The sequence below is a fragment of the Musa acuminata genome, chromosome BXJ2-8 (genome assembly GCF_036884655.1).
Source record: "Musa acuminata AAA Group cultivar baxijiao chromosome BXJ2-8, Cavendish_Baxijiao_AAA, whole genome shotgun sequence".
Classification (NCBI taxonomy): domain Eukaryota; kingdom Viridiplantae; phylum Streptophyta; class Magnoliopsida; order Zingiberales; family Musaceae; genus Musa; species Musa acuminata.
In genome coordinates this window covers 1,270,155-1,408,013 of record NC_088345.1, presented here as the reverse complement: position 1 = coordinate 1,408,013, position 137,859 = coordinate 1,270,155, and the positions used below count along the sequence as shown (strand labels likewise).

The 137,859-nt window shown below is 39.8% G+C and overlaps 21 protein-coding genes and 3 long non-coding RNA genes across 31 annotated transcripts; 14 read left to right on the top strand and 10 right to left on the bottom strand.

The window, feature by feature from the left end:
- Positions 1-2,573: 2,573 nt before the first annotated feature.
- LOC135618373 (WUSCHEL-related homeobox 11-like) lies at positions 2,574-4,202 on the bottom strand. Its single transcript, XM_065119254.1, has 3 exons — positions 3,600-4,202; positions 2,986-3,161; positions 2,574-2,864 (listed from the first exon to the last, which is right to left on the bottom strand). The coding sequence occupies exons 1-3, from the start codon at positions 4,129-4,131 to the stop codon at positions 2,847-2,849; spliced, it is 726 nt and encodes a 241-aa protein (XP_064975326.1). The 5' UTR covers positions 4,132-4,202; the 3' UTR covers positions 2,574-2,846.
- Positions 4,203-6,854: 2,652 nt separating this feature from the next.
- Positions 6,855-9,492, bottom strand: LOC135618433 (uncharacterized). The gene is made up of 4 exons (XR_010489009.1): positions 9,279-9,492; positions 9,036-9,090; positions 7,190-7,233; positions 6,855-7,098 (listed from the first exon to the last, which is right to left on the bottom strand). It is a non-coding gene; the product is annotated as an uncharacterized LOC135618433 (long non-coding RNA).
- Positions 9,493-12,831: 3,339 nt separating this feature from the next.
- On the top strand, positions 12,832-14,844 carry LOC135618340 (L-ascorbate oxidase homolog). The gene is made up of 3 exons (XM_065119222.1): positions 12,832-13,234; positions 13,314-14,411; positions 14,501-14,844. Exons 1-3 carry the CDS (start codon positions 12,993-12,995, stop codon positions 14,796-14,798), a joined length of 1,638 nt encoding a protein of 545 aa, XP_064975294.1. The 5' UTR covers positions 12,832-12,992; the 3' UTR covers positions 14,799-14,844.
- A 3,876-nt stretch (positions 14,845-18,720) lies between these two features.
- Positions 18,721-19,554, bottom strand: LOC135618211 (probable calcium-binding protein CML27). Its single transcript, XM_065119075.1, has one exon. The coding sequence runs from the start codon at positions 19,503-19,505 to the stop codon at positions 18,933-18,935; it is 573 nt and encodes a 190-aa protein (XP_064975147.1). The 5' UTR covers positions 19,506-19,554; the 3' UTR covers positions 18,721-18,932.
- An 842-nt stretch (positions 19,555-20,396) lies between these two features.
- On the bottom strand, positions 20,397-28,353 carry LOC103994396 (uncharacterized). Its single transcript, XM_065121318.1, has 12 exons — positions 28,201-28,353; positions 26,850-27,351; positions 26,490-26,571; positions 25,792-25,866; positions 22,262-22,829; positions 22,089-22,165; positions 21,756-21,924; positions 21,533-21,621; positions 21,249-21,413; positions 21,008-21,088; positions 20,725-20,828; positions 20,397-20,505 (listed from the first exon to the last, which is right to left on the bottom strand). The coding sequence occupies exons 1-12, from the start codon at positions 28,208-28,210 to the stop codon at positions 20,397-20,399; spliced, it is 2,031 nt and encodes a 676-aa protein (XP_064977390.1). The 5' UTR covers positions 28,211-28,353.
- A 147-nt stretch (positions 28,354-28,500) lies between these two features.
- On the bottom strand, positions 28,501-31,667 carry LOC135583544 (nucleoporin alm1-like). The gene is made up of 3 exons (XM_065119489.1): positions 31,156-31,667; positions 30,476-30,610; positions 28,501-30,373 (listed from the first exon to the last, which is right to left on the bottom strand). Exons 1-3 carry the CDS (start codon positions 31,540-31,542, stop codon positions 28,796-28,798), a joined length of 2,100 nt encoding a protein of 699 aa, XP_064975561.1. The 5' UTR covers positions 31,543-31,667; the 3' UTR covers positions 28,501-28,795.
- Positions 28,908-31,253, top strand: LOC135618545 (uncharacterized). 2 transcript variants are annotated; one of them, XR_010489051.1, is made up of 4 exons: positions 28,908-29,041; positions 29,277-30,791; positions 30,875-31,044; positions 31,119-31,253. It is a non-coding gene; the product is annotated as an uncharacterized LOC135618545 (long non-coding RNA). The 2 variants fall into 2 exon arrangements; XR_010489050.1 differs by having other exon boundaries at positions 30,875-31,195.
- A 3,146-nt stretch (positions 31,668-34,813) lies between the features above and the next one.
- LOC103994097 (FHA domain-containing protein DDL) lies at positions 34,814-42,178 on the bottom strand. Of its 5 annotated transcripts, none has more exons than XM_065119487.1 (13): positions 42,020-42,178; positions 41,401-41,782; positions 41,136-41,237; positions 40,253-40,847; positions 39,361-39,395; positions 39,084-39,150; positions 38,576-38,633; positions 38,273-38,365; positions 35,819-35,933; positions 35,697-35,744; positions 35,549-35,594; positions 35,376-35,446; positions 34,814-35,093 (listed from the first exon to the last, which is right to left on the bottom strand). In XM_065119487.1, the coding sequence occupies exons 4-13, from the start codon at positions 40,820-40,822 to the stop codon at positions 35,054-35,056; spliced, it is 1,143 nt and encodes a 380-aa protein (XP_064975559.1). In that variant the 5' UTR covers positions 40,823-40,847; positions 41,136-41,237; positions 41,401-41,782; positions 42,020-42,178; the 3' UTR covers positions 34,814-35,053. The 5 variants fall into 5 exon arrangements, with proteins under 5 accessions (XP_064975559.1, XP_009412663.2, XP_064975558.1 ...); XM_009414388.3 differs by having other exon boundaries at positions 40,253-40,895; positions 41,136-41,231; XM_065119486.1 differs by having other exon boundaries at positions 41,136-41,231.
- A 4,235-nt stretch (positions 42,179-46,413) lies between these two features.
- Positions 46,414-48,187, top strand: LOC135618543 (polyubiquitin). Its single transcript, XM_065119485.1, has 2 exons — positions 46,414-46,571; positions 47,070-48,187. Exon 2 carries the CDS (start codon positions 47,070-47,072, stop codon positions 47,985-47,987), a length of 918 nt encoding a protein of 305 aa, XP_064975557.1. The 5' UTR covers positions 46,414-46,571; the 3' UTR covers positions 47,988-48,187.
- A 155-nt stretch (positions 48,188-48,342) lies between these two features.
- Positions 48,343-49,546, top strand: LOC103994100 (mavicyanin). Its single transcript, XM_009414392.3, has 2 exons — positions 48,343-48,967; positions 49,045-49,546. The coding sequence occupies exons 1-2, from the start codon at positions 48,817-48,819 to the stop codon at positions 49,407-49,409; spliced, it is 516 nt and encodes a 171-aa protein (XP_009412667.2). The 5' UTR covers positions 48,343-48,816; the 3' UTR covers positions 49,410-49,546.
- Positions 49,547-51,490: 1,944 nt separating this feature from the next.
- On the top strand, positions 51,491-53,292 carry LOC135618147 (anthocyanidin reductase ((2S)-flavan-3-ol-forming)-like). The gene is made up of 6 exons (XM_065118999.1): positions 51,491-51,727; positions 51,799-51,965; positions 52,055-52,255; positions 52,329-52,488; positions 52,568-52,781; positions 52,863-53,292. The coding sequence occupies exons 1-6, from the start codon at positions 51,607-51,609 to the stop codon at positions 53,053-53,055; spliced, it is 1,056 nt and encodes a 351-aa protein (XP_064975071.1). The 5' UTR covers positions 51,491-51,606; the 3' UTR covers positions 53,056-53,292.
- Positions 53,293-53,829: 537 nt separating this feature from the next.
- Positions 53,830-60,488, top strand: LOC103994102 (mRNA cap guanine-N7 methyltransferase 1). Its single transcript, XM_009414394.3, has 13 exons — positions 53,830-53,979; positions 54,096-54,232; positions 54,726-54,794; positions 55,001-55,072; positions 55,892-55,993; positions 56,705-56,761; positions 56,971-57,109; positions 58,038-58,102; positions 58,231-58,281; positions 58,807-58,869; positions 59,734-59,857; positions 59,930-59,991; positions 60,055-60,488. Exons 1-13 carry the CDS (start codon positions 53,904-53,906, stop codon positions 60,145-60,147), a joined length of 1,110 nt encoding a protein of 369 aa, XP_009412669.2. The 5' UTR covers positions 53,830-53,903; the 3' UTR covers positions 60,148-60,488.
- Positions 60,489-63,086: 2,598 nt separating this feature from the next.
- Positions 63,087-63,622, top strand: LOC135619371 (calcium-binding protein PBP1-like). The gene has a single exon (XM_065121310.1). It carries the CDS (start codon positions 63,087-63,089, stop codon positions 63,456-63,458), a length of 372 nt encoding a protein of 123 aa, XP_064977382.1. The 3' UTR covers positions 63,459-63,622.
- Positions 63,623-63,651: 29 nt separating this feature from the next.
- On the top strand, positions 63,652-65,863 carry LOC135618215 (sugar transport protein MST6-like). 2 transcript variants are annotated; one of them, XM_065119080.1, is made up of 4 exons: positions 63,652-64,054; positions 64,144-64,466; positions 64,540-65,169; positions 65,241-65,863. In XM_065119080.1, exons 1-4 carry the CDS (start codon positions 63,652-63,654, stop codon positions 65,691-65,693), a joined length of 1,809 nt encoding a protein of 602 aa, XP_064975152.1. In that variant the 3' UTR covers positions 65,694-65,863. The 2 variants fall into 2 exon arrangements, with proteins under 2 accessions (XP_064975152.1, XP_064975150.1); XM_065119078.1 differs by lacking the exon at positions 63,652-64,054 and having other exon boundaries at positions 64,071-64,466.
- A 156-nt stretch (positions 65,864-66,019) lies between these two features.
- Positions 66,020-69,446, bottom strand: LOC103994106 (histone deacetylase HDT1). 2 transcript variants are annotated; one of them, XM_009414397.3, is made up of 10 exons: positions 69,351-69,446; positions 67,960-68,030; positions 67,659-67,879; positions 67,509-67,525; positions 67,370-67,408; positions 67,101-67,276; positions 66,816-66,896; positions 66,568-66,676; positions 66,354-66,492; positions 66,020-66,270 (listed from the first exon to the last, which is right to left on the bottom strand). In XM_009414397.3, the coding sequence occupies exons 1-10, from the start codon at positions 69,361-69,363 to the stop codon at positions 66,207-66,209; spliced, it is 930 nt and encodes a 309-aa protein (XP_009412672.2). In that variant the 5' UTR covers positions 69,364-69,446; the 3' UTR covers positions 66,020-66,206. The 2 variants fall into 2 exon arrangements, with proteins under 2 accessions (XP_009412672.2, XP_009412671.2); XM_009414396.3 differs by having other exon boundaries at positions 67,370-67,420; positions 69,351-69,445.
- Positions 69,447-73,054: 3,608 nt separating this feature from the next.
- LOC135618542 (uncharacterized) lies at positions 73,055-73,863 on the bottom strand. The gene is made up of 2 exons (XR_010489049.1): positions 73,724-73,863; positions 73,055-73,507 (listed from the first exon to the last, which is right to left on the bottom strand). It is a non-coding gene; the product is annotated as an uncharacterized LOC135618542 (long non-coding RNA).
- A 4,646-nt stretch (positions 73,864-78,509) lies between these two features.
- LOC135618387 (NAC domain-containing protein 90-like) lies at positions 78,510-79,639 on the top strand. Its single transcript, XM_065119270.1, has 3 exons — positions 78,510-78,728; positions 78,811-79,109; positions 79,204-79,639. The coding sequence occupies exons 1-3, from the start codon at positions 78,572-78,574 to the stop codon at positions 79,453-79,455; spliced, it is 708 nt and encodes a 235-aa protein (XP_064975342.1). The 5' UTR covers positions 78,510-78,571; the 3' UTR covers positions 79,456-79,639.
- A 5,075-nt stretch (positions 79,640-84,714) lies between these two features.
- Positions 84,715-86,305, top strand: LOC135618150 (myb-related protein 306-like). The gene is made up of 3 exons (XM_065119001.1): positions 84,715-85,192; positions 85,284-85,413; positions 85,488-86,305. Exons 1-3 carry the CDS (start codon positions 85,060-85,062, stop codon positions 86,029-86,031), a joined length of 807 nt encoding a protein of 268 aa, XP_064975073.1. The 5' UTR covers positions 84,715-85,059; the 3' UTR covers positions 86,032-86,305.
- Positions 86,306-88,484: 2,179 nt separating this feature from the next.
- Positions 88,485-89,465, top strand: LOC135618200 (sphinganine C4-monooxygenase 1-like). The gene is made up of 2 exons (XM_065119060.1): positions 88,485-88,728; positions 88,813-89,465. The coding sequence occupies exons 1-2, from the start codon at positions 88,507-88,509 to the stop codon at positions 89,356-89,358; spliced, it is 768 nt and encodes a 255-aa protein (XP_064975132.1). The 5' UTR covers positions 88,485-88,506; the 3' UTR covers positions 89,359-89,465.
- A 3,081-nt stretch (positions 89,466-92,546) lies between these two features.
- On the bottom strand, positions 92,547-94,790 carry LOC135618541 (F-box/kelch-repeat protein SKIP11-like). The gene is made up of 2 exons (XM_065119482.1): positions 94,644-94,790; positions 92,547-94,492 (listed from the first exon to the last, which is right to left on the bottom strand). The coding sequence occupies exon 2, from the start codon at positions 94,022-94,024 to the stop codon at positions 92,753-92,755; it is 1,272 nt and encodes a 423-aa protein (XP_064975554.1). The 5' UTR covers positions 94,025-94,492; positions 94,644-94,790; the 3' UTR covers positions 92,547-92,752.
- An 8,936-nt stretch (positions 94,791-103,726) lies between these two features.
- On the top strand, positions 103,727-108,508 carry LOC135618540 (transcription factor bHLH128-like). Its single transcript, XM_065119481.1, has 6 exons — positions 103,727-104,225; positions 106,752-107,089; positions 107,394-107,525; positions 107,756-107,821; positions 107,923-107,991; positions 108,276-108,508. The coding sequence occupies exons 1-6, from the start codon at positions 103,916-103,918 to the stop codon at positions 108,330-108,332; spliced, it is 972 nt and encodes a 323-aa protein (XP_064975553.1). The 5' UTR covers positions 103,727-103,915; the 3' UTR covers positions 108,333-108,508.
- Positions 108,509-109,136: 628 nt separating this feature from the next.
- LOC103994113 (uncharacterized) lies at positions 109,137-110,394 on the top strand. The gene is made up of 2 exons (XM_009414405.3): positions 109,137-109,469; positions 109,547-110,394. The coding sequence occupies exons 1-2, from the start codon at positions 109,437-109,439 to the stop codon at positions 110,282-110,284; spliced, it is 771 nt and encodes a 256-aa protein (XP_009412680.2). The 5' UTR covers positions 109,137-109,436; the 3' UTR covers positions 110,285-110,394.
- Positions 110,395-110,419: 25 nt separating this feature from the next.
- On the bottom strand, positions 110,420-116,681 carry LOC103994114 (U-box domain-containing protein 7). The gene is made up of 6 exons (XM_009414407.3): positions 116,411-116,681; positions 115,979-116,054; positions 115,316-115,501; positions 114,542-114,649; positions 111,751-112,925; positions 110,420-111,328 (listed from the first exon to the last, which is right to left on the bottom strand). The coding sequence occupies exons 2-6, from the start codon at positions 116,027-116,029 to the stop codon at positions 110,575-110,577; spliced, it is 2,274 nt and encodes a 757-aa protein (XP_009412682.2). The 5' UTR covers positions 116,030-116,054; positions 116,411-116,681; the 3' UTR covers positions 110,420-110,574.
- A 5,891-nt stretch (positions 116,682-122,572) lies between these two features.
- On the top strand, positions 122,573-137,080 carry LOC103994115 (uncharacterized). Its single transcript, XM_009414408.3, has 12 exons — positions 122,573-123,149; positions 123,739-123,787; positions 125,289-125,726; positions 131,474-131,760; positions 131,842-132,045; positions 132,121-132,318; positions 133,481-133,555; positions 133,642-133,708; positions 133,811-134,912; positions 134,989-135,033; positions 136,410-136,478; positions 136,661-137,080. Exons 1-12 carry the CDS (start codon positions 122,679-122,681, stop codon positions 136,698-136,700), a joined length of 3,045 nt encoding a protein of 1,014 aa, XP_009412683.2. The 5' UTR covers positions 122,573-122,678; the 3' UTR covers positions 136,701-137,080.
- The last annotated feature ends 779 nt before the right edge of the window (positions 137,081-137,859 follow it).

Here is a 137,859-nt window from a genome sequence, read left to right as displayed (position 1 = left end):
GCGGACGAGAGAGAGAGAGAGAAGAGAGAGAAACATCACCCTCTGTATCGCTTGTCGCCGCCTGCAATGCACCGCTCCACGCGTCCGTCACCCCTTCCCTTCCCCCCCTGAGAGCTCCGACAAAACACCCCCCCTCTCTGCATCGTTTGTCGCCGCCTGCAACAGATCGAATGGCACCCGCTCCACGCATCCATCACCCCTTCCCTCCCCCCCCCACTCCACTCCAAAAACCCCTCCAGTAGTGACGGCCATCCGTAACCGCCTCGGCGGACCTCCCACGACCTCCTTTCCCGTCGCATTCCGGTCCATCATCGCTTATTACTCCACGACGCCGTCTCACTCCCAACCCCACCCCCACATGAACGCAACGGCTCCAGCGCGGCATGTGGTCGTCCCAGGTGTCCAGAGAGAGAGAGAGAGAGATTTACTTTGTGCGGGCGGGCGGCAAAAGAGAACACCACAAATAATAAATAATACACCAACCGAAAAACATAATTATAAATAATATATATATTGTTAGAAAAAAATGATGAGAAAAGATTATTATTAAATATTATATATATATATATATATATATGGCTTTCAAATCTCTTACTTAAACTATATGTTGGTTGTGTAGGTGAATACAGCAGTAGTTGAATAACCGAAGAAGACCCATGGCTTTAGTTTTCTTCCACAGTAGGGCAAGTTTCGTCCGACAAGACCTCTTGCGTTGAGAGGTTGTCAATGTCCGATTCAACGCCAAGATTCACACGGCATTCTATCGTTTCTGTCAGCTCAGATCAGCTTTAACTCAGGATCTTACCATCCCACGGTTTGCAAAGAACCTGGGGCGGATGCTTCTTTCGAGGAAGGGTTTTGCGTCAATCACCTTGGCCCTCGTGACAGGCACATTTAATGGAGAACAGGTCGTCGCCTCCGGTGGAAACCACTAACGAAGCAGGAGCCAAAGAACAAGTGTAGAACAAGGAGATGCTTAGAATATTGGATCCATCATCTTTTGCGCGTGGATCACTTGAGTAGTCATCAAGCATACTTACAGAGATGCCACGGCTTCATTGGAGATCTAAAATAAAGATTAAAGTGTGTATGTACTTGCAATGTCTGACGAGTTGATCTGTAAATGTTTCTTTAAGGATCAATTGAGGTTCTTTCTATTCTGTCATATTCTAACACAGGATTACAGAAAGAAATAGCACATTTTTGGCACCAAGGAGGATGTGGAAATGAGATGGACTTTTGGACTCCAACCCAAGTTTCTACCTCCTCTTTTATCTTTGGTGAACTATGGAACAAAGTTTGTACGTACTCAACTCATTGCATTCTTATTCAAGGCATGAATGAAGCATTTCAGTATCCCAGTGTGTATCAAAATGATGTGTGTATCGTGATTGATATATTGAAGTAGTATCCTTAATTTCTTTCTCCAACTCACTAAAAATGAAATCCTCAATAAAGAAAAGCTGCATATGAATAGCAAAAGTGAATACAAAATGAAACAAGGAAGCATTTATCCTGTAAATTTCAACTAAACCACTCTCCACTCTCCTCTGCATGTATATATGCGAGCGTCAAAGGGCTCAAGAACAACATAAGCATACATTGGCATGCTGCACATCAAACTCAAGACGCAAGCATCTAATATGCAAATGCTGAAAGTGGTGACAAGCTGACATGAAACTCCCATGAGAAGGTACTCGAGAAACCATGCTTTCTGTGTACAGAATAAGGGGAAGAAATGAAGCATGTAGATTTACTAGCTTGCAACAAGCTTTAAGCTTATGTGTTTGTTTACTGAAGGAAATTACATGGGACTAAAAGTTTCTATTAAAATGTTAAAGGGATGTGGTTAGTGTTAACAACTTTAAGCCGGGGCCTCGGGGCCAACCCAGCTTGGTTCGGGTCGGAATGGGCGGGGATCTCCCTGGAGTCTCCGGAGACCGCTTGAGGTAGCTGGCTTGACTTAACGCGGCCATGTCGGGGTCGCGTCTCCTTCCAGGACTCCTCTCCTGGGCGTTCTGGGGAAGCGTTCCGCCTTCCCACCTGCACACAGGTCAGGTCGGTAGCTTCACCCAATCCCTCCGACGATCAAGTTAGTGTATAGTCGCCGGAGGTTTTTTCCTCCCCCTCCATTTAGAACACGAGGGTATTTATAGGGAAGCTTACTATTTCCTGATGCGCCCGCATGCAGGGGACATGCTCGTATTCCTGGTAGCGTCTGACACTGGTGTTGGCGTGGTGTAAGGGATCGAGTCTGAGCATGACGTTAATATGTCTCGGCCAACATTTCGAGTTCGTGTTGATCAAGTACCGTGAGGCGTCATCTGGGATGACTGACGTTAGTCGGGTCACATCGCCATTATTGCCCGTATCAGATGTGTTCATCTGCACTATGATTCCATGAGGTAATTCTTGAGTTTGCTTCTATCTCCCTCATGTTTCTATGATGACAATATTGTGCATGGAAAGATGTGTCTGTGCATGTTAGGTGATCCAGAATTAACACACAAGTTCATGTGGTGTGATATATATATAGGACAACATTCTCATCTGCAAAAATGAATGAGGAAGAACATTAAACAACTTCAATAGACACTCTATATTCTGCCAAAAGGGCAATGAATTCCTCATTTATTCCCCCTGAAAACCATGATCGAAACAAGTGTAAAGCAACAGTCAGTTTCTATCACAAAAGTGTTTGCATAAAATGATGATGATAGTTCAGAATGATGAACTCTCAGTACACAGTCTGCTTCTCCTTAAGCTTCAAACTCTGGACCTCATCATGTATTCTCAATCAATTTTCTGAACCCATTCTTCTTCTCCGAACTACAACTGAACTCACACTAAGTAGGCCTCGTAACCTGTCAAGAAACAAATATTACGTAAAACTTCATTGGCCTCTAGGTTTTCATGATATCTATAGATTTCTTACGTATGAAGAGAACAGAGAGGAAGATAGAGAGAGAGACTAGAATTACTCACTAAGAAATAACTTTCACCCATCTGCAGGCTCTGCATGAGAATTCCATGCTCATTGACAGGTAGCACCTCTCCAGAAGAATGAACAAGCATCACATTGTGACCAAACATGGCTCTGAGATCTATAGGCCCACTCGGAACCTCGTTAAGGATGCCATTGATGAATACGATCACTGTTCCTGCAGTTATGCATTTCATGGTCCAAATGAGTTGAAATATTGTCAAAAATACAACTCAATATATCCTATATTCACATTTATGAGAGACAACATTCATTTTAAGCTAAAATGATGGTGATTACTCGAAGACTACAATTACTTGATCTAGGGTTAGTGCATTAATATTACTAGACAAAACTTTAATCTATCCAAAACATTTCCGGTAGAACAAGAATCTCGTATTGCTCGAAAGGTTCAAAGCTTAGATGGATGTTTAATTTTCAGATCTAGGGGTGAAATAAACTGAAGAAACTAAACGTTGATCACAGTCGATCAATCCACTTAGACGTCTCGGCAAAAAGAGTAGAAGGCCTGAAAACTCCCAGTGGAGGTTTGTTTCAGCTGCGGAAAGCACCACCACGTTAATATATGCGAGAGACCACTTAGCCATGCACTAACCAGGTTGGTAGTGTAGCTGCGAGATATCCTGAGTGCTCTCCATGAATCCCATCTGACGACAGATCGAGAAGAGATCATCGGCACTATCATCGATCATAAAGTTAGAGGAGGAAGAAGAAGCAAAAGAAGAGCATGAAAACAATCCTGCTTCCCCTCCGGCAGAGTTACTAGATGACGTGCTCGACGAGGTGGGCGGCGTTGAAGCACGTGGAACTCCACTGCTGACTTGTTGCCCGGCCATAAGGCTCGCCTGCAACTGGCGCTGGCGGCGGCGGAACCTCGATCGCCTGTTCTGGAACCAGTAGAAGACATTGGCGTCACCCACGGAGCCGAACTGCTCGAGGAGCTTGCGGATCCTCACGGTCTCGCCTTTTGGAGGGTTTACCATGCCACTGTTGAAGATAGACTCCAGTATAAGGATTTGCTCGGGCTTCGGAGTCCATCGGGTGCGCACAGGCTCGGTGACAGTGCCGTCAGGAACAGATCTCCGAAGGTTGGGGCTGTTGTTGTGGCACTGGTTGTGATCATCCATGGCTGATGTGGCTTCTGGTTGCAGCAAGGAGGAAGAAGATGAGAGAAGAGGTTACATGTACCTGGACAACCAACAATGAACGGCTTGCTTGTGTACATACTTCTGTCGAGTTATTTATAGGTGCAACCAGTTGAGGTCACACTTGTTTAAGCTAAGATCTATCAAATCTCTTTTTTATGATTTCTAATATGATAAAAGATCATGGATATCGTTCGGATAATGACTCGTTTGTAGCTTTGCTTCAGTGGTATAAGAAACAGGGTTAACGAAGATCATGGTAAATCAGATTATATCCAGAGTAGGTGGGAATGGTTGCAAGCCATGTACTAAGCATCTCCTGCAACGCAAACAAGCTACAGAAGCAAGACGCGGTGGGATGGGGGAATGGATACTAGGGTTTGGCATTTGTTACATCAGGGGAAGCACTTTCCACGCCCCAAGGAGTGGTCAAAGGGTGGCACCCCCCCCCCCCCCCGATTCATTAGGGCTGACGTAGCATGCAGCACAACAGAGGAGAAGAAGCCTGAGGCAAAGGAAAAAAGACATGCAAACTGCGCATTAATATAGGATGTTGGTGAAGGCTTTGTCCGAGCTCGGCTGGTGTTTGACCTTTTGTCATGGCAGAAACCGACGCCGCGGGGACTGCGGAGGGAGGCTGGCTTCAGTTTTGGGATCTTTAATTGCCTCTGTCTCCTTCCTCGGCCACCGGAGGGCCACTATAGCTTCTCTTTAGCATCAAAAGTGAGCCAGCACCTACTCGATTGATTGCTTGTGGTTCTGCATTTTGACTGTCAGTTCACTGACTGTTCTCGAGTAACTGGAGCTCGTACTTCTCTTGCTTTCTCGAAGGGAGCAGTGAATGGTTTCGGTCGATCAAATTCGGACACAATTCCGACTCAAGTAACTCTTCATTCACTCGGTATTATTGATCGGTACCTTGTGATTGTGCATACGTGAGGAGTACCAGAAGGCCAGGCAAAACCCACAGAGGACATTACTGTTGTAGTGATGATGCCTGGAAGAACTCCTGGTCGGACATCATCGATGTTTTCTGTCATCGGGAAAGTGCTCCTGTGACAGCTCGGGATCTGCAGCGCCATCGTAGCTCTGACTACTTCAGTAAGTTGTGGCACAAACTAATCTTGGTGGGTGGGGAACCCACAGCTCCAGTAAGTAATCCGAGCTACGGCATGATGTGTATGTCGCCTTGTACCTTAAAACCATGCACTTTGGTTGCACTAAAGGTGGCCATCTTCACCACCATGGCTGGATTGATCTTAGTGCTTCACCACGAAGGAACCATAAACTTCATCAACACCAACCAAACAACATCTTTTCCTAATTCCCCTTTAAAAATCCTTGCCAGCACATATCACACAAGCAAAATGATTAACACGTTGGGTTTGGTTAGAATAATAGGGTGGAGTTGAAGATGCTGAATGATTGAGTTGTGTAATGATAAGAGTTCCATGTTATTGTGCTTCCCTGTCCTTTTCCTTTTCCCCCTCAAATAGGGAAGCCTGAGTTCCAATCGAGGGAAAGTTTGGTGCAATCCCCTTGTAAAGTGATTCGAGTTGCAGCCTTCTCCAAAGCCAAACATTTATCATGGCATGTGCCCCGAAAGCCATGCTAAGGGTTTCCGGTGGGTGTCTCTCAACAACTATCCCCGTTAGATCATTCAAAAAGGGGATTTATGCAGACACATCTTCCCTCCTCGTGCATCGACTCCATCTGTCATGTCGGCAGCGGACCGTACGTTCCATCTGAATCCTAGGTTCTTGTTCTTGGCTTTCGAGAAGAAAAAGAAGAAGAGAGAGGCGTCCTTATTCTTAATCGAGTAAGCCAGTTAGAGAATGAAACAACAGGGGTGTGAGAGTTGCTCTCCTATTTTAGCTATCAAACCAATTGATTAGCTCGCCCTAATGGAGACCCAGAAGACTCCTACAGCTTATCCCTTTCAAACCTTGTTGGCTTTGATCAACCCTATTTAGCTCAGTTCTTGCTTTGGTTAGGGAGATGGATGAGACTCCACGTTTCATGGAAGGTTGGGGGAGCAGTCGACCAGTGCTGACTCCTCCACGACATGCATGCCCCCATTAGATTTAGCTTGTAGGAACTGAGGCTTGGGAAGGTGTTTCCGCCATGCCAACACCAGTAGCCAACACCTGGGTTTACTTCCGAGGACGATGCATGTCTGTCTCGCCATTGCATGACCGATGTGACGCTCGTGGTCTCATGGCGCGTTAGATTTGTTTACGAGGCCGATGCATGTCCCCCCTCACCATTGCCTGACAGATGTGACGCTGCTGGTCTCGTCAAATGTCCTCCCGTTTCTTGTGAGAGAGAGAGAGAGAGAGAGAGAGAGAGAGAGGAGATCAAGTACATGCGTGCAGTGACTAAAATTCTGCCGTGCGAGACATCGGATCGAACATGGATCTCGGATGACACCAAATTAATGGGTCGGGTTTGATTAGGATTGTGACACATCCTAACCCAATTCAAGTTCGGACCGAGATGTATCCAACTGTCCACAGCCCAACCAAAATTAGCCTCGAATGCTCATCGCATCGGATCACTACTAGTATCATCACCATCTTTGATGTTCTCTCCCACTGCGAAGGATTGAGTGGGCAATTACTTTCCCCATGCAAGAACAAAGTCAATTCAATCATAAAGGCAATGCCCCGCACCACCCGATGTGCTACAATCTCATGAATGCCAAGTACGACCACAACCTCATGAATGCCAAGATGCACGCTTTACTTCATGACATAGTTGGAAAACACAAGACTACACTGAAAACAGCCGCAGTTGTTGACTGAAAGAAAGTAGCAGCTCATTCGAAGACTTTCTTTTGTGCTCCACCCAGTTAAACCGATACAACGAACGATGTCTACGGAGACAGAGACGCTGCTAGGTTTGGAACGTCTCCCTTTCAGACTGTACAGTCTCCGTTGCTGTAGCATACTTCTCAGAATAAGAAAAGAAATGGAATCATGATTAGGGTAGGTGGTTCACGACTATTTCCTGATAATAAAATATCGAACATGGGTATTACCCACACAAGCGGCTACTTTTGTTGTCTCCTGAAGTAGTTGCAAGCTGCAAGAACAAGAAGCAACAGGTCTTAGAAGCTAAATGATGTTGCTTGTGCTTGAGAACAACTTATGATTTCAGCATCTGAACTGAAGAAACACTTTGTAGAGGAAGTTAATTCAAATACAATCACAAATCAAACGGCAACCGGACATCAGTAGATTATGAGCAAGATGAGACGAACATCAAGCATATGCATGGAGAACTATGAATTACTGAACATTTGTAAATACACTGTAGAACAAAGCACACATGAACCTATATTCTCCTCAGGGAAAAACATCAAAAATTAAAAAGGTAATGATATTGGTGTTCATAGGAGAAGATAGCGGAAACATCATTAATCGTGCTGATGTTTGATCACTCCACTATAATTATTCCTTGTTCTTCCATCCTACAGAAAAGCGTTGACTTATATTTTCTTCTTTCATCTCATTGTAAAGCTTTAGTTAAGTTTGGTGAAGATCCACACCAGCAAGCATCCTCCTCAACATACAATTAAAGCCACGTCATCGGGGTGACAGCTTCCACGTCAGTGTCATACCTTATTCTTTCATCCTGTAGAAAAGTTTTGATTGTATTTTCTTCTTTCATCCCAAGGCAAAGCTTTAGTTGATTCTGATGAAGATCCACGCTCACAAGCATCCACCTCAACATACATATCAAAGCTACAACATCGGTTAGACTTGTTCATGGCGACAGCTTCCAACTTCACTATTGTTGAATTTAATAGGAATAAAGGATAGAGAAATCAAACAGATAAAGAGTAAGACAAGCTTAAATCTTCTATATTTCTCTCTCAAAAAAACTCTTTATAATTTCAGAAATTTTCTATCTTTCATGACATAATATATGAGGTTTATATGACCTCCAAAGATACATTACATTACATTAATTATATTTAAAATGAATCATTCTCTTTCAAGAAACCCTTTCAAGAATCAATAACCAATTTGACTTGTCACATTTAATCTATTTTTTCTTCTTGGTGTAATGAATCTCTCTCTTGATAAAGTGAACCTTTCTTTTGATGAAATTAATCTCTTTATGACACTTGAACAAGTTTAATTCTAACAACCATCGTATCTTGCAAAGATCCATCGCAGGTGGTCTTGCATGGTCGTGAAGCAAGTTGATGCAGAACAACTCGTATGCACATCCTACTCGTGTCCTGTCAGGTCAAATTAAGTTGTGGTTATGTTTAGGTTTCAGCTTTTCTAACATTTCCATGATTTTGTATTGTTTTATCTTCCTACTGTAATTAAAAGGGTCCAGATATGCTGTATCTTGATCGGGTTTCTCCATCTGTTGTCATGGAATCGATTAGGTAAATGTCAGCCTAATTTAAGTCACACCAAGGTTACTGTGTGCCTAGATATGTGTTCACTTATCGTTGGCTAATTAGACGATCTATTTAGTTCAAAACTAAAGTTTCCTTGGAAGAATTCATAATCGAACGGATTGAGAAAAATAGATTGCAACAAAGACTAAGTTTGTGAAGGATGAACTGATGTTGAAGCCAGAAAAGAGTGTGATCTATAATCTTGGACAAAAGTTAGCTATTGAAGGAAAAGACAGAGGCAGAAAAAATAACCTCATTTAAGAGGAGTAACAATTCAGACAAGCTCATGAAAACATTTTGATGTTTCCGGCATTTGTATGGTACGATAAAGAAAAAGAGGCAATCTAATTGATCGAATGTGGTGCGACTCGACAATAATGTGATTTGTATTAAGCATTGACACATCAGGTGCAAATAAAAGGGAGTAAGATGAAGACAGGTCGTAGAGTAAGTGAAAGATAAGTACTCTGCCATGGCGATTTCTCTTTCAGAAAACATCGGGACGTCCGACAAGACTCCACCTTTCCTTGTAAAAGAACAAAGAAATTCTATTAGCCTCCTTAAAGCACACTGATTCAACTCCAATTCGATAAAGAAATTCAAAATCCAAAGAACGTCAGTTGTTCCTTCCTGCATCTCGAATCAAGAAACGCCGTCCAAAACCCTATTCCGGCAACCGGGTATCTAAATAGGAGGACGAATGAATTACCGAGGGGCATCCAAGTGTTGGGCCTTCTTGGATCGTCGAATGGCATCCGCCGCCTACAAGATCACCTCGCGGGTCGGTGATCCACCCCAAGCCGGATTCCCGCCACGAGGGGGGCGGGCACGCGCCACCCGTCCCGTTTCTCTTCGCAGCATGCTCCGGGAGAAGCTCCGTCGCGGCGACCGCCGGCTGGGGTTCCTTCGTCGTCCCTCCTCGCCGAGCGCGCGACGTCGCCCTTGCCAAGGATCCTACAAACCTTAAAAACCCGGCCGAATCCAGCACAGGTTTTCGGGTACGGATCCACAAATATAGATCCGATAAACAGAGTTTTAAGCTTCTTCTTCGTTAAAAATAATATCATGACTTGCAATTAATTTATTAGTTATATGATCATAAAATCTAAAACTTTTTATCTCATTTTTATACCATACATATATTCATTTAATACTTTTATCATCAAGTTTGTTTTTTTTTTTTATATAGTATACCCTACAAATAGAATCTTTATTTTTAATCTTAGACAAATCTTTACCATATTTTTTAATTTAATAATTCTAGTCTATTATAATTATAATGATCATATCTTTTATCTCATAAAGTCGATTAATCAATAACAGTAGTAGTGAGTGTAAGTAAGAAAAAAATCCAAAAATAATAAGAGAAATATTTTATTTTTTATCATTCTCACGATTGTTATCAAATTTTAATTTTTTTATCATAAATAAAAAAAATATCATAAAAAATAACATAATATCCTTTTCTTATAAGTTACCCTATACTAATAATATTTTATTTTAGACCATGAATAAATATTATTTCATAAATAAATTTTTTACTATATTTGGTATTTATAGTAATCGTTCATTTTTCTTCCGCTTGAACATCATTGTCATTTCTCACTTATATTATAGATTTGATTAAATCATTAAGTCTTTAGAATAAATTTTTTTCGTATGTCATATGATTACTGTATCCACTATCAAAAAAACTAAATAGATTTAGAATATTCATTATAAAATGTAATAAAAAAATATTTTCTTCCTCTTTTTCTCATTATTGTTTTCTTCATGATAATTTATTTAATTTTTGTTTTAATAATCTTTTTCAAGATAGTCATTTTTTTACAATGTTAACAAAGAGAAACATTTGGATTTTTAATTTTGTACTAGTAATATTTTTCAATATATCTAATATTTTTATAATAAAAATATTGATTAATTTCTTTATTACCTTCATTATAGTTCCTTTGACCCTTGTTTGATTGGTCTCATCCCCTACCTCAAGCGTTAGATCATCCACAACCTCTACCATTTGATCCCTTAAAATTTGATTTCTAAAATTTTTTTTATTATTCTTCTAATCTATCTTCGAGCGAAGTTTCATTTGAAGATTTATTCATTTTTTGTCTATGAACTAAAAACGAGCTTATTAATTCATCAATAGAAAATATATTTATATCTTTAGCTTCTATAATAGTACATATCATATAAAATTTTGAAGGTAAACTTCATAAAATATTTTTTAATACTATTTGTTCTTTTAAATTTTCTCGACAAGATTTCAGTTGGTTCATAAAAAAAAAGATTTAAAAAAAAAACTAGTGATAGATTTAGAATCTTTCATCATAAAAGTTTTAAAATTATGTCAAATAATTTTAAGCTTTAAATTTTTTTATCTTATCTATGCTTTAAAAAATATATTTTTTAATATTTTGTAGGCTTTTATTAATGTTTATGCTGACATGATTCGAAAAAATAAAGATTCATCTATTTCTTATTATACCACATAGAGAGTTGTTGTATCTTTTTGTATATTTTCATTCCTTTGATCTTTAGTAATATTATGATCATACATATTATACTCAACAAAATTATTTTCTATCTAATAACATAAATCTTATAAAATAAATAGAATTCTTAGTTTAATGATCTAAAACTGATAATTTGAAGATAGGAAGAAGTTGATTAGAAACACTTGCTCCACGTTTTTTTTTTTGTTCTCTCTTTTCTTTTAGTATTTTTTTCTTTCTTAATCGGTGTACATAAGGAATGATGAGTACTTTCCAATTTGTAATGATTTTGATTCATTCAAAAACACATATATTTATATTAGTCAAAAGATAAAGTATAAAATTTTTAAACAATAAAGAAATCTATCATAACCCAATAAATCTCCTTATCCTCATCTATTTTTATTTTTATTTTATTATTTAATCTAATTTAAATGTTTTAAATTAATCTTATCACATGTGACTAAGTAAATAGATAATTTTTTGTATTTATTTCGAGATTAAATTTCTTCATCCATACTCTCAAAGTTTGCATACTCCTCCTCAGTGCTTTTTTTTTTAATCTACCGCTCTCAAGATTTTTCACATAACTTATCAAAAGTAGTAGAATAGCAATAAAGTCTTTGCATTTGGAAGTCATATATAATGTATATGTTGACAAGATAATGATATATATATATATATATATATATATATATATATATATATATATAACGCTGATGATGATGATAACGACAACAACAACAATAATTACAATAATTATTGTTATTATTATTGGATCAAATGTGATGAGGATAGTAATTATGATAAGACTCGGCTGACGTCAGCCGATGTCTCACGCCTCGATCGACGCGACTGTACTCAGTCAAGCGAACCGGAACACCGGCCGAGGCGCATTAACGCCTACTCAGGCTCGGTTCTTCACGCCACGTCAACGCCCATGTCAGACGCTACCAGCCTGCCTCCTGTAGGCGGGCACATTAAACAACAGTAAGCTTCCCTATAAATACCTTCTCGTTCATCAGAGAGAAGGGAGGAGGAATAGGCACAAAACACTTCTCCATCGGAAACCCCCTCCACATCTGCTAACTTGATCATCGGAGGGGTCAGGCCGAGGTGCTCGGCCCGACCTTTGTGCAGGTGCGAAGCCGAAGGACCCCGCGGGGCGAGCGAGCGAGGAGTTCCTACCCGGAGGAAGCGGTTACACCGTCCCGATCGGACGCCGCACCCGACCACCCCAGTGGGCTCGAGGGACGCCCCAGGGAGATCCCCGTCGTCTGGACCCGAACTGAGTCGCGTCGGCCCCGAGGCCACGACTCAAAGTTGTTTACACCAACAAACCGAATAGTCTTTCTTCCGGATCCATGGGCGTTCAGATCCGACATGCGTGGATGGAGCATTCTAATGCGGATCGGGTTTGCAGATCTGACATGCATCGAGCCTTCCTATCTGGATCGGGTTTGCGGATGGAGGCCGTGAAGTCAGCCTACCAAGTCAACGGCAGCCTCAAGGGAAGTCGCACACGGAGCGAACGCGGGCAATCTATAACTAGTTGGTCCGAAACATCGCATGGAATCCGTCTCCGGGAGCTTCCCGGCCTTCACGCTCTCTCCTCGCTTCCTCCTCCTCCTCCTCCTGCGCTCGTAGAACAGGAACAGTTCGAGTGGCAGCACGCGATGCCCGGAGGAAGTTGCGAGCGAAGAAGACGCAGCCTCTCCTTCTCTTTATAAAGGCCTCCCGGCCGAAGCCAATACAGAACACGAAAGCCAAACCTCCCCGCCCCCCCCGTGCCTCCTCGTCTTCCGCCCTCTCACCAAATGGACTGGTGAAGGTCTCATCCCTCGTTGAGATCGAGCAACAAGTTGCTCACTTGCAGAACAGAGAGAAAGAGAGGGTGGGAGATCGAGTAATAATAAGCAGGAAGGACGATGTCGAGCATTGCGCTCTTCGTGTTCCTCTCACTTCTTGGCCTGTCCTCGGTTGGCGCCGAAGACCCGTACCTCTTCTTTACGTGGAACGTCACCTACGGCACTATCAGCCCTCTCGGCGTCCCTCAGCAGGGCATCCTCATCAATGGCCAGTTCCCCGGACCCAACATCAACTCCACCACCAACAACAATATCGTCCTTAATGTCTTCAACAACCTGGATGAGCCCTTCCTCTTGACATGGTTTGTCCCCTGTTCTCGTGCATGTCTAATCTCGATCGGTAGTCTCGATAAGCAGTTCCGTTCTTCACTATCTGCGCAGGAACGGAATCCAGCAGAGGAAGAATTCGTGGCAGGAGGGCATGCCGGGAACCAACTGCCCCATCCCCCCGGGCAAGAACTTTACCTACCACTTCCAAGTGAAGGACCAGATCGGGAGCTTCTTCTACTTCCCCTCGATGGGCATGCACCGGGCCGCCGGGGCCTTCGGCGGCCTCCGTATCAACAGCCGCCTCCTCATCCCTGTGCCCTTCGCCGACCCGGCGGACGATTACACGGTCCTCATCAGCGACTGGTACACCAAGAGCCACAAGGCCCTAGCGGGGCTTCTCGACGCCGGCCGCAGCATCGGCAACCCTGCCGGGGTCCTTATCAATGGACTCACCGGCAAGGACAATGCGCCGCTCTTCACCATGGAGGCCGGGAAGACGTACCGTTACCGCATCTGCAACGTCGGCTTGAAGGTGTCCCTCAACTTCCGGATTCAGTCTCACCTGATGAAGCTGGTGGAGATGGACGGATCGCACACCGTGCAGAACGACTACGAGTCCCTGGACGTCCACGTCGGGCAGTGCCTCTCCGTGCTCGTCACGGCCAACCAGGAGGCCAAGGACTACTACATGGTCGCCTCCACGCGCTTCACCAAGTACTCGCTATCCGCCACCGGCATCATCCGTTACGCCGGCTCCGTCGTCCCACCGTCGCCCGAGCTGCCGAAGGCACCCGTCGGCTGGGCCTGGTCATTCAACCAGTGGCGGTCGTTACGATGGAACCTCACGGCCAGCGCCGCCCGGCCCAACCCCCAGGGCTCCTACCACTACGGAGGCATCAACATCACCCGAACCATTAGGCTCGCCAGCTCCGTGGGGCTCGTCAACGGCAAGCGCCGCTTCGCTCTTAACGGCGTGTCGCATGTGGACCCCTCCACCCCGCTCAAGCTTGCCGAGTACTACGGCATCGCCGACAAGGTGTTCAAGTACGACAGCATCAGCGACGATCCACCGGAAACCAACGCCCCCATCACGGTCGCACCGAACGTCTTGAACGCCACCTACAGGGACTACATCGAGATCATCCTCGAGAACCCCGAGAGGAGCATCCAGTGCTACCATTTGGACGGCTACTCCTTCTTCGCCGTCGGGTAAACCAATCCTACCTTCCACACCGAAGCTTGTTCTCTTACGGCCAAGTGGCAGCCAATGAACTCGGTGCATGGCGTGTCGCCTGCAGGATGGGGCACGGGAAGTGGACGCCGGCGAGCCGGAGGACCTACAACCTGCTGGACGCGGTGAGCCGGCACACAATTCAGGTGTACCCGAGGTCGTGGTCGGCGATCATGCTTACGTTCGACAACGCGGGGATGTGGAGCTTGCGGTCCGAGATGTGGGAGAGGCACTACCTGGGTCAGCAGCTCTACGTCAGCGTGGTGTCTCCAGCGAGGTCCCTGAGGGATGAGTACAACATGCCCGACAACGCGCTGCTCTGCGGCGACGTCGCCAGCCTCCCGAAGCCGCCATCGTACGTCTAATGTGTGATAAGGGCCCGGAATAACCTCGTATACATATGTAATATGTAATGATGTAACAGCAATCCAAGCAAGAGGCAACGGGGGGGGGGGGGGGGGGGGATGAATGATGAAGTAAAACACCCGAGAGATCGAATGTCTGCTCCTACTGCTGTTGCTGCCTTTTCTAATGCTACATCAGCAGCAGGACTCCTGTATCGTTCTCAGGTTATGATATATAAGTGGATTGCTATTTTACCAAAGGATCTTGATTCTTTTTACCGATGGTATTTCTCAGAAAATGATAGCTTTGCCAGCAGATGATGTTCAAGAGTGGTGTTGCCTATTCATAAGAATTTTTCGCAAACTGGTCTTCATGTCAAGTAGTAATAATACTTCTACCATTTTGTATAAAAAAATATGATATCTAATAAAAGATCATGATAAAAATAAATATCAAATAGAATGATATTTTTGTATTCCTTACCTCCTCAATCAATTTATGATTTAAAAATTAATCATAGATTTAAATAATTGCTTTGATTAAATAATTTGAAAGAAATCTTTTTTTTTTCAAAATCTATATAAATATTCATTAACTTTATAATAAAATAATTATTTTTATCAACGAGTTCTTCTATTTTATATGGTATCATATTCCTATTGCTTCAAGTAAGAAAGATTTTTTTTTTCGGATAAAGAACTTCTTTATAAAGAAGTTATAAAGAAGTTAATTTTCGGATAAAAAATTAAGAGACATAAATAATTAGTGTTAATAATTCAGATATGTGACTTACCGATGTCATTTAAAGAATTATATAATAAATTAATTGATTATAAAATATATTTAAAATAAGAAAAGAGAATGATAAGATCAACTATCACAACTTAATTTGGTAAAAAAAATAATTAAAAAAATAAGAACTTCAACAAGGGACTGAACAATATACCACTTAGACAAATGAATAATACGTAGAGCTATCATCCTTCGTAATCCTATAATCATGACGATAATCTCAATCAAATAATATAAGAAATAACTTCAACTATAATTATCAATAGCTTTGACATCCCAACAATAGCAATCAACATAAAGCCATATAGCAAAAGTTTATTAATCTCGACCTAAACCTACTTCTGCACTCAATTGGTTTCAATCAAACATCCTGACTAGTTCGACAGCTTATCGAAACAATTGGACTGTTGACTATCGTATTTCTTATTATATCACTTTTGATTTGTAAAACTTATATATCTACAATGACTATAAAGGTAATGAATACATCATCATTGGTGATGTTAATAGATTCCCTATTACTCACATTGGTTTCATATTACTTAATTCATATACCAATATTTTTACATTAAATGATATTTTATATGCACCTCATATTAAAAGAAATCTTATTTCTGTTTCTCGATTCTGTAAATAAAATAATACCTCTATTAAGTTCTATCATGACTCATTTCTAATTAAGGATTTAAGCACAAAAACATCCTTCGTCCGAGACTAAAATAAATATAATATTTACGAGTGGTTGTTGGTTTCGCAAATCACCCAACCAACCGCTCTTACCTCAATTACTGCTCATATCGATGTGTGATATCATCCTCTATTCAATAACAATTACTTTCTCGTTACTTTTTTTTCAACTTTCAAATAAGTATAATTGTAACTACTTTTTGGAGCATCTTTCCTATCATGCTCAAAACCATTTCAAATTATCTATATTAATGTCTAAAGCCTTAACCCAACTACCTCCTTTAATAATTTTATTTTTTATATTATTTTATATATTAACTTACTAAATATACATAGTTATACCTTCTAAAACATAAATTTGAAGTTATTAGTCTTTACTCATTTTAGAAAGATGATCCAAAACTTATTCCAATCTATCATTAAAATAGTTTGCTTTGATAGAGAAAGTAAATACCAAGCTCTAACAATTTACCTCTTATTCAATGGTATACAATATCACAAGTCATCACTCACATGTACTTCAACTAGTTAGCTCTACCAAATCAAAGCAACAACATTTGGTTGAAACTAATGTCACCCTTTTATACCAAGTCTTCGTACCACTAATCTTTTGATCAACAATCTTTAAGACTACAATCTATCTCATTAACTGTATGGTAACCCTAATCGTACAACACTACTCATTGAAAAACTATTTCACAAAATCTTAAACCTTCAAAAACTTAAAGTATTTAGTTGTTTATATTATCTCTAGTTGTACTCTACTCCTTACACAAGTTAATATCAAGATTCAAACTTTGTATCTTCATTAGATACTTTCTTGACTATAATGCTTTTCGTGCTATAATCCTTATTTTGCATCACATCATACTAATTTTGTTGAGTCCGCCTGAAGTTTACTGAACCTATAACCATCACCCAAGTTTAAAAATCTCTACACTCACAAAACCATGTGTGAAAAATATGATGCTCTACTTCATAATGTCATATAAATTATTATATTATTTCATTACGCACAAAATATCATCGAGTGTAAGTGGACCTTTTGAATTAAGCAGAATCCAGATTGATCTATTGCTAAATACAAAGCATATCTAGTAGCTAAAGGGTTTCACCAACAACCAAGTATTTCACCAACAATCATGATTTCACAAGAATATTCAATCCAATTATAAAATCAATAATAATTTGACTCATCCAAGAGACCCTAACCAAAGATATCTTTATGCAGCAACCTCTTGACTTTATCCACTATTAAGATTCAAGCCATGTTTATAAACTATAAAGAACTATTTATGGACTTCACTAAACTCAAAGAGCTTAGTATATTGAAATTAGCTCATTTTTTACATTAGTTGCTTTGTCAAATCTAAATCTGACACCTTCTTATTTTTACAATAACAAAAGAGAATAACTATATATCTACTAGCTTATATGAATGATATTGTCATCATAGGTAATAATCTCATTGAGATTAAGAATTTTTTAATTAATTAACATATCGATTTTGCATCAAAGATCTATCAACCTTATACTATTTTTTGGGAGTGGAAATAACGTTCATATCTTCTAATTTTTTTTCTATCTAAAAATAAATACACATAAGATCTATTATTAAATATGAATATGAAGTCGCTATCATACTCTTTACTACTAATTCACTTAAATTATATGATATCAATCGTATGACGGATCTCACACAATACCGACTAGTACTTAGTTCCTTACACTATTTATTTTTCATACGTCTAAATATTTTATTTGTAGTCAATAAATAATCATAATTTATGCATCGTCTCTCTATTAAGTATTAGTCTGCATCTTACATTATCTCAAAGGAACTCTTAATTATGAACTTCATCTTTATAAACACTCATCATTTCATCTATATGTTTTCGATGATGCTAATTAGCCAAAGCAACACTTATGATAGAATTTCTATATCAACCTATATTATCTATCTTGAAATAAATCTAATTAATTGAAGTTCTAAAAAATATAATACAGTCACAAGATCCATCGTTGAAGCTGAATATTATGTCATCGCCACCACCGTTGTAGAACTCAACTGGATCACCAATCTACTATATAAACTTGACATCACCTCCAAATCCACTCCTGCAATATATTATAATAATATCGATAACACTTATCTATGTGTCAATCAAATATTTCACACACGTATAAAATATATTATCATGAACTTTCATTTTATTAAAGATCAAATAGTTAGATATTAACTATACGTTTCTTTTAACTTTAGACCAAACTAAAAGTCTCCGTCACAAAGCCCCTCGCTGATATTTCAATTGCATCGTATACAGACCTCAATCAAAAAAACTCACTCCTCTCAGATCCATAAAGTTCTATTCTACATTCCTCTCCCCAGCAAAACAATGGAACTCTAATCCTCACCTCACTTAGACCCTACTTTTATTCTGACGTTGATTCGGAATAATAATATTAACTCGAACTTAGATATTTGTTAAGTCTATAAAGATGATGGATGAATTAGGAACATTAATATTAGGGGGTTTACAGATCTACGACATCAGACCTCATCGTTGCCGTTGGATTCTAATCCAATGGTCTTGATGCGAGAGGAGAGATTACTTGTAAATTACAAGGAAGAATAAAAACGGAGGGAGGAGAAGAGGTGCATCATGGGCCGTTGGTCAGGCGCCCCAGACGGTGATGCCCTGCATCATATGCTTGAACTCCCCGAAATCCACCCGGCCGTCGGAATCCTGATCGACGGAGCAGATCATCTCTTGCACCCGCACGATGCTCCGCCCCTCCACCAGCCCCAGCTTGACGAGCACAGCCTGCAGCTCCGACGCGGAGATGAAGCCGTCCCCGTCTTCGTCGAACACCCGAAACGCCTCCCTCATGTCCTCCTCTCCCTCCCCGTGCGTCTCGCCGATGGCGTCGGAGGCGCCGAAGAGGGAGTCGCCGAGGTCGCGGTGGAGGGCCTCGAACTCCTCGAAAGCGAGGCCGGCGCGGCCTGGCGGGATGTAGGCGGCGACGGTGGGCCGGAGCTCGTCGGGGCTGGTGCCGAGGCCGAGGCGATCGAGGGCGAGTGCCAGCTCCTCGACGGTGATCTCCCCGTCGCCGTTGTGGTCGAAGAGGTCGAAGACGCGGCGGAGGCGAAGGGCGTTGAGGCTCTCGGAACGAAGCCGGAAGGACGGCGACGGCCGGCCGAGGGTCTGCGTCGGCTGGTGGATGTCAGCTTTGGCCCCTTTCTCCATGGCTACTTCGCGGAAGATTACGGTGGGAAGAGTCTTGGCGGTGATAATGGCGACGGATCACTATAAATAGAACGAAAACCACGGAAATGCCGCCAGTGGTGGCGGCGGCAGGAAACAGGAATTAGCTATTCGGTTGAATTTTCTTTTGCTCTTTTAATCGATTAATTAAGGCTTTAAAATGGATTACATGTAACACGATGCTGGTAATTCTTTCTCCACGGAGAAAAAATGGCTTCGTAGTTAAGCATCGTTTTGCTTCCTTCTTCAGTGTGGGTGTTTGACCAAGCAATCCAACATCGGCGGCTTGCCTAACATTTTGACATTTGACTATTTCTACCCCAATTCTTCTAGAGACGACAATTTCTTCCCCAACTCTTTCTAGAAACTAACTATATCTGCGTGCGGTTGACCGGCCGTTGGCATCCTTTATTAAGCATGCGGATGGATGTCCAAATGGTTGTTTACGATTGCTGCTTACAGTGTGCATTATGTATGTATAGTCTACCATTATCACTTGAGATATTTACTTCCTTCAGGAATGACCATTTGTAAGTTCAAAAGTCCAATAGCTCCATCAGCTTTTCACATAATTATCATCAAAAAATATTATAAGATAATTATTAGACGAATTATATTTAATGGATCTGAGTGTTAAATAGAAAAAATAATATTAATTTATCAAAAAAAATAAAAAAAATATATTTATATTCACGAATAACTAAGTATCATTTAAGATGGTATATATATATATATATATATATATATATATATATATATATATATATATATATATATATATATATATATATATCTCCTACCCTTGTAAAATTCTCTGCAGTTGACACATATACACCCATTACAATGATATGGATAGCTTGTCGAGGTTCAGAGTTAGAACAGCTGATAGAGCAAGCTTGTGGAGCCATCCGCGTACGATCGGAGGGCTGCCGGTCGTCTAATCTGTGCCCTGCAAATGGGGCACGTTCGTTCTCTCTCAAACCTGAAATAAAAAGTGTGACATCAAGTCAACATCCATTACTTCTACAAAGCACTTGTGAGAGAGAGAGAGAGAGAGAGAGAGAGAGAGAAGGCCATAGATTTGTTGAAGACCAAGCATAACTCGTAAGCATGTACATCTCTACCTCAGGAAGCATTTGTACAGGACAATAGCAGCATGGTAAGGAAGGTGATCGATCATAGGACGTGGAGGTATTATTACCATTGAAAGATGCAGTCTTCGCAGAATACGTGTTCGCAGTGAAGCACGACGGGAGCACGCATTCTGTCGAGGCAAATGGCACAAAGATCACCGGCTTCGTTTACCTGCGTAAGTTCCAGGACATGTAAATGCATTGTCTTATGGGCATGCATGCATGCCGGAATCGATGTCTCCAAATGAGAACAACATGAACCAATTCGTGGTAATGAAGCATTTGGAAAAGAACGAATCGCAAATACACAAACAGCACTTTCAGATGGTTGAGAGAAGTTAAGATTATTACCTGTTCGGTTGTCGCATACGACCCCCCATCGTCTCCTTCGCTTCTTGATAGTGCCTTCAACGCAGCAAAGAATAGCTGAACCTGAAATCATTGACTTGATCGTATGAAACAAGGCCTGAGCCTCGGAATAAAGGTAACATAAGCTAGCTTGCCGGGATTTGCACCACCCTAAGTTGCATCAGTGAGACCAGAAAGCTCACCCTGTGAGCTCTTCCCACAAACAAAGAGAAGAAGAACGTACTTTCTCTGAAGCCGATGTCAGCTTGAAGAGGAGGTAGAGTCCAGCGATGAGGTATGAAAAGCTGATTCCATGGTCCTTGTTCAGGAAGAACCGATACCAAACAGGCGATGGCAACCAAAACCGATACAGCAGTAGGAAGCACTCGACGACCGTCAATATCTTCCCCTGGTGAAGAAGAGAAAAGCGACCGTCAGTATTCTTTCTCTATGGGATAGCCGATGGTGTTTTCTGCAGACACTATTCGTACAATACTAGATGACGGGTGATGAAGCAAGCCACCTTACCTGCATACGATGATCGTTGCTTCTACTGCTTGTGTAACGCATCAAGACCATACACTTCACAGCCATGCCAACTTGTCGCACCATCGTGTCTAAAAGGTGAACACCAAGAGAAGTCAACCCCCGCCCACTATAAGCCCTTATCCCTACTTCCTACATCCCATAAGCACATTGATGAAAGCCATGACGACATAATGGAGGAGGAGGAGGAGGAGGAGGAGGGTACCATTGACCAGGATGACGAACAAGGCACGCCAAAAAGCCAGAGTTCCTTTTGGGGAAATCATGACCAGCGGGTATAGAAGATCATCGTTCCTGTGCCACCAGTACACTCCGTATACATGAATTATGAAGGCCAGCGTGATCCCAGCAAGCACGTATACTTTTCGCCCCCCCTGCACACAACAGTTCCTCATGCATGGGTTCGACCTTCGAATGTCGAGTTTCTTATTCTTAACGTAAAGCATTTCATGAGCTTATTGTTAATGCATTGATATGACCCAAATAGATCGAATACTCTTGAGGAGCGTCCCAAGCAAAATACATTAGAATAGCAAACCTCTAAAGCAGTTTGTGCCCTCACGATGTCATTGGATTTGACCATCACCGCAGCGATCCAGATTGGGCCGAAGAGATCTGTCAGGTCCCATGCAAAACACAACATTAGATAGAGAACGAGGAAAAGTTCTTGTTGGTCTGGTGGTTCAGACTATCAAAAGCAACCACACATACCTCGAAAATGTTGTCTGATGAAGACTATCAAAAGCAACAGCGAGAATGGCAGCACGCGTTCGATCCACCTCGCTAAATCCTGTACCTCGGATCTCTGGATTAGTATGTTCATAAAATTATCTGCTGTGTCATTGAACTCACCCTCGGTGCTCATGCTACCAGAGGACGAGGCAGACGTCGGCATAGAGGAAGATGACATAGCCGCCTGTCGTGCCACACCATCACTTCCCGACGAAGAACCAACCATCGGGCTCGAAACACCATCAGAACTTCGCGAACCCGCACTCCGCCCGTCCGGAGAGTCCGACCAGACCATCCCTATCGAGTGGTCATCGCCGCTGCTCGTAGAGGTGGTGGACTCATCGATCCTGCCGGAATAATGGCCTCGTAGCTGACCTCTGACGGAGCTATCGCTCTCCGAACGGCCCGGCCTCGCCAACGAGGCTCCCAGGCGCTCCAGAGTGGCCGAAAGCGGCGACTCGATGAAACGGGCGGGCGGGAAGACAAGGCGGTACCTGCTCGAGGTGGAGGCCTCGCTTCCGTTGCCATCAGAGCTTTCATGGGAGCTCTGCATTCCCGGAACCCAAAATCGGACCCCGAAGATCCTCAACAGGCGACGGCGACCTCGAAGAAATCGGGGTTCCGATGAACCCGGACGGGATTTCGGGTGACGCTAACCTCGATCTAGCGCGACGGGGGGAGGACAGAGATCTTCATAGGACGACGACGACGAAGTAGAAGAAGGGAGTCGGTGATGTCATGTCGTGATATGATATGATTGATTGAAACCGCACATATGGAGTTCATGAATCGATAATGAGAATTGGAGGTTGGTTTTATTATGATTCATAAAATAAATAAATACATCTCATACTTAAAAGATTTTTCTTAAATCATTTACGTTCTTCCTTCCATATACATAAAATCCAAAAATGATCGATGAATGCTCAACTCGAAAAATAATGAAATGACCTAACGAGAAGGGGAAGAAATATTTAATGAATGGTAAATAATAATGTGTTGAATAAATAATTACCATATATATATATATATATATATATATATATATATATAATTATATTATATTTAATATTATAAATAGAGAAAATGGCGAATATATGATATCAAAATAAACTTATCAAACACTAATGTGTCGCACATAACATACGCATTATTAAGTAATGCACCGATAAAATATGATTTTTATTTCCAAACGAAGTAATAAGTAATGAAAAATCAAAGGAAGGTTGTGCATCTCTACTTGTTTATCTTTCCTTTTGTTTCTCTTTCTTTTTCTTCCTCCTTATTATTTTATCCTTTTGCTATTTAATCCTTCCATATTTGTAATTACATTTACATCTCTAATTAGTCCAAATATGTTTTCTCGTTGATCCAATGCTCTCCCATGCCTTGTCTAACCTCAATCCAGGATTTCCTTGATAATTTAAATCATGTTGTGATTCCAAACATAATAAAATAAACACAAATGTCCTGTAAAAAGAAAAAAAAAAGAAAAAGAAATGAATGATAACACATAACAATTTGTTGAATAAGTAAATATAATATGAAAATTCAATTATATTATACATGAACATAGATAGTATCAACAAAAATTTAAAAAGGGACTATAAATTTATGAATTATTTAATAATATCATAAATATGTAATACATTGATTATTGTATCATCCGATATAGTATAGAGCGAATGTATGTACTGGTTCGTCGATTAACTATATAGTACATGAATCAATCTATTTTGGATAGTACGCACGTAAATGTAGGTATATCGACCAGCATACCTATGTATAGTTTGATACGATTAAAACTCGAGCGCAATCGATTGATAAAGGTCTAAAACGATCTTATCGTTATGGGTTGAAAATTATTAATTTATCAACATAATATGTTGTGTGAGCAATTTGGGTCTAACAAATATTTTGTAAGATACCTAATCTCATTATTTATTTTGGTGATAGAAAAAGATATATAAAAATGATATTATTTTGCTCTAATCTTAAAGTTTAGATACCTAATCCAACATTTCAACTTGCTTCGTTATAAGTCATTCAAAATCAACTAACTTCTTTCTAAGAAGGATCATGCAACAAAGTAATTTCATGATGGATTTCAAAAATAATAGTATCAACTCTTCATCTTTACAACCTAAAATGTTTATTAATTTATAATATATATAAATTTTATTCTTATTTAAATATAATTATGTACCAAGAAATTATGAGAAAACCACTAAATTAGGATTTTTTTTTTTTTCTGATCAGAGACTAATACAATCAATTAGCACAAGACAATATTCTTTGATATAATCATATATTATCATCATAGTATGAGCCAATGTTCTTTAATATAATCATTCATCATCATCGATAGTGATTAAGTTCAAACTCTCAAAATAACTCAATTCCGTCGATGAATGAGGGAGAGGAATCATGCTACCAGATGTAGTATTGTCTCTTATCTGCAAGATTTGTCTTGGAGATGCATCTCTTTATTCAACTCCCTCAATAAATAATGGAGAGGATACTCAAAAGGCTTGAATAATAATAATAATAATAATAATAATAATAATAGTACTTTCAGTAAGAATTCATATGTAAAAAGTGAATGTTTATCGAGAGGGATAAACAAAAAAAAAAAAAAACAAAAGGAAAGGAAAAGTAAGAGGAGAAAGAAAGAAAGAAAAAAAAAAAAACACTTTTGGTAAGAATTTGTATGTATGTAGAAGGTCAATTTTTATCAAGAGCGATAAAGAGGAGGAGAAAAATAAGGAAAATGGAGTAGCTGTGATTTTTGTTTCTTGTTCCTATATCTCTATGGATTCTATTTTCTTTGAAAAAAATCTTATACATGAATGAGTTCTTTGTTTTGGACACAAAAACATTGATATCCCATAAGATCGCATAATGTATTATATGATAATATTATAAATAATAATAATATATATACTATCATGTTGGTTATGGATGTTATTCTATCTATGTATCGATAGGATCAGCAGGGTGATTTTCTATGAGAATTAATAGACCATAGACGTATATCCAATATGATTTCCTATTTACCGACGACGCCGATGAGGAGGAGGATGTACACATCGGTTAGGCAAAGGCGGTGGAAGATTTTATCGCTTTACATTTAATCCTTGGAATATTTAATTCATGATGTCTTCTGTCCCATCGCAGAAATTGTTTCATGATCAACGTAGAATCCTGCATTTATACGGAACATAGAAACCAACCATTGAGGTTGTGACAAACAGAATACCGTCTTTAGCTTTATCTAAGATAGATTTCGATCACAGCAAAACTCCAATAATTTACTTAATAGGCACGGAAACCCAAGTTGAACTGTCATAGAATAACAGATACAAGAAGTGCTCAATGTCAGTGAGAACATAATAATAAACCAGCTGAACGAAACATACTCTCCATATAGACCTACACTCTCACGCAAGCATCCTTCATATTAAGCACACACAGTATATAAGCTAAGAGGCGCTGACAATCTAAGAAGCTTCTGCAGCTGCTGCAGGAGGTAAGAAAGCTCTTCCGGGTTGCCGGCGAGCAAGCGGCCCATGCCATCCGAGTAGCTGCATCACCAGAGATCAATGCAAACATTATTTCGGATAAAACATATCATGAATAAATTTTGCCCAACGCACAAAAATCTTTCTCCAATATTATGCAAGTCCAAAGGAGAATGACATGTTCAAAGGTAACACACACAAAATTATACACATGTCCAGCCAGTGTTATCAATTGTCAAAATGGGTTTGATGTCGAACAGATGTCAGACCACCCAGCCAGCCAACTTTTGCCGATCCAGATGAAAGTTGCAAACCGCATTTGTTGTCTCAGACCAACTCACTAGAGAATCAATCTTGAACCCACTTTCAACAAGGACCAAACAAAAACCAGCCTGAAGCCTCAGTCCAAGATACACAAGGACATTAAGAGAAATTGATTTCTGCTCGATAGTTAACTATACCTTAAGCAATTATACTTCATATTTCATATGGTCGTGGAGGAACGACAAATGCATGAGACAAATAAGTTTGGCAAATGAGTTATATAGACAAACAACACAAAATGTGATTGGTGTGTCAGTTGGCATGTCTGACCAAAGAGAACTACAAATGGCGATAATGTTACAAAGGTCACAGGAGCCAATGCAGTCTAGCTATTGCCAGCTAATCTGAGAAATGCAACATACCTTGGCATTGACACCATCTGAGCCGATTCTGTTCTCAGTCTTCAACTTCATATAGTCGGCTCGGGTAAATTTAGTAAAGCCCCTGATATGTACTTGGATGTCAGAATCCATGAAAGCATATGTTGCATATGAGTTCAAAGAATAGGAAATGAGAAACAAAGTCCTAAAGTAAATGTCACATATAATGAAAATTCCAACACTCAGACCTAGATCTATGCATTTCAATACCAAGTGATCCCAATAGAAAAAATTAGTTTTGCTTGTCGAATACCTACAGTCTGACATTGGGTCTGAAAAATGTTATAGAGCATAGATGCATTAGTTTGCATAGTAATTTTAACTGAGCAGTTTCCGACATACCACTTTCCACTGACAATTATCTTCTGACGGCCAGGGAACTTGAATTTGGCACGCCGTAAGGCTTCTTGTGCATTGTTGCTATTGTTATCCTTGCAACGAACAGACAGAAGAACCTGACCAATGTTCACTCTGGCACATGTTCCTTGTGGTTTCCCAAAGGCACCTCTCATCCCGGTCTGGAGCCTATCAGCTCCAGCACAGGAAAGCATCTTATTAATACGCAGAACATGGAATGGATGCACCCTGACTCTCAAGTGGAAAGCATCCTTCCCAGCAAACTTTGTCATATACTTGTTGCACGCAATGCGTGCAGCTTCAAGAGCCTCACTAGATACATTCTCCTTCTCCCAGCTAACCAGGTGAACACAGAAGGGAAACTCATCAACTCCTTTCTTCTTCATTCCAACATCATAGATCCTGATCTTAGGGTCCGGAACACCACGGCAGTATCTTGACTTTGGATATGGCTTATTCTTAATCTGACGATAACATCTTGCAGGACCTGTATGGACAACCATCAAAGCAAATCATATTACAACCCAAGTAAGAAAAATCTCAAAAAAAAAAAGTTGTATTTCTGAAGGAACATAGGTATAACAATTAGATGCTTAAGCTCTCCGTACCAACAAGTCTACATATGGTAAATATGACAACCAATTTCTTTGATAAAAACCATTCATCTATAGAATCGTCATTGCAAGTTCAAATGTTTGTCTCTATAATTAAAAAGAAGCTCGACTCAAAAAACAAATACACTAATTATACCTTTTTTGCTATTTTGAACTCTGCAACCTATAAAATGACAACAACCATGGTCCGTAAAATATGATGTTCAAAATCAATGAATTAGGTCAACCCTAGGAAAGCACATGCTTTCACCAAAATGTAAAATTTGTGATTCCATCAAGACAATAAGAAACTTGGAATCTATGATCCATTCCACCGATTTTTCTTGACAGGCCACGATGTATTAAGGCGGAAAATAACAAACAGACTACGATCCTACACGAAAATTGAAACGGACGATACATTTAGCAAGAAAAATGCGCAATGTTATACAACAGCCATAATCAAATCTAAATTAAAAGCTAATACGAAAAAAAAAGGATAAGAAACGATCATAATCATCATAAAAAGGAGCATCTATAAGCAGAATGGATGGAAACCACAAACAAGGGGATACAATAAATTAACATATTAGAACCAATAAAATCGATTCAACTACACTTAAGCAAATCCCAAATAGCGCATTCCATCTACTTCGATTCACTTGGATCAAAGTAACATGCAGCAACGTTCGACAAAATCGACCCCGAAATAGAGACTAGAAGGAAGAAAAAGATCGACTTACGTCTCCCCATTGTCGCGCCGGAGGCCAGGAAGCAATCACAAGAAACCCTTGAGCACCGAAATGAAGGCCTCTCTACCTCTATATATATACACACAGAGGTCCGAACGCGGAAACCCTAGACACGAGAACCGTGGACCAAAGGCCGCCTCAATTGATGGCCGGCTTAGTTGGGCCGCTTCGATCCCGCATGGCTGGTAGCCTGGACTAGAGGCGGTCCGGTTTGCAGTCAAATCGTTGACCCGAGATGGCGTACACGGTTCTCCGACGGGTCCGTTGCTTCGCCCTTGGGATTCAGACGTGTGTGCATGCGTCACCCCCACGTGGCGAATCACGTGTTTCAGATACAGCTCGACGCCGCCTTTTCACATGTTGATGACAGTCGTCGCGTGGGGCCCTTCTGCTCCTTCTCTCACCCTTTCATATCGACATCGGAAGTCAACGCTTCGCAAGCCGAGAAATTTCAACGGGAGTAGCAGACAGAAATGCGTTATTACAAGTTCTAAACGAAGCTTGACTTTGCGACCGAGGCAAAGACTCTGCAGCAGAGTTTGACTCAACAATCAACAGCGGAGAACAGAAACACTCTTCGAATATGTTACATCTTCTGCTTTAGGACATGACGCAGCTGAATCTTTTGGCTCCCCATCCTTGCCTCCATCAGCTTTGCCTTTAAACTGTGCCTCTGATTGCTTCGTGGCCGTTCGGTGCACCCTTTTGCCGGACTCGAACCAGCTCCTCCCGGTCCGATACCGGGAGACAAAGTGTCATCGGAGACCTTATTACCATTTGACAGCCTTCCGGTTGTGTGCTCGATCGAGAGTTTCTCGCATACCTCATCATGGTACGAGGCTAGACTTCCATTAGACAACCTGCCTGGTTTCACCTCATCAGATGTTCTCAAGAGGTCGTCAACGATATCGTGCGCTGACGATCTCCAAAGCTTGCACATCGAAGATGCCATCACCTTTCTTGATTTTGCATTTGCAGAGGAGACCTCAATGGTTTCTTGGTTTACCTTGTCTTGTCTGTTCTCCTTCGACTCTGTTTCGCTCACCGAAGCATAGCTTTCTTTGCAGCAATCATCGACGGATGGTTCGATCCCAACATGCGAGTTGCTCGAACCTCGCTCCTCGGCGTGACTCACTTTCTCCCGGTCACTATCATCTTCTACATCATCCTTGCTATCTACCGACTCATGTGCGTTCTGCTCCGGGGGATGCTCCAGAAAGGCATCTGTCTCTGGACTCGCGGTGTCATGGCTTTCAGGGCTACGACCAGAGCAAGGTTCGATGTCTCTCTCATGGGTTTCTTGGTTTGGTTGGAGTTCTTCGAAGACAGCATGGATGTCTTCCGAAGCAGGTGGCGGCTGGTAAGAGAATTCTTCCATCCCTTCAGTATTTGCCAGGTCCACTTGTTCTTTAAGCAGCTCTGCCTCTCGCACTGATGCAAAGTCGGAGTGTGCAGCTGCGCTCGTAGACAAAAATGCTTCCAACTCCGCTCGCAGTTCCCTCAGCTGTGAATATTTCTCCTCGAGAATCAGCTTTGCCTCGATTAACTTCATCTGAACCCTTTCCTCGCGCCATACCTCTGCCATTTGCAGCATCTTCTTGTCGTCTTCAGCTTCTTCTCGTATCTTCAATGCTTCCATCTTCAGCGTTCCGATCTCAGCTTTGTCTTCCCCGATCTCCTTCGCAAGCTCATCACAGACCTCCTCGACAAGCTCGCGAGCTCGGCGTTCTTTCCCACAGTCACGCAGGAGCTGCTTCGCGGTTAGTTTGGCTTCAGCAAGCTCATCGATCAGCCTGGCACGAACGATCTCTGCTTTTTGTCGCTTTTTCCTCTCTCTGTGGAGATCAGCCTTCGTCGCCTCGATCATAGCCCTGACCTTCTCGTGCTCCCTGCTTCGCCATGACGCTTTCTCCTCGGCAACCCTTTTCAAGAATCGATCCAGCTCTTTCTTTGCTGACCTCCGTTCGGTCTCGAGTTCAATGATGCGGGCACGAGCTCTTTCGAGCTCGGTCCGAAGGGAATTAACGAGTGTATCTGTGTTCAATTCCTGAGCTTCAAGAAGCTTCAGTTGACCATAGAACCGGAAGACCTCCTCCGATGTCATCGAGCTCTCAGGATCCCATTTAGTTGCATTCTCCGTTACAGAATTGGGAAATCCAGCGAGCTGTTTTACATGGATGACACAAACAAAAATCATATCTCCGGAAAAAACAAGAAACCGAGAGAAGGGTTAGGAATTCGACCAGTCTAAAGAACGAAGATATACCTTAAGAACATTGCCATATTTGGGACTTAGAACTGAGACTGGACCGACAGATCCATTCTTTTTATTCTTATTAGCATGCAGGTCAGCGCCAAGGGGATTACAAAGCAGCCGATCTCGTTGATGCTGAGGAACAGACTGCACAGTCAAAAAGAGAGAAGCAGAACAGAGAACATCAAACATTTTTCAAGCATGCGAAGTGCAGTATAACATGTTGAAGATTAAAAGCAAGCATCACTGTTAATGGACCTGCACCTTCCAACCTTCAATCAAATTCATGGCCAAGCCAACTTTACGACCTAGACTCTTCGAAGCTAATGTGCATCGAGTCATTTCCTAAGAGCTTAAGCTTTTTGGATCTATGTTAACCTGATCAAAGCGTTTGTCATCGAATCATTGCAGATTTGACGAAAATAGCAAGAATCGAAGAACAAATTGGTACACGAAAGACCCCCCAACCCCTTCAAGCATCAAGAATGGTAGCAAACCCTTTTCTTCTCCGTCTGAGGGGATCCTGAAAAGATGCTAAAGATCGGAGGTTTTTGAACGGAATGAGCAAGAAAAAGAAAAAGGTAGACTTTTGAGACAAGTAGTATGGCATCAATATGTGAGCCTCTACCAAGAATCAAGCCACCATCCACTGCAGAAAAAGGAGCTCTAGTGGAATCTTGATCCTGCCATACCTCGAGACCAGGAGGAGGTCGTCGGCTGCCATTGCCATCACGCAGAGGCTGCAGGTGCCAGATCCGAGCCACGAGCTTCCTCGCCGACATGCGCGGAGGCCCAGCTCCGGGGCGGACATCGCCGACCTCGTTGACGGGCTTCGGCGGGGGGGCTTCCTGTAACTTCCACCGAAGAAATGGGGTGCCGGGGCCACTCCTCCTCCCGCCGGCTGCGGTGCCGCCCTTTCTTAGGCGAGTCCGGACAGCGGCGCCGCGGAACTCGCGGTTGCGGACGCGGCAGCCGGGGTGGGGCTTCCGTGCCTGGCGAAGACCAGAGTCGGGTGGCGACGGCAGGGCTTTGCTAGGTAGACTCCTCGGGAGGCCGTCGGCAGCGGCGGAGGTCGGCATCGTCACAAGCACGTCACTCCGATCGCATCAGAGAGAGAGAGAGAGAGCAGTGATTCGGCGATGCGACGGCGCTGTTGGAAACGCCTATCCAAATATACACATGAATTCTTGGAGCGAAATTACTCGATTGCCCAAATTGCCAATAAAATTAGAAAATTGCATTATAAATGCTAAAATTGCTCCCAAATGTCTAATTGTAAATATGTCACATAAAATAAATATGTCATGTCCATCAACACCGTATCCTAAGAAATATTTGGTCATTATTCGAGCTTAAAGATACGTTGATGGATTTCGATATCATCTACCACAAAAAATATGAGTATCAAGTGTGTAGGCCACACTATGATCGAGGGCTATTTATGGAATTAGCTAGATCTCCCCGTTCATTTGTACGTGTCGGGCTGGAATTCGCCGGGACAGCTGTTTGCTGTACCGGGCGGAGGGTCGGGTTTAAAATGGCGTCGGGGGGAGCGGGAAGAGGAATCCGAGGTGGAGGCAGGTGCGTGGCCACGTCGGCACGTGCCACCGAGCTACGCGACGAGGCGGGCACGTCATGCGCGCGGGACGCACCGCCATCGGTGGGTCAACTCCCCCGAGAAACGTACGCATGAAGACACACCTAATTTAACTATTTGCCGAGAGGACCACGGTGAACCCTACGATAGGTCCCAGTGTCGGCCCAATAGGATGGCAGGGGTGAACCGTGATTACTCGGGGTGGGTCGTCGCGTCAATGGTACTGGAGAACTCCAAAATAGGAGGGATATTTCGTACCAACGTCAGCATGGTCAACGTCAGCATGTTTGCTCGGAGGAGTTATGGTCAAGGGAGTTGATTTCAGGAGGCCAAATGATGCACACGAAAGACCAATTACTTGGCATTAAACACGTTAACAATGTGTTGTTTCGTTGCTAGGCATCCATCGAATACGTATCGTCAAGGTTCTCTACCGAGGTGAATTCAAACTTCCACCAGGAGAAATCAACGTGACTTGTGTTTTGATTCCATGCATCCACAACACGATCGAGGCTTCCCGTCAACCTCGAGCAGCTTCCGGTCCATGTCCGACGGCGGCCAAACTCACCGCAAAAGTTGAAGGGGTTAATATACCCACGTTGGTCGTCATGGAGGCTATGAGCAGTTGTGACTCTTTCTTCTTCTCGGTCTGAGATCGATCTTATCCGAGAAAGCTTCAATTCTTCCCCTCCTATATAGTACTTGACATGCAACGCGAGAAGTTAGAACCGAGCGAACTGAGCAAACGAAGAAGAAGAAGAAGAAGAAAGATGGGGAATTGCCTTAACCTCCAACCTGGAATGACATGGGTCGACGAGGAGGGTTGGGACACGATGGGTTCCGGCAGTCCTCGGCGCGACGATCGAGTGGCGAAGACGGCATTAGAGAAGCTCAGACAAAAGTCATTACTGAGACGGGAGAATGGAGGTGCATCTTCTTCCCTGGTTAAGATCAAGATCACGAAGAAGCAGTGGGAGGAACTGATGTCCCGAGCTGACATGCAGGGAGTGGATGTCCACCGAGTGCTAAGCCGTATCATGGGCAGAAGTCGATCATATGTCGAGGGCCGAGGACGGCAATGGAGACCGAGCCTGCGGAGCATACCGGAAGATGCCGAGTCCGAGGTCAACAATATTGGTTCCAGATAAAACTTCATCACCATGCAAATATATGTATAGACACATTATTCTTTCTCGTTCAAGTTTCTTTTCTTCTTCTTCTTCTTCTTCTTCTTCTTCTTGGCAACAAGAAAGGTCTGTCGATGTTGTTCATTAGCAGCTTTTGTATATTTAATGCTGCCATGCATTTTGTATCTTCACATAAAAGTAAAAAACATACTTACTGCATCTCATGAGCTTGAGCTGCGTACTAAGAAAATTTCTGTGGAAGGATGTGACTAGGCTTCGGAAGATGACAAGAGATGATGAGCAAATAAGATGGAAGTAAAATAATCCATAAACACTCAAAACCACAAGAAACTCATGCATGAGCAAAATGGGTGCAGAAGATATTGGTCTCGTCGCTGTCCATCAATGAATGCTATGTATAAATCCAGGAACTAAAAGTGGAAGAAACAAAAAGTAGTACAGATTCGAGGACTGGGAGCACAGGAAGCTGCAGGGTCATTGGACACCACGAAAGAAGCATGCGAAGAGAGCAGGAGGCGGCTACGTTTCCCATGAACGACCGACGGGACTTCATGGCAAAATCAACTCTGTGATAAATATAAATTATCACAAGAAATTAATGATTCTACAAGATTTTTAATGAAAGGTATCACAAGAAATTAATGATCCTACAAGATTTTTAATATAAATATAAATTAATGATCCTACACGATAGCTTTCCGTAATCTCTCTCTCGCGCGCGCGCATGAAGAAGGTGGCCATACAAGTAATAAATAGGGAGGAGAAAGACCAAGTCAGGGCCCCACCATGGATTTGCCCGCATAGGATAAGGGAGTGGGGGGGGGGGAGTGTTGTTCCGAATAAGAAGAATCTTATCGAAAAGAGTAGGACAAGTGTGGAGCGATAAGAGCATCAGCAGGAGGTTGACCTGGAAATGATATGACACCCAACGGGGTTGGGGTTGGGGTTGGGGTTGGGGTTGGGGTTGCGGTGAAAGATGTATCCGCCTGATAGGGTGCGCAAACTCGGACGTATCCCGAGGAGAACCAGCGACCAACAAGAAAGGTTGACAACTACCGGACGCCGTCATCCACCGTCGCTGAATGAAGTCGGAGCACTGCACACCCGAGAGGGCCGTTTCTTGAATGGGGCCCCCACCCCCACACATCTGGGGTTCGTTCCGATTCCGATCGGGGGATGGACTTGTTATTGTATCCTAGAGATTAATAAAGGCAGATATGTGAGTCCGCTTAAAGATGGGTCGACAGCCTAAACAAGAGGTGGTCTACATGAGTTGGGGTCGAGTGCATTCATGAATATTGCTGACCCATAACCGTGCCAAGGTAAATATGGAACCGATGCTGTTGTGTACTTAGCCACGGATTTAAAGAGTGGATGGAAGGAGAATTGCGATCCTAAGAAAATGGGAGTCCCAATTAGAGACCGAGTGGTCGGCCCCTGCCCTTTGATGCCGCTTAAGGACACTTACAAAAACAAACAAAACCTCTCTTTAGCCGAAGAGCAAGAAAAAAAATATGAGATTGAAAATGTGAAATTTTTCTAACCACGTTGCGACTTACAGAGGAGGGCATTGGAGAAGCACAGTCGGCATCATTTCCTCTCATGTATAAAATTAGCTCATCTGAAGATCTTGGAATGATCACAATAGTGCACATTAAAAGCATTATGAATTTTGCAAACCCAATACGGTTTAAGCCACCACTAAGACCAAAACAGAAGCATTTGGGTGCTCTAAACTAGTTGTTCACCACATGCAGCAACTTCGACTACTTCTTGGAATATCCTTTGCGTGCAGTCAACACATGCTTGTCTTGGGAATTTGCCTTCCAACCCGAGAGAGAGCACTCACCCGGCTGAGTTCTCATGTAACAATACATATTCCCGGCTGCATACACAGATCAGCACATTTTAGATAATGATCAGGAGTAGATCCATTTTTGGTATTTGGGTCTAACAATCAAGATCACTTGCAATAAAATAAAATTTGCAACACAAGTCCGACAACATGTGTACATCTAGTGATCATTGTTTGAGCTTATAGTGCATAAAGAACTAACAAGATTAACATCAACATTTAATAATTGGACGTCTTAAATGAGTTCAATGCTTCCACAGAGAAAGGAATGCATGCATGTCCTAATAAACTCTTGCAAAACAAAAGTTATACCTGCTATTACCAAACTTAATTGTATCCTTCTCAAAAAGTTCATAATACCGTTGCGGCTCAATGCGATTATCCTGCACAAGACACCAAATTAACAGAGAGAGAGAGAGAGTTTTGGACTTGGTTATGTAGGTTTTGAACAAATGAGAAAAGCTAAAGTAGTGGCAAATTCTTACATTTATAAAAGTCCCATTTGTACTCCCAAGGTCCATCAGATAAGGCCTAATAGTTTACACATCCAATGATCAAAAATATTATCAGCAATGAATCAAGTGTCAAAAGATGCAGCTAGTAAAAGCCAAACTATTTTTTTCACCATATTACCTTACTTCTTTTGATATTAAACCATCTGGTTCCTCCTTCTCTACAAGCCTGAAAAGAGAAACTATGTGGATTCAAGAGATCTCATGGCATCATCGACTAATACAATCAAGCAAAAATCTAACCTATACTGAATAACAGCATGCTGTTTGCTACAAGATGGATGATCTGTTGGAATGTCTGACACTCTCCTTTCTCTACCAAAAAGGTAGCAACTTTGTCGGTGCAAATAAAGAGGCTCTGTTGATCAGACAACTCCTTAGCAATTTATGTTCAACAGAATAGCACTACGAACTAAACAAATTTAACAAACCATAAGTCTAGAACATGAACCCAAATTATAAATATTGCTAAAAAGCAAAGATAACAAGTCTTTTCAAACTTCCAAGGCCTCCAGGACTAGGCAATAAGTATTATAAACAACAGAAGTTACAGTAAAATAAAGGCAGTTTATATGCACAAACAGTAGCAACAGCATATTAAACAAGGAACATGACTAGACAATCATAAGACTTAAAACCTTTTGAATGGTCAATCCAACCTTGAGAACAGTTGACTTTCATATTACATTCTCGTTTTGTTAGAGTATCGTAAGAGACTTCTGTGGCTCAGATTTCATGGATGAAAATTACATTCAACAAAGAAATTGTCTTTTCATTTGACTTTTAGAACAATAAGTGGACGGTTTTAACAAGTTATGGCTGCAGCAACATGATGCCACAATTGAAATGGAGCAAAGAATAGCAGAAACAATGGGGAATAGATGAGATGAGTCACATGGTCTTACTTGGAGATTGGATTGTGTGCACTTAACGGTTGAAAATGGTTTGAAGCATGGTAAGTAATTGAATTTGCCAGCAGTGTGAAAGGACAAACATAGGATCTTTGAGAATGTGAATTTAGATATTCAAATATTTTTCTGGAAAAAATACTTTAAAGGCCAAAGATTGATTCAGAGCAGCTTATATCTGGTTTCATAACTCAGATCCACTGATTATCCATAATGAAACAAACATACCATATGTTGCTTTTACATCCTAGATATATCTCACATACACTTCAAGATTAACTTGGAACTTGCACTACCATGTCCTGACACTTCATGCACTTCTCCCAATTGTTTGAACCACTGCTCAAGAAACCCCTCAAGAGTACTACTAGAGTTTCATACTTATATTAGAATAATCATTTCTCTGATCAAATTCAAATTCAGTAACAATAGTAGTGCTTAGAAAAACTCATCTTATGCTTTCACGTACCAAACAAGCAATTTCAACCATCACGATCAAATTTTACACATAGATCTGCCAGTAATTACAATAGGCACTCGTCTAGGTGCTTGGGTGAGGCGAGGCCCGAGCACCTCGCTTCATTTCCAGGCGACGTGCTTCAAAGTGGCATCGCCTGGGCGCTCGCCCGAGCCCAGGCGCTTCAAGCGAGCGCTTGGGTTAAACCAGGCGACCAAACCAACTAAATCACCGATATCAAACTCCCTCTCGCGATTTCCTCGACTTCCCCAACCCTAACACTCTACGATTTTGCCACCGAGATTTCTCCTCCACTATCGCTGCTCTCTGCTGTCGCTGCTCAGCGCTACTGTCGCTACTCGCCGATGCCTCAATCGCCGCTCGTCGTTGCTGTCGTCGCTCACCACTGTTGTCGCCGCTCCCGCTCCAGCTGTCGCCTGCTACCGCTGCCGTTGCCTCAACAACCTCGGTCTTCTCACACTCTTCTCACTACACTGTTAACAATATATTAACAGTATACTACTAACTGTATACTAATAATAGTATTTTTTATTTATTAGATTAATAATATATTTTTTTAATTTTAATATTATTAATTTTTTATTTATTTAAAATTATTATTAGGTTTCAAAATAAATGACAAATGTACAGAGCAACTCAATAGATTTGATGTAAAATTTAATTGTTTTGATTTTTAAGACTTTTTATTAATGTGACATTGTGATTTTATACCCGATTTTTTTTAATTTAATAGCATATTTTTTTATTTAAATAATTATATTTATTAATTATATTATATATTTTTTTATATTTTAGCGCATCGCTTCGCTCGAGCAAGCGCCTAGCGCCTCGAGCGTTTTTGGGCCTTGGTGCCTTTTAGCGCTTAGCGCTTTTTAAATCACTGAGATATGCTACTACTGCTTTCTTGGAAGTAGGCAAATGAATAAAGTAAGATCATAAAACGTCAGAATAACTACCCTCAGTTAATTCAAGGATTCAACAACAATTGTTGCATCAATATTTTTTTTCTCAACAAGGTTCCAGTGTCCATCAAAACAACTTGCTCAAAAAAACAAAGAATAGACAAGCCAGTATAATTGAGAATGAAACTAAAAGGCAGCATAATGTTCCAAGGGTAAGAGGAAACGTCACAAAAAAATTCAAAGAATTAAAATATGTCTTCCAGACTTGAACTAATAAAATAGTCAATCATTGCTTTGGAAACTAGATCGATAAATTTCATTTAACTGAAAAAAACAGATGGATAATCATGCACATTCCTGTCGAAGTGAGCATTAGATTCATAAGTAGATTGATATAAACTGAAATTACCATTGAGCACTTCCCCAGCCTTGAAAACATATAATCTCCATCTTACATCTGGCTTGCGAGCATCTGACGGTTCACTGAATAGCAAAGTTACACCTAACATTCAAAAAGAGATTGATAAATATGTATGTAGAATAGAATGTGAGTTAGCATTCATTAGCCTAAATACACTAAGGAAATAGTTGATGCAGGCAAACATCTCATTTTATGTTTTCAAGAAAAAAGATGAAGGCATAATTTTTGGGGATCCAAATCAAAATTCGAGAATTTAAGTTTAAATGAGATATCAGTCTAACAATGAAATACCTCTAACTCGATTAGTCTCCTCAGCAAGCTTCCCGGACAGCTCAAATGATGGTTTTTGCTACATTAAAAAAACATAATTAAACATGTAAATGATAAAGCACTGGGAAAAATGCACAGGATTAGCAACCACTATGATACCGGGCATGGGGACATGTGACAGAAAAAAGTGCGAGATAAAAAATAATTGACAGTGAATATTTCCCATAAGGGTGTCATCAAACTACATGGAGAAAAATCAACAGTCAACAACAGCGAGAAAACATCTACTTGCATGAGAAAATAAGATGGGCTAGAACTTATCACAGACCCCCCAAATCCAGAACCAGATAAAATTAATAAAACAAGTTTATGTTCATATTGCAGCAAGTTTATCTTCTTATCACGACAAGCCTTGTCTGATGAAAGTAATGTCCTCTAGAGTTCGCCAAGGTACAGGTTAATCCAAAGTACCGCAGACTAACGCACTATATGAAGTAGCATGAATATGACTGCATATGAAGATGATGACCTTTTCTTTCACTTCCAGGGCCTGCTCAGCTGCCTTCATCTTTGCAACTGAATCATTTTCATCTCCCCTGCAAGAAAACTTTTTTCCCTGAGTCAAGTGCCAAAACTGTGGATGCTCTGTGTGGTGGAACAAATATCGGGTATTCACTATTAAGCCAATCCATGTATGAAGCTATAACCAATAACTCAAGAAAAATAATTAATCAATCTCCCGACAAATACAAACAATAAAGACATTGAGGTAGAGGGAGGTTTCATCAGTTGAACTAGACACTGACCATTCGTATTCTGCCGTCTTCGGTTTTATCCCCACCTGAAATGAAATGGCTAAGAACATAAAGTGTGGGTATTGGAAAGACATTTCTATACTGATTTATAAATAAATGAAATAACATAAACTAAGTATCATGATTTATGAACTGACTTTTAAATAATCTATAAAAATGAGTAGCATAAATCTATAATATAGATAACATAAGGGCATTAGCAAAGGGAAAAAATAAGTGTCATAAGAAAGCCTTAGTTCAGTTCCATTAAGATACATCGAATGTGATGAATCTCTCAAAAATATTACAGGACAGGGGCCCAAATAGACATAAGAATGATATATGATTGAAGAATCCTTGTTAAATGTGAGTGTCCAATATGTTGTCAGGTCCATAGTGCAATGATAGTCGAACTCAAGAGACTAAAAACATGGTTTGCATGAAGTACAAGAGGCCACCATTAACTGCAAATTGTGCTATACAAAAAGAAGAAATAATTAGAATGCAACCTTGCTGTACTTCATCCAAAACTCTTAAAAGGAAAGGGTAATTTACAGTCTGTAAATCTAAAGACTACAAAATATGGACAATTGCATACAACCAATGTTTATAGCATGAACCAAGCAATTAAACATAAATTTAGCATTCCAGATACACTGCACTGGTCCTAAGAACTACTGCAGATATCGCCTTCATGCTGGGCATCATTAAATACCAACATCATCATAGCCAGAAGTATACGATTGTTAACTCATCATGTCAACAGTCTTGAGATTCAAAAGTATGTGGTATCCAGTTAATAAGAATGGAACCAACTAGTGCATATAGCAACTCAATAGGGTAAATAACAAGGCTGGCAGTTAAAAACAAAAATGAAGAACAAGGAGCAGATATCACCAGGCACCTCATCACGTGCCCCAGCCTTGGGAGGTCTGGTAGGGGAGCGGGAACCGTATCTGCTCCTATGGCTTCGTCCCTCTGGGGAATCTGAATGATCACGCCTTGAAGATTTTGATGGAACACTATCATTCTTCTCTTTCGATGATTTACTATCCCTTGAAATATCATTGATCTCCCCTCGTTCTTTGTACCTCCCCTTATCATGATCTTCCCTGCCTGAATGCCTCCTGAGCTCTCTATCTGCTAACTTCTCAGACTCCCGTTCAGCATGAACTCGTTTTAAGCGCTTGGTTCGTGGTGATGGTGAGCGTGGGGCACTACCCTTGACCGGTGAATGCTGCCGCTCACGTTTAGGCGACCTAGCGCGATCGTGCACGTTTTCTTTGACCGGAGAGCGAGCCCTATTAGTTCTAGCCGGTGACCTAGCTCTAGGAGAGCTCTTCCGAGGAGCAGGCGATCTTTCTCTTCGAGGAGAGGTCCTCCTACGAGGGGAACGACGATCTCTAACGGGAGAACTAGACCTATCAGATGAGACCCGCCGTTTATGTTCCCGACGTTCCACTGCTGGAGCCATCGTTGCCACATAGAAGCCACAACTCCTGTCAAGATATTGGTCCGAGCTCAAGATCCTTTAAGCCCACAAATCCCTGTTTAAACCGCACGAACAAAACCCTAATCGAAAACCATCGAACGAGAAAAAAAAGCAAGAGAAACTTCAGAAACATGAAGCCATGAAAGTCATGCTCGCATCTTCACTGTACTACTCCGCAACCAGTTGGGTGAAACCAAAGAAAGAGAACCAACGTTGCGGCAATCCGAAATGGGAGCAAGAGAGGGAAAACATCAGCAATGGACAAGAACAGGGGGATCTCAGAAAGAAGACTCACTTGCAAGCCGCGGGAGTGGGAGAGCACGAAACCCTAGACGACGAGGAAGTGTCGGGCTCGGAGAAGGGTCGCCATGGGAGAAGGCGGTCGAAGCTCCTGCAACTAAATGGATCGGCGAAGGATGAGGTTAAAACGGCGAGAAATCGGGGGGTGGTGATCCGTACGATAAATAAGTCGGATCCCTAAGTATTTGGGCCGTATCCGAAGCCCAAAACTCTTGCCCACTAAGGAACGAACAACGAGAACGTGCACCACAAATTCTTACCTTACGGCCTACACTTGCATTGATAACATGGGGTCCAGATGGGGCCCATCTCGGCCATCCAATGAGACTGAGCGGGCTTTCTTACGAGGAAGAATGGGTTTATACATATATGAACACCAAAACAAAACTATCAATATATGACTAGTAATACAATTCAAAATGATTAATTAGTATTTTTCTAATACAAATTGCAGGTGAATTGTCTCTCCAAAAATAGCAAACTAATTATCTTGCCAAGTTGGCTAAAGCGTGAGCTAAAAAGTGATATTGGCGTCGGATGATGATTGATCAAGAGGCCCCTGAGACTTCGAACCACTCAATGCACGTTGTCCGGCACAGTGAGCCTGTCCTTTATGGCGTCCTTCGTCGACATCCCGTTGAGCTGCAGCAAAACTATGGTCGGTGAATGAAGAGAAGAAAGAAGAAAGAAACCACATCTGAATCCTAAAATGAAGTTATCGGAGTAACAAGAAGCGAACTTTAATCGATCCGACAAGAATCAGAAACTGCAAAACTAATATCCCTACATCTGCGATCCAAAATTTAGTAAAAGAATCGATTGAATCCAAGACACGAGAAGACGAAGAGGAGTCAATCAGGGGAGCTCCTGCCGCCGTACCTGTTTCAGAGAGGCCGCTCACCGCCACGGATCTGCCGCAGAGAGCTGCAGCTCCGCCTACAGGTACCCACCCGAGCTCGCCGTTGGCCGCTTAGAGGAAGGCAGCGAAGGGAAATCGCGGAAACAGCCGAAACAAATAATTAGGGCTTCTATTTGAGTGGTTTTTTTTTTCTTTCTTAATGTTCTTTTACGAATTCATTCCAACAATGTTCAAAATGACATATTTGCCCTTATCATGGTTTATTATCGATGACAGTAACTAATTTGATTAAGAAAATAAATATCTAAATACCTCTGATTTTTGTGATAAAAATGATTTTATTTTCAAAAAATAATGTACTTTAGATTTTTAATTAATGAAAAATTATGATATAGTATGCTCACATGTATTTAGATTTTACAAGGATATGCGTATGTGTGATTGTGTGTGTTATGGCTATGAAATTATTTATATTTAAAATATATAGAGAGAAAAATATGAATATAAATATAAATATAAATCAACTCAATTTTTAACTGCTCAACTAAAATTATTACTATTATTAAATTTATAAATTTCTAAAGGCAAATTGCTTGATGAGAAAAAGGAGAATTCAAATAAGCGTAAAATATCTTTGAAAAATACAAGACGTCAATATCTAATTTTATTATTGTATAACCTTTATTATTATTTTTCATAAAAAGAAAAAGAGAAGGAAGTACCAAGAAAATTTACTTACAAAACCTACAAATTTATTTTTGATCCTGCTATCGTTTTATTAATGTAATATCAAAGATTATTCAAGATATATATTAGTTTTACATTAACATTATTCTTACTCCTAATTAGTTAGAGTAACATTAAAATCGTGGGTCAGTGTCTTCAAACCTCTACATATATATTAGTTGAATATATCTCTCCATGACAGATTCTAATACACTTCACAATATCTTTAGATGCAAAATGATCCCTTGATTTCTGAAAGAAAAAATGAGACCCTATCTTGTTTTCTTTTATGATAACAATACAAGGAACATGAAAATCTCACATTCAAAAAAGACTTAGAATAAAACAAGATTAAATTGAAACAAAGAATCAAGCAGCAACATAAGAGCATGCTAATAAGAAAATACCAATTGCAAAAGCCAGTAAAAGATGATCAAATCAGAGAAGAGCACCAAAAGAGAAGGAAGCACCAAGAAAATTCACTTACAAAACCTTGAAATTTATTTTTGACGCTGCTATGGTTTTATTAATGTAATATCAAGATTATCCAAGATAAAGACAAGTTTTGTATTAACATTATTCTTACTCCTAATTTGACAGAAGCAAATCGTGGGTCTGTGTCTCCAAACCTCTATATATATATATTAGTTGGATATATCTCTTCATGATATATTCTAATATACTTCACAATATCTTTGCTGTAGATGCAAAATGATCTCTTGTTTTAAAGAAAAGATGAGACCCCATATTGTTTTCTTTTATGATAACAATACAAGGAACAAGAAAATCTCACATTCAAAAAAGGTTTAGAATAAAACAAGATTAAATTGAAACAAAGAATCAAGCAGCAACATAAGAGCACGCTAATAAGAAAATACCAATTACAAAAGCCAGTAGAGGATGATCAAATCAGAGAAAAGCACCAAAAGAGAAGGAAGCACCAAGAAAATTCACTTACAAAACCTTGAAATTTATTTTTTACGTTGCTATGGTTTTATTAATGTAATATCAAGATTATCCAAGATAAAGATAAGTTTTGTATTAACATTATTCTTACTCCTAATTTGACAGAAGCAAACCTTGGGTCTTTGTATTTCCTAACCTCTACATATATATTTGTTGGATATATCTCTCCACGAAAGATTCTAATACACTTCACAATATCTTTGCTGGAGATGCAGAATGATCCCTTGTTTTCTGAAAGAAAAGATGAAACCCCATCTTGTTTTCTTCTATGATAACAATACAAGGAATAAGAAAATCTCACATTCAAAAAAGACTTACAACAAAACAAGATTAAATTGAAATTAAGAATCAAGCAGCAACACAAGAGCACACTAACAAAAAAATACCAATTGCAAAAGCCAGTAGAGGGTGATCAAATCAGAGAAGAGCACCAAAAGAGAAGGAAGCACCAATAAAATTCACTTACAAAACCTTGAAATTTATTTTTGGCACTGCTATGATTTTATTAATGTAATATCAAGATTATCCAAGATACAGACAAGTTTTGCATTAACATTATTCTTACTCCTAATTTGACAGAAGCAAACCTTGGATCTCTGTGTTTCCTAACCTCTACATACATATTAGTTGGATATATCTCTTCATGACAGATTCTAATACACTAAAGTTGCCTCAAGTTCATAATATTTTTGCTGCAGTTGCAGAATGATCTCTCTTATTTTTTTTATGATAAGAATACAAGGAAAATCTCACATTCAAAAAAGACTTAGAGGATGATCAAAAACTGAGAAGAGCATCGACTGAAGATTGATGCAGCAACACAAGCTAATAGAGGATGATCAAAATCTCACATTGAAACGAAGATTGAAGCAGCAACACAAGAGCACACTAACAAGAAAATACCAATTGCAAAAGCTAATAGAGGATGATCAAAACAGAGAAGAGCATCAAAGTATTAAATAACACAGAAATCTCAACCATGACAGAACCCAGCAGCAAAACTAGTGTTCGATTATGATGCATTAGCACATCAACTTCAATAGAAACATCCTCAAAGTGCCAAGGAAATATGGCAATTATCTTACTCTTATGCAATTGCCCTTTCTATGTTAAAGGCCCAATATATCAGCACAGATATCACCTAATAAAAATTATCTTAAGTATAAACTACAACATCTGCTAAATCGACTACTTTAAGTAATTCATACAGGAGCTACAGCAGTTGACTCTCCTCCTATCAAGTCAATTCTGCTCATTTTACATACGTATGGTTATCAACATGCATTCCATATCTTCCCTGATGCAACCAATTCAATCACTTCTTCTTATTCTGTAATGAATACTATCATCAACAAACGTGACATTCTGTAAAACAAGTTTGGCTCTAATTAAGCCAACAGCTACAAATGTAATATACTTTTTCTATATAAAATGTTGCAAGCAATATAATAAAATATAAAAACAGTAAATTAGATATAACCAGATTTTGATAAAGAAACTAATAAGATTGCATTAAATCGAAAACGAGATGTAGAAATAAGAACAACCCAAAAGAAGATGTAGTTAAGGCTTATTCTTTTTCTTGGGATCCCTCTTTTGTATTTATCAAAAGAGTGATTTTTCTGTACTTTGATTATGACTTGTTAGACCAATTAGCTTATATTTTTTATCAAGAGATTAGACCCCATATCTTCAATTATGACTCAATGTCCGACTCGAGTAAAGAGAAAGAAGATATCCTTATATTCCATATGTTTTCTCCCACTCTTACCGATAAGCAAAGAGCCAAATCCATCTTATAATTAAGAATGAAAAGAGCTTTGTAGACATATAAAGCAAAGAGCCAAATCCATCTTATAATTAAGAATGAAAAGAGCTTTGTAGACATATAAAAAGAGGCCTCTTTGTATCTTATACTCATCCATGATAAAGACATCAGAATGGTTCCTGCTGTTGTGGTGATGGTTTTTAGCCCCAAAATTAAAGTCAATTAAATAAACAGTGGTTGGAACGTGGTATCGCCCACAGATACACATGAGATACGATTGCATTTAGTTTTTGAGGAAAAGAAAGAACTTTTGAATTCTGACAAACAGTTGGCAGATAAGGTTTATAACAGTGACCTGTTCCTTGCTTTGTCCAGGGTCAATGTCAGGCGCGTTTGCGTAGACGCGCCTTTGCGGGGGATGTACGTGGACACAGAAAAAGAAAACCGAGAAAGACCATATTGATAACCCAAGTCATTTTAACAAACACGTACCAGGCACACTTGAGAAGCTCAGATCACCGATGGATCCTTCGTCGCCAATCGCAGCGACTCGAACAAGCGATCAAAACGAAGCAAGCGTAAAGACAGACGAGGATTCATACCTAGGGAAAACTCCGCGAAGCAGCCGACGAAAAGCCTGCTGGGAATCAACGCCCTCATCGTCAAGCAACGTCGGCTAGCCGATACCTACTCCGCGTCCACCTCAAACGTTGCCGTCATCCCGGGGTGAAGTTTCGGAACTTGTACTGCGGGTTAAACGTGGCCTACCTTCTTCTTGGTTGGAAAAAACGCGTGGGGCCCAATTAGGTCACCCAACCACGAATAAGAAGAAGAAGCTTCTCGATTAGGAAAAGTGGGTATGGGCTGTTGAAGCGTCAGCTTAAATTTAGATGGCCTGCCGAAACTGACGGAACCGTGTGTCCTACGTCTGCTATATCATCCGTCCAAGTGTGCGGTGGCGATACGAAGAATCGTCTGCGGTAACAATACCGGGGGCTGTTCTTACACAAGGAAATTGCTATAAAGGAGGCTCCCGGGCGACCAAATTCGGTCGCACTTATTCTCATCGACCGAAGAAGAACCTTTGCGAGTCTCCTTTCTCCTCCCCCAAGGTATATTTTCTTCTTTACTAGCTTTTAATTTTGGGTAAATTTTCTTTTTTTTCTTCTTTTTCTTTGAGTATTGTTCATGTATTCTCAGGTTTTGATATGGCGATCGTTTCTTTCCTGATATTTAACTTTTCTCGTCGACAAGATTTTTCGTTTCCTTGTAATTTCTTTTATGGATCTGGTCATCGATCTTGAAACTTTTAGATGTATCTTTGGATCGATCCCCCTGTGTATCTGATCTACAAGTTTTTTCGTTTCCTTGTAATTTCCTTTACGGATCTGGTCATCGATCTTGAAACTTCGAGACGTGTCTTTGGATCGACCCCCCTGTGCATCTGATCTATGAAACTTGGTTTCTCCCTTGTTGATTTAGAGAGGTCGCTTTGTTTTCGTTCGTTTTCGTGTTATTCTTACATGATGTTGGGTTGTCTGTTTGATCTATGTCGGTCTTGATCTATTTTATTCGGTCGGTTGCTGATTCCTCTTTTGTGTTATATTCAGATGCAGATCTTCGTGAAAACCCTCACTGGCAAGACCATCACCCTAGAGGTGGAATCCTCGGACACCATCGACAATGTCAAGGCCAAGATCCAAGACAAGGAGGGGATCCCCCCCGACCAGCAGAGGCTCATCTTCGCTGGTAAGCAGCTCGAAGACGGCCGCACCTTGGCCGACTATAACATTCAGAAGGAGTCCACCCTCCACCTCGTGCTCCGCCTACGTGGTGGTATGCAGATCTTTGTGAAGACTCTCACCGGCAAGACCATCACCCTCGAGGTCGAGAGCTCGGACACGATCGACAACGTTAAGGCCAAGATCCAGGACAAGGAGGGCATCCCTCCGGACCAACAGAGGCTGATCTTCGCCGGCAAGCAGCTCGAGGATGGCCGCACCTTGGCCGACTATAACATTCAGAAGGAGTCCACCCTCCACCTCGTGCTCCGCCTACGTGGTGGTATGCAGATCTTTGTGAAGACTCTCACCGGCAAGACCATCACCCTCGAGGTCGAGAGCTCGGACACGATCGACAACGTTAAGGCCAAGATACAGGACAAGGAGGGCATCCCTCCGGACCAACAGAGGCTGATCTTCGCCGGCAAGCAGCTCGAGGATGGCCGCACTTTGGCCGACTATAACATTCAGAAGGAATCCACCCTTCATCTGGTGCTGAGACTCAGGGGAGGTATGCAGATCTTCGTCAAGACCCTCACTGGAAAGACCATCACCCTGGAGGTTGAGAGCTCTGACACGATCGACAACGTTAAGGCAAAGATCCAGGACAAGGAGGGTATTCCACCGGACCAGCAGAGGCTTATCTTTGCTGGCAAGCAGCTCGAGGACGGTCGCACCCTGGCCGATTACAACATTCAGAAGGAGTCCACTCTTCACCTGGTGCTCCGCCTCCGTGGTGGCCAGTGAGCTAATGCCCTGCTCATCCGCCGCCGCCGCTGCTGCATTGTCCTGGAGTCTTAAGTGATCCGTGTCTGTTGGTCTGCATTGGGTTCGAGTCTGTTCCAAGTGTTCTTATGTCGATGTTCGACTTCATGTCTCTGTGTTCGGTGTTTGTCGTCGGTTCAATAATAAACTACTGTCACGATATGCGACGCCACTTATGCTAATATGACAGGCTTCGATGCTTTCAATAATTTATGATGCAATTCATGATTGCCCATATATGGTTGTTCTCAGCTTTCTTGGTAGCAATCTTACTCGATTATGTCGGGCTTGGTAGCAATGTTCTAAACTTATAATTTGGCTCTGTGGTCAAAGTCTAACTGATCAGTATCAATTTGTCCTAGCTGTGTTCCACATTTTTCGGATCTAACTGAGGCCCTGTCTCATCACATAACATAAAAAGAACGATGAAACCTCACCTTCCTTGTTCAATCAGCTCCTCTGGCCACGTTGGCAACAAACATTCATCTCAACAAAACTTTCTGGTGAGGTGATTTCATATACCATCTTGCATTGGAGTTGCCGATTGATCTGCCTGTCTCATCAGCAGTAACATGCGCAGTGGTTGCGCGAACACGCATAAACAACAAATCATCAGTTCCGCCATCTGTGACACAGTTTGGACGGTCATACTCCAGATCGACGACTCTGCACCGGTCATGGAAGTTCGCCATAAACACGTCCGTGACAACCACAAGGCCGAAGGCTACCTACCGCCACCAAAGTCTTCTCTTGAGCTCTATTTAATTCCCTCCTTTGCTGCCTTCCCTTCCATCCATCTCCTGCCACAAAGATGGCCATTCCGAGAGCCATAGTAGCAGTTGCAGTCATGGCAGCCATCGCTGGGCTTGCAAACGCCACGAACTTCGACGTCAGCTGGGATCTCAGCACGAACTACACACGGTGGGTTTCCGACAAGACTTTTCGCGCCGGCGACACCTTAAGTGAGTTCTCCTCCTCACCTTGTCTCCCTCTTCACTGCACGAGCCGCAGCTCGTTGATCGCTCGTCGCCCATTGCAGCGTTCAGCTACACGTCGAGCCACGACGTGGTAGAGGTCAGGAGCTCCTCCTACGCCACCTGCAACGCGACCAGTCCGGTGTCGAAGAGCGCCACGGGCAACACCCTCGTCGCTCTAGGCGCCCCCGGAAAGCGGTACTTCATTTGTGGGATCACCGGCCACTGCAGCAGGGGCATGAAGATCGAGATCGACGTGGTAACCGCGAGCTCACCGCCTCCCGGAGCCTCTCCCTCGCCCAGCGTCTCTCCGGCTGCTCCGACACCGCCGGCTTCGTCCCCGCCCGCCCCTAGCACCGCGCCACCCAGCAGGACTCGCACGACGGCGAAGGTTGCTCTGGGAGTCGTGCTGATGGTCTTGGCCCTCTGATCACAGTTACTTTCTTTGATTAATTTCCTCTTGGATATTACTCTACAACTCGATCATGCTTTCATTCCTGAGGCATTACATTGGGTATTTGTGTTTCTTGCAATCCCAGAGAAATAAAGAAGCTTATTTTCCCTTCATTTTTACGATCCATGCCGAGTGGTGCCATTTGCATGTAGATGATGTAGTTGAATCAGAACAATGTGAAGGCAACGCTAAGGAGCATGGTTTGACCAACCTCCCTCTTCTTCGACGTGCTTGCCACTACCTTATTCTATTCTACACCGGGATGCAATCAAAAGTCAAGTCAGATATACTACGGAGGATCAACGATGAGTGGATCGAATCTCCCATCCGCAGGAGTTGACCTTATCAGGCAAACTATACGATGAAATCAGACTTTGATCGTCCAACGAGCAATTTCTTTGGAGGCAGATGTCTCTCTCGGAGTGCTTACTTTGATCCGATCTATAAATTGAAATAGTTCAAGTGCACGTGAGTCTTCTTATTGAAATTAGGAAAACTATTATAATCATTTTATCAATGAAAATTTGATGAAATAATTAGAATAGCAATTTGATTCCCTTAAAACGTCACAAACTAAGAAGCTTGATAAGTTGAAAGTAAAAACAAAGATTTTTGGGTTTTGAACGTCACAAACAGAAAAGCTTAGATAAGTTTCAAAGTTCATACAATAACTAACTTAAAAATAAAATACTCATCGGTATTAAAAGTTGAATGCACTTCTGAATTGTATTCATTACAAAAGGATAAATATAAAGAGAATAAGTATATTAAATATATTAAATGATATTCATATTCTTAATTCTTAATGCAGAATTCTAGATTACTCATGGGAAGGATTAGTAGGTTACGGAGTCATACAATATAGATGAGTTGGCAAAAAAAAAAAAAAAGATAAAACAAAGATTTAACATGATTAGGATTAGACACAAATGGCATTCATACGTCCACTAAGAGAAGAAAAAATCTAATAAAAACCTTGAACCGTATAGCGACAAGGGAGTAATGATGACTTCCCCAAAGAAAATCAAAAAAATTATCCAAATATAACAAAAAAAAAAAAAGTAGTACTCTTGTTGACCAAAGTTGACATGTTGACCGATCAACTTTGTCTTCTCTGCGGTTGCTGCCAAGAGCACGGTGGCTGACCAGCGACGAAGCTCGACGATCGGATGTCAAAGACAAGGAGGATAAGAAACTTTGGTCGGATTCGGGTAGAGAAGTGGGACTTCACATAGCCTTTTCACGTCTTCTTCCTTCGTCACATCTTCTCCTCTCTATCTTCTGTCGTTCCTCCAAAGCTCCATTTATATGAGCGAGGGAAGGCGGAGGGCTCACTGCAGCATCGCGGGCGACGGCACGTAGGTTGAATCGGTTCAGTGAAGAGCAGCCCGTCCGATCGACCGAGCATGACGGATCGGTCCCACTCCACCAAAATTTGAAAGCTTGACTGGTAGCTCAGTCTACCGATGGGGAATCCAAACTATTTGAGTACCCCAAAGGAGCTTTTGTAGGTTACTTGATGAGATTAAAAGTGGTGTTCTGGAAGAGATCAAAAGAAAAAAGATGATGTCTTCCCCTTACCGAACATCTTTTTGATAGGTTCTTTTAGGAAAGTTCGATAGAGATCCATCTTGTATAGCATATCATAGAGCATCCTCTTTCTTCGTATCTCATCATTTCTCATATCACCATACTTTCCCAGACTCTCTTAAGATCTTAATAAACTGAATTCAACAGAACCTCAATATCCCATCAAAGTGATGAATTAAACACTTGTCTAAGAATTCATGTGGATGTCCAGTGTACCAGACAAATTTGTCTGACAGTAGCCTGGACAAGGGGTCATTTCTCCGGCTAACGTTCCTGCATAGTGTTACATTTTCACGTTGTTACCTGCCACCGAGTTCATCAAATGACTGGATTCATGGATTATGACCGGAGCAATATGGATAAGAGTTCCAATTTAGAGGCCCTGTTGAGTCGGAAATAACTCTTGGTGTTGTGGGGGTGACGAAGAAGCAGCCTTTGAACGGTGGTTAAGCTTTACTGTGGCTTCGTTGGTGAACACCCAACGTGATGATCTACCTGCACTTCCTGCGTCGTATTTAACGCCGTGCGAGTGGCCGAGAGGTGCACTGTGAGCCAGGATACAGCACTCGAAGAAGCGATCGAGATGGCGAGCCAGGAACAGAAGACTGCCTGCGTCACCGGCGGCAATGGGTTCATCGCGTCGACGCTCGTCAAGCAGTTGCTGGAGAAGGGCTACGCTGTCAACGTCACCGTCAGGGATCCAGGTTTCGTCTATGGTGACCACAGCATCCGACATGGCCGCCCCAGTGTGTGACTGTTTGTCTTGTTGGTGCAGAGAATGCGTCCAAGGTTTGTCGCCTGAAGCAGCTGCGGAGTCTCGGCAGGTTGACCATTTTCCGAGCGGATCTGTCGGAGGAGGGCAGCTTCGATGCGGCGGTGAGCGGCTGCCACTACGTCTTCCTCGTCGCAGCTCCGGTGAACATGGCGGCCGAGGACGCTGAGGTCGGCCCTCAACCACTCGATCACGAGACTGCTGCGTGTCTTTTTGCTGCTCATCAGTTCTTTATCTCTTCTTCTGATTTCGATGTCAGAATGAGCTGATCAAACCGGCGATCCAAGGAACCCTGAACTTGTTGAGATCGTGCGTCAAGGCCAAGACGGTCGAGCGCGTCGTCCTGACGTCGTCGGCGGCCAGCGTCTCCATCAACGAGCTCAAAGGAACTGGTATGGTGTTGGATGAGGAGGCCTGGTCGGACCTCACATACTTAACGTCCAAGAAACCCCCTAGTTGGGTAAGCCATCGCGAGTTGCTCGAACCTTGCTCGTTCTCAACTCACGGTAACAAGCAGCAGCACCACCGTGCAGGGATATGCGGTCTCCAAGGTGCTGGCGGAGAAGGAAGCATCCAAGTTTGCACTAGAGAACGGCATAGATCTCGTGACGATGATCCCAGCCCTGACGATTGGCCCTGCGCTGGGGGCAGAGGTTAATCTGAGCTTAATGCTCGGCGTGTCTTTGCTATCAGGTAAGGAAGAGCCAAGTGGAAGAGACGGTGAATCGAAGAAACTGATATGAGAACCCGGCCTTAATTTTGGTGTCCACAGGCAACGAAGAGCTGATCGACGGCTTCAGAATCATGCAAACCCTCTCCGGTTCCATCTCGTTCACCCACGTCGAGGACATTTGCAGGGCTCACATCTTTGTTGCGGAGACCGAATCGGCTTCCGGCCGCTACATCTGCTGCTCCATCAACACGAGTCTGCCGGAGCTTGCCAAGTTCCTCTCAGAACGATACCCTCGGTACAACGTCCCTACAGAGTAAGCAAAACTCTGCTGCAGTTACTGCAATCAAGAGCATATTCTTGAAATCCAATTGCTAACTCACGAAATCAATCGCAGCTTCTCTGACTTGCCCGAGAAGCCCAAGCTGATGCTGTCTTCGGAGAAGCTCATCAAAGCTGGTTTTGAGTTCAAGTACAAGCAACTGGAAGACATCTACGACGATACTGTTCAGTTTGCAGAGGCTGTAGGACTGCTGCAGCCGAAGTCGAAAGGGTCTCATCATCAAACCACAACTGGGAAGGGAGCATGAGAGGTTTGCGTAGTAACTCGAGAGGCATCTTTCTTTAGGGTACTCAAATAAAAGCCATGCTTGCTATGGTAGATGTGGTTTTTCCCTCCGAACCAGGCAGTGTTGGTCTTCTTCCAATGCCATGTTCTCGAGATGAACCTTGGCGGTGAGAATACCGTAAGCAGCAAGGCATGTTGTTGTCACTCCTATTATGCTATACAGTGAAGCTTGCCTGAAATTTTAATTTCAATTAATCAACGAGCATACTAATACCCGATTAATCCATGTGATGGACAAGATTAAGATTGATTTATAAAGGTCTGAGTATTATATTACTATTAATTTTAGTCTAAATATTTTGATTAGTGATTTAGGTTGAACGAAGAAGATAGACTCAAACCTTCAATATGAAATTGGTAGTAAGCGACCATCAAATCTAAGGTTTTTTTTTAAAAAATCTTTTCGTTTGGGCTTTTCTATTATGAATTGAATCATATAATAAATATGTCCATTAAATTAGATCGGATATCGGTTATAATATTCTTTTACTATGTTATAGTGTTTTCTTGTAACTCTATACAAAAACACTATAAACAAATTTTTTAGATTTATAGCTATACCTAATTTATGAACAATAAGTATTTTTCTAATAATTTTTCAACTATAGTGTTTCGTAATATGTTTATAGTATTTTTTAAAATATGTCAAAAACACCTTAAAAATTTATCCATGTATATATATATATATATATATATATATATATATATATATCCACAATATTTGGAGGGTTAATATGGAAATTATCGATGTATATCTACCGCTGCACTCTGCCTTCGACCTCTCAAATCTCCCAATTTTGAAGCGGAAGCATGAAGCGGGGGTACGACGAAACCCCCTCCACTTCCTTCGGCCCGCCTAAATCCAAGCTCAGACTCGATTCCTACGGTAGTCCCACGCAAGATTTGACTTGCCCCCTTGTGTTTCCCCCGCCCGATTGTATTCGCCGTCATCCGCCCCGGAAATTAGGGTTCTTGATTGGGTTTTGGACACTCGTTTTACAGGTGAATCCCGTGCTGTGGAGGATAAGAGCTTCGAGAATGCCCGAAGAGTGGCGGATCATTACAGTGCGAGGTCGAATCAGACGCTGGAGGAGCGCGAGGCGAGCCCCATCATCCAGTTGAAGAAGCTTAACAATTGGGTGCGCTGTGACTTGCTTTTGCCATTTTTTCACATCTATCTGGTGGAACGCTGTCGCGGTCGTTTCCTTGTGGTTGATGGTGTTCTTGTTCCACATTCGTCTTTGGTCCATTGGATTAGGATTGGGCTTTAGGGTTGTTTCTATCACTCTTCTGAATGTACGTATCTTAGCATCTGGATTCGATTGGTTGATGCTCTTGTTCATCGACCAGCAGATTGCTGATTTGATACTGGTTGTCGAGGAAGGAATGCATTTTCTTAGAAAGTAATATTTCTACTTAGAAGTCATGTTTTTAGCATCTTCTCGGGGCCAACATTGTGTTAAATTGATTATAAGGCAAATGATGTTTTTGAGCATTTGTTCTGATGGGCGGTTCAGTTATGATAATATCTTCTCGGCAGCTGCCTTTTCCTGATTGACTTCTTCATGTTGATCCTCAATATTATTGTTTGTCTCCCGCGACTGATATTTTTTGTCCATATTTGTTGCACAGATTAAAAGTGTCCTCATTCAGCTGTATGCTCGCCCAAAAGATGCTGTTCTTGATATTGCTTGTGGGAAGGTTAGTAGCGTGAATGTTTGGGACAGTTACTGTATCTATACCATGCTACCTATCAGTAGTCCACAAATGCTCCGCTTGTTCACATTTTGTGTATTCACTATTTATCCGGCTTATTGCTGGTTGCTCAGCTTCTTTGGATGTTGCTGTCATGCTAACTATTCAATGTTCTGTATCCTAGTTCATGTTAACCTTTGTTGCCCTTTTAGGGTGGTGACTTGATCAAATGGGACAAAGCAAGAATTGGATATTACGTGGGGGTGGATATAGCAGAGGGCTCTGTAAGTGCCTCCATATTGATTTCATGATAATAATTCGATAATAATTCTCCATGCTTCATTGGTACAATATCCTATTCTCTAAGGTAATGAGTTATCTTATACTGTAGTTCCTCAGGTATTCTACAGAAAATATGCATCTTAATACTCATGCCATTTGCATCCAAGTTCTTTTACAGCAGTTGGAAATGAATTGCTGATTAAAATGTTAATTGTCATTCTGTGTTCAAAGAATATAATTTGGTGCTTGCTTGAGAGGGGGATTGTGCAAGGACACAGGAGAGGATAAAGATTTGAGATGATATCTTATTGGAAGAATCATGCCTCGGTTGTATTTGTCCAGACTTTTACTTTTGAATCCCAATTGAGAATCAGCTACACTAGTCTATTTTGTTCAGACTCAGACATTTAAGTCCCAATTGATGATCAGCACCATTTATCATGGCTTCTTTCTTGCCATGTCGCTCACTGAGGAAATGGCACTACATAAACTGGAAGACATGCCTCCCAATGTTCCTTCTTGTCATTCCTAAATAAAATTTTCATTCTCCATTCCCTTTATCATTCATTATCTTTTGTCTAAAATGACTTACCTTGCTGTTATGGCATGTTTATTGTCTTCTTTAGACATGTCCGAACCATGTATACGATATTTTTTTCAATTGTTGGATAGTGCTACCCTTAAATTTCCATAGGCCAGCCATCTTTTTGCAGTCATGCGCAACAGAAACCATACGACATATGCGATGCCATTTAGCTCTTGCATATTTTGGTTAAGTTTCAGATAATAATATTTTTAATATTTCTCTGAGATGCATACAGATTAGAGACTGTCAGACTCGATATAATGGAGATTTAGACCAGCAACAACGCAGGAAGAAGTTCAGTTTCCCTGCACGCCTAATTTGTGCTGATTGTTATGAGGTAATGAAGTTTCTACCCTTATCATTAGTTGAAGTATGAAAGCTTGAGATAAGGTGCTTTCTCTCCTTTTATTTTGGCATCTGACTAGTAGGATGGAGGTTAGATTAATTTTTGGTTCTCTTGTGAATTATCTTCTATATGGTTTTCTTGTGATGCGGCTGCTGCATAAGTATTTTTTTGACAAAAAGGGTCATGTTTTACTGAACTTCGGAGACATCCAGTAGATATCCTCATTCCCCAAAATAAGATACACTGTGAACCCAACTAAGGCTGGCCTCCCTATGTGTTACAGTTATAGGTTCTGTCAATTTATCTGAACCCCACAACATTCACCCTGTTGGCAAGATGTCTAATAACACAAATTACGGCTTAAGAGTCCATGGAGTCCCTTGTACACCATTTACACTGTTATTTATATCTAAAGCATCCGACTGGACTTCGATACTCTCAAGCCGGAGTTGATGAGCCTTCTTCGTTCCTTCTAACATTGTTTGAAACTGAGCCATCTACTATTGCATCAGTATATTACCAGTACTTCGTTCTCTTATACTAGCAGTTGCTTGCAAAATTTATCAAGCTTAGATTATTTTTTGTCTGGTACTCATATGTTATATATTGATTCTATATATACTATGGGCTTCTAATGTATAATATTCAGAACTAGTACTTCATGATGCCCAGCTGTGACTTTTGTTGTCTTCTTGATTTCAGGTTCGCTTAGACAAGTATTTGTGTGATGATGCACCATTTGATATTTGCAGCTGCCAGGTGACTAGTTTGATGCATTTAGAGCTGCATGAGTTTTCTTCAAGAAATCTGGACTATAGTCTTATAGATATTTCAATATTTCTGATTTTAACCAATTGTGCTATGAGTTATTTGTAGCATATTACTCATAACAGAAAGTAAACTTGAAACTTCCTATGTGAGAATAAGTTGCTTAGATGATTATTAAATGGTTTTATCAACTATGTCAGTTTGCTTTACACTACTCATGGTCAACTGAAGCACGTGCAAGGAAAGCATTGGCGAATGTATCTGCATTGCTTCGGCCTGGAGGAACTTTTATTGGGACAATGCCTGATGCAAATGTGATTATCAAAAGGCTCAGGGAAGGTATTCAGATTTTAGCACCTTATTTCAATTTGTTTGGAAATTCCTAATTTTTCATGTTACTTCGTTATTTGTAATGTTTCTATAGCAGAGTAGTTTTACTTATTTCATTTTGTTCTGCTGTAATGGTGAATAAGATTTTGTTGGAAATACTAATGAGACCTGCTTGGCTGATGCTTGAACTTAGTTTTTTCAACTGTTTTGGCTAAAAGAATACTTATTAATCAACTAATGTAATACCTTCTGAAAATTTATTCTAATCAGTCCCTCTTCGATTAAGATATGAAAGAAGTTTTTTATTGAATTCATTTGGAATAGGAATTTGATTAATCTGTAATATTTGCATCGAGAAGATTCATATATAGTAATGTGAGTTACAACTTTTATCTATTGGGAAGGATATGTAATGGGATCTTTAAGCATTTGGATGGTGCTATGCAGCCTGCTCATGTGCCGACGTGTACAACTAAGTTCATTCTGAAAGAAAATTTTGAAGACACACTTCCCTTCTTTCATTTATCACAAATTAATTTCATCTTATAACCATTACAGAAGCAAATATGTAGAGTGTTTAACAAATTAACTGTCTTCTTGAAGTACAAGATCATTTGGTATATATATATATATATATATATATATATATATATATATATATATATATATATATATATATACACACACACATATATATATGCATGTATATATATGTATATCTGTATATATATATATATATACATATATATACATGTATGTATATATATACCCAAAAAGATGTTGGAGGTTGCACATAAGAGAGCACAGATGCCATTCTAATTTCACATTATGGCTTTTTTATGTTTCTCTTCTGTCCTTGTGTCCATAGTAGTAAATCATATATGGTATAACTTTCTTGGATCTTCCATTTATGGTTTATCTCTTGCTTTGCAATCAGCTGAAGGATTAGAATTTGGGAACAGTGTTTATTGGATATGCTTTGATGAAGAATATTCTTCCAAGGTTAGCTAGCTCTTACTCTTTATCTCCAATCCTTTATTGATTGCTTTTCTAATATTCAGTTATTCATTAAGTATATTATCTTTTAACAAGTGTTAGTAGTAACAATTGAACACTTTGACATGGCTCAGAAATTCAAACCATCTAGCCCATTTGGAGTCAAGTACAAGTTTCATTTAGAGGTAAGGAAAAGGCCAGGATTTTCTCTATGCTCTACCCCACTTTCAGTAAATTCTTTGTTTATGGCTTTCTGCTACATTGTGCATCTGTAGTTGACAACCAAACCAAGCATCTAACTCTAAAGTCCTTTGACTGTGTTATAAGGCATTATGTTATCTTCTGTTATTATTATGCAATGACACCTTTGTTTAGAAGTGCTTCTATGAGTTCTGTTTCTCTGAAATTATAAACTTGGATTGAATTAGTTTGACTTCTTTTGCAACTAATTGTTTTATGACTAATAGGTTTCACCTTTCAGTTAATTCTTTTGAGTCATTGGTGTATATAAAAGCACAACCAAATGTTGGCATATTACTCTAGTTCAGTTAAATAATGCGATTTAAGATGTATGGTCAAGCCATCTTAAAAAAACGTATGGTCAAGCTGTGCTATTAGTTATTTTCAGACTTTCTGTTCATTTGATGTTTCAGTTTGCAAGCTTTTGCTGCAAATTGCTCATGTACCTGACTGAATTAAGTGCCATGCAGGATGCTGTTGATTGTCCTGAGTGGATTGTTCCATTTCATGTCTTCAAGTGCCTAGCAGAAGAGGTACTGGTTGAAACTCCTTTCAGAACTTGGTTTTCTGTTGGATAATATACTCTGTTGAGTTTATTTAATGTATGTCATATGATCCAGTTAATTTGTTTTTGCAATTTGTTTCTGGTCATGATTAAATTGGCAATGACTTCTATTTCTATGACTTCGATTATTTCGGAATAGGAGTCACTAGTGCATTTTGTTTAATGTTTGTTTGCATATGCCAAATTTACATCATTTATATGCGTATTAAGTTGTCAGCATTTAACAAAAAGTAACCTGTGAACATGTGCTGTATATTTGACATATCTATTTTAATTTGGCCTGTGAACATGTACTGTATATTTGACATATCCTCATCCTGAAGTTACACCTACCACATAGGTCTTGTTAATTTAACCTGATGATACCGTAGTTGATTACTTCATTTTTGTTAGTTACATAAAATGACTCATCTATTTTGTAACTTGTTCTACATGGCACCTTTTGTTTATGTGTAACCAACCTAGACTTTCCGCAAGAAATATTCCCCCTTGTTTTATGTTGATGAATGAGCGAAGTGGGACCACGGTGGCAAGGACCAGCGAGCAGGTGAGATTATGGCTCCATTTGCATGCATGTCTGCACAATCAGTCCATAATTTTTCTTTCCATGTCTAAAGTACAATGTAAAATTATGTCTTTAAAATTCATTATTCAGCTATTTTTTGGTTCTCAACCGACGAGTGCTGACAATGTTTTGTTCAACCATGTTTGTCTTGTTGTGTTAACATCTGTTTTTGGACATTCATGATCTTCTATGACACCACCTATAACAAACATAGTTTTGTTCTTTGCAACTGATTCTCAAATTCTTTAGTTTCTTTTTGTTGCACAGTATGATCTGGAGCTCATTTTTGTGAAAAACTCACATGAGTTTGTTAATGAGTTTTTAAAAAAGCCTGAGTTTGTTGACCTCATGCGAAGACTCGGTGCTCTAGGCGATGGAAATCAGGATCAAAGTAAGATCTTTTATTCTGTGAACTTATTAGGCCTCATGCTGATGTCCCTTTCCTAAACATTGAAACATGCAGGCACATTATCTCAGGACGAGTGGGATGTGGCGTACCTCTACTTGGCGTTTGTGTTGAGAAAGGTAACCAACAATGTTTACTTTTGGTTCGAATTGGATCACATTATTAGGGTGACTCTTTTGCAGAGAGGTCAGCCAAGTTCAAGTCGGAGGAACAGCAACATCAATAAAGGGAAAATGCACATATCAGAGGATGACATTGAGTTCATCAGTAGCTGAGTTTTCTTTTGTTTTGGTTAAGATGGTGCTCCAGTCCGCGCTATCATACAAAGAGCGTTGGGGTCTACATGACAGTACTCATGGAGCTAACAAATAATAAAGCAAGCAGGATAAGATTTATACAAATGGGTTTGGCTAAAATCTGTTTCCTAGTGAAAGTTAGATAAATTGATGATGAAAATTTCTTTCTGGTGTACTAGCAGACTGATTACTTGTTTATTTTTTGTTACAAAGTAAAAATTAGCATCTTACTTGTTCCAATGACTGATTGTACCAGAGTTTGCTAACAGTTGGATCTGTCTTCTTAAATTGCAGTAGCTCCTCAAGTAGATAGATCTTCACTCCTTTACTTTGCAAAGGATGATCATGAAGCTCTTGTGAGTTAAAGGAAATATATTTTGTTGGCATCTTCCATTTTTCCTTCTTTGCAGCAAGCTCTTGTGATAGGACCGAACACAACCTACAATGATCACAAGGTCTGCATCTGGTCCTTTTTCATCTAATTTGATCAATCATTTTGATTGACAACCTGTCTAAGTGCCCCACATCAATTATGATCATGACTCTGTCAAAGAACAGAGTATATATTTCAACCCAATCGGTTAATGTGGTTGTTGACCACTCGCATGCTGCTATTTTGTGTTTTGATCTTTCGTGACCAACTATTTCTCAAAGAGAAATAATCTTTGAGATTGTTTTGTGAGACTCATCTATCATAGAATAATGTTGCTAGGTCATAAAGTAATTTCTCAAGATCCATTGGTGGATCACATCCTAGAAATTAGACATTTCGAGATGATGTAGACGTCTGTCTCTCAGGAACGGTATGCAAAGATTTCATTGCCGACCTTTTCTGTCCCAATCATGTGGCTATTGAAATGTCTGCTCCTGATGATGAGTTGGAATCCACATGTTTGATGCGATGCCATGCGAGCTCGAGGAAAACTTACTTGATTGAAACGCAAGTGGTCGAGGTTGCGACGCGCTCTCTGCAAGCAGTGCCCAGCTGTTGTTGCACATCGAGACGGATAGAACTCATCGGATGAGAGTTTAGTCTCCAAAACTTAAGCTTGCATCTTCTGCAGATGAAAATGACTGCATTGTGTTGCCTCTCTGTAGTCGTCGAGACAACAGTTTGGAGTACTACTACTCATGCACAGCCCCTGTTGCAGCTTCTGCATCAACTGCTACGTGCATCGGAGGACCCATTCATTACACAGTGGTTCATGCGTGATGGATGGTGAGATGTGACAGCACGGTTAATAATAAGCTATTTGGTCATGGAAGTAGTAACATACACACAGATTGATGCATAGGGTACAGCCAACGGATTCAGGAATCGTAAGCTAATGATCAGATAACCATTCTTTCATCTTATCTAAATTATGCAGACATCGACTTGTGACAAGAAGGAAATCCCGAATTCCCTTTCTTTCTGTCACAGTATAATCTTGTTTCTTTTTATCTGACATTTCCAAATGCTAAATCCAGTTGTATTCTCATGTCATTGACAGAGACACTGCGATCGCTTTCTCTCGTGACCTCGAATCTACTCGGATCGCTCACCGATAATCGCCGAAGGCCACCAGTCGTTCCACTGTCCTCTTCCACGACGTGAAGAACAACCCTGCTGATTCCCACTTTATATAAGGCCACCACTCCAAGATTCTAAAAGCCACCCGATCAGTAGTTTTGAGCTCCCTTGGCCATCCATGGCTCGATCACTTCTGCTCTTCATCTTCGTTCTTGAGCTCATTCTCGGTCAGGCGGCGGCTCGGCTGACGCCGGCGGAGACACCGTCCTCTACCGTGAGTCCGGATGGAGGAGACCCAGGGCTACTTTCGCCGGCGGCGCTTCGGCTCGCGCAGCACCACCGGACGTCGGATAAGTCGATCGCAGGAGCCGAAGTTATTCTCGGAGGGTTTGCTACTGTAGTCTTCGGTGCCATCTTCGCTTATATTCGCGTCACCAGGAAGAGAAGCTCCGATAACAAAGCCTGAGCTGCACATAACAATGATTTTTCGCATGTATATATATATACAGAGAGAGAGAGAGAGAGGGAACTTCTGCAGTGATCTGGTTGAGTAGATCTTCTTGTGTTCTTTCAATGGAAACTTTTAGAGAGAGAGAGAGAGAGAGAGAGAGAGAGATTCTGTTCATTATGGTATTATCATTTTCTTGAACTATGAAAGCATTGTGAGATGACCAGATCCTTTTTCTTATCAATCATTCCCAGATCTGAACCACGCAGTCTCTTGGTTTTAGCTCGCCAGCTATATATGAGGGGTACATCTATGAGAGAAAGGCCACATCCTCCATGGTTGGCTGGGAAGAACAAGTGCACAGCATCTGTCTTTGTATGTGTCTGCAATTACTCAAACGATCGATGTCTACGTGCATTCTTCCTCATGAAAGCTGTTTCTTTGCACAGTGAACATCATACAGCTAAAACTGGACCCCCATCTTTGGAAACCTCACCATCTTTAATGATGGAAGACGTCATATTCTCATACCATTTCTCGTATTCTCTGTACATATTACAGAACACACATTAGAATTTACTCGCCATTGCATCCTACAAGCACAGCATCGAAGACTGGTAGATGTATGATGATATATGCTCCCACCTCACTGTTACCCTCTGCCTATATTGTTTTCTTGGCGACACATATGTACGAGGAGGAACGAGCTGGTGACGCGTCATGCAGTCATTGGATGACTAGTCACGTGGGAACCATTTCGGAGACTTGAAAGTCAACCCCGGGGATGAGCTTCTCGTGGTTCATGCTGTGTCTTAAGGTCGCATTCACGTAGGTGCGGTTTCCAGGAAGACGACATGCATGGCCTCCTTTGGCTCCTCGTGATCCAGCGAAACCAGCCATGCACCCGCCTTCCAAAAGCTTGCGTCTTGCTCACGGTGCCTTATTTAGCAGGCAACCATGGCAGCTTCCTTCCCTGTAGAAAGCAAGAACATGGCTGATCATGAGGATCCAGATAGCTTCCAGGACTTCCTTCCGACGATGGCGGCGCGGCTGGGGACGGAGGGGCTGATCGAGGAACTGTGCAAGGGGTTCCGGCTGCTGATGGATCCAGCGAAGCGGGTGATCACCGTCGAGAGCCTGAAGAGGAACTCGGCGGCGATGGGGGTGGCGGGGCTCGGCGACGAGGACCTTGTGGAGATGGTGAGGAAGGGGGACCTGAACGGGGACGGAGCCTTGGACCAGATGGAGTTCTGCGTGCTCATGTTCAGGTTGAGCCCCGAGCTCATGGAAGGCCGTGAGGGAAGCTCTCGAGACGTTCAAGTCCCTTGATGAGATCAGTACTTAACGCTTCTCCTCCTCCTCCTCCTCGAGGAGCTCCACTGTGTGTAATTTATATGAGTGCGCTCATAATCTCTCATCAGACTCGATGTTTTATGAAAAGGAACATAAAATTAATAATTAGATAATAAAATACATGTTTTTTGAATATTGAATTCTTTATGTTCGATTTTGCAATGCTGTCATGCGATCGGCAAATCTAAAATTTCAAATGAGATGGGAGTTTTATGTTCCCAATGAATCCGTAAGAATCTCGAACGTCTGTGTTTGTTGTGATTTCTGTTTTAGAAAGATCACACTATCTTATCCTATACATCTCATCAAATCTAACCGGAGAATCTCTATATATACACTACGAATTCATGTGTCTTTGACATCAAGCTTCCTCCCCCTCTCCTCTCTCCTCCTCCTTCCCACCTTGTTAGTGCCAACAGAAACCTCTGGTTTCGAAACAATGGCGGGCGGTGCAGTGATGGCGCCTGGTGCGTCGAAGGGTTACCCCGGGAAGATGACTCTCTACGTCTTCGTCACCTGCCTCGTGGCCTCCTCTGGTGGCCTCATCTTTGGTTACGATATTGGAATCTCCGGTAACGTCTCGTTCATCCCTCGATGTATTGACTCTGCATCGCTTCCAATCTAGCGTAACGACTTGCATCTTCTTCTTCTTCGAGGACAGGGGGGATCACGTCGATGGATACGTTCCTGCAGAAATTCTTCCCCAAGGTGTACTATAAGGAGAAGCATACACTGAGCAGGAACCAGTACTGCGAGTTCGACAGCCAGCTCCTGACGACCTTCACGTCTTCGCTCTACCTGGCCGCGTTGGTCGCCTCCTTCTTCGCCTCCGCCGTAACGAGGGCCTTCGGAAGAAGGATCTCCATGTTGGGCGGAGGAATCATCTTCCTTGGTGGCGCCGCAATCAATGGCGGCGCTAAGGACGTGGCTATGCTTATCATAGGTCGCATCCTTCTTGGTATTGGCGTTGGATTCGCCAGCCAGGTATGCTTTCTTGATCGATCAAACTAATAATGAATCTGTTCTGCTCTGATCTTGCTACTACTTGGTGGAACAGTCCGTTCCGCTCTACCTCTCGGAGATGGCTCCGGCAAAGCTCCGCGGCATGCTCAACATTGCCTTCCAGCTTATGATCACCATTGGCATCTTCATCGCCAACGTGGTGAACTATGCCACCAACAAGATCGAGGGCGGGTGGGGTTGGCGCCTCGGCCTGGGTCTTGCCGCCGTACCAGCCATCATCATCACCGTCGGCTCCCTCTTCCTCCCCGATACCCCCAACTCGCTGATCGAGCGTGGCCACAACGAGCAAGCCATGTCCATGCTTCGAAAGATCCGTGGAACCGATGACATCAAAGCCGAGTACGACGACCTCGTCGTGGCCAGCGAAGACTCCCAACTCGTCAAGCATCCATGGAGCACCCTGTTGCAGAGAAAATACAGGCCGCAGCTGTGCATGTCCTTATTAATCCCCACCTTCCAGCAGCTCACTGGCATCAACGTCGTCATGTTCTACGCTCCCGTCTTGTTCAAGACCCTCGGTTTCGGCGACGACGCCTCCTTGATGTCCGCCGTCATCACGGGATTGGTCAACGTCGTCGCCACTTTCGTTTCGATCATCACCGTTGACAAAGTTGGCCGCCGTGCTCTCTTTCTCCAGGGTGGTGTTCAGATGGTGATCTCTCAGGTAAGGCAACCTTGTTTTCGAGCTACCTGTGATCAGCCTTGTGATACTTACATGGCGGTGTTGTGGATCAGATCCTTGTGGGCACTTTGATCGGGATCAAGTTCGGCGCAAACGGGCAGGGAGAGATAACGAAGACGTACGCCGTCTTGGTGGTTGTCTGCATCTGCGTCTTCGTCACAGCCTTCGCCTGGTCTTGGGGTCCCCTGGGATGGCTGGTGCCCAGCGAGATCTTCCCGCTGGAGATCAGATCAGCCGCGCAAAGTATCAATGTGTCGGTGAACATGTTGTTCACCTTCGTGGTGGCCCAGATCTTCCTGCCATTGCTCTGCCACCTCAGGTTTGGGCTCTTCTACTTCTTTGCTGCATGGGAGGTGGCCATGACCATCTTCATCGCCTTGTTCCTTCCCGAGACCAAGAACATGCCGATCGAAGAGATGGCTCTGGTGTGGAAGGAGCATTGGTTCTGGTCCAGATTCGTCAACGATGATACCGACATGGAGGCGGCACGAAGAAACCGAGGGTAATCCATCCAGCCATGTTCGCATCAGTCTTTGCTTTTGAGTCAACAGCGTTCTTAGGGTTTGCAGTCCGGTTTAGTTAAGTCATCGTCCGCCGCAATAACTTGTATCTAGTGGAGATTTGCTTTCAGTCAAAAATATTTGTCTTTGTTCGTTATAAACTTGATGACAATGTTTTCGTGTTTTGGCAAAATTCCTATTTGACCTTTTCTTAGATACGGTATCATCTTTACTCACGCATGTCTTTCAAAGTGAATTCGATTATAGTCGAGCACTCATCTCCAAATTCTACCATTATAGACCAAACAATAGTTATAACTCCCATCAGGCACTTAAACACACAACATTAGACTTTAAAAATACTTGAAAAATTTCAAAATATTACACTCATTTAACGCCAAAGTCGAAAAGTTTGTTAAAGCCCAAAACACCATATGATAATGAAATCCATCACTTCCCATGGTTCATCTCCAAGCCGCATCCTCATGCTTCATGCATGCTTCTAGTTGAAAAGAAGCCTCATTTGGCACCGCCGTGCTTTGCTTTTGTATGAGCTTGGAGACCATTGTCAGAGTTGAATTTCCTAGAGCGAATTATTGGAATTATATGCTTGGTCATATCTGTCAAGTAGATCCTGGAGGAATGTTAGAAGAATTAGAAACATACTTGCCACATGACTTGCAATTGATTGAGCCGGCGGATTTAGGAGTCTGCTGTTTGGACTTGTCATTGGTAGCAGGTGTTTTTCCGCTTCGTTTTGCAGGGTTAGGGGTAGCGGGTTGGCCATCTTTCTTACCGGCACCACCTGCGAGCTCATTTTTTGTTACGTACAAGATAGAACGATACATAGATAAGATATAGCGAATGAGCCAAGTTTTACCTTTTTTTTTACTCCCTCCTGATCCTTGAGACACTCTTAACTTTGCTTTCTTTTCTGAAACAGGAGTTTTTAAAGCAGAACCAGCTGGTCTTTTATTAGAAGGCTCAGCCTGCAGATCAGGCAATGAAGATTTCATTTTTTCCATGGTTACAAGAATTCCAGCCAAATAACTAACCCGATAAATAGGCAAAGAATATGTTTCACCCAAATTACTGATGACTAAATAAATTTGCAAAAGATTTATTTACCTTTTTAACGGTAGCTTCATCCTCATCAGAGCTTTCATCCTCATCTTCACTATCGTCTTCAGCTTCAGCTTTGGCCGTATCCTGAAAAAAGAAGTATCAAGCAAACAGTACAAAAAATACTTATCAACAGCCCTAAAATAAAATATTATAAAATATTTTTCTTCACTTGAAATTTGCCAACAAAATGCAAAGTACCTACAGTATCAAAATAAATTTCCTCTAACATACTGGGTCAAACAAACTTATCAAAGAAGATTGTAATGTTTTGACAGTCGACGCACAGACCTCATCATCATCGGATTCATCTTCCTCGGACTCTTCATCATCTTCATCATCCTCCTTATTTACCTTTTGCTTATCAGCCTTCTTCAGTTCGGCTACTTTAGGCTTTACCTTGGCAGAAGAGACATTTGGCTTTCCTGCTGTGGACTTGGGTTGCTCATCCTTTACATTAGTCTTGCCTGAAAATTTAAAAAGAAACACCATCAAAACCATTGAGATATGGAACACAAACGAAATTAATATAAAAGAACGAAGCAAACTCAAAATCACACCATTTACAATATGCTCAAGTTGAATATCTTCATCAGCATCTGAGTCACTCTCTAGAAGTCAAACAGAGTAGCAAATGCTTTTGTTAGGAGACATAAAATGGTGAAAAATACAACTGAGATTAGCATAACAAGTCGTTACCATCAAAATCAGGAAATGTGGGCCAACAATCAAAATCCAAGTCAAGGAAATCAATAGCAGCAAGAATATGTTTACAAAGTGCAAGACATATGAGCATTGGACTGAAGTAGTAGGTATATTAGCTTCCCATGGGAAAATAAAAAAGGATATTCATCTCCCCCCAATGCAACAGTTCTGTAGCCGCATAAGTAGACACTTGCATTCTTTGAGTTGTGAGATATCTCAAATTCTTTCTCAAATACCAAATCATATTGAATTTGAGCACATTTGTCTGCAGAGAGTGTTCCAAGTACTAACTTTTGGTTGTTAAACTTCACATAGATCAATATGTTCTCATGTCCCTTGTCCTTCTTAGTCTCACCTAACGAAGCCTGCATAATAGTAGATAATACTTAGCAGTATAGCTTAATAGTACTGAGAACTATACACCAATATGTGGCCATGGAAAAACCTGAGAAAGATGTAGATATTTATCCTCTCCAGGATCAACCTTGACAGTCTCTTCAGGCTTAATCTCCACACCTGAAAATTTGCAGCAAAATTAGATGAATGAAAACAATGCTACAGGTAGAAACATCGAGAAAATATAAGGTAGGATCTTTTTTAAAGGGGGGAACTTATAACAACTTAATAGCCAAGGCAGCATACAAGTCACAACTCACCAATGTTAGACTAAGAACAAAAAATTGCACAAAATGATAAAGACGGTTAATAATGGAAATGGAACGAGAACGTTGGCTGAATTGAAAAAAAAGCTAGGACTTGAAGAGAATATCATAAAAAACCAAAGGGGATTCAGAGAACAATAATCATTCAAGTTCTAGCCAAGAAACTTTTAGCTGAGTTTATTCCTTTTTTTTTTCCACCGCTGCTAAAGGTGGTGGCAACACTCAGAATATTTATGGTATAAAAATAAAACAATTATGAACCTGTCATGACATCAAGAAAGTTTACAAAAAGTAGGTTCCGCATTGGTTTCACCAGTACATTCGCAGTGCACTATCCAGCCAGATGTAACTAGTTGCTGCCAAGTGCTTGTGACTGCTTATCGCAATTAGAACACCAACTTTTTTTATTAAACAAACGAAAAAAAGAGAGGAAGAAACACCTTATAATCCCCCATCACGAAACTAACGATAAGAACCTCCCTCATTTTCCCTCCAGTATCCAAGGGACACTACCATTTCATTAGGTATATACAACACAAAAATGTGACTGTAAACTTTCTTTTGTAACCAATTTACAATAACCCACTGCAAGACTAAACTGCACGAGATACATAAACGTCGACCATGTAATGGATCCTGTCACATTGCTATTGATCATCACTGAGAATGTTCCCGGAAAAAAGCTATATTCTTGAGCGGATTCATCAGAAATGCTTTATGATGTATCTTTGATGCATACAGCTTTCCCGTGCGGACCTCTTTCTGCGTTCATTCGAAGCATCACATAATTCGTCGAAGTCCACCGCCAAGAGTGACATGCAGAAAATACGGACCTCGAGTACGAAAGAGATACACTATTTCACAGTATCAAGATGCGAAAATCCGGAAGAATAGTTCACGGTGCTTCAGAATCGGTGGTGAAAGTAACTATCCGGGACGCAGTGCCACAAAACAAGATACAAAAAACAGAGAAATGAACACAACATGATGAATAAGAACCCAAAAACCCAAGATGCTCGCAGATAATCTCATGAACTACAAGGTCATCAACGGTTACGAGGCAAAATGAGCGGTCGGAGGGCAGATATCCAAATCCATAGTCGAACAGATGGACAAAATCGAGAGAGAAGGGGGACGGATACAACAAGAAGGAAGGGAAGTCGAGGCAGATTACCCCAGAACTCCATGGCAATGGGAAACGGGGATGCCGGGAAGAGAGGGGCGAGCGAAGCAACTGGCGAGTGGAGTGACGATTTAGGGTTTTGCAGGATCCACGAGTCATTTTAAAGGCGGGGAGAAGACCCATCGAAGCTTTCGGGCGCACATCTCTGCCGTTGATTGCTCGATCACGGAGGGCGTGTGTGAGAATGACTCACTGTTTGACCCGACTCGCTTAAATCACATGTACGTCCCCTACGTGGCAATCATTTTCATATTTATTCCTTTAATTTTATATACCAAAAAAAGAGTGAGATAAGCTCTTAATTGCAGAGAAGTCCTTCGCATTACCATTTTGTTACCTTTTCCCCCATCGATTTCCGTTGCCACAAGTCGTCGTCAATCGTCGCGCATTTCCTCCGCTTCTCCTATGGAGTCTTCGCGGGGAGGGCCGGGGTTCCGCCGGATCTCCCCGAACCCTAGCGATCGGCGGTGCTTCCTGCCGTTCCCTCGACATGGAGGGTTTGGCGGACGATCACCGCGGCGTGGGAGATGGATCTCGACGCTAGCATCGGCCGGCTCCTCCTCGACTCCACCGAATATCTCCGTCTCGTTGCCCCCCTCCCGTCCGGCGCCGTCGAGGAGGACGCGACCTCGATTGATGTTGTGAGCCACGTGGATCATTTCCTCCGGGAGGATCTGGAGATGCCCCTGGAGCGACTGGCGGGTAAGCATCTTTTTCGTGGTTGGCGCGTTCCCCCTGATTCTTGAATCGAGCTCTCTTGTTCGGGTTTGTGTTGTTGAAATCCTGAATGATCGTCTGCTTAGATTGTCCATTCATCTACCTTTGAAGGAAGGAATGCCATTCGGATTGCACCACCGCAGTGGGTATAAAGATGCTTGTTAGATCAAATACGAGGTAAATAAGTAGAATGGATTTTTGTATGCACTTGAATTCATTTGGAACCTCAGGGTATAAATCAGTATGGAATGTTTGGTTTAAGAATACATATCATGAGAAAAATTAAGTTATTCCTAGATGGTAATTCCCTAACTATCAAGAACAAACAATACATATTTTTTTCCTTCTGACAGGATAAGTAAGCGAATAGATTAATGCAATGACTACTACTTCGATTGTAGTAGACAATGCTGTTGGTTAAACCCCTGGACTGGCTAAGTATATCCATTAGATTGGTTGGATTAAGTAGTATAAGATAAGGTTGTTTGACAAGTTATTAGAGGAAAGGTATTTGTTCAATCATTTGTTATCCTATTAAATGGCTCCTTAAGAATATAATCGGAAGGAAAACATATATGCTACTAGTGTACGATGAGTAATACTTGTTTGACAAACACTGCAAAAAACTTTAGAAAGAAAAAACAGGATGATATGCGTTGGTTGAAGGGATAAATTTGGCAGTGAAGAAAGGATGAACTCAAGCAGGGCCGTGCCAAGGTGATGATGTATCAAAAACCATACTATTTGTTTTATGTATGAGTATGTTTAATTTGACCCAGTTATAACCCTCATCTACAAGTGATGCATGCATATAATCAGGATTTTGAAAAGAAAAGAAGATCTTAAAGCATACAATAAGAAAGAAGATCTTCTTTTAACTAAAACTAGATATTATTTTGTGCAGCCTTTTCTATGGCATCATAGATTTAAGCATGATCAATATCTTTTTCCTTTTTATCTTTGGAAGTGCTTTATGTGATTTCCCTTTTTGAAGTTCTAATTTTTGTCAGAAAAACAATATGTTGATGCCGCTGAGTCGTGGCAGATTACCACTAAGCTTTAGTTTTTTCCCCCCTGTAAGTCTTCATTCTGAAAGTCGTTTGGCATGGTATACATTTTACTCGTCTGTGAATCCTTCTTGCAAGAGCAATGATTGGGCACTGTCTAAAGTCAATTTAACTGTTGCTGTAGTACAGTATTATCTCCTGTCTTATATCGTATATTCAATCATGGAATGGCTAATAATGTTCCAGAGTAGGCTTTAATTTTTATTTTATGCACTGTGTTGCATATGCTTATAACTTGATCATTTGGGTATGCTACCTGTTTTCAGATGGATGCAAAAATTAGATACTGGGGTTGGACTCAATAGTAGCCTTTACACCATGCAGCCATTATTTTCCCCAGTTGTTAATTACAACACAGAGTTTCCGCAGCTTGAATCAGGTCACAAAGCTCAAATTCCTGTGGACCTCCAAACTTGGTCTATACTCTCACGTACATGGACTTTAGCTATTGCCTTCAGCACCTACTGCAGTCAACTATGGCCCTTTGGAAGTTCATGATCACTCCACATCAGTCTATGTGTACTCATCTTGATATTCGGTGCCTCCATATCCTGGAATGTCTTTCCCTCATCCTAATTTACACATTCAAACTTCTGTGCAGGTTTTCTTCCTCTTTCTTTTGTCTTCTTTTTCTTTTTTCGTTAATTCAATGTGGTATTTGCTCTCTCTTCATCTATATCAATATCTATATATGTGCACACCGTATACTGCAAGGGCATGTGCTTGCCACATAAGTTGTGAACTACTCTTGTTTCTAATACCATTAATGGACTGTCATGATGATATGTCAGGATAAATCTTCAACACATTTTTAGAAATGATATGTTAGAAGAATTCTCCTATGATGTCTTGAATGAAAAGAGCTAGATTTCATCAATGGTGAACGCTTTACATTCCGTAAGAATGAAAGGAAATAAAATCAAGATTTTGATCACCATCTGATTTTTCATTTTATTGTTTCCCTGTAGCATGAACAAAAAGTTTAAACTTGATGGTGAGGATTTCATTTTTCCATGTTTGTTTTGCACTGAATTGCGGAACTAAAAACACAAAGCAGCAACTGGAACTCCACAAAGTTGCTCTCTCATTATTGGTTTCAAACTTGCAGAAAATCGGAAAGTTCCCCCTCGAATGTAGAGGTCGCTGGGACATATGCTTGAACCCAATTGCTGAATTTAGACTTGCGGTAAGTCATTGTTTTTGGTGGCTTTAGGTCTTATTGGTCCCTTCTATCTATATTTGATGATCCTCTCAACTCATTTGCAGCATCCCAACGCAAGGTTTGAATTGGACTTGCCTGCACCCGTCGTTAGGAGCTCCGAGCTCGATAATACGTTGCCACAATTCCTAGAATCAAAGGCTTCCTGGCTAGACCATCAGGCGAATGGGAAAGAGGTGGTGAATGTCATGGTTCAAACTTAGTAGTTCCTTTCTTTCTCAGTTTTGTTGATCATATTCTTGATCTTTGCACTGCCTGAAGGATCTTGCTTACGATATTCTGTTCCTTTTAGCCGATGACTTTGTCTGTACATATTATCGAACAGTTTTGCTTTCTCTTATGGTTTTAAGGTTCTTGATGCTGGTCACAAGCCCAAATGGTGAAATAATCACGAGAGAACAAAAGCAGCAGAGGAGCCACCAGGTTGTTCCTTCCAGCTAGATTTTGATAACACTGAATCCTAACATCCCTTTTGAAAAAAGAGTCAGTTGTAGAGCATCTTCTTCGCAGGCATACCGAAGACAGAAAGAGGAAGAGATGTTGACGGTGTCGGAATCGTCATCAGCTTGGAATAAAGTGGCATGACCTTCAGAGCACTTCATTCTTTATCAAGCTACCTCTTCGTGCGCTCCAAGGTAATCCAGACATGAATAAAATCGAGAAACATGGAATAAATGGGTTAGAATAAGGAATTTAGACATGCAAATGATATGGATATTAGTTCAAACACGACTTCTGATATTACAGTGGTTAAAGATCTCAAGAAAAACAACTCTTCTCCACACAAAGCATTGCACAACCCAACTCAGCTTTTGTCTGTAGTTACAGGAAGAGAGGCAACGACTGCTAGTAAACAAGAATGGCAGCTGAGAAAGCAGTTGCAGTAAGCATGACGGGAAAGGGGATGCTGTGGCTGCTTGCAGCATTGTGTCGATGGTTGTGACCCCCGCCGTCGTTCCTTGGGTGGCCTGCTGCTGCAGCTCCAAGAATCGGAATCACTGCTCCGGTACCTGAATCGCCACCTCCGTGCCCTTGGCCACCGCTGCTGCCACCACCGTGCCCTTGGCCACCGCTGCTGCCACCACCACGACGGGATAATCTGCTTCCTCTGCCACCACCTCCTGTCTCTGCCGCTGCCGCTGCCGCTGCAAAGTTTCAAGGTATTGTAATCCTTCATGGTACCCGAATAAAGCTCTTAACAATCCTGAATTCTCATCTGAATTAAATCTTATAGCCAAATGTTTGCCACATCTTCCTATGAGAACATCCACAACACATTTGCAATCATCGACTCCACAAGCCCCAAGAAGAATGTAGAGGCAAGAAACAACCAAAGAAAGCCTATGCGTCAAGCAAACTACCGAAGTCGATGGGTTCGCCGGACTGCAGCTGGCAGACAAAATAGGTGACGAGGAGGAAGAGAAGTCGAGGCTTCATCTTTTCCATTGCTGCCACTGTGAAGATCTTTCACTGTTCTTCTTTAGACAGGAGATGATGATAATAACATAAAGAAATGGACGCCGCCACCGCCTCTCTACACCCAGAAACCACGATTCCCACGTCACTTCGTCCAGGCTTTGTACCTTCCACACGTCGTAAAGGTGATGCCTTTTCCTCTGTGATTGAGAGAGAGAGGATGAACGATTGAGGTCATGAGTGGATTGGTGTACGATAGGGAAAATTCTTGCTCAACTTATTGTATCAAACCGTGGATTCATTGCGTGTTGATTAAAGTTCATCCTCCCAGCTGCTCAGCCACCTCAACCCAGAGGCATCCTTCGGATCTTTGTTTATTTGTCTTCTGTTTTTTTATCTTGACGCTGATGAATTTAAAACCTTTTTTTCGTCGATTAATACAACAAAATCCACATTGTATTAATTTCTATTAGTCAGTAATTGGGTGATTCCCCTAAAAAAAAAATCTACATTTTAATTTTTTAATTGATAATCTCTTTTATATTTTTTTAAACAGTGTCTCTAATTTGAAAGATATCCTTATTGTTTCTTATGAATATTTTCATCCGTTATAATATTTTTAACTTATTATATTTTTGGATTGTCGCAATAAAAACACTATAAAATCTATTTAAAAATATGATAAATCAAAACACAATGAATAAAATCAAAACATAGTGAAAACTGTATGATATGATTTGAAGTATTTATAATAGTTTAAGAATAACATCACTCAAATACAAAAAAAAAAATTAACTTGTTCACAATGAAAATACTATAAAATCTATTCAAAAACATTGTAAATGATCCAAATGAACTCCTAACTTCAATCAAACCAATCTCAAGCCAAAAAATAATCAAATCAAAGAGGCATAATATTACAAACGAGCAATCATAATCAAAGAGGTATAATATGACGTCACTTATAGGGGTTTATCAATAGCATTTTAATATTTTTAGCATCTCAATAAAAAAATATAAACACTATAAAAAATATTACAAATGAGCCAAATAAAAAAAATACTATAATAGTTTAAAATTGATAATTAAAAATAATTGTGATAATTTGATAAGAAAATTTTCAAGAAATATTTTTAATATTATTAAAATTAAAATACTATTTAAGAAAATATAAAAAAATATATTATTAAAATTATTTTCTAGGAAAATCGCCCTTACTAATTCATCCTTTGCAACTAATAATTTCGAAGGCTGTGTTATATGGCTGGGCAAAATTTGCATCTTTATAATATCATTGTACTTGTATTCGGATATACTTGTGTAGTCGCTGGTAGAGCATCACATGCATAATAAAAAAATAAAGCAAAATTTGATTTTTCAAAAATATATTTATATCGAATCGCGTACGATGATTGAGAGCGAAAAACTTGTGAAACCAGAAACTATATAAGATTTGACGCTCTCACCTATGGAAGATCGTATATCTCCAAAACTATAGATCCAAGTCCATGGATGAAGGAGCTCCCGCAAGCTCCTCTCTAACGGTGATCCACATGATGAATGAAGCAATGACACACTTCCTCGCGTAAGGCATTTTTTCCTCGCTTTTGCGTACCACTACGCAGACAGGGGCAGTAGCAAAGGGGCGACTCTCCTGTTGTCCTCTCATGCCAGAGAGGGGATAGATCGTTAGAGGAAGAAGGGGGAGGTTAGGGAGCTGGTGGCTAAAATGGTTCAGCCTTGTAACCCTTTTAGTCCCATAACCCTTTTATAGAGAGCACTTTTTGTTAACCCTAATGGATCCTGCCCTGTTGGGCATTAGATCTCTATCCAATTATCCCTAACATAATGGAAATTGGATCTCTATTCAATTATCTACTCTAAGCTCTTATTGGGTCTCACCCAATGAATCTAATAAAACAGGAGCTTATTGGATATCACATATTCAATCTTTTATTCGTCACGTCATCCAATCATGCACCATATGTGTATGACCCTCTAGGCCTAATATCATGCTAGCCATGAGTCATTCATGTCAGAATTTCTTTTGGCTCAGTGAATTATTATCTTCATAATAATATACTTAACTTATCGACTGCGAACGTACTAGGATACTACACCATAATCCCCAGACGATATAGGGGAATCCAATTCTTTGGACCTATACATCCTCAGTTACTATGTACCTTTAGTCCCTCATCGATCTAATATCCTAGAAATCGTATACTGGGCATGGTGTTGTCAGGCTCATACGGTTTCTACTCGAGTCTCACTTTAATCAGATTCTCTTAGAGAACTTTTTCTCTCCCAATCCGAATGACCTTGGTCAATGATTTGTTTGAGCAAGAACACCGAATATTCCTCTCATGATATTGAGAGTAGATGATCCTCTATCGACATTCAATAGTACTCGAAAGGTTAGCGACAACCCCCGATAATTGCCTATGCTAAATATAGAACTTTCAAACCTATAAGTTTGGTATCAAATAGTGGAGTACTCAAACAAAACATCATTGGTATCTCAAGTCTAAAGACCAGGTATACCATTGGGACGATGAAATTATTGTTTGACAATGAGGTATCATTAACCATCCAGCGTTCCGTGAGCGGATCAATCAGTGAACTCATTCTCCAATGAGCATCTGCACTATAGCCCTAGTGTCTCCACACGAGCAGCTATGAGACCAGTCGCCTCTATCATATGGACGAGTATACAACACACTAGTTTGTCCGATTATCTGGATGTCATTCTCGAGTGACATTTGACTAGAATTATTTGGGGTTTATGTTTAAAGGTGAATCGGTCTCATTATCGTGATCTCATCATAATCTGATTCTCATTGCACAGATCCGTGGACATCACAATATTTAATCGGTGGACGCTCTTGCAACATTCGGTCTTTCTTTTAGCGTAAAAAAAATTATGTACCTTTATGCCTTATCCTAGGAGTTGGTACGACTTGGTCTAATCCCAAAAACGTAAGATTATCTAAGTGGTTCCTCAAGGGGAAGACGGATGGGGGAGCAAGGTTGGGCTAGGGAGGTCGACTTCGAGGTGTTGACCAAACCTTCAAGGACGTCCCAAGGTGAAGTCGAGTTGCACTCGATCTACGTTGGAGGCCTACATAATAGGTTGGTGTCGGGAGGGGATTCTCATCTCGACCACTCTAATGGCTAAGTTCGTAAGTGAAGGTATGTTAAAAATCGATCCCCTTTCCCGGGATAGAGAATCGATATTTATCGCCGGTATCTCTTGTGATGTGGTTGCACGAGCGATCGACCCATATACCCCTTGCATTGCTGATCGGCCCATCTGGTTCTTGTGATAAGGCACCGACTCGTATAATTTGTGCGACGTGAAACCGGGAAGAAGGGCGCCACCTATCAGGTCGGTTTCCTTCCGTGTTAGCTAGATGTCTAAGTTGTGTTTCACGTCCCCTCAACGGTGGCTGTCAATTGGTAACCCGTGATTGGTACAAAAATATTTCCGATCACAGCTCCACCGGGATCGATCTACATCAACATGGACATGGTTGGGAGTGCCGAGCACGCTTAACCTCGCCACCATCTCCATGGGAAAGAGACAAAGGCAGAGCAGGTCATGGCGTGTGTGCGTCAAGCAGATCCATCCATCTCTGGGCTGCCGCGTTAACGTCCCATCATGCGGATGTGATTGATTAATGTCCGCCTCAACCAAAACCCAACCATCGTCGATCGCGCGTTGACATGCCATGCCAGCAAGAAGAAGAAGAAGGCAGCGTTGAAGCGATCAACACACGCGGTTGTCGAAAACCAAGCGCGATTGGAGCATCCACTCCCTCTCCTCTTTCCCCCTCCAATCAATCGGACGCTTTATGCTCTTTTCTTATACTTCGCTCATGCGTGACTTTATCCATCACTCACCAAAACCAAACCTATGTATCATTAAAGGTTGACTGTTCTCGATCTAAAATCCGAGCTTTATAGATTCATTTGGTGTGGAACAGGATGTGTTTCATCATCAAATCAAGGAGGTTATGTTAAGAAACAACATTTCCTTCCTACCAAATAATTATTTTCTTCTATGCATCCATGCACAAAATTTATATGCCTCGACGTGCATGCAATCATAAAGAATAATATATAAAAAATTAATTATACAAAAGATTAAAAATAATAAATATAAGATTTATATGATTCGAGAAAATTAATTTTTTTTTCTCTTGAGTTGACATTTTTTTTTTTCTCTCATCCTCTCGATATCTTCTTTTTAAAATATTTTTCTCATGTCACAGATCATATTTGACTATTGTTTTAAAGAAGTAGAATTTTCTTTTGTTGAATTCGACGGCCGGTCCAAAGTACTCCAGAAATGAGACACAACTACAAATTCTTGTACAAGTTAAACAAAGGATAGTGTCAAAGATCCCATAAAAGACACATCGGGCATAAAATCATTCCAGTACTTCAGACAATAGATTCTTCCTTCAAGGCAAAGGTTGACTTGCCATGCCAGTGTTGAACACGTAATAGACACAGAATCGTACTAGATTTGTCTACAGGAAATTGAGGAGGAATTTTGACCCAGTCATTGCTCTCTATCACCCTTAGTTTCCACAAAGCCCCACCATGCTATCTGACTTCCACAGCAGCTGCCCCACCACTACTACTCTTTTTACTGTCCTGCATCCAAATCCTCCTATATATATACGGATTACGCCATCCCCAATGGAAAGCACCTGCAGAGCAGCATAGTGTTCCAGAGCTGAAGTTGAAGCACTGGAGGCATTTGAGCCCGCAGCAGCAGCAGAGAGATGAGCAGTTTCCCGCCGGGGTATCGTTTCTACCCAACCGAAGAAGAATTGATCGGTTTCTATCTTCGGAACAAGCTGGAGCACCGCGGAGAAGACGTGATGGAGCAGGTCGTCCCCGTGGCTCATGTGCACCGCTTCGATCCATGGCAGCTTCCTCGTAAGCACATCGCCCTCCTTCTCCTACTCCGTCGGCTTCTTGTTCATTTGCATATCCGTGGCTGATGTATCGTGACCTGCAGCGATATCGGGAGAGCCATGCAGGCGAGACGAGGAACAATGGTTCTTCTTCTGCCCGAGGCAGGAGAGAGAGGCCCACGGAGGGCGACCGACCCGTATCACGGCGTCGGGGTACTGGAAGGCCACCGGTTCTCCCACCCTCGTGTACTCCTCCATGAACCGCGTCATGGGTAAGAAGAGGACCATGGTCTTCTACCGGGGAAGGGCTCCCAATGGAACCAAGACCCAATGGAAGATGAACGAGTATCGAGCACTTGAGGAAAGTGCGGCCTCCACCATTCACTCGAGTGCAGCACAGAAGGTAATCATTACCTCCATAATGGTGTTATTCTACGAGCATGCAGCCTATCCACTTCAACCTTCTTCTTCTTCTTCTTCTTCTTCTTCTTCTGCAGTTTCGCAGCGAGTTCACCTTGTGCCGAATACACACCAAGTCAGGCTCCAGCAGATCATTCGATCGACGTCCTTCTGAAGCCGTCGCACCGGCTAATACAGACGCACAGAAACCGGTTTCAGCAAAGAGGTCTTTATCTCACGATAGCACTTCCTCCGACGGCAATGGCTCCCAGCGCGCCCTGCGACGACGAGGAGAGGATGATGCGAGGCTGGAGAACGACAATTCCGAGCTGTTGCAAGACTGGTTCTGATGGCACACAACTGCGAGCTGTTCAAGAATTATTAGCTCGTTGAAGAAAAACAAAAAAATCAAAAAGAGAAATGTATTATAGATTAACTATCAAAAGTATATATCAAAAAATTAATATAATATTAATATATTTAGACAAAATTTTATAAAAAAAATATATCGAAAAATCGATGTAAGATTAACGTGGCTTGACAAATCTTTTCTGCGTTAATGGAGACAACTATATTTTTCAATATATAGGATCAATTATAAGATCCTTGCGTTATCTCTGCTACAATTTTCCTTGTTTATCTCTCACATAAACCTAAAAAATATCCTCTTTAAAATCCCTATAGATTGTCTTTAGGAGCATACAAAATGCTTATCTCACTCTCATCAAAATAATCTTCATTCGCTAAGGAGTTTTAATTTAATTAGGACTCTACCAAATATTTTAAATATAATTAGGACTTCTAAAAATACTTATCGACAATAATAATCTTGACCTCGATGAGTATTTTTTTCACTTTGTACCTTTTGTAGAAATTAAATCATTAGCTTGAAGAATTCACCGTATCTATACAAATTGAATCAATTCATAGTCCATCAAGTGATTCTAATAAGTTTGCCGGTGTATCCTATGTAATTAGAATCGAATCAGTGGCACCACTTTATTTATTCTAAAGAGAAACATTCATATCACCGTCATACCACAAGAAGGATTTTTCTCTCACAATCATCTACATCCTTGAAACCATAAATATCACCAATTATTTTCTACATCGCAAATGAAGCTAGTTGTGATAGATACTTATCATCCCCCATGTACAATTTATTTTTAACCCTTTGAAGTATTTATTATATTTTCTTCTGAACGATACAACCTTTGTTGTAATCTTCTTTTCATTAGGACCATGCAACCTTGAGTAACTTTTAGAATTTCACTTCTAGCCTTATAGCCATAACCTTAAGTTATATCCTCTAAAGTATGCAATGCTCTATCAACTATTTTATTCTTCACTTTATTAACACCCATGACCACCACCATCAATTTATCACCCAAATATAACTTAATTGTCATCTTGTCATTTAGTGAATCAAAATAATTCTTCTAAGAATAAATATAAAAAATATAAGTAAAATCTAAAAACTAACTTTTCTGAAAAGATAAAAGAGTACTTATCGATCTCTTCTTCCTTTTTTTTTTTTTTTTCCCGAAGAGTTCCACTTGATAAGTTCATACTCTTTACCTTTACAACGCTCAAAAAGACGTGACTCTAGATCTCGACCTTTCATATTAAGATCTACCCCTATCAAAAGAGTGATAGAGTGAAATTATCCTTTATCAAGTGAAATTATTTTTTTTCATCAAAATTTTACATAGTAAAACTGATAAATACAACTGATGAAATCTTTATTAAATCCCTAATCATTAAATTTTTTTTAGCTATGATGCCACTTTGTTGGGTGGAAGAGAAAGAAACCAAAAATCAAAACCAAAAGAGTGATTCACCATAGATTAATAATCAAAAGAACATATCAAAAAATCAACATAAGATTAATATGGTTTGATAAAATTAAATTATTCAATATATAAGATTAATTATAAGATTATTGAGTTATCTCGAATTTTCTTTTTCACCTTTCACATAAATCTCAAGAATTCTTTCAACTATATCTACAAATTTCATATATCATCCTTACAAGCATTCAAAATGTTTTATCTTTTCTTTAATTAAAACTTTGATATATTTATCGGAGTCAAGTTTTAAGAATCAATATATATTCATGGAAACCAATTTTAAGGTGAGAAAGACCGAAAGATCGAGAGTCTACCTAAGGGAGAAGAACCAAATATTGGACTTTGACTATTGTTTTCTGATTGACTAACCATGGAAACTTGTAACATCACGTTGTTGTCAACACAGCTCAAGTGCAGCTGCCATTGTTTGTTTTGTTTTGCATTGTCTCTGTTTTGTTACCGTGTCATACTATTTGAGAAAGTGAATGACACTTTAATGGCCCTGCGGATGACAACCTCTCAGGATTGATAAGTAACTTGGAGTCCTAAGTAGACTTTGAAAATACTCTAAATTAAATTCAATTTTTATGATTTAAAAATATAATTTATATTAAGGATTTAAGTAAAAATAATAATATTAAGAAATTTAATATTTATTCTATAAAGTTTTTTTAGTAGATCTAGAAAAGACCAAAAAAAATACTTTTTAAATTTATATGAGAAGGTGTAGCTTAGGCATGAGTTAACTTATATGATAATGATTTCTTATATTAGATTTTCTCGTAGAATAAAAATTTTAATTTTCTTCGTGGATAATATAGATGAAAGTCATCCAATTATGTAAGATTTTACATCTCTTTTTTTGATGTATTATTTATTTATTAATTTTTGAACCATCTCTTAGTTAAAGTGTCCTAATGGATCTATATTAAAAGTATACATTTTCGTAATATTTTGATCGGTCTCTCGTTAGAAATGGGCAAGACTAAGATTGAATTATAAGTGTTCGATAAATGTACAACTATCAATTCCAACTTAAATATTTTGATTAATAGTTTGGGTCAAACAAAGTTGATAGGTCAATTAAGCCCATCAGACCTAAATCATGATAGTTTGATAGAGTTAGGAGACTCGTCACGATGTAGAGCTATTAATGGGCTACACCTCACATGTACTATGCTAAGATTTGATATGGGCTATGTTGAGCCTTGACGAGGACGACCAGCTTTGAGAAAAAAAAATTATAACACCCTAATTAATCACACATCGGAAGTGAATAAAACTAAGATCGATATATAAGTATTTAAGACATTTATTATTATTAACTTTAGTATAAGTATTTTGATTATTGGTTTAAGCTAAATGAAGTCGATAAGTCAATTAACCCATCAAACTTGAGTCATGACATTTTTCTAAAATATATAAATTAACTTTGATTTGATGCAAGAATTAAACCAAACCTAAGTCATACTACAAGCTACATAATGGTGTTATTGCCTGGATGCTATTAATTATGGGGTCGACACGGCTTGAGTCGATCCCGAAGGCCTAAACTCGTCCTAGGGGCCCACAAGGGTCACAAGGAGTTGCTTATTTGTTAGAGGCGGATTTGATGTCATCTCGAGGTGTGCTTTAGTCTCGTCGTGATCCATGCACAAGCGGTCGATGTTAAGAGGATGTTCTCGATCTGATCCCTCCTATGGTAAAGTTAGTTGGGAGATAAAAAATGATAGAGATGTCTTCCTCTTAGGCTTTGAGGGTTAACTTTTATACTTAAGTGGTCAATGAAGTGAGATTGACTACTGGTTAGAGTGCCCCTTACATCCTCCAGGAGCTCATTTATGTCAACGATTAGTAGGCACATTTCTCTGTGGATGGCATTAGGGAAGAACAACTATAAGGGAGCCATTTGTTAAAATTGGAGTCTATTTCGGATGAGTAAGGGATGGTCCTTTACATTAGACATTTGAAAAAAGGGAAAATGGAACTAAGCCATGTCGCCTAGTATTAGTGTCCTCTACCGCTGAGAGCATAGGCTTTCTCGAAATCATGATTGATAAGAGGTGACAAGTCACTTACGATGAGTAACCCGAAAAGGGGAGGAGAGATAGGCCTTATTGTTGGGGATCAATGCACCCTACGACTAACTCGTGTGGCCCTATCGGAGATCGAGGTGGGTAGGGTGAGTGGATCATGCTCTTGTTAACACCCACTCGGGGCATGAATTCTTCCACCCATATCATCACCTAGGCGGTAATATATGAAGGGATGAGTTGGTAGTATAATACTTATGTTATTACTTTCCCTATCAAATGGAAAAAAAATATTAAAGCTGGATGAGATATAATAGGATATAGACACATTTGCTATATATATATATATATATATATATATATATATATATATATATTGATCCCAACAGTGACATAAACTGTGATGTAACATTATATTTAATTAAATTAAATTGGTGGGCTCTATGTGGAGAGAAAAGTCAAACGAATGAATGTAGATTGGGACGAGATGAGAGTTCAGATCCAAAATATGTAGCACGCGAATCAAATTCAATGATTCTTAATGCTAATTACTCAAGTAACAATCTTATCATGTGAGATATAATTCCCTGGTAAATGCATGTAGCTAAAAATCAGCTTGTGGCATCGCGTGCTAATAAAAATGAAATAAAAGAATTGAGATGGCACCCTTTTTCCGCCCTAATATTGTGCATTGGTGAAGCCATAACACACGTCGCATGATATAAGCTCATGTTTCAACCCTGCAATTGCAGTGACTGAGACGACCTCATCAGTTCTGCGCGCTGGGAAGTAAGAACAAGCTCTCTCGATTCATTGACTTTGCTTGCGCAGCTTGATGGAACTGTGAATCGAAAGCTTTCGCCATCCATCACCGAGGCCAAAGAGTACATCTTTTGTACGCCTCGTGACTCCCGTGAACACAGCTGAGGAGCCGCCTCTCAGCCGAGCAGCCTTGAGAGGTTGCTCTCATGAACTCATTCATTGGGACTTCAGGCGGGCGCAAAGCCATCCAAAAGTCAAATGGCGTTGAATATTGCTGGCGTTTGATAGATGCCTTGCTGCTTCATGATCTGTCCATCCCTGTCACATCAACACCACTTTTAAGTTCTTAGCTTGAGCTTCAAGTAAACTGATTCACACAAGCAAGAGATGATTCCATAGCTCATCATCTGATCCTTATGCATGTTGACCTGCGAATAGGAGAAGTAGTGAAGAGTCATGTGGCCTGGGAGTTCTAACAACATCAGATATGAACACTTGTTTCAGCATCTGTCGTACTCTACCGCCCAACATCCATCATCAACATGATGCAGTCCGCGTGCATGACTACTTAGTCTCCAATATATTTAGGTTTATTTTCGCGTGTCGAGTTTAATTCAGCTCGCACGGACCTCTTCCCGACAGCTTAAGCTTTGTGTCTGCTATATAGGACAATTCCGTCTAATTAATCTCATGCCCAATAGCACAGACAACTTACACAGCTCAATCAGTTCTCTGTTGTATTGATGGAAACGATGTGTTCTGTGACTCAGTTTTATAGCTTCTTTAAACAAAAGAAGAGAAGGGGTTGAAGCCATTAACTTGATTTTGACTCGTGCGTTGACTTGCGCTCTTGCTTCGTCGCGGAGATGGGTCAGGGAAGTGTCAGTGGAGACTCACCACATCTCTGTTCCTGCGCTATCAAACAGAGTTATCCTAAAGAAGAGAGAGGTATCTGAATGCTGCATAGTCGTCGAAGTCCGAGCTCTATACGTTAGCAGAAGCTACAGCTTCATCCAAGCAAGAAGAGAGGTCGGGTTAGGGCTCTTCCCGGCGCGACCACATTGAATACACGCGGTTCCTCACGTTGACTTTTGCGGATGCGGCCTCCGAGTTAATGCATCTCTTCTTCTGACACGCTTCATGCAGCCGAAAGCTTTGGTTTGCGAGGGTCAGCGGGTCTGTTGTGTATATATATATACCCGTGGGAAGCTCGGGAAAGATAGACTTGGACGCTGGTCTTTGCTTTCTGAGATCGGAGAAAACTGGACCTTCTCTCTGTGATCTTGTTCTCTCTCGCTTTGTGTCAGAGATGGGAAGACCACCGTGCTGCGACAAAGATGGCGTGAAGAAAGGACCTTGGACACCAGAGGAGGACATAGTATTGGTGTCCTACATCCAAGAACATGGTCCAGGGAACTGGAGAGCTGTTCCTACCAACACTGGTGAGCCTTCTTGTCCTTTTGGTGGCTGTCTACCTAAAAGATCGATCCATGGCAGCTTTACTCATATCAGTCTCTTTAATTTCCTTGGCAGGCTTAATGAGATGCAGCAAGAGCTGCAGGCTCAGGTGGACAAACTACCTTCGGCCGGGAATCAAGCGTGGCAACTTCACTGATCAGGAGGAGAAGCTTATAATCCACCTCCAAGCTCTTCTAGGCAACAGGTAAAGCCCAAAAGATCTCTGTTATGTCCTTTGAAGCCTGAACGTAACCATAAACCGGCGTTATCCGAACGCAGATGGGCAGCTATCGCTTCTTATCTACCAGCGAGGACGGACAACGACATCAAGAATTACTGGAACACGCATCTGAAGAAGAAGCTCGAAGGCGGTGCCGATTGCCAGAAGAGCAGCGGCAGGCAACAAAGCTACCGCTCCATCTCCAAAGGCCAGTGGGAACGGTGTCTCCAGACCGACATCCACGTGGCGAAGCGAGCTCTGTGCGAGGCTTTGTCCATAGAGGAGTGTGATGGACGCAGCTCCATCACCAGGCCTTCGGTCTACGCGTCGAGCACCGAGAACATATCTCGGCTTCTCGAAGGATGGGGCATCGCTCCGGCGAGTTCAGCGTCCAGCCAGGGAAGCGCGAGCACTTCCCGCTGCATCACGTCGTCGCTGGAGCCGCTCGAGTCGCTGTTCGGACTCGGAGATTCAGCGCGGGAGTCGTCGTCCGAGCCACCCTTCTCGTTGCTGGAGTCATGGCTGCTTGACGTCGAGAGCGTCGGAAACGGGCAAGAGAGCTTTCTCGACGTAGCAATCGATGGCACAGGCGAAATGTTCTGAGAGGGCGAGCTTTTACTACCTCGATCTTCTTCGATAGACCTTCTGCTGATGACACTAATTCTTCTGATGTTTTGATCGGAAACAGAGTTTGTTTGGTAGCCAAAGGTGTAAATTTGCTTTGCTCTGAGCGGCAAATCTCCAATGTTTGTCTCTCCTAAGTTTCAGGAAATAAACACTATTGATTGTCCTAAATTTCTTTCGACAGATTAGAGATTAACATAAATCACAACTGCTGTTTCATCTTGATAGGAGATGTGGATGCAATTTTTTTCTCCGTGTTCAGAAGCTTGAGACAATGTCCATGTCCATACTTTGAGGTGATAATTAGCACCGTGCATGATCAATGTCCATACTTTGAGGTGATCACCTCTGTTCGAGATCTCATTGTCAGAGTGTGGAGTGGGGTGTCCCAAACTAAGACCAAATTGGATTGTCTAACTGGGTTTGATGATGACTCTTCAGCAACTGATGAGTTGTCCCATACATAGATTAATTGCACTTCTAGAAGAGCAACAAGTAATTATACTCCCCTCAAATAACCCTTTCTTAATCAGCAAGACATACATATTAGGAAAAAAAATAGTCCAAAGAATATTCCATAAAAAATACAAATTCAGAAAAATAATTGATATTGTTTGACACTCTTTGTCTATTTTCCTTTAGTCAATCTAAAACTCAAGCCTACTGTCTATGGGACACAGTCACGCAAAAACCATGAACACAATATAACTCTAAATCTTAGCAATGTAAGAGTGAGATTTTGAAATAACGAAGAAGTAATTGCTGTGTCTTGAACAAAAAAAGAGAGATAAATCATGGGATTGTGTTTCTGGATGGTGAATCAATCATCCTGTGCGGATTGGTTGCTGCAACTTTACAGCCCTTGGAGAAGATGTTACAACTCTTTAGGAGGGAGGAAGACAAAAAGATCTAGGTAAAGATCAGTCTTGGAAATAAGTGGGTCTTAAATGCAACACATGTGAAGTGTCTTGTACTTTTTCTTCCTCCTCTATTCTACGCACAACTGCAGTTGGTTGATCTTTACCAGCCACCCAAATCCAGAACTGTCAAAGCAAAAGCATGGAAGGAACTCTCATGGATGCCATGATACCATGGTGGGCCTTCTTCCTCTGAAGTATCAATAATATCAAGCGACTTGAATGCTTGCTGTACAGAAGCTATCACTCCATTGAATGCAGTGAGATCTTACACCCAACACCACATGTGAGTGGCCTCGCTGTTATGAGCTAAGAGGAAGATAAGGTGGCATATAGCAGACTTCAATTGGGAGGCAATGCATTTAGTGTGCCACGCATGGGATCCATGGGGTGAAGCAGCTGCTCCATTGCCTACTCGCACTGTTATCGGAAAGGAAGCTTCATTGAAAGAGACAGCAACAGGTGCTTCTCTTTATGGCCGTGCATGGTGTTGTTTCCATCATGAATGACTGAGGGCTTTTAAGCTGCATGCAATCTTCACCCCTTCAATGCATGTCTGAACTCTCGACGCCATTGTTACTGCTGCTGCTGCTGTAAAGCATCATGCACGTCAGATCACAAGGCCCACGAGTCGTAGCTCATAGAGCCCATTAGAAATGGGACCCACAGGCGAACCGCGAATCGTACCGTGGAGATTTGGTCAATAGCCCGGGTGACCGACGTACCCTTCACGCTGCGTACAATACACGAGTCGATGTAGTCGACTGGGTTGACGCTGAGGCACAGCCTAAATTGATCGAGTCAAACAAGAAACGTGACTCCATATTCCTGAAAGGTCAATGGTCAAACAGTCGGTAGATGTGGCAGATTACTGATATCACCGACGTTTTCTGCCTTTCTCTTAAATAAATATTTGACCATTTTTTATTTACAATCTCATTTTAATATTTTTTAGTATTTTTAAAAAATTATTATTCATAATTTCCTTTTTACTATCGACAATTCTCTTAATATTAACAATTTTAAATAATAATAAATTATTTTATTATTTATAATCTCAGAATTATCGATTTCATTTTTTTATTTATTTCCCATAACATCTTATTTCATCCTCAAAATTATATTTTATTATTATTTTATATAATTATATTAAGTAAAGGTCTGGCAATATCAATCTCCTTCTCTAATCTTCACCGTAAAGTCGAGGGGTATGAGATCTAAGTCGAGATCAATATGCTGAAACTATGACGAATTGTGCCAGCCAGTTGACTATCGAGCTCATGCAATTATGATCCCAAGGGTCAACGGTCCTAATGTTTGAGGCATTGGGTCACTAAACGTGAGCAGCTTGACTTCGTCCGTTCATGAATTCTTGCGTTCATGCAGCGTCCAAACCACGCAAAAGCAGTCAAACCTCTGTGCCTGTCATCTGCCGGCTTTGGAGACTATCTGCTGAAGTCAATTCCCCCTATAAGAAGGAAACCAATCCTTGCTCATGGCACAGCAATAAACTCATTCAGTTTCTCAATCTGCCGCCATGGCTTTCGCTGCGTCGGATGAGTTGTTGGGCACGTTCGTCCCCGTTGCAGTCTACTGGGTGTACTCCGGCATCTACGTCTTGCTCGGCGATCTCGAGAACTACAGACTGCACACCAAAGCCGAAGAGAACGCGAAGAACATCGTCTCCAAATGGACAGTCGTCAAAGGCGTCCTCCTTCAGCAGGCTTTCCAGATCGCCGTTTCCCTTCTCCTGTTCACCGTAATCACTATTCTCCTCACCGTTCTCATCTCCCATCGTCGTACGCACTGCATGGACAGAACTGACCGATCTCGTTGTGTGCAGGTCATCAAGGACGAAAGCGGAGCAGCAAGGCCTCAACCCTCAGTGCCGGTGATCATCGCCCAGTTCATCGTCGCCATGTTTGTGCTGGACACATGGCAGTACTTCATGCACAGGTACATGCACGTCAACAAGTTCCTGTACAAGCACGTCCACTCCAAACACCACACCCTCGTCGTCCCCTACGCCTTCGGCGCGCTGTACAACCATCCGCTGGAGGGGCTACTGCTCGACACCATCGGCGGAGCGCTCGCCTTCCTCGTCTCCGGCATGACGCCGCGGACCGGCATCTTCTTCTTCTCCTTCGCCACCGTGAAGACCGTCGACGACCACTGCGGGCTGTGGTTGCCGGGGAACCTGCTCCACGTGTTCTTCAGCAACAACAGCGCCTACCATGACGTCCACCATCAGCTCTACGGCAGCAAGTACAACTTCTCGCAGCCCTTCTTCGTGATGTGGGACAAGATTCTGGGGACCTACATGCCCTACTCGCTCGAGAGGAGGAAGGAGGGAGGTTTCGAAGCCCGGCCAATCAAACTCAAGAGCTGATGAATCATCGATGCCTTCCTTGGATTCCAACTAAAACATTAGTTTTGTATTCTACTTATATATTGCAGCGATTGCTGATAAATAAGAAACGTCTTTTCTTGTAATAACATTTATACATTGTGGAAACCCAACATAAACTATTTAGGATGATTACTCTCAACTGTATCCCTCTGAGTGAGGGTCGGTGTTTCCGTGCATCGTACAATGGGACTGAGCCATCAAAAGGCCATCGGTGAATCGAACGGCCTAGATCGAGGGAATGGTGGGATCCGCCATCCCAGAAAACGTACGTACGTGCATGGAAAAGCTTGCCAATTTTCGACGACGTGCGTGGCCGCCATGTTTGCACTTTCCGAGCATCAGGTGCTGTCTCTGAGACTGCTACGTATACTGCTCTGAACTGTACCTGCGTGTTCTAAGATGGTCCAGTCACTGAGCCTTTCTCCTCCGCTGCACGCGCACGGGGCACCCAAACCAAGGACCTTACCACTGTACCTTGTGGATGTAACACAGCAAATACATGTCGGAACGTAGAACAAAAAACACTCAAGGACACCTTTTTTTCTTTTTGATATTTTACTGATAAGATAACTAAATTAGATACCTATTTGCATCATATCGATCGCTGCAATCGATCTAATTTTTAATATTTTTAGTAGAATTATAATGTTCTTGACACCCTACCGAATCGATTCAATTATAATATTTTTACACCGAAGAATTCATAAACATATTAGATTATTTTCTTACGAGGATTCGAGAATGATTAATGTGTATAGTACAAAAAGAAGATTGTTTTGGTGATTTAAATCATGATATACTACGATCTTATTAACACTCATGAAATTAGAAAAAAAAAAAAAGTTAATATCCTCACTTGTGTCAATTATATTCACATTTATATTCCTGGGATTTGTACTGTTTTGCTACACTGAACTCAGATGGGACATCCTTTGTCTCCACAAAGTTCCAAAGTTACCAGTGAAAAAAGGTTACTGCATTCATCCATGCAACTCATTCATACCTTGATCTTTGTCATAGATCTTCCAATTTAAGCTTTAACTGCAAAATTAGAAGCAACAGATGGACAATACAGCATTTGGTATTGCAAACACTTCAAGAGAACATCAAGTAAAAGAATAGATGAGGTTAGGAAAAGATTAGCATTTAGAAGAATGCAAAATGACATTTGGAAATGGAAATTGTCAACAGAGAGAATCTTGCAGAGGAAGTGTGCATTCTAAACATATTAAGAAGTCATTGTCAATCCAAATTGGAATCAAGTAAAATAAACACAAGCAACAACAAATGTATAATTAGATTATGTATGTGACACATGCATGCTCACCAAGAGCTTTCTTTTGCCTGTGGGCAGAGTAAATTACAAGCTTCAGATACTATCTCATGCAGAAATTTATCCTTGTGATTTGCACAATAGGAATATGGATTTGCATAGGTCAGCTAATTATTAGCTAAGACAGCTACGTAGAACTATAATTCATGAGATGCCAACCACATCAAATTTATCTGCAAAGTTTAATGTTTCTTAAATCCTAAAGCAAACATGACTGCCAATGACTGTGCCTTCATTCCACATTGCTATTCCATTTACATGCTTCTCCATTTCTATTATGGAATTTCAATCTAACAAAATCAAACAAATCTACAACTTCATAAATCTAAGATAAGATGAAAAACTCAGGTGCAGACAAATTACAGGATCAAAGAAGTTAAAGAGTTATGACAAGTTTACCAAAAGATAGAATATAAAGTTCAAAATCACTGGGTTTATGAACACTGCAGATAATTATCAAACAAAAGCAAATTTTGCAAAAAACATCGTAAACCATTTTTAGATAAATATAATCACAGATAAATAAACCTACAGAAAAGTGAGTACTTCCATGACCAAGAATGTTTAGGGCAGACTTTAGAAGTTGTTTCTTGAGATAACAAATTTCATCTGTTTATGGGTTCAAGCAGAGCTGATATGTACAAATGGAATGTCAGTTAATGGCTGATGTCAAACAAATGATGATAAAGTTGCAAAGGGTTAAAAAAATTAGCTCAGTGATAAAAATAGGAACTCAAATTGATGCTACAGACACATTGGGTCATGGGAAAGGGTTGGCAAGAGAAAAGGAAGAAGCATCTTCAAAAGTGGAAAACCTGTAAAAAGGAGATGCAAGTATGTGCTTTTGGAATCTGACAAGCAGTCATCCATGGTGAAATTGTTTGTCGCTTCTGTGAACCATGCGAAGATACACATGTATCATGCATGAAGTAGTAGTCAGAAGAGAGATATGGAGAAAAAAAAACAAAGATTAAATTATCATATCAAAGCATTCTATTAATTATATAAAGATATACAAGGAAACAATGCTACAAATATGTCGGTTCGCTATTTCAGACAATCGCTAAGATTAATAAGCTCCAGGGCTCTAGTGGCACTACATATCCTAAGATTGCATCAATACACATGAAGAGGTAATGTAATAATATATTTGACATACTTAATTTAGTTTCTTAAACAAGACAGGAAAACAGATTCGAGTGTGACTATCTCAAAGACAAAATGCAGTTACTAATATATTAGATTCTGCAGTTTCAAAGAACCAACTCAGTTGCCAAATTATGTCTAGTCTGTAATTTGATCACTTTTTCGATCACTGTAACTCATTTGTGGCGCGTCAAACTTGACACCATTTTTTTTTTCAAATTTCAGAACAGAAACAAAGCAAAGATCAGAGGCTTGATTACTGATTTTGACCCATCAGTGCATTTATTTGATAAAAATGGGAGATTAACAACATATGTGACTTTCTAGCACTAGATAAGAACAGAGGTTTTACAAGTTCCAATGGATCATGGTGATGCAGTAATGGTCAATCACAATGAAAGAATAGTGGCATCAGCATTCTGTTTATACAAAAGTTATTGTTCAATGCAAAGAAGATAGAAACAGTTTGCTAGCCATAAAATACCAAAGACCATAAGAATTCTGTTATTTTCGTCAAGCCAAAAGCTATCACTTGGAACCATTTAACCATACTATATGAAATCAAAAAAGAACCCCATCTCAGATCAAAAGAAATCTAAAAAATAACAGCATCAAATTATTAATCTGACATTCTCCTGCATGATCCTATATCTTAAAATGACTAAAATGGTTTCAAAAATAAAACAAATGGAAGGAGTAATGACTGAATATAAAAATGACAAAATCAGGGATTACATTGATGACAGAACTCTGTTGAACTATCATTTCAGTTGAAATTTCAGAAAAGGGAAGAAACAACTGCAGAATTAGCATTTTATGCTACATACTCTTACAAGCCAGTGCCATGCATTCTTCTTGCAAGAAGTACAGTATGGTCACCATGAATTAGAGAAATCAGCAGCCCATCACGGCACAGTTATAAACAAAGCTACCCGAATGCTTGCTAGCAATCATGTCCCACTCAGGTGGCCCTCCATTTGGAACCCAAGAATTTAGCTCGATCATTCCTCCATGACATCCTCGCTGGCCACCAATTACTATTAGCTGCTCACCACATGCTCGGAATGCAAGACCCCAACCATTCATCGAGACAGATCTCTCAGGCAACTTTCCCAATGTTACCCATGTGTTATTCTCCTTGTTGTACTTCAACACCACCTTATTGGCATAATGAGCTGCATAAAGCTCATTGTTCACGACGGCAACGAGTGGAGGTGCACCACTCGCACCATTGAGACCAGCGGACATGTCTGGAATTAACCGCCATGAGCATCGCTTCAGATCATACTCCTCCCCACATGTCAACACCTTGTTATCACTATCTATTCCGCCAATTACATAAAACTTTCCATCCATGAATACCCCCGAACACATCTTCCGTGCTCTACTCATATTAGGCAACGTCTCCCAGGTTTGAGTCTCCGAATTGTAGAGTTCTGCGGTGCTCAAAATAGTGCGACCATGGGTGCCACCGGCTACAATAGCTTTCCCATCAAGACTAGCAGATCCAAATAAACATCTAGGTGAATTCATTACAACTCCAGGTGACCAAGAATTTGTCAGAATGCTGTATCTCTGTACGATGTATGAGTTCAACTCCTGGCCAAAAACAAGAAGCTCAGTGCCCACGGCAAGCGACTCCTTATCTGAGAGCATGAAGTTTTCGGTAGGACTACCGGGCATCTTTGGAACCCTAATCCAATGTCCACGGTAGGGATCGTATGCCTCCCATTCGAGGGCGCTGCATGAGAAATAGACCCAATGCTCGGTGACTCCCAGCTGGCGGCGCGCCTGGTAGACCTCTCCACTCCGAATTAACGAGCGGAAGACATGGTTGACAGATGCAACAGCACCGTAATTGGACCGAGAGAGATGCAGAAGACAGTTAATGATTATATCCCCGGTGAGCCGGTTGAAGTTGTTGGAACCATTAGAATCATCAAGAGGCCGCTTCGTACCTTGGGTATCAGAGGTATTGGATTGCTGCAGTGACTTCTTCCTCTTAGCTCGATTCTCTACTTCTTCTTCTTCCAATTCCTCATCTAGTAGGCGTTTCTTGCTGTCCAACGACTCGTGGAAATGGCATGCCAAGAAACTCCAATTGGATTCTTGCTCAGAGGTTCTTTCGAACACCCTGGAGATCAAATAAGGGCGGTCTTCCAACATAGCTCCAAATCACGAACCAAACAAGAAACCCTAATATTTCGAACAGGGAACAACTTGAGATCCCTATTTACCCTTACAAGGTATAATCCATACCCGAAACAGGACTAGGACTAAAATTAAACCCCTTCCAACCGGTAAAGAGGCAATTTTTTTTGTGCTATTCCAGTGAAACGAGATCCAGAATCGATGCTTAAAAATCGAATGCATGGATCGGCATAAAACCCAAAAGGGTCGGATCTCTGGCTCTCTTCTGCTATGCTAAAGAGCCAAAATCGACGAATCATCGACCCGCATGACGAAAAATGCAATCCACCAATCTCATCGGACCGACTTCATGAATCTTCTATCAGAAGATTAGAAAAGAAATCAAGAACCCGATCGAAAAATTCAGCCCATCGAACGAAGATCCCAGATGAAAGACACAAACTTTACTCGCTAACTCGTTTCTTCTCCGTCGGACCTGACCCCCTGCGACCAATTGCAAAAGATATACCGCTTCTTTAGCATCCTTCAACCGAGACAAAACTCATTTTCTATCGACCGAGGGAAAAACTACACAGCAAAGAGGGGGACAGGAGATGGAGATCTCAAACAGGGAGAAGGAAAGACGGGAACTTACGATTGGTTTTGGGGAAGGAAGCATACGAAGTGGAGAAAAAAGAGGAAAGAAGGCCCCTTTGGGAACTAAACCACTCTCTTTATTCTTCTCAGAACAACCACCCACCCTCCCTCCCTCCTCTCTCTTCTTCTTCTTCCCAATCTCCCCTTCTCCCAACCCACTCGTCGGCCTTTTTATTTCCGAGTTCTTTTTGTTTTTGTTTTTGAGTCAATAAATTCGCTCAATAAAAATGTGTGAATTTTCCAGATGATGGTGGGTCCCACACGGAAACCGAACCCTCCTCCGTCAACATTTGCCACAGCATGATCAATAAATACTTACGAAGACCGACAGAAACAATTCTGATCCAAATCTCACCATTGGCACAGAAGAGTTCACGGCGCTGCTTGTTGTTCTCTTCCCTCTGCCTCTGAGAACAGTGGCAGTCAGATGGTGCAGCTCCGGGTCTCATCCGCTTCCCTTGGCATTGAAGAAGCCAACGGGGGGCTCTTCCGCCACCAGATCTGGTGGGTGCACGCGGTGAAAGATCAAAAAGCTTCAGGGAGAAAAAGGAGGCGGAGGAGGAGGAGGAGGGAGGGGGGTTGGAGGTGACGCGACTTTGCTGCACTAAAGTTAGGCCACTTGCAGAATAGCTAAGCGATCGATCGGTGTCACACTCCCGATTGCATTGTTTACCCAAACTCTTGCCCTTCTTTCTCCATTGCTTTGGTGCCACCAACCCATATCCCGCGTGCGCGAGCATGATTGGTGCAGCCAGCGTGGCACGAGGGACGCGGATCCATGATGGGCCTAATTGGGCCTGTTGGGCCCCTGCCGGAGGATCACATCAGTCAATGAGACAGGTTGGTAAGCTGTCAAATCTTACGAATTGGATGCGTGCCGATTTGTTTTTATCCTTTTAAGATATTATTATTATTATTATTATTATTATTATTATTATGAATCGATCATAAATTTTTTTATATTATTTTATCTTATTTAGTTCATATTTAATTGGACATATATCCACATAAAAAAAGTTAATTTTACATATATGGATCCCCCAAAAGCTCTCAACACTAGTAAATATATTGATATTATTTATTTTCTCTCTCTCTCTCTCTCTCTCTCTATATATATATATATATATATATATATATATATATATATATATATATATATATATATATATATATATATATATATATATTCTCATACGATAAATTTTATGAAAAAAAGGGATCATAAACATTGAACCATCTAAATTATTACCAAAGTAGTTGAGATCATAAAACAAGCACAAGAATCAGCACTTGTTCATCAATCATCCATCGACGCATTGTGGAGAATACAATGTGCCTGAGAAAATGGCATCAAAGATGCATCAGCACCTAAACCACTAGCAAAGAAGAGCTGCAGTGGTCACAGCTTCTGTTCTCCATGAAAATGCCGGTCAACCAGAAGAGAGAATGACTGAAGATGACAAGCTATCTTAGAACAGGTTCATGCATGCTTATCTTTCACGATGACATGACATGGCTTGGATTAGGACCGCTCAAATCTGAGTGGGCCTGATCGATCGAAACCCTATCTGTTCTTTCCTTGATGAACGTTGACAGCCGGAGAATTCGTAAGATTGTTCCTTTCCCATCTAGGTGATTAGTGTTCAAGTGATTCATAGAACCAATCTCCTTGCTCCAGATTGTGTATATTGATCTTTTATGGTAAGATTATTTCTTTATGATTAGGTTATCTTAGTTTTAATTATGAAAATAATCTCTTTAGGATGACATATATTAATTTTGATATAATCTTCATCGTGAACTTAACATTATGAAATTAATGTAACACAATATGTTTTTTATTGTCATATTTGGAAGTGATAAATAAGTTTAGAAGATACGATACGAGGGTCATAACTCGAGGGTAAAAAAGGTTCATATTTAATCCGATCCTACCATAGTCTATATCGAAAGTCAAGTAAAATTTATTCGATAGTTTAGCTAATGTTTGTTTATTCTTTACGAACGTAAAATAAAAATTGTATAATGATATGCATCTAAAGCAACTGTAATTTTATAATTATAATTTTAATAAAAAATTATTTAGAGGTAGATTTTCATCGTTTTTTAAAATGCTGACTTGACATACACGATAAATCCGATTAATTAAAAATAATAATTTTTTTTTTTTTTTTACTAGTTGAACTCTAAACAACAACCGAAGAACTCAAAACCATCAAATCAAACATGGAATAGAATATGTTTTTTTTTGTTGACATTGTGGCACTAAAAAAAATTGTAATAAAAAGTAAAGTCTCATAAAGTCGGCATCAATTGAGTTACTATCTCGAGGAATATGATCCTTTGGTCCTGTCAATCATGTCAAGGTTTTGTTGGAGGATCTAATTCCCAAATTGATTGATGAGCTGCAACCTTGTGAGCATCATGCCACTAATTCACACCCAAAGCAAAGTCAATTCAAAAGGTTTGATATGCAACCCTCCTTTTTTGTTTTTTTTTTTTTTCTTTTTAAGATGTCATTTTTTTTTTAATATATGTCTTTCTCTTGATTGTATATTATATCAAAAATTCGATCATGCAAGATAAAATTTTCATTTTTAACTCTAACATTTACCCTTATTTTTTTTCCTCGAAAAATCGAAAGAAAGTAGATGAAAGATGAATGTGGGGAAGACAGAAGAAACCAGTGATCTAAGCAATGACATCAAGAATCGACACATATTTTTCTTATTTGACTTCTCTAATCCCTTCACATCACCAACCAAGAAAGAAAAAACAACACTTGCGTGCAAGTAATTATTATCATTCTTTTAGATGAAACTTAGATGTCACCATGACAAACTAAATCACCAAGAACAAGAAGACAAAGAGGATGAGTAGTAGGAGGTTTCTCACACTTCCTTGGGTCAATTTTTGAGGAAGAGGAGAGAGAGAGAGAGAGAGAGAGAGAGAGAGAGAGAGAGAGTAGCCTTGATCATTAATGAACAAAGTCAATCTCTTGCTTCCAACCTTAGTTTGATCATTAATATGCTGTCATTATTTATTAATGATGAGAACATAAGGTAAGATAATTCTCTTTTTCTTTTTCTAAAAAAAATAATATTATGTGTACGCATAACTATCATATCTCACTCAGCTTTGGTTGTCAAATTATGTCTATTACATTAATGGAGGGATGGCCACTAAATAAAGGAAGCAAAGTCATGGCGAAGAATAAGAAGTCAAAGAGTCGTGCCTATGCATCTAAATCAATAATGGCGCACACCTAATTAATTTTTTTTGATGGAGACACCTAAACCATTGACCACTGTTAATGTGATAACAAAGTGAACAATATATATATATATATATATATATATATATATATATATATATATATAAAGTTTTTTTTGCTACACATCTATAGTTTTTAAGTGTGCAAATATAATTATATAGATTTTTTTGGTTATTGAGCTCTATAAGATAATATTTTTTAGTTAAATAGATAGATAATGTTAATACGTGAATGTTTTATTTCTATGTGGTTTACACATCATCTTCGGTTAGTCAACATGTTATTATTATTGAACTAACATATCATCTTTCACTTAGTCAATATGTCAATCCTTATATGATTGATGTGTCAGTTGCGTGATTAAAAATGCTAACTCAGTCGAGCATTACCCCCACGCCTTTCGAGTTTGATGTTACGTGATCACGATAACGATCATAGTAAGTGCATTACCATCCTGATATTTAATCACGATCTCAAATATAATTATCTCATATATTAACTATAAAAGATCCCTCGAGCATGCTTTTAGGTATCTAAAATATTTCGATACTCTTGCCCTCGTATAGATTCGATACACTTGACTAAATCATTTAAATTTAAACTAACTTAAGTATCAAAAATATTTTATCGAGTATATCCCAATGTATTTTCAAAAAGTTTCATTTGAATATCTCTTTTTTGGATCCTATGAACAAAGTTTTTATATATATAAAGTTTTTTTGCTACACATCTTTAGTTTTTAAGTATGAAAATATAATTATATATATATATATATATATATATATATATATATATTTGGTTATTGAGCTCTATAAGATAATATTTTTTAGTTAAATAGATAGATAATGTTGATACGAGAATTATGACATGTGAATATTTTATGTCCATATGGTTTACACATCATCTTCGATCAATCAACATGTCATTATTGCTGAACTAATATGTCATCTTTTATCTAGTCAGTTGCGTGAGTAAAAATGCTAACTTAGTCGAACATCACCCCCACGTCTTTCGAGTTTGATGTTACGTGATCACGATAACAACCATAGTAAGTGCATTACCATCCTATATTTAATTACGATCTCAAATATAATTATCTCATATATTAACTATAAAAGATCCCTCAAGTATGTTTTTAGGTATCTAAAATATTTCAGTACTAAATCATTTAAATTTAAACTAACTCAAGCATTGAAAAGATGATTTTGTCGAGTATATCTTAATGCATTTTCAAAGAGTTTCACTTGAATTTCTCTTTTTCCGACCTTATGTCACTTAAAGACCGACATGAAGTACGATCTCAATTTTGAATCGATATTCACTTCGAACACTCAAAATATGATTTAATAAATATATTTATTTTATTTTTAAATTATTTATATCACTCATAGAAGTCACTGATGTCATCGGTATATATCTAATAAATGTTTATTACCAATTAATTTGAATTGAAAACTCTAGTAATTTGATGTATCTAAAACTCCTTAAATCTTTACTCATATTATTTTATCTAGAGTTAAAATGGATTACATTAAAACAAGATTAGATCTACATAATAGCCATAAAATATAATAGACCTTAATGTTAATTGTACTCTTTACATCATTATTCGTGCAATCATCCAAAGGATACATTGGGATGGTAGGAATTGTCAGAACTAAGAGTTATTTTTATTTTTTCCACCAAATAAATAATATTATATAAACTCATAGTATCTATCATAGATATATTGGTTAATTTAGATTGCTGGAAACAAGAACTTGTAGCTTTGTTTGTATGATTAGAGAAAAGATATGAACTCTCCTAAAGCACAGACATTGACAGCATAAGCTCACATGGATCTTGTTTTTTAGCAGAGAAACCCATGGATAGATAGATCAACATGGAAACAGTGAAAAAGGATTTCATAGCTGTTGGATAATTCAGCACAAGTATGTGATTTTTTTCTTCCAATTTCTTCTCATCGAAGTGTGTTCACAACTTCAAAACTTGAAGAGAGAATCAAATGCAACAATAGAAGTAGAAATCAAAGCAGTGAGAACGAGTGCTGGCAGCATTGGTTATGTTTATTTCATCACGTATAAGCCACAAATGAATCCAAGTATTAGCAGTCCATGCAACACCTCTAACCTTTGCCTCATGTCCAATTCCTCAGTACTTCATACGTCAAAAGGTTTATGGATCAGCTATCTCACTAAACTGGATTGTGAACGAATAGTATTAAGCCCAACCTACCATTGGACATGAATTGCATGGGTTATAATATCCCAAAGTTTAATGCTTTTTCTCTCATCGGAAGATTTGATCGTAACGCTTATCTGATTCAATGATCACAAATGGGTCCATCTATATTTTCTGGTAACACAGAATGGTTAACCTCATTATGATTGTGTCAAGATGCCACCAAAATGGCCACTGGGAAAAATAGGATTCAGAAGAGGAAGAGAATCCAAAGATCATATTCCCAACGATGGAGCATGTCCTCCTCCTTACCCGACCAAGTGATCTTTGACTTCAGAACAGCTGAGCTACTCTTGGTTCCTATGATATCAAACAAAGGGAACGGAAGCAACAATAATATGACAGGAACAATCTACATCAAAAGCAGTTCATCCTAAACCATTTTGCTGTTGAAGGTTAGCAACATCATACTGTTCTAATCCAAGATACAAAAAAGGCTAACAAAAATCTCAAATTTTAATGGCAATGGCATCTCTAGTGAGACGATTCATCTTAGCAATATGCTAAAGCTGAATCTCTTTCTTATAGATCGAGGGTTAGAACTCTTGTTATTCTATAGTGTTGTATTATCTTAAGAGAGAGGGAGAAGCGAAATAGTTGGGTTGCAAATTGGAACTTTTTTTGAGTATCTTTATCGATTTGATTCAGTTTAGAGTAATTAATAATTATATTTTGAACCCAAGTCAGAAACATATGCTAAAAGTTGGTTACTTGATTACACTTCATTAAAGGTAAAAAGGAAAGATCAAAGAACAATATCTTAGACCTTTATTTGGACCAATCACAAGCCAAACAAGTGTTGCTATGAGCTTGCATGTACCATGCATGCACTACCAAATATCACCATCTTTGTCATGATGCAATCCCAACATCTTACGAGCCAAACCAAAGAAGTTTCCTTAAACTTATATATGTTATATATGTGTAAGAATATAGATTGTTTTTTATAGCACTAAGGTGCTGTTGATAGTTCGTGTATCATTACACATCTTATTTTATAGGGGGAGAGGTGGCCCAATCCTTAGGGTTTAAGGACTTATCTTATGGCACGTATAATTAATACTTTTCTTATAGGACTGTTGTACCGCCTTAGTTGGTGACTATCCCTATTTGTGTATGGGCTGTCCTGTCCTAATTTGAATTAGGACTTGGAATAAGGTGAATGAATTGTTAGAAGGGTTTGGATTAAAGTGAATGAATTGTTAGAATTTGGACTTTGATCGACTATACAAGACTTAATTCTTTAAAAAGCTTTTGAATATAGATCAATCAAACTAGTTGAATAGTGTTTAGATGGTCCTCGACTATGGCTCTCCCAATTAGATAATTTACATCATATTGAATCTTGCTTTGAAGCTTCTTTTCTTTCCGTCTTAAGTATTGTGGCTGGCCATGCTATCTACGCATACCATTTTGACGATGTTCTCCTTGTTGTCGAGGAAAATTTCATGTGCTTCTACTTATCGTCAAAACTCAATGATTTATTCTTACACAAATTGGTCCTTTCCTTAGTTAAGGTAGTGCTACTTCTTGTATCTTTCTTTAAGATAAACATGATTAGTCCCTTTCATCATTATTGATTTGAAATTAGACTTGTCATCATATAAGCATATGTTTAATTAACTTGAGTCATGCAAGCATCACCCTATCCTCATTGTTAGTCATATAGATCAAAACAAATATCAAGTTAATCTATTAATGAGTGTAATATCTCATCATTGATCGAGTTATCATACGAGGATATGTCGATGTGAGCCTCAATATGAAGGGGTCTAGTTTTTACTGTAATATTTTGCTTAACAAAATATTCTTCGTAGTTGTGCATCTCAAAGAGATTTTTATTGTGACGTTCCTTGCTTAGTCATCCTTTGTTGTAGAATAATTGGTTTGGGCTTGTATCTAGCCCATCATGATCTCCATATAATGGGCTAGTTCTCCCATTTGAGTAGTGGTTAAGATAAATGAATTATTGAAATTTGAGCTTCACATAATCCATTAAATTGATTAAATAATATTAAGATCGTTTATCAAATAGGATATTAAAAAATATCACATTGTATTTCTAATTAAAAGAATCAATAAGGAAAATTTTAAGATGTGAAATTTATTTTTTCTTATCGGGAAACAAAAAAAGTGCTCAACTATACACACAAAATATTTTCGTTCAAATTTAGGTTTGGATATCTAATCGACTTTCAGAGCTAATTTTTCTTTTTTGACTACAACATGTGTTCTAGAATTTTGTTAAAAGTATAATTGTTTGCGTTAAGCCATCGCAGTAATGAGATAATAATATTGAAAGAAATATTATTATCTCATTACTGTGACTGACGCCACACTGAAGTTAATCTTCTTCTTTATTTTGGAGTCTTTAAAATCCCCTCTCCCACTAAAATCATCAGATTACTATGATATTTAATAATAACTTAATAGATAATTTAAAACTTTATATTATTATAATATTTAATAATAATTTAATAAATAATTTAAAATTAATTGATGAAGACAACCGAATTATTACATTCATTAGTGATAAAGAAAATATGATTGAAAAATTAATTTTAAATTAATAATTTATTGGAATATAGCTAATTATAAATTCAAAATATCTACTGAATCATCGATCGATCGATAGATCAAAGTATATTTTAATTAAAATTTATTTAGTAAAAATATTAATTATAAAGATCGTGAGATTTATATTATGTATTATGACATTTGAATTAATTGATTACGAACATGGTGCAAACCCAAATAAAAAATTAAGTATTATACGAGTATTTTTATTTGAGGAAAGAAGGACAAATACATGATTCAAACTCTTAATATATTCTATGATAAATAGTTTGATCGGATGACTATTAATCTCAAAAGCTTAATCCAATAAAAGCATTTATGGGATACCATGCAAAATTAGTATATTTTATCAAATATATTATAATTTCATGATATTCCTAACATTCATAATTTAATTTTTAGAATTATAAATAATCTAATGCAGAAAGTATATACGTTTGAATAAATTATAAATAAGAAACATATAGAATTCTTTTATTTGAACAATAAAAAGGTAAAAAAAAAATACATATTAATTTTTTATCATTGCCATGACATAAGACCTTACGTCATCTCACATGTGGGTGACGGATGGATGACTCAACCTAATAATATCTAGAAATTAATTAAGCATGACTTTAGATATTCCGACAGCATCTTAATTAATTAATTATTTATTTATATCTAAAAGCTTAAGCTTTTGGATGAAAGTAAGATTTTGATTTTACAATCCTAACCTAAACTCAAAAAATAAAATATTATAATAATATTTTAATGGCCATTTTGATGTCCCCAACATTGCCATGGCTGTGAGCATGTGATCTCCCCCCTAAACACACGTCATTAAACACTTAATTATTGCTGTTAAGCCCCCATTACCCAAATCAAGATTCCTATTAGCCCTCACATCCTTCACATGGAAGGCAATCTATATAGAATGAGGAACGACCCGTCCCCTGATTACCTACCCACGGAAAGGAACAGCCAACCAAAAGCCCATGTTGGTTGGGCCCCACTTCAAAGTGTTCAGACATAACCCGTGTTCGTTGGGTTCGTTCCGGCGTACAAATAAGCCTCCCTTTGCTCGCGTTGCTTCGCTCATTGCTACTGCTACTGCTGCTGCTGCTTCTTCTTCTTCTTCGGCGAAGCGCAAGCCAAAGGCGGCGTTTTGATCGCTTTGCTTGCTTCGATTGCGCGAGATGAACCGATCGCCGACGGACGGGAACGAGCTGGAGGCGTCGGGGCTCGGGCTCTCCCGGTACGGCTCGGATCCCGGGTCGCTGCTCGCCGGGGTCGCGTCGGAAGGGGGGGGGATCAGCCGGTTCGCGCCCGCCGGGGAGGACTCTTCGTCGAGCTGCCGCGGCTCGGACCGGGGGCCGCGGGGACCGTACGAGCCGGATGAGGTACACGCGGCAGTGGATCTCGCCGCGAAGGTCGGCGGCGGGCCGGCCTTGGTCCGCCACAGTAGCTCGCCCGCGGGGTTCTTCTCTCGTCTCTTAATGGATCACGGTTCGCATCCTCCCCCCCCCCCCCTCTCTCCCGCTCTCCTTCCTTCCTCCCTCCCCGTTTCCATTTAGTGGCGAGCCGGGCGGGGAGCCCGTTTCCCTGTCACCGGAAACCGCCGTCTCGATGCAGAGATGCGGGAAGCAAAGAGTGGTCTGAAGACGGCGTTCCGTTGCATCGTGACGGCGCCGTCTCTGCCGCTGCGGTTGGTTTTAGTGAGGCCGAGGTTGACCGGCCGTGCAGGTTGAATGAACTCGATCTACGTAGGCTACATGGCTGGGGATGGGCAGTAAACTTCGTCAATGGCGACATGATAACGATGGCAATGAAGGCACGGTAGTCGTAGACAACTCAGGAAAAATGAGAACAAGGTTGCGGTAGGGGGGCTACTTGTTTTGGGGCCCCAGCAAGGCGACATGGTTAGGTTCATTTGCCCCATTAATGGATCATTTGATTCTGTCATCACCCTGTTATGCTTGCTAAGCTTTTCCTCCTTTTATTGCTTCTGTCACACAAGAACAAGGTGGCAAATTGCATCACTTTTATGTTACAGGGATCTGAAAACGATAATTAATGATTAAAAGAACATCCCGGTAGACTCAGTTTATAGTTGTAAATAAATGAAAAGGTTGTTTTCGTGACCGATCTTCTAGATCACAATGGATAAAATTATGGTATCAGAGCTCAGCCTCCATTAAATAGATCGAGTTGCTTGTGATGATCATCTTGGACTAGTTAATTATGATGCATAGCGCATATTTGTTTGATCACGAAAATTTGTAGTGGTAATAGAATGCAGATGTCATTTTGAAGTTATATGTCTAGGGAGACAACTATGACATCGGGTGAAAGGCCACTGGGAGCATGAAACCTTAGTGTGATGTTTCGAACCCTCCACCTGAGGTAAGAGATCCCAGATACACATCGCCAAATTATCTGGTTGGATATATAGTTTAATATGAAATAAGATACATGTAATGTGGAAGGTTTTTAAGCCGTGGATGTAATTTAACTTCTTGTCCCATGCTTACAATTAACTCTTGAGTTTCAAGTTAGCAATATCTGAGTGCTTCGAGTAGTAAATGCATGTTCAGAAGTGTCACTTGATAGGGAATGTTGTGATAGATGATGCTCACTAAAAAAAGTGCAAAGAGGCATATTTACTCTTCTTGTATGGTGAAGTTTAAAAACCTATAATTTCGTAAAGCTCTGTATGATCAATGATCCTTTTCTTCATCTTTTGTTTATTAGATGATGTTTGGTAGCAAACATGTAATGAGATATTCCTGGTATTCCATTATGATTTAATAGTTCATATGATTTTTCTGCGCAACCGTGCATATCTATCAAAAGTGTACTTAGTGAGTTAGTGTTCGACCTGATTTCATTCTAGATAATGCACATTTCATTGAACCCATGAAATCTATGTTTGAGCACAGTCGCATATTAGGGATGATGGTTAACTTTTCCGAATAGTTGTACATTTTCATTTAGCAAGCATTTACTATTTGATTTTTTGTTCAACCTCTGAAGTTGATTAATGTCTGTGGCTATATCTTTTTAAAAGTTGGATTGTTTGGTTTTTCTTGTTGAAATTTTGCATCTTCCTTTCGAATGTCAAATCAATATGGATATCTTGACACATCTAACTTTGCTGCTATTCTTGTATCGAAACATGGATTTGCATATGGAAAATTAATATGGATGTGTTGATATTCAAAATCTTGAAATAACAGAATACGATAGGGTGCAGGTAGATCAACTAAAATGAATTATACAATGCCATAGAACATTAAGCTTGCCATTTGTTTATGACAAATAATCTGTAGTGTTAGGACAGTTTGTTTCCTTGGTAGATGGTAACAACTAAATGCCATTGCTAACCTATTTATTCATCATGAAGGAAAGTTGTTTTTACTATAGGTCTTCAAGAATGCAGAAAAAACACCAAGAGCTTTTCATATTGAGCTTAGATCATTTTGTCGACTTCATTGATCGCAGTTTGATGCTTAATATAAGTAGCATAAAATTCCATCTCTTAAAGTATCAGGGAATCGATATTCAAGAAAAAGCAAAGTTTATTTCTCTCAAATATCTCAAAGTATGCTATTTTTGTAATTATTTAATGAATAGAATGCCTTGAGGAATTATGTGACACATCTAACAAGTACCCTAAGAGCAACATGTCAGGCAAGGACCCAACATGGATTAGTAATTCATGCTTCGTAGTGTGCCCACAAGGAAAAATCTGTATTCACAGTTCATTCTTTTCAGAGGATATGGTGCATTTCTTGTTTCCAAGTAAAGACTCCAGTTTGTGTTAATTACTCATAAAGAGGTTTAATTGCTTTTTTAGCTTGTTTTTAAGCAAGTGTGACGAGAATCATATCGAGCTTTGATGAATTATTTCATTTTGGACTTTCAGCAATTGCATGGGAAGGAAAATGTTAGCGATGCTTCTATATGTAGGAGGCTTACAATTCTAAGGATCTCTTAGAATTCATCATTAACTGATTTATCTTTAACTCATAGGTCTATCTTCCCCTAGTGGAATTGGAAGTTACTCTCGGACCGGCAATGGTGGTGCGCACACAGTGGCAAGTAGAAGGTTGACGTCCCAGTGGAGCTTTTCAAGGAAGGACACACTCTCACATATCTCTGAAATGAGCATTCCAGAGATAGGAGAGGATGTCGACTGTGACAGCAGCTCAGACGAGGCAACCGCACATGTCGAACAATCTTTTATCTCTGGCAATTTTCAGTTAAGCTCATGGGATGATAGCAATTCAATCATGTTTTCTGCTCCTCACAAGCGAACTAAAGGCAACAACGGGGATATACTCACTAGTTTGAGTAACACCGACTCTCAGGTATACTGAAATGCATGAGCTTTTGTCAAGGCAGTGTTTCAGGCTAAGAAAACATATATACACAACAATGCCAGTTATAGAAATCAGTCTTTCCATTTGGTTTTAGTAGAATATGCATCAGGTAGAGACCAAAAGGACATCTTTCTTGGTAGCAGAAAGTAAAAAAGTGTAGTTGTCAATGGTTATTCAATGCACATTCTTCAATGTGGAGCCAGCTTGTTTTAACTTTCTCAGTTCTATGGACGTGTGATGTCTGTTAAAAATTTCTTCAACACTTATTCAGTATATATTTCATTGATTTCAGTTTAACCTATCAAAGAATTCATTAGAGGTGTCAAGCATCGAGAAGTACCTCCAGCTTCAGCAAGACTCGGTCCCTTGTAGAGTACGAGCCAAGCGTGGCTGTGCAACCCATCCCCGAAGCATTGCTGAGAGGGTTAGCTCATACTTATCCAAATACCTAATTCTTTTTCTCCATGACTACAACTGTGCTCTTCGTAAATTTAACATGAGTTGATCATCTACAAACTTGGTAGAGAAATCACAAAAGAGCATCTATGTTGTCTTTGTTCATCTAGTCCACCATCCAGTATCTTCTTTTCTCCAGTTCATGCGGTTGGTAGTTGCATTGGTGCACAGTTTCAATGTTTTTGTTTCTCCTGATAGGAAAGGAGAACAAGAATTAGCAAAAGATTGCAGAAGCTGCACAATCTTGTGCCCAATATGGACAAGGTAATAGAAATTTGGACACCTTTAAGGTGAAGTAAAACTCATGTTACCACCTTCTATAACAGGCAGACTACTGATTGTTCGAGCTGTTTGATGTTTTACAGCAAACAAGCACATCAGATATGTTAGAGTTGGCAATACAGTACATCAAAGAACTGCAAAGCCAAGTCCAGGTGTGCCTCCAGTGATATTAAATCGATTGTACTCAGACTTATTTCTTATCGAAACAAAGTGCACTCATATTCAATGATTGCATTAGAAGCACTTGCATCAGATATTTCAGTCTTAATTTAAGTGAATAAACAGCTCAACTAGGTTTCTGAAGATCATTAAGAATCTAACTTGGTATGACACCATGCTGAATGTGGCATATTCGCTTGTTTAATCACCACACGAAACCAATAAGCTGACAAAATTATACACAAATCTCCTCTCCTGACATCATTTGCTTTTGCAGAAACTTAAACAAGAACAAGAAGATTGCATATGCACAAGCAGGCAAGAGAAGGCTTGAAACTCTGTCTCATTCTTGTGTATATAACATGATGGTTTGCTGTTATTGTTGTTTCATTAAGATCAGAAGAATGGTCTTTAATCTTTTGTGTTTGCAAGAGCATGTAAAAGAGGTTTGTAGTTGTTCCTATATTTTTTCTTGATCATCTTATAAATTAGGGATTGAAATTGTGCGAATCTGATGCATTTCACTTTGTTGATGATGTTATCAACCTTAGCTATGCATGTCATGATCAGCAGAACTTCCCTACCTAAATAGCACTTCTGTTTCTCCAACTTAAGATATTACACACTATGACAATAAATTATATTTTATGATAAAAATATACAAGAAATACTTATAATACATATATATATATATGCACTTGAAGTGTCTTGATAAGCCTATAAAAAAATAAAAAAAGTTCACCGTAAATGCATTTATAAAAGGATTCATATATCTTGAATAAATAATGAAAATTATTTTTATTTTTCAATGCTCAAATGATCTTATCCATAAATTGCATCGGTTTGATTCTTGAATTTTTTTCGATGCCAAAAATTCAAATTAATGTTTGAATGAAGAATATTTTGTATAACACCAATTCTTTGCCACCATTATTATCTAAAGAATCATTAAAACTATTTAATTTTTTATTTATAATTTTATGTCACTAAAAATAATCATTTCACCAACTAATTTCGTAGATTTCATATGTTCATATCATTTTAGATTATATTTTCTCATTTTATTTTTTTTTTTATTTTGTATATAATTAATATAATATTATATAAAAAAAATTAGAAAAAAATAGCAATGAATGGTATAAATATTATAGACAAAGCTTTACGCACCGTGTCATCGAGCCGCGGCCCCCACCTGTCAACGCAGACGTGTCGCGCAGGCAGAGGAGGAAAAGGAGGTGGGGCCGGGGGCACCGCTTCCGCAACATCTGTAGTGCGTTAAGACGACCTTCCCCCACAAAAGAAGCCACACCACAGCCTCCGACTCTCCCGATCTGTTTCCCACCCAGTCTTCCCTACGCCAATGTCTTTGTTTCCTCCTATTTGATCGAGTTCGATTCAAGTTCTTCCTGGTCGTAACAGAGAGCAACGATTGCTTGTAATGGAGATCGGAGAGGAGCCTAATAATTCCTTGGTAATTAAGCTTGTATAGGCTGTTCTCCCATCTTGTTGCTTCCATGAATCCTTATTGCTTCGTCATCTAATTTACAGAGTTCATCAGAGGAATCCGCCATGACCGGAGGCAGGCCGCGATTACTGCATAGCTCCGGCACTTCACTCGTCTCCATCGCCCGCAAGTCCTACGGACGAATCGAAGAACTCGATGGCTACGTGGGTTTGCTAGCTCGACTGGTGGCCTTCATGGCGGGCCCCTTCGTGCGCCCGGTGGAGCGGCGATGGCTGTCTTGGCTCTCCTTCCTCGACTGCATAATACTGACGACGGAGAAGATATTGGTGTTCATCTTCCCGCCGCTCGAACCAGTCTTCACGAAGATTGATGAGCTTGCCCCCCTTGTCGATTCTCTTCCCGAGAAGTTCGATGGCGTGATCGATCAACTACTGCTGGTGATGTCCGGATCGAGCAATGAGGAGGAGGAACGGGATGAAGAACAGGAAACGAAACAGAGGAGTAGATGCGAAGGTGACCATGAATGGAAGAGGGCCAAGGAGAAGGTGCCGGAGGAGGAGGATATGAGGGAGGTGGAGAAGAGTTGCAAGGAGATCCTGGGGGCCCTGAAGAAGATCGGAATGGTGGAGGAAGGAGGTAATGCTGATGCTGGTGAAGGAGAAGGTGTTGATAGAGATCATCATCGAGGAAAAGATGCAGCAGGGAGGATGAAGGGAGCTGGTGGTGCTGGACCACAGAAGGAGAATTCTGATCTGATGATGGGGGATGCCATGCTAGAGTTGTTTGATGAAGGGTGGCAGCAGAAACGTCTGACAGGATAAAAATGCCAATAAGAGAGCTGTTAATATCATCATTTTTTTTTTTGGTCTTGTAGTCAATTAGAAAGATACGATTATGTTCTTTATGAAGCTTGAACTTTTGATGCATTATATCATTACGTGAAATGGATCTCCACATTGTCTATAAAAGGTGCAAATTGGATCTCAACAAAAGCTCGTTTGGAGCAAGAGAGCGATGACAATGTACATCTTTCCACTTCACAAAGGCAAAGTAAAAGAAGAACACGAACCTAAGATACAATGGCAAATTTTATAGCCAGTGATCAACATCCCTAGCATTGGAACAGTGCAAAACTCTTGTTCTTCCATATGGAATTCAGCTTCTTTGATCTTGCTTTACATGATGGCCTTGCCTCCATGATCAGCTCACCACCCTGCTGCTGCTCGCGTTGTCGCTGCTCTCTGAACAACTTCAGCAGCTTCCTTGCCTTCTCCTGCCCTGCACTTGTCCCGTTCAGAGAGATCGATACTAAGGCCGGCACGACGCCTTCCTGCAACACCATTTGGCTGCACTCATTGTTGTCATTGCACAGGATCAAGAGGCAAGACACAGCCTTCTCTTGCTCTTCAGGCTCACCGGTGTCCAAGACCTCTGCAAGTTCACCAACAAGGCCTCGGGTCGATACCATCTCTTCCCTTCCAGATTTGGTGGATGCTAAGTTTACCAAGACCGCGAGAGCTTTCTCGGTCCATTTGGCGCCTTCAGGCCCTGAAGGGGCTCCGATGAGGGAATGTAGACAATCCACTACACCTGATGATAGGAGGGAAGGGATGTTTGGTGGATGCATGGAGAGGTTGTGGAGAATACAAAGGGCATCAAGCTTGCGGAAGCTACTTCTGCTGTTATTGGATCGTAGAAGCTGGACGAGCAAACGGACAACCTCAGTCAAGCCATTCACAGGCTTGGCCTCATCGAGACAGGAGAGGTCAAGGTACAGGGCTATAGCTTCTTCACAGTTGTCAGAGTATGAGATCATCTGCTCCAGCAATGGTATCACTCCTGCTGTTATGAGCATTACCTTGTTCCTGAGACAAGATGAACTTATAAGAAATGGTTACAGACAAGAAAGTGATCCACAAATGCATTTATTTCTTCTACTTTTGGAGAAAATCATTGAGTCAAACACAGAACAGATGACAAAGTCAAACACATAACAGTTGACAACGAATGAAGATGATCAGTAGCTGGATTTCAAAAAAAAGGAAAATGAACAATTATTTTATAGGTATAATTCATGACATGATGTTATCACGATCTGGAGTAACTTGATTCTAAATGATCTACAATAACAACAAGAAAACCGTAATATCCCATTTATAATTTCTACTAAAATATTTTTGAGCTATAAAAAAATATTTCATTTCATATCTTTCCTAACCGATTATAAACTAAATATGAAAATAAAAAGGATAATGCTATAGAAAAATCAGAAGAAAAATGCAAGTACCGGTTATTGTTGACTGCAAGGTTGACAAGAGCCATTACACCAATCTTCTGAACCTTATCATTCCTATCATGGATAGCTGATCTCAAGAACTTAACAAGTGCCTCTATAGCCCCATTTGAACCCATAAAGATCCTTGCTTCTTCGTCGTCCTTCAGCAGGTATCCTATCTGCTCTACTGCTTTCGACTGCTTCCACAGACCTTTATCCTCTTCTAATGCAGCCAGTAAACCCTGATATCTCTCAAGTTCATCCACCTCATGATCTTGATTAGAGCACTTGTCCAAGATACCATCATGGCTATCTTTGAGCTCCTCTGCAATGCCATTGTCATCCAAACCAGCCTCCTTGATGCCCGTCCACTTGCAAGATATGGTACTGTCCAAGGATCTGGAATTCACAGTATCATACTGTGACAAAGCTAGCCTCCAATGATCAGCAGAATCTGGTGCGCCATCTGGAACAGGAACTCCATGCTGCTCACACCAAATAGCAATCAGGCCCTTAACACAATGGTTGGGAGTTAAACAGAGGTGGGAGAGATGCTGCTGAGTTTTCGGGCAGGTGACATGTCCATTACTGAACCACTTCTCAATGCAGGCACGCTCATAGGTCTGACCAGATGAGATGATGACAGGATCATACATGAGCTGCAAGGAGATGGGGCATCTGAATTCTTCTGGGGGGATGGGCACGCTTGCTGTTCTTGCGCCGCTTCGGTTGAGATTAAGAGAGCTAAGTTTGGAGAGCTGTCTGTCAAAGGCATGACACCTCCCATGTGGACCAGAGACCTTTTCAGAACATAGCACAGCGGGAGAACATGGAGCTGATCCCTGAGAGTCAAGATCCTCTGCCAACTCAGGTCTGGAAAGCTTCGAGTACTTCCTCATGAGATGATACAAGTAAGCTACAACAGCTTCCTTTCGTTTGTCTTCCTCAGCATGGACTTTTTCCATAAGCTTCTTGAGAGCTCTTTTCTCAGCAAGTGCTGCTCGGGAAGAGGTAATGCCCAGCCTTGAGGCAGCTTGATGGAATGATTCAAGTTCTTCGTTGTCATCTGAACTACTGTTGGATTTTCTGTATTTCCTAAGCAAAGTGATTACCTTGTCACCAGCCTGCTTCTCGGAGTGATCCAATATGAAATTGGTTGTCTCCAGCTCACCAACAATCTCCATAATCTAAGATGAGAGATGAAAAGCAAGATACTTCAGCAAAAAAATTCCTTAAGAGATCAGAAGAGATGATAAACCTTGAGAGATGCATTGACATAGATTGACATAATGTTACATACTGCTGTGGTTTAAGTATTTATGTTGTCATGAATGCATCTCCTAATCAACAGATCATGTTCTTTCCATCACTTAAATGTTGAAAATTTGCAGTATTATAAACAAACTCAGCAGTAGACAAAAAAAATTGAAGGAAAAAGTGGTTTCATCTTTCATTTTGGAATGTGACAGTTAAAGAACCAGTATTAGTGAACAGATTTAAGTTTTACTTCAACTTCCTTAAGATCATTTGAGAATGGAAGGAGGCTTGCCGATACTTGAAAACTAAGAGAAACCAAATAAAAATTATACAGCAATCAAGATGGGAAAAATATTACACAGTTAAAGATTAGATTGAACAAAACTATTTGAACAGAGTTACAATGCGAAGTGTCCCTGCAATCCAAATAAATCAGGATCAATTTGCCTATCTAAGAAGTGGCACTGTTTGCACTAACTAAAATGTGTCTCTGATTGATCATATTTTTAGGCACTAAACCCATGGAATTAGAAAATTGGGAAATATGTGACATGCATCAAGTGCTCAAACTGTAGTATGAATCAAGAAAACTCGGTTCAAGAACTGTTACAGGAAGTTAAAATCATTCAAAACAAGATTGTGAAGTGTCAAACATCATTGCAGCAAAGCTTCTAAATCTGGAAGTGGCACAAATGGCCAGGGAACTAGGTAAAGGTTGAATATTAACCAGATGGATATTTATCTAAGCATGCAATCAGCAATAATATGGCACAAAAACAAGATTTATGCTTCTTATAAAGACAAACAAACAAGTAAGAGGAGTGCTATGGCAATCAATAAGTGTCAATTTGCCTATCTGTAAGTAACACATAACTCTCGTGCAGCTTTGCCAGCTTGTCCATATGTATCACAACTAATGGAGAATTGTCCTGTAAACAAGTAAGTGTTTTGACCTCTAAATTTGCAGAAAACCAAAGGGTCCCTGATTAGCTTGCACTATCTTAACAACAACAGAAGCATAAGGATTCCTACAACCGGGTCGTTTTATGTAAAGCATAATAAGCATCTTAATGTGTGGAGAATGACTTTGAACCAAGTTGGAACTGAGACAGGATAGGTGTACTTAAAATAGAAAAAAGAATAATATATCAAAAGAGCTTATTTGGAACTTGGAAAAAAGGATAAATACATTAAAAGAGCTTTTTCTGATAAGTACATGAAATATGGATATGCAAGATCGACAAGCACAACATAAGTGGATAAAAAAAAAGATAAAGATCAAATGCAAAGAGAAGTTCATAAAATAACCAAGTGGAAAAATTGGAAAAATGATGTGTTTTCACAAATCAGGCAAATAATTAAGAACTACTGATGATAATTCCATGTTATACCACTGACAAGCTACCTTATCAAGTATAATTTGAATAAGAACATGGATCACATGCAGTAGAAGCACAAATATCTAGTTTCATTGATGATTATGGTATAAAAAGAATGTACAAATAAATAAAGCAAACCTTATCTGTGCAATCATAATGTACTATACCTGGCATGCAATAGCTCCTGGGACTATGCCTTCAACATGTCTAAGGCTTTCTTGCAGAGCACTTTTAGACTTCTCAAACTTGTGGAGTATGGATTCCCCAGTTATAGCCTAAAAGATCAAAATTTCACATTAAATATGACAGCATTGTTAAGCACTAACTAGTATAATGAACCAGTCAACATGTCAACTGTGTGACAAAGGATAACAAGTTCTAGTTTAGTTATCCAAACAGCGACTGGCATGTGGCATTATATAGATGCATCAATGATAAAAGCTATAAACAAGTTTTGTTGTCACAAGAAAAACAAAAGCAGGAGCAGAGAGGTACTTGTTTCATCCAGAATGACACAAATTGAATAGGTGACATGAAAAGAACAACTAGAGTAAATTACTTCATGAAATCCTTAAATTCATATCATTGACTCAAGTTCTCAGGTTGAAGTACAATTACCAAGAACTTTTTCACATTGGAAGTATCAACTAGCTTTTCTAATAATGCAGGGAAAGTAAATGTCAAAATGAACTATATGTACAGTTTCACAAGATAAATGCTGTATTTACATCAGAAAGTTTCCAGAACACCACTAACAAGACAGTGCAAATTCTTGTAATCATGGAAAATGACAACTTGTCAATTGAAAGAGTATGCTCACCATGTCATTTTGTCATAGTCTCAGAAAAGATAAGAAAGGGCAAGAACAAAGGAAAAACTTCTAAAGTCTAGCCATCATCTGGTCAGTGCACCATGACATATTTGCTAAAAATTAACCTTACCAAGTATAGCTTGCTACAGTCTGAGCAATGATGTAGTAGTCCTTCGGCTTTGTCAAGAGCCACGTGCAGTGAGCAGAGCGCCTGTATTCCGGTTTTACTTCTAGGTCTAGCAGCTTCTATGAATGGGAAGATCTCCAAAACCTTACAAACAATTGTGGAAAGCATTCTGAACATTCCTCCATGCAACTGCAACAAGTTTTTATACTCATCACTCCAATAACCATTATGGATATATCTATAGGCCAACTAACACGTCAGGCATAACCCTTCCATATTCTATTGCTCAAAATATAAAAATAGAATAAAATACTTTAAAAGTTGCAAGTTCATGAACCATATGTAGAGAACTCACTCATAAATATCTTTAACAAAATTATCGAACATGGAAATTAATATTTTTACATTTGCAAATGTAGAGAAGAAAATTTTTCTTTAATATTTTAGCACGAAAAAATTCGAATTATTAAATGAGCAAAAAGTAATGCAAATTTTATCAGTTCAACTGTAGATGAAGCTTGTTCGCAGGTTCGAAAAGATTATCAACATGCAACTTAGGTGACCGGAAGTCTGTTTGGTCGATTTGCAATGAATTGATAGTCATGTTCAAGTTGGAAATGATCAACCAAAGTTACGTTGCATGGAGATCAAGATTGAAGTATACACCTTTGGATCACCGACCACCAGCATTCTCTCTACCATCTTAACTGCATTCATGATTATAACTCAAGAGTCCAAATATCTGGCATAGAAAACAAAACTACATGAGGCACCAGGAGAATAAATGACCAAGCATGAAACAACTGACACAATGCTTTAGCAAGTAACAGAGAACTAAATACCATGCAAGAAACCCAAAAGAATGAAAAAACATATACAAAATTTGTAATTTGGTTCAGAGTTACAAAAATAAGGATTTTGTCACGTAAAACAACAAGCAATGCTGACGGCTAATCCAAGCAAGAAAATTAAGAAAATCTTCATCATACAACAAATAGAAGTAAAAAATTACTTTGTGATTTACTCCAAAAAAGCAGTTTTCCTCAAAGAAAATCCACCGGAGAAAATGAACTACTACGAGAAAAAGAAGAACCTAACCTTTCCCCAGACTTGGACCAGTTCCTTATGCTTCCCCTGTTCTGTGACCTACCCCGAAAATCCAGCAAATCCCTCAACGGGTTTCATCAGAGAGCGCCGGGGACAGAAAGATCTCGTTCCTAAAAAGCGCAAGCATTCCGTCGCCTCAAATCCTACCACTTAGGATTCGTCGAGCAAGTGTTCTACGTTCCTGATCGTCAACCCCCAAAAGAAGGAACGAAACAGAGAACCGAAACAAGGAAGGCGATAACGAGAGAGCACGAGAAAGGGTTTCAAGATCTCTCTTATAGGACTTAATAATGACTCGATTATTTACACCCATTAACTTAATCACTCCCTTAATGATTTGTTAGTCGATAGCCATTGATTTATTAGCAGCGACACGAAACTGACATTTATTGATATCGTGGCATATCACATGATATTTCCAAACGTTATTTGGCTTTGTATCGTTTATGGCCGCTTTATACTTCCGATTTATCAGTTTGCCGACCTCTGTCGGCTAGCAAGTCGAAAGACCCTTTTCCTCTTTTCTCAATGCCAAAATTGGGCCGATCTAAACCAAGATATTAACAGTAATTACGTGTTGTTCTCCATTAGCGACGAGGGTATTTCAGTAACAGAATCCCTTAGTGGCATTTGTGATGTTTTGTTAACCGTTGAGGGTACGGAATACGTAGGACGGATAGTTTCGTACGTCATCGTCCCTGATCATCACACGTGGTGGATCTTTCGCCGCACGTTCTTGGAGGCATGATTGCGGCGAGCGGCTTTTGTGTACGGAGGCGGACACGTGGGCGGCGGCTCAACGCGGTCGGTAAGGAGGCGATGCTTTCCATCTTCAAAACATACTTTTTTTCCTACGAGTTTGTTCGTACCCGTAATCTACCAGACTTGTGATTAGAAGTCACGCGGACCCCACCAGAAACATCGCCCTTATCTGCATCCTGGATGGCAGACGGGTAACGACGAAGAGGTAGGCAATCACGTTAGCGCTTTGCTTAGCTTAGCGGCTGTATGGTAAAAAGCAAAAACATGAGGGGTTTTGTGGTAAATCACCTTATTATTACGGAAACAAGCGTAATTGGCAGCATATAATAGAATGTAAGGCCCATTCCCTGCTCTGCCGACAACCAAGAGTAAGAGTCTAATATATTAGGGGACATGTAGAACTGCGAAGTGTCGTCGTCTTTGAAAGAGCAAAAGCTTCCGTCAAAGATTCTCGAAATATCACATCTTATGGGGATATATGGTGGTTCGACTATAAAATTAGCCGTCTTGCTTTGTATGTTTGTGCACGGATGCATGAATCAGCTATTATTGCTTCGAATTATGGCGATTTGAAAACACTGAAGTAGGTGATCGGGATCAACTGTTTTCTCCGAGGCAGGAAACGCGATCCCAACTCATAGAAGACGGACAGGACGTCGGGAGCGACGACGTGGGGCATCATGTCCGTCGAGGAACCGTGTTTCTTGACTGAAGCGTGACATTCGATCGGCGCCAAAGAAAGGAAATCGAGATCATCTGTGTCGTTCGGAGCAGGAACCTCTCTATCTGGCTGGATGGGAACCAGCAACGACGGTGGGGACCAGCATGTCCGTGGACGAGGGTGTCAGGAACCGTGTTTGTTGGCTGGGAGCAATACAGAAGATCGGCAAGCCGACGACCATGGAGCCGACTTAGGCCACGAATCGTGCGGACAAGTCATGGAATACAGATATATATATATATATATATATATCCGGTGAATTGGGACCCATCATATTATTATTAGATGAGACTGACGTTGCGGGGGAAGTGTGAGAACCATGCATGGGTTTGACTCACGTAACCATCGGCACATTGCTGCAAGTGAAACCAGCTTGCGGTGGGTTGCGTAGATCGCACTGGATTCGGCGGATGCATAAATTAGTCAACGGGACTAAATGATCTTATCATATTTTATTTGATGAAGTTATCATATTTTACTTAGAAAATCTTCAATTTGATGAAGAGAGAGAAAGCATGAGCTTAACAGACCTTCAAGTCACAAATCTATTATATTATTATATATTTAATAATAATATTATTATTATTATATTAAATTACTACAAAACCTTTTAAATTATACTCATACTGATTATTAGAATCATGATATAGTCAATTTTGGTTATTTATCTGATACAATAAAATCGTGTCTAAAATGATAAAAAAAAAAAAAAAATCTTTTGAAAGGATGAAATGTAAAAATTATTATTTGATTAAAAAAAAATACACATATCTCATATATCTTATTTCAGTCTATTTCTATAAAAAAAATATAATATTACGTCCATTAAAACATCACTAATGTTGAAGTCAATATTTGTTTATTGTGGGTGTAATAAGTAATAATTATTTTAATATTTATTTAATGAACTCAAAACAAAGATATACCTAAAGCGATTACTTTATATGGGGTAAGTTTTGTAACCGTTGATTTAATAAGAAAATATTTCTTTTAGATATTATGTTGATAAAATATATCCAATAGGCTCTTCGTAATTTTAAAAATTATATATGACATATATGGTAAGCACTGATTAAATTTTATATGTTAAGTATAGATTGGTCTATAATAATTATCATATCATTTGTCTCGATTATACTTAGAGATAAGAGTAGAGCATAATATTTGTTTTGAAACCTTAATCATCATTACATGGATTACAAATGATTAAGTGATTCTTTAGTTACTTTCTTATTTTGTATGACCACAAGGAGACATTTTGGTCCTCTCATAGATATTTCTTTGTTCTTAATGAATGGACACATACCCAAAGAGAAGATATTTTTAATATGATAGATTCCTTTAGATATTTTTAATGTGATACACTGTATCTTTGTTCTAGATGGATGTATCATGCTCATTTGAAACACTTTGATGGTATCGAACATTTTAGATTTTTTTTTTTTTTTTTTGTCTCGACTATATGCATCTTGTCCGAAAGGAACACTATAATCATATTGGAAACTATAACTTTTTTTTTTTATTTTTTTGATCTTGGATAGATGTATCAAGGATGATTTGGATACTTATTTTTATCCATTAATTAGCTTCTTCACTAAGTCAAATGAAAGTCTTACTATCACAATAGACATTGAGATGCAAAGTGGTTTGCAGATGATCAAAGCCACGACCTCAAGATGAGTTAGGCATTTACAAGTTAAAAACAAAAGTGATTTAGGAATTACCTGTGCATGATCAACTTGAAGGGGTGGCCAAACTTAACGATGTGGCTAACTTGGCAATGATCATATTAGAGGGTAATCGATTTTAAAAAATAATGATTTGATTATGCAAACAATTAGAATATACAATAATATTGATGAACTAAATTAATTATCTTGAGGTGCCACCACCTCGAGGAAGCAACTAATTTAATAATATAGCCAATTTATATGATCATTTAAAAGGATGTTCTTATCCTAAGGATGTGATTGACGGGAATATGACCAATTTGAAGATGTGGTTTATTGAATCATGTAGCTGACTTAATTATAAATATTTTAAAAAAGTGATTGACATGATGAGGTTGGACAATTATCGACTAGAGTAAATAAGGGTATGAATACTATTTGGACAATTATCGATTAGAGTAAGTAAGAACATGAATATTATTTAACTTTGTAGAATATTTGACCTCAAACATAAATTATCCCTCGAGATAACTCCACACATCATGAGATGATGAAAGCTAAAATTCATAAATAATATATGTTTTTTCTTTATAGGCTCGAGGGCTTTGACTATTATATATCTCTTTGTCCTTAGGGATAATTCAAAAAATATCATAGATTCTTAGCTATAGGACTAAAGGAAGTTGAGTTTAAACTCTTTTTTTAACTCTCTAAAGGATATCTATAATCTAAAGGTTTTCGTTACCAAGCATGCATGGTTGTTGAACCCTTAAAACTTAAGTATTAAAAAATCTCTTCATTTGAAAAGATATTTATCAAATTATTGTTATATCTAGAATTGATTTGAAAATTTTGGTGGGATCCGATAAAAATATCCTTTTGTGCATTGGTTAACCAATTTTTCATCCAAGTTTAATTAAAAATTTTATGATATTCATTTATCAAGGGAGACTAATGATGATCGGTGGGTATGGAGCTTACACTCTTCTCAGTTTGTTATTTTTAAAAATATTTATAAATATCTAATAGAAGGATAAAATAATTAAAAAATAAGTATTGAAAAGTTTTAAAAGTCGCTTGGAGTCTAAATATTCATTCAAAAGTTAAAACTTATTATAGATCTATTTATTGATTATCTGGTTTCTTACATTGTTACGTGGATAGAGGGGGGAGAAGACTCATTTAATTATATTTTTTTTCTAATCATTTCTTAAAATATTTTTTAGATATGATATAATTAAATTTAAAATTTTATTTTAACTAGGTGCATGAATAATAAAATGACAATAAGTTAAAAGAAGAAATTCATGTAAATAATCAATTATCTAAATCCATTGTATCCATCATTGGCACTACTTTTTGGATTCCATGAACAATTTTAACAATTGTTCCTCCCAATCCTACTCCATGTGAGGTTTTAAGCATGCTTAAAGATAGCCATAGATCCCCTTATGCTCAGATTTCTTAAGTTCTCCCAAACTCATCTGATGCCTCCATGGCTTTTAGAGCCAATAAAATTTTTATTTTATGATAATACATTTACTAGTAGTATCTTTGTTAGACAAAATACTCACCTTGCCACTAACCCTTTGTGCTGAATGTTGGGCAACATGAGATGGACTATAAAAAGCAATGAAGCAAAAGTATTATAATTTTTTAATCAAATTTGATGTAGAAAATTCAAATTCTTAATCAGAACAAGCCAAGACCTTTGTTCTTAAGTAATATTTATAATGATATTTTCATGCTTCTAATCTAAATGTAAAAAATTAGGTTCATATCAATTGATAATCTAATCTTTTAAGTGTATACTCTTACAAATACTGTAAAAACTTACTATATCCCTTTTCACTTACAGAATAGTAATATAATCTATGGAGATATTGATAATCCCGATTAATAATAATAAAAATTATTTAAAAATATAAATATATATGAGAATATAACATTCTTGTATTGTCTCGTATAGTGATTAGAAAAATATTGACAGATGAAGATATCAACGGTAGTTTAAAGACGATCATCGTCAAAAATCTCTAAGGCGAAGAGATGTAAGTTAGAGAAAATAAATTTTCAATTATATTTGTTAAGTAAAAAGAGACTGATTTTAGAGATTCATTTACACTCAACTTTTTTCTTGGTTAAGTCTAATACATAATTTCATTAAGACAATGTTGATTTCTTATAGTTGCTTCAGCTTCCTTGCTGGGAAAAAGAATTTGTAGTTATTATGGTATGGATTTAGGATTGACAAAAAAATTTTACTAGAGGAATAATTTTTTTTTTTTTGGGAGTTTCATAAGTTTGGGTTTATATTTTGTATAGAATATTCTCACAAAATTAGTGATGATATAAGAAAATAAAAGAGTTAATAATATAAAATAGAATGTCACAAATATATATAATGATAATTATAAAAAATCTTATGCTTATTTTCAATTATGATTGGGAGTTGTATAAAATATAATGATGGTTTATCGATATACTCTTATGGAATGATTTATTTTAGTACATTAATTAAGTAAATATGTAAATCAAAATAAAAAAAATATCCTTCATTATCAGACATACAATGATTATTTTAACTCTTTAAAATAACATATATTAGATCATTCCTTTATCATAAAAAAAATAATACAACGTTAACCAAAGAAAGATACGTACAACAATACAAATCCTATCATTCCTCTTAAATGATAAATGATAGAATATATGCAAAAGTCCATCAGATGACTGTCATGATCATAATCGAATGAAATAAATCGAACCACCACCGCACGATCAATGAAATTACATTAAGAGTACAAAAATAAATCCATTAATGAAATTGGCATAATCTCTATTATGATTCTACGAGAGATTTATTAGTAGCATTATTGTTATTAGGCAAGTATAATTAATTGGGCTTCATAGAGGCCCAATTATTGGATGGGCTGAAGCAGTAGTGTGGCCCGAGAAATATGGTATAACTCCCAGCTCAAATCGAACCGCACTATTCGTGAGTACATCCGCGTCGGTCGTTTCGTCTCAAATAGCCTCTCGCAATCCCTAATTCCCACCATCGGCTCCCGGCCTTCTTCTGTCTCTCTCTCTCTCTCTCTCGTTGATGGACTCGTTTCAAGGTCGCCACTTCACCGGAGGAGGAGGTGGCGGAGATCCCTATCAACAGCATCAGCCGCCGCAACAGAACCCCTTCCCTAATCCCTACCATCATCCACCCCAACCCACCACTAATTATTCCTACCCTCCTCCTCCCCCACACCACCATCCACACCACTATCCATCTCCGCCTCCTCCCCCTCCTACGATTCCCTCTCAGCAGCAGCAGCAGCAGCAGCAGCAATGGGTTCACCCGGAGAGCCACCTTCAGCACCACCACCCCCCTCTTCCCCCTCTTCCCCCACCTTACCCCCAACCCATGCCACCGTATGCCGTGCAGTCGACGCCGCCGTTCCACAACCAGTACCATCCTCATCCCCCTCTTCCCGCGCCTCACCACGTGCCGCTGCCGCCTCACCAGCATCGCCTTCCGTCCCCGCCGCCTCCCTCCACAGCTTATCCTCCACCACCTCAGCAGGTGAGCCTCTTCTGTCCTCTCGTCATCGTAAGTTGTGGTTTTTATTTAATACTATCATCAATCGGACGATTGTTTCATTAGGAAACTTGTAGAACACCTAGGTCTTCTTTTGTTGGAAGGGTTTTTGCTTTTAGAACAGCTTTAGCATGTGGGGTATGGTTGGATGTGCTACTAGCAAGGCTACCGGTGATGGTGGTTGTTAGCCGGGCTGTGGCTACTTGTTTAGTGTTGTATTTGTATCTAAACAACTGTGATTCGATGTCTCTGCTGAGACATCCGAGTTGGTTAGTGTGTCGTTGCACGAAGGGATAGGTATCAGGTTCGAGTTCATGTGTGAGCGTTATGTCATTTGATGTAATAGAAAAACTATGATTCGATGACTTCATTGATATCCTTTTCTTATTGGGACTCCTGGTTGATAGAAGAACAGATGATTGATAAGATTAAAACTATCTTTCGAATCAGTCTATTCTAATATACACTAAAGATGATCCATGTATTAGAAGAATAGCCTGATGGGGCTGGCTACACACATGCCATTTTTCTTTGTTCTGGTTTTCTGACATTTCTCTGCAATTTCTTTTTGCAGCAATGGACAGGCCCATCTTGGGCTCAACATCAAGGATGGGAATACCCAGGTCAGGCTTAATGTTCAAGCATTCTGCGGAATTGAAGCCATACTTGGATCATTTGACATTTACATCCACAAGAAGAGTTCATTATCAGAATAATATTCTTTTAGCATGTAGATATGTGGTAGCACTATGTCGGGAAAAATCATTCATGTTATGAGTTTTTGAATCAACACATGTGATTCTTCTTTCTGTGTACGAGTTTATTACCAGGATTGATCAGTTGTCACATTAGCTTAATTTGATATCTCAATTTGCTAACTACTCGTCATTGTTTCATTGTGTTTCTCTCTTGCTGAACTCGTACTGGCTAGGATCTCAATATCAATTAGTTTTAATTTATCCAGTCTGATAGAGGCTGGCGAACCTTTTACAGTATTGTGTTTGGCATGCTGTTCTTCACTTTTTACCATGTATCTTGTTTTACTTGACCAAAGAACAATTCCCTTGTGTTCAACTCCAGTATACTCTACCCATCCAAATTGCATATAATGAGCTAATTAGATGTTGAAATGCATCTGTCATTTTCCCAAATTGATGCTTCCCCAGACTCTTTAGATGGAGGTGTTGGTTATTGGGGATGATAATATTTTACATCACTAATTTTATTTGATTTGCCTTGTTAGTATAGTAGCACAAGCCATTCATCTACACAAGTTGTGGATCGTTTACCTGGAAATGAATTCTGTGATCCCAATACATGAAGGATAAAGATCATCATTTGATGCCCTTTATGTGTAACAAAAGTTTCTTATTATTTATGAGAAACCATGAGTGATTAAAATATATGCAAAGATATTATTTCTTAGAAATGTAAGTTTATTCAAGTAAAATTATTTCTATCTGTTAGTTTGGCAAAGAAGCAGGGTCGTTCTCTGCCAATCACCATCTTGAATAGCTAAGTTACTTGGTTGGGCTTAGGTTTAGGCTCTTCTTCACGTAGAGTTGACCAACTTGGATCTATATGGATATAACTATTTCTCTTCTGTCTTCCTGTTTTGCTACATATCACATGCAATTTTTGTTGATGGAAGTCTTTTCTCTTGGGCAGAAAGTCGAAAAAAAAAAAAAATCAAGACATTCCATTCATAATGAATTATTGTCTTCATTTTCTTTTTAAACCTTTTTCTTTCTTGAGAAATGATCACGAATCAGCACTACACTGACCATCTAACTCGCCGGGGAATTATGAATAATGGAAACTTCTAAACTTTTTATCCTTCTCATAATTGTTAAACACATCATTCTCATTTTTTTTGTCCTTCTATATATGCTACAAGTAAAAGAACTGCAGGGTGTTACTGCTTGGTGTCCATTGTTAACATGTTCGATAATATGTTATACTGCAAATGAGTGGAGCCATACAAATTACCTTGATCTTGATCTATTAATATTTATGTGATTCTGTATTTTTTTTTTTCTCTTAAAAACCAATACTTGAATGTTTAGTCATTTAGGTATTCTGTGGCTTGTATGCTGGTTTGTTATTCCTTCAATTTGTCGACAGAAAGAAACCTTTCATACAACACGGAGGATGACTGGGCTACACGGGCTAAAGCATGGGCTGCTGCCAAGTCAGTGACAGATAATCATCAAGTGCATTCACAGGTTATGCCTGTTGGAAGAATGGAAGAGCATAGTTACACCTATCATGATCAAATACACAACGCAACTGGTCCTCCTTTAGATGCTCAACAATCTTCACTTTCTCAGTCAATTAACCAACAGCTGCCCAACTATGCCTTGGATCAACAGAAACAAGTTAATCATTCGCATGGATATGCATCATTCCCTGCTCCATATGTAGCAGACTCACATATGCATTATAATGCTGGAGAAGAAGCTGTTGCGCCACACAAAGATCATAATTCGCCTGCAAGAAATTTTGGATCAACTTCATCCATTTATGAGAAGGAGGTACCTTATAGTTATTCTTCTGTTCCAGGTAAAGTTTCACTTAGTATTTCTATTTGGCTGTGAATGAAGTACCAAGTTTTGGTACCATCATAAATGGAAATGGCCTTTTTCCTTTTAATGATCTCAGAAAAAATTCTTTGTAGTTTAGCTAAAATGTTTTTATTTGCACTTTATAAGATAGTTGAGCTGTATCTTTATGAAAATTTTAGTCACATTTTTGTATCAGTTGTCAGATTGAGACAGTTCTCTGAAAGCAATCAGTTTTAGTTTAACTAACAAATTATTCATAGTTGTCAGTGATATGTGGTAAATGTTATCAGTGTGACGTAAACACCAATGTGCATATATGTAGTTCTGTCATTTCCTCTTTGATTATAAGAAAATAGATCATATTTTCTTTTTCACAACCTTTTTTTTCTTCTTTCGCTTAACAACTAGTGGACTTCAATTTATTGATTATCTTGAAAATCTATTCTAAGGCATCTTACTGTTAAATAATCATATTGCTGGAATTAGGTATTAAAACTTTATTACTACTTGGTCATAAATTGTGTAGTACTTTTTTTATAGATCCCAACTTTAAGCAAAGAGGTGTGTTTTTTAAATTAAATCTCCTTATGTGATTTTCAGAAAGGTCATGTGCAGGTACTTAGATATGTTCTGGCCCGCTCTGTTTATATTACACTTGTTAATATAAATGAAGCATGTGCAATTTTGAAACTGTCGCTATATCGTCACCAACTTAAAAGTCTGATATGATACACTAGATATCACCTTTACCTGGCTGCCGCATGTACAATTAGTAGATGGATTGAGGGATTTTAGTTGGTCTTGGAATTGTTGGCAACTATATTCAAACTCTTTATTCAGTTAAAATTAACTTGCCCTTATGGTGGAAGGTGCATTGATGTGGATAAATTTTCTAAAGTAGATTGATGATATAGAGTGTAATCACATCTTATGAGATTCATTTTGAAACTAAATTAATCTAGGAATAGTACTTGATGGAGGAATCAACGAAGAGAACTTTTGGTGCACAAACTCGTAGTGGATCTCGTCTTGACATCCTTGTTACTGAAAATTTTATCTTCTGGAGTACTCAAGGACTATATGAAGTGAACATGAAGACAAAATTCCTGAACAATAAATTCCATGCGCCTTACATATTATGTCACTGATAGATGAGGTGGAAATGAAGAGAGATGAGAGGTAGTTTAAGTTTTAGGTATCCCTTTTTCTATATTGACCAACATTGTGGTGATCATTTATGATTTCCAAAGTAGTGCTCAGTTAAGGCTGGTATCAGATGGACATATCACTTGTTTCATTTCAGTTCGTAATTGTGATTAAGCTGTATGTTTCTGTTTCTTTTGTATCTTTGTTCATTATTTTTCTTCCATCTTTGAAATGAAAAATTTTATAGCATTTGCATCTTGGAATGTTATTGAAAACCAAATTGCTGGTCAAGAAAGGTTCTCTCCATGCAATCCTGTGCGTTTCTTGTGTGGAATATTCCTCTAGTTCATAGTTAAGATGGCACAATAGATATAGCGGAAGGTGCATTTCAGGATTTATTTTAGAGAATGTTGGGTTAGGAGATGATGTTAAACCCTTTGTTTAATTCAAGACATGTAACTCTTTAAGAGTATGTGACCACTTGTACAAGAAAAAGTGTAGCTACCTGCAACCTACTGAGGGCTATTTCTTTTCAAAATACAAATGTTGGAGGATGTTAAGGATTCAAGTGCTGCTAGCTAAACTGTGTTGAATAGTGGTTGGTATAGTACATGTTGTTGGATGAACTGTATCTGGTTCCTTATTGACACAAAGATTATTGGTATCATTGGTTCAAAAAAACAGAGAGAGAATATGATATAATATAATATAATTATATTCAAAATAATTGTAAAAAATCTTTTTAAAATATATTATTATGGTTTAAAGTTTGAACTATTAGATGAAGTGGATAAGGTGATTTGGTTTGCCTGTAAAAAAATAATCACTTAAAATTGTAGAACCAGCACTTTTGTGGAGATGTTGTCTTGTGGATTAATCAATAAATGCCATGCCCATAACTTACCTGTTGCTCATCACTTGCATGATGTCTTTTTTTTACTCACAATGGTACCGTTGGTGTTTGAGGCATATATATAGCTTAGCAGTATAGAGGAGGTGAGTTATGGCTGCAAATAGGCAATGACAAGAGGGCAACAGCAAGATAAGTCTCCTCTTTTGCTGGCTACTGCAAATAGCAGCTATTGCTCTTCCCTGATAAGAACTAATGTTTACTTAATGGAATGATCTCAATTAGTTTTGATTGATTTTGACCATTTATTTATAGATTCCATCATATTTCAACTGATTCCAAACATTTCTAAAGGTGATTTGGTAACTAGACCATGAAACTGGGATTTCCCATCTCAAGAAGGGTGAATCCTGATCTAGATGCTTCAGCTGTCAAATTCTTTTTCTTTCTGCTTCTGGCGGATGACCAATATCACATAATAGTATGAACATATACTTATCTTCCATACATGATCTGCATATTTTCCTGGTGGGATCATCTTGCACTGTCTTGTTCTTTTTCAGTAAACACTAGTGTTTTGAAAAGTACCCGGCACTAAAAGGCTCCAAGGTGCCAAAATGTATGAGACACTAGGTGGTTGCAAATATTAAAATTAATATATGTAAATAATGAGAAGAGAGAGGAGGAGGAATTTGGTAGGAGGAAAAAGGAGGCTATTGGGATTTGAGGAGGCTTGGCTGTTATCGGTTGGGAGGGAGCTATCAAGGAGTAGGAGGATGAGGGTGGTGGAGGTGGAGGGAGCGACAATGAAGGAGGAGAAAGAGTGAGGGGACAATGAGAAGGAAGGAGAGGGGGAAGAAACAAAAAGAACGAGAAGAGGGAGGAAGATGAATCAGGTACAAGGGAACAAAGGGGAGGAAGAAGGGAGAAGGGAAGTTATGAAGGGAGTTATCAGGGGAGGAGGAGAAGGAAGAATTGGGAGGGAAGGGAGGCGATAGTAAGGAGGATTAAGAGGGAGGGGACCGGACAACAAGAGGGAAGGAGATGGGCAAGCAACATAGAGCGGAAGAGGGAGGAGGAATCAGGTAGGAGGGAGAGGTGGATTGTTGGGGTTCAAGGAGGCTCGATAAGAGGAGGGGGTGACGACGATGGAGGAGGGGAACGAGAAAAAGGGAGAACATGAGATGGTAAGGAGAGAGAGTTACCGTAAGAAGAAGACATTGTTAGAGGGTCCCTGTGTGTGAGGAAGCCACTCAGTCACTGGAGGGTTGCCTTTGCCGCGAGAGGAAGCTATCTATTATGGCTAATGGTCACTAATTGGCCTTGGAGTGCAATTGTGGTGGTGCATAGGGTGGAGGAAAGCCATGTTCGATGATGTATGGCGGAGGAAGAGAGCTGACAGTGTATAGTAGAGGAACAAATGGCAATGTAGGGTTTCTCTCTTCTGCTTGTAGATGGGGACCGGGGCACGAGGGGTGGTGTGGTGGAGTGCAAGACTTTAATTAGATCTATCAAACCAACTCACATCAACAAAAGTCAAGCGAGTGAAACCTGAATGAAGGCTTCAATTGGCTCAGGTGTGTGCTTGAGTCATGCCCGTCTAAATTGCCTTGCATGAACCATCTTCAAGGCGTTCGGGCCACGCCTCACTTTGCTTGGTTGCCTAAGCAAGCGGCCAAGTGCCATTTGAAAACACTAGTTATCTTTTCCTCTTCACAGGCTTGGTCATAGTTTTCTTTTGTTGGTTTTATTCCAACTTGACCTTTCCTTTTACTCTTCTTCGCCTTGTCACATTTTTTTTTATGTGACTGTGAAATTGGCTAGAATTGAGAAAATTGGGCAAGATAGGTTTAGTTTGTTGCATTCTAGCTTGTTTTTACCAATTTTTTGCTATAATGCTAAGAAATGAACTAAAATATGAGCAACCTTTGATGATATTAATATGTTTTGATCATAGTTAAAATTGCATGATATTGTTCACTGAATGGTAAACATAGGAACTTGTGAGTACCCATAGAAATTGATAAGCAGAGACTCGCAAATGGGGTACGATTACCAATTGGTATGAAAGTTTGAATGAACACATATGGTTTTTTATCTTCATGTTTATTTAATTGTGATGGAAGATGATATATGATGTCAACTGTTCCTTTGTTGTTTGAAGCACATATAAAAGGGGGAGGGGATTGAAAGTCATACTGTTGGGTCGAAGTATTGACATGAGTGCGAATAAGTTAGATGTGCACAAAACAGTGATTTAAAAAGTGATAGGCGCCAAAAGACGCTAAGGTCCCAAAACACTCGAGGCGCTCGCCCGAGCAAAGCGAGGTGTTCTAAAATATTAAAATAGAAAATATATATAATATAATTAATAAATATAATTATTTAAATAAAAATATGATATTAAATTAAAAACAAAGATTAGCAATGTTAAAATCTAAATAGTATATTATTAATCCAATAAATAAATATTATTTTAAATAATAATTAATAATCTATTGTTAATAATATATTTACTGTTAACAGTAGTAGGGAAGAGTAGAGACCGAAGAAGTCGCGATAAGAAGCTGAGTCGCAGGCAGCAAATAGCAGCTGGAGCTGCGGAGTTGCGGTTAGCAAGAGGTAGCGGACAGCAACAGGCAGTGGACAACGACAACAGACAGTAGTGGAAGCTGAGGAGACTCAGTCGGCGACAGAGGAAGACTTGGAGGTAGCGGGGGAAATCGTCGGCGACGAACGTAGAGGGAGAAATCATCGGTGGCAGAAACAAAGAGAGAAGCGTGCATAGGGTTGAGAGTCGGGGTCGCACGCTGATATAACTATGTGTTTTAGTTGGTTCAATCGAACCAACTAATGCAAATTTAAGCGGTTCGATCACCTTATATCAATCGGGTGCTCGCCCGAAGCACCCAGTGCTTGGGCTCGGGCGAGCGCTCAGATGACCCCTCATTAAAGCATGCCACGTGACCCTTAAACGAGGCGCTCGGGCCTTGCCTAAGCGCCTAGGTGAGCGCCCGAGTGTCTTTTTAAATCACTGGCACAAAGTGTTCAATGCTTTTCTTTAATTGTTCAATGTTCGTTGGCATTCATTTCATATCATTCTCGATCAATAAGACTTTAGTGACTTTGGAAAGTTTATGCAGGTGCCAACATATGGCAGATGATTCATCACTGAGAGTTTCTCCTGTGAACTCAAGTTTTCCATCTTTTATTGGGTTAGTTTTGGATGGGTTTTCTTTCATTTTCTGGTGTTGGGGGTGGTATAGTGGGTTAGCATTGTGACAATCATGAGTGATTGTGGATCTGATTTCATTGCTAATCTGCTATTTCTTTTTCTTTTTTTGATAATTTGATACGAGAAGAGGCTTTGAAAAGGCTTCCACTAGGAAGTATTTAATGTGATGCAGAACATGAAAATTGTTGGAGATTTAAGTCTGAAAAAAGAACCTAAAAACTATGACATCCCAAGTTTGTGAATTTTGATTCAATAAGGCTAGAGGACTTTCTCTTTCAGATCACTTATCCATGATTTAAGAGGTCATATGAATCAGATTGTGAATTTGTTAATCTTTATTTCACCATCTGTATATGTTAGGAATATGTGGTCACTTTAAGAATACAAAAACCTATAGTTATGATGGGAGTGGTCCCTGTGCTGGCATTACACCTGGTGTCAGAAGATGTGATGCATTTCTATGCTTCTAATGCTTCTTGAATTTAGTGCAAATGACTTTTCATTGTAAAATCAGGTAACAGAGATGCTGTAAATCAATTCCCTTTGCCTGTATTATCTGCACAAGAAGGGTTCATCCATCCACAGGCAGCACTAACTGATGCCAGCAACAAACCTCTGGATTTTGAGCCTAGGCCTGCTTCTGAATTTGAACCACATACAAAAGTTAGTTATGGTCCTGCTGATCCAACTCAGACTATGGGGTTGATGGATCGTGATGCAACTGCCATGTCTGTGAATGCTTGGACTCCAACTGTTCCAGGGGTTTTCCCCCAAGTTTCTTTAGCACAATCTGTGACACAGGTTGCAAATATTGGCTTCACCAATTTTTTTGTCTCTTGTATATTCAAATTTCTGACATTAATATGCTGTTCCTCTTTACAGTTGGAACCTCCTTTTGCACCGCAGCCTTCTTTGGGGCCACATCCTTCCCCAGTTTATGGAAGGCTACCTGGACCCAACTTCAGGCCTGGTGTACCACCTACCACTGCACCTTTTGGCTTAGTCACTGGGACATCACTTAATCAAGCACCAATGTTCCCTGCAGATGCTAGTGGTCCTTTCAATATTTCTGAACGCCCAAAAAAGGTAACTTAAGTTATTTCCTCTAATTTCTTTATCCTCATTTAACAATCATCAACATTCATGATTCTGAAACTCCAGGCTGCAGTACCTAATTGGCTTCGAGAAGAAATTATAAAGAATAAATCTGTGATCGCAAGTACCTATGCCAGCCACCAAAGTGGGAGTTCTCACAATTCCATGGGATCTGAAGATGATGATAAATCATATAGGAAGGCTGATCAGGCTGACAAGAGTGTTGATTCAGCCAAATCAACTGATGATGATGAAGATGATGAGGTATTTCCTTGTATGATTACATTCAAGTTACTCTTAAGCTTAATTACATGCCTTCTCATGACAAACTTCCTTATTTGCTTGGTTAATTATAAATTGTGTTTACTATCCAATTATATGAACCAAATTTGTGTGCTCAATGCCCTTCGGTATAGTGCCTTCCAATGACTATGCCACTGGTGCCTCTCTATGGACCAGGTGACTGATTTTGCAGTAATAGTTGCCACCATTGACTATGCCACTGGTGCCCCTATGTGGATTGCGTGACTGCCTTTGCAGGAATAGTGTTTACTAATGACTACTGGTGCCTCTATATGGACCATGTGACTGCTTTTGCAGTTGTACTGTGATATCTATGTGCAATACCTTGTTAGTTTTATATCGAAAAATAATGAGGTTGGGCTTGCATATCTCTACTTAGTAATGTATATCTAATTAGTAGGGGAGTGTATTTCATTTACTTTGTTTCCCAGTTTGTTGCTTCGATTGTTTAAAATAGTTTAGAACACTTCTCTAGTTTGTGTCAGTTCCATATTAACTTGAAGGACCCTGGGCTCTATGCAGTGCCCTAAAAAGAATGTTGGAGATTTTTGAGTGTAGAAGATTGTGATGCTTCAATACTTCAATATTATAAAATAGGAGGAAGTTAGACTCCTTTCGAACTTTCTTTCTTTTGAGTGCCTCATTCTGTCTTGTTGGGATTTGAGATTGATAGGATTGGTAGGTTTGGAACCAAGTGGAAAAAGTAATTTAAAGATTACAAATATGAAATTACATTAGAATAGTAAAACAATAAAAATATGTTCACATAAAAATATTGTGTTAAATTTTTTGTTTATATTCAAATATCACAATATATCTATCCAAGGAATGCAATTTCAGGTACCAGACCTGTGCCAGTCCATGGCCGGACTGATCCTCTTCTGTCCGTTTGTAATGCTATCTTTTTTCTGTAGTGTCGTTTGTGGTCTTAGGTATAGCAAGTTATTGAGGTTTCCAACATTCTATCTTAATGATGCTTTAACAAGTACTTCTAGCTTTGCACATCTAGTTTCTCATCTCTGTTTCCCATTCATTGCTTAAATTGCTTATTCCACAATCAGAATATGATGCATTCAAGAAGCTTCTTGTTCTTGTGACCAATATACCTCCATGTTCTATGTAGGACGATGCTCAAGCTGCCAGATCTGCAGCAATAAACCAGGAAATAAAGCGTGTGCTAACTGAAGTTTTGTTGAAGGTTCTGTTTGCCTAATGGTTTGCACACTGGACTTCCTTTATTTCTTGGTTTACTTTATTTGATGCTTCTCCATTTTGAATCAACAGGTCACAGATGAGCTTTTTGATGAAATTGCTACCAAAGTTCTTAATGAAGATGACCCGACTGCTGAGGGTAAAGAATCTTGTTTCTAAAAACTTCAAATTCGACAAATTTCTATTTGATGGTTAAGCTAGTTTTAGATGTTCCATAGTTTGTCACATCTTTCTTCTGCAGTAGGTGAGAACAATGAACTTGGAAACAATAAGATCCCTATTCCAATAGTTTCAGAACCCAAGGCTTCTGCGAAGGTATTGACAACAATTAAAGAAAACCAAGAAAATAAAGGTGTTAATGAAAGTACTAGCCTGCACTCTCCTGGTGGTGATATACTTGGTCTTGCTAGTTACGCTTCAGATGAAGAAGATGATGCTGATGGACCTCAAATATCCAAACCTTCATTGGTTCAGAGTAGTAATGGTAGGTCTTCTGGAAATGAACCAAAAAATGTTGAAAACGAGATTATACTGAATGACAGGGGGGAACCTGTTAGAGGTTCACATGATGGTAACGGTGACAGAGTAGACAAACATGCTTCACAAAAATCCAATGCAAGAAATCATGTTGAGAATTCTGTGTCCCTGGATGCTTCAATACCTGATGGTAAATTGCATAATCATGCAAGGGAACATAAAAGTTTATCTGGCATTAGTTCACATGATGTAGCTGCCAAGTGTGGGCTGGCATCTGAATTTTCTTCAGATGATCCCAATTCTCCAGAGTCCAAAGCTAAAACAATTGGCAAGGGAGGAGTGAGAATAGAATATATATGTGGCAACAGTAAAGATGGAGAATCAGTCGGTAACGAGAATCTCATCAGAGACTCCAAAATTGTTACCAGTAGTAATAACCATCCAGAAGGCAGGAGCCACAACAAAGAATCAGTTAAGAAGGGATCAACCGGCACAGATAAGACAGACAGAAAAACTTCTGATTCTACTGATACTGGTAATCGTGAAAATAAAATTAAACTCAAGGAAAATATTAATTTAAAGGAGATATCTCAGGAGAGGGGTATCACACGAGGAGTAAATGCTAGGGACAATAGAATGGGGAACTTAAAAGATAAGAAGGAAAGAGACAAAGAGGATACTGAAGGGAGAAAGGAGAAAGCAAGGGATGAAAAGGAAGGCAATTCCAGACGGCTTACGAAGGATCTAAGGCATAACAGTAGAAGGTCACCATCCCCTAACCATAGAGGAAGAAATAGCAAGGAAAATTCATTGCATGGTCATGGCAGTATTTCAAGTGATGAGCCTTCTGAAATCTCAAAAAAGAGGTATATCTATACCTTTATTTAGCGAAAATATATTGCTCTTATTATGTTTATCTTGATTTTTTTTTGTGTGTTTTAGGAGGCTGCAGTCTCGGTCACCATCACCTACAAGGTCTAGGACCAGGTATTGTAGAATAATATTGAGGATAATCTTTCTGCATAAGTTAATAATGAGGATGGACTATGTATTTCATCAAGAGGTTGGAACTTAATTATTTTCAACTGCTCTTCATTCTTAGATGTGGCAAGGCATGCATTATGGTGTTAACATCTAAATCTCATGTTAGATGTCTATTTTGCATTTAGTCTCATTAAGCTGGTAAGCCATTACTAAAAGAAGGGTCTAGGGTTATATTTGTCAATCTTTGGACCTGATGTGGTTATGGCTATTGTGTTTAGAGGACTTGCATGCATATTTGATGGGTGCAGAGATTCCGGGATAGCCAGAGGGATGAAGGACCCTCATGAAAGGACTGGAAAGTAAATACACATTCAATTAGCGTATCAAGTTTTCTAGTTGTAGGCATTATAGTTTCAGGTGTATCATTCATTGTCTTAGGAACCAAGGGCAGAAAATAGTTTTTCACTGCACGTGTTTCTGAAAAAAGAGATCTTCTATAGAAGTCTTGCGCTTTTCTATTGTTAATGTAGTCTATATACTGCTATTAATTCGTTGCTGTGCTATTTGGTGGGGTGGTATTTCTGACATGTCCGATATGACCCGTGTAAATACTATTTGACTGGAAGCATCATCCTTTGGTTCCGATACTTGCTCTCTTAGTTCGGCATGTATTTGCAAGGATTTGTTTTGCTTATTGCCCAACATTGATGTCAGTTTGGGAGCCAATCCGAAACATTATATTCTTAAAATAAAACTCATTTTTAACTTGGTTAAGGTGGTAAAGAAATCATCACAGAATATTTATGGACCTCAATCCGGGATCCTGCTACTTTATCTGTTAGTATTTATGTGACATCATGGTAAACAACATTTTTCACACAGCCATCATTTTTCAGTTGTTCCATGGAAAATGTATTGCTGAAAGCACGATCTGAAATTGCAATCTAGAACATCACCTGCAATGTGTTGCATTCTTTTGATATTTGTTCATCACATCATCTTATACTTGTATTTTGTCATTAGCATGCTTTCAATATTACTTTTAGAGCTCTAACAAATGTTTTATCTATAAATTATGGATGAAATAATTGAAATTTCAAATAACATACTTGAAAACAAGCCACTTTCGAATGCTTCCTTTAGCAGCACTTTCAAATGGTTGATGATTGTCGGATATAGCATGCTGGCTAAACGTTAGGTCATGGCGATCTTTATGTTGTGTTTTGTTTTTCCACACTGATCTATTTAAAGAATACTTTTTAGAGGATAAGATAATTTGTGTAGCTTGCAGGTTGGTTTCAGGGAGTAAATCATTCAGAAACAGTACTTGTTTCTTATGCTTTTACTTACCAAATTAGTATCTATGTTTCAATTTCTAGACAAGTTTCGCGGTCTCCACATAGGAAGCACTCTCATCGCAGGCATTCTCCCTATTCTTCTGAAAGGAGGTAAGTGGTGAAACTTCTTTTTTTTCTGAGGTTAACATTGTGTTGCACCTAAAAACAATTTACACTCCAGGTGAAGGTGAAAAGTATATTTTGGATCCACTTTTCACCGAATTGGTCTTCTTTAGGTTTCATCCGTTGCTTATATTGACTCTGCAATTTCTTTTTTTTCTTTTCTGTCGCAGGAGGTCAAGATCGACCACGCCAGTTCATCGAAGGAGATAAGCATGGCAGTTTAGTGCTGGAGCATATGAGATGTCCAAATATGGTGCTGATGAAGTATGAACGTCCAATCAGATGGGTGGTGTAGGCAGAAAAAGAGGATGTACCACTACTGCTAGCTTGGATGTGCCATATCTTGTTGAAAGCATCTGAATCCGCGGCAAGCACACCTCAGAAAGGAGATGCAGTTTACTCATTCTGATGTGTCTGAGATTTTGATGGCAGACATGGTTTTCTGTGTATGCTTGTCAGTTTTGAATGTCTGATATGGTAGCAGTGATAGTTGACCACATTGGTGTAGAAACAAAATTGCCAAGCTTGTTATGTGATTGCCTTGTTTTATGCTAAATCAACCTGAGTAGATTTGGACTTGTGATCGCCAATCATTTTTTGTCGGTCACTCAACGCACATTGCTCTGTTACTCGAAGAGAGTGAACTTTCCAGCAAACACTGGTAGTCTGGTTGTCTGCTGCTCTATTTGATCCATGTAAGCAGACTGTGAGTGAAGACAATCGGTTTGTAGATCATATTGGCATGCTACAGTGTGTATATATATATATATATATATATATATATATATATATATGCATGATGCTACTGATGTGCGACATGGTCAATTCACGAACACAATGGTGATGGCTTGGCTTCTTGTCTCGGTTTTAATGCACAGATGATCACTTGTATCCTGCAAGCTTCTCGTCGTAGTCACCGCAAGCTATGGTTCACTTCAACGTGCCTATTTTCTCATCTTGTGTGCTCTTCTATTTCCTCAAAGTGCGTTGTCGTTCTAATTTTATCAGATGTCTCCGAAGAGACTCAAAGTGTTGTCGGGAGTTCTGCGAGTCATGTAGAAATGAAGATTCTGGGAAGGGAGGCAATTAAGAGAGAGAGAGAGAGAGAAGAAAACAGTGGTGTCACAAAGGTGTTAAACAGTGGATTCTCTCTCTTGTTTATTTATGATTGTACAGCATATCTTCTCCTCCATTATTCAATTCGTGATTGATGAAAAAAACAAAAAAAGAAATCAAATTGTTCGACACTAAAGCTTATTTGGCAGCAATTACCCCCTCTCCCTCTCGGTTGGTTATCCAAAATTCATCATTGTCGGATCTCCACTTATCCTGCTTGTCATTTATTCACTGCCTCCATCCATCACATATT

Excerpts from the sequence above, each read along its gene's own strand:
- LOC135618373 (XM_065119254.1), bottom strand. The coding sequence starts at position 4,131 with ATGGATGATCACAACCAGTGCCACAACAACAGCCCCAACCTTCGGAGA. Across the intron at positions 3,162-3,599 it reads GCAGCTACACTACCAACCTG|GAACAGTGATCGTATTCATC; the intron begins GTTAGTGCATGG and ends GCATAACTGCAG.
- LOC103994106 (XM_009414396.3), bottom strand. Across the intron at positions 66,897-67,100 it reads ATGAATCCGATGATGATGAG|GATACGGCCAAAGCTGAAGC; the intron begins GTCTGTGCGTCG and ends TTCTTTTTTCAG. Across the intron at positions 66,493-66,567 it reads AGGAGGGAGTAAAAAAAAAG|GTGGTGCCGGTAAGAAAGAT; the intron begins GTAAAACTTGGC and ends ATGAGCTCGCAG.
- LOC135618200 (XM_065119060.1), top strand. The coding sequence starts at position 88,507 with ATGGCTTTCGCTGCGTCGGATGAGTTGTTGGGCACGTTCGTCCCCGTT. Across the intron at positions 88,729-88,812 it reads TTTCCCTTCTCCTGTTCACC|GTCATCAAGGACGAAAGCGG; the intron begins GTAATCACTATT and ends CGTTGTGTGCAG.
- LOC135618147 (XM_065118999.1), top strand. The coding sequence starts at position 51,607 with ATGGCGAGCCAGGAACAGAAGACTGCCTGCGTCACCGGCGGCAATGGG. Across the intron at positions 51,728-51,798 it reads CGTCACCGTCAGGGATCCAG|AGAATGCGTCCAAGGTTTGT; the intron begins GTTTCGTCTATG and ends TTGTTGGTGCAG. Across the intron at positions 51,966-52,054 it reads TGGCGGCCGAGGACGCTGAG|AATGAGCTGATCAAACCGGC; the intron begins GTCGGCCCTCAA and ends TTTCGATGTCAG.
- LOC135618540 (XM_065119481.1), top strand. The coding sequence starts at position 103,916 with ATGAACCGATCGCCGACGGACGGGAACGAGCTGGAGGCGTCGGGGCTC. Across the intron at positions 107,822-107,922 it reads TTGTGCCCAATATGGACAAG|CAAACAAGCACATCAGATAT; the intron begins GTAATAGAAATT and ends GATGTTTTACAG. Across the intron at positions 107,992-108,275 it reads AACTGCAAAGCCAAGTCCAG|AAACTTAAACAAGAACAAGA; the intron begins GTGTGCCTCCAG and ends TTGCTTTTGCAG.
- LOC135618211 (XM_065119075.1), bottom strand. The coding sequence starts at position 19,505 with ATGGAGAAAGGGGCCAAAGCTGACATCCACCAGCCGACGCAGACCCTC.
- LOC135618215 (XM_065119080.1), top strand. The coding sequence starts at position 63,652 with ATGCGATCGGCAAATCTAAAATTTCAAATGAGATGGGAGTTTTATGTT. Across the intron at positions 64,467-64,539 it reads GCGTTGGATTCGCCAGCCAG|TCCGTTCCGCTCTACCTCTC; the intron begins GTATGCTTTCTT and ends TTGGTGGAACAG. Across the intron at positions 65,170-65,240 it reads TTCAGATGGTGATCTCTCAG|ATCCTTGTGGGCACTTTGAT; the intron begins GTAAGGCAACCT and ends GTTGTGGATCAG.
- LOC103994115 (XM_009414408.3), top strand. The coding sequence starts at position 122,679 with ATGGACTCGTTTCAAGGTCGCCACTTCACCGGAGGAGGAGGTGGCGGA. Across the intron at positions 131,761-131,841 it reads TAGCACAATCTGTGACACAG|TTGGAACCTCCTTTTGCACC; the intron begins GTTGCAAATATT and ends TCCTCTTTACAG. Across the intron at positions 135,034-136,409 it reads CCTACAAGGTCTAGGACCAG|ACAAGTTTCGCGGTCTCCAC; the intron begins GTATTGTAGAAT and ends TTCAATTTCTAG.
- LOC103994396 (XM_065121318.1), bottom strand. Across the intron at positions 22,166-22,261 it reads CATCAGACAACATTTTCGAG|ATCTCTTCGGCCCAATCTGG; the intron begins GTATGTGTGGTT and ends GGGACCTGACAG. Across the intron at positions 21,925-22,088 it reads GGGCACAAACTGCTTTAGAG|GGGGGGCGAAAAGTATACGT; the intron begins GTTTGCTATTCT and ends TGTTGTGTGCAG.
- LOC135618150 (XM_065119001.1), top strand. The coding sequence starts at position 85,060 with ATGGGAAGACCACCGTGCTGCGACAAAGATGGCGTGAAGAAAGGACCT. Across the intron at positions 85,193-85,283 it reads AGCTGTTCCTACCAACACTG|GCTTAATGAGATGCAGCAAG; the intron begins GTGAGCCTTCTT and ends TTTCCTTGGCAG. Across the intron at positions 85,414-85,487 it reads CAAGCTCTTCTAGGCAACAG|ATGGGCAGCTATCGCTTCTT; the intron begins GTAAAGCCCAAA and ends ATCCGAACGCAG.
- LOC103994114 (XM_009414407.3), bottom strand. The coding sequence starts at position 116,029 with ATGAATGCAGTTAAGATGGTAGAGAGAATGCTGGTGGTCGGTGATCCA. Across the intron at positions 114,650-115,315 it reads ACTGTAGCAAGCTATACTTG|GCTATAACTGGGGAATCCAT; the intron begins GTAAGGTTAATT and ends TTGATCTTTTAG. Across the intron at positions 111,329-111,750 it reads CTTGCAGTCAACAATAACCG|GAACAAGGTAATGCTCATAA; the intron begins GTACTTGCATTT and ends ATCTTGTCTCAG.
- LOC103994113 (XM_009414405.3), top strand. The coding sequence starts at position 109,437 with ATGGAGATCGGAGAGGAGCCTAATAATTCCTTG. Across the intron at positions 109,470-109,546 it reads AGGAGCCTAATAATTCCTTG|AGTTCATCAGAGGAATCCGC; the intron begins GTAATTAAGCTT and ends TCTAATTTACAG.
- LOC135583544 (XM_065119489.1), bottom strand. The coding sequence starts at position 31,542 with ATGCCGACCTCCGCCGCTGCCGACGGCCTCCCGAGGAGTCTACCTAGC. Across the intron at positions 30,611-31,155 it reads GACCTCCTCCTGGTCTCGAG|TCTGTTCCTCAGCATCAACG; the intron begins GTATGGCAGGAT and ends TTGACTGTGCAG. Across the intron at positions 30,374-30,475 it reads AATATGGCAATGTTCTTAAG|CTCGCTGGATTTCCCAATTC; the intron begins GTATATCTTCGT and ends CATGTAAAACAG.
- LOC135618541 (XM_065119482.1), bottom strand. The coding sequence starts at position 94,024 with ATGTTGGAAGACCGCCCTTATTTGATCTCCAGGGTGTTCGAAAGAACC.
- LOC103994097 (XM_065119487.1), bottom strand. The coding sequence starts at position 40,822 with ATGGCTCCAGCAGTGGAACGTCGGGAACATAAACGGCGGGTCTCATCT. Across the intron at positions 35,745-35,818 it reads CATGCTGTTATTCAGTATAG|GCTTGTAGAGAAGGAGGAAC; the intron begins GTTAGATTTTTG and ends TTCTCTTTTCAG. Across the intron at positions 35,595-35,696 it reads TTAATATCAAAAGAAGTAAG|GCCTTATCTGATGGACCTTG; the intron begins GTAATATGGTGA and ends GTAAACTATTAG.
- LOC103994100 (XM_009414392.3), top strand. The coding sequence starts at position 48,817 with ATGGCCATTCCGAGAGCCATAGTAGCAGTTGCAGTCATGGCAGCCATC. Across the intron at positions 48,968-49,044 it reads TCGCGCCGGCGACACCTTAA|CGTTCAGCTACACGTCGAGC; the intron begins GTGAGTTCTCCT and ends CGCCCATTGCAG.
- LOC135619371 (XM_065121310.1), top strand. The coding sequence starts at position 63,087 with ATGGCAGCTTCCTTCCCTGTAGAAAGCAAGAACATGGCTGATCATGAG.
- LOC135618543 (XM_065119485.1), top strand. The coding sequence starts at position 47,070 with ATGCAGATCTTCGTGAAAACCCTCACTGGCAAGACCATCACCCTAGAG.
- LOC135618387 (XM_065119270.1), top strand. The coding sequence starts at position 78,572 with ATGAGCAGTTTCCCGCCGGGGTATCGTTTCTACCCAACCGAAGAAGAA. Across the intron at positions 78,729-78,810 it reads CGATCCATGGCAGCTTCCTC|CGATATCGGGAGAGCCATGC; the intron begins GTAAGCACATCG and ends CGTGACCTGCAG. Across the intron at positions 79,110-79,203 it reads ACTCGAGTGCAGCACAGAAG|TTTCGCAGCGAGTTCACCTT; the intron begins GTAATCATTACC and ends CTTCTTCTGCAG.
- LOC135618340 (XM_065119222.1), top strand. The coding sequence starts at position 12,993 with ATGTCGAGCATTGCGCTCTTCGTGTTCCTCTCACTTCTTGGCCTGTCC. Across the intron at positions 13,235-13,313 it reads GAGCCCTTCCTCTTGACATG|GAACGGAATCCAGCAGAGGA; the intron begins GTTTGTCCCCTG and ends CTATCTGCGCAG. Across the intron at positions 14,412-14,500 it reads TACTCCTTCTTCGCCGTCGG|GATGGGGCACGGGAAGTGGA; the intron begins GTAAACCAATCC and ends TGTCGCCTGCAG.
- LOC103994102 (XM_009414394.3), top strand. The coding sequence starts at position 53,904 with ATGAAGCGGGGGTACGACGAAACCCCCTCCACTTCCTTCGGCCCGCCT. Across the intron at positions 53,980-54,095 it reads GCTCAGACTCGATTCCTACG|GTGAATCCCGTGCTGTGGAG; the intron begins GTAGTCCCACGC and ends CTCGTTTTACAG. Across the intron at positions 59,992-60,054 it reads TGGCGTTTGTGTTGAGAAAG|AGAGGTCAGCCAAGTTCAAG; the intron begins GTAACCAACAAT and ends ACTCTTTTGCAG.